General features: G+C 37.7%; 8 protein-coding genes across 11 annotated transcripts; 2 read left to right on the forward strand and 6 right to left on the reverse strand.

The window, feature by feature from the left end:
* Positions 1–2762: 2762 nt before the first annotated feature.
* LOC591362 (galactosylceramide sulfotransferase) lies at positions 2763–16645 on the reverse strand. Of its 2 annotated transcripts, none has more exons than XM_790929.5 (5): positions 16200–16645; positions 11999–12229; positions 5745–5866; positions 5123–5530; positions 2763–4756 (listed from the first exon to the last, which is right to left on the reverse strand). In XM_790929.5, the coding sequence occupies exons 2-5, from the start codon at positions 12199–12201 to the stop codon at positions 3858–3860; spliced, it is 1632 nt and encodes a 543-aa protein (XP_796022.4). In that variant the 5' UTR covers positions 12202–12229; positions 16200–16645; the 3' UTR covers positions 2763–3857. The 2 variants fall into 2 exon arrangements, with proteins under 2 accessions (XP_796022.4, XP_030838132.1); XM_030982272.1 differs by having other exon boundaries at positions 11999–12227; positions 16191–16645.
* Positions 16646–23217: 6572 nt separating this feature from the next.
* LOC586726 (ras-related protein Rab-6A) lies at positions 23218–50516 on the forward strand. 2 transcript variants are annotated; one of them, XM_030982274.1, is made up of 7 exons: positions 23218–23439; positions 29511–29569; positions 31050–31209; positions 38081–38192; positions 38801–38894; positions 39463–39532; positions 46857–50516. In XM_030982274.1, exons 1-7 carry the CDS (start codon positions 23370–23372, stop codon positions 46925–46927), a joined length of 636 nt encoding a protein of 211 aa, XP_030838134.1. In that variant the 5' UTR covers positions 23218–23369; the 3' UTR covers positions 46928–50516. The 2 variants fall into 2 exon arrangements, with proteins under 2 accessions (XP_030838134.1, XP_030838133.1); XM_030982273.1 differs by lacking the exon at positions 46857–50516 and adding an exon at positions 41796–44907.
* A 3701-nt stretch (positions 50517–54217) lies between these two features.
* LOC100888908 (motile sperm domain-containing protein 1) lies at positions 54218–63805 on the reverse strand. 2 transcript variants are annotated; one of them, XM_030982276.1, is made up of 6 exons: positions 63696–63805; positions 58413–58618; positions 57307–57382; positions 55995–56209; positions 55103–55261; positions 54218–54499 (listed from the first exon to the last, which is right to left on the reverse strand). In XM_030982276.1, exons 2-6 carry the CDS (start codon positions 58561–58563, stop codon positions 54468–54470), a joined length of 633 nt encoding a protein of 210 aa, XP_030838136.1. In that variant the 5' UTR covers positions 58564–58618; positions 63696–63805; the 3' UTR covers positions 54218–54467. The 2 variants fall into 2 exon arrangements, with proteins under 2 accessions (XP_030838136.1, XP_003730214.1); XM_003730166.3 differs by lacking the exon at positions 63696–63805 and adding an exon at positions 59634–59888.
* On the forward strand, positions 59954–73938 carry LOC591269 (acyl-coenzyme A thioesterase 9, mitochondrial). The gene is made up of 13 exons (XM_030982275.1): positions 59954–59991; positions 61032–61159; positions 63279–63324; positions 63716–63918; positions 65777–65863; positions 66956–67059; positions 67753–67826; positions 68668–68847; positions 70702–70792; positions 71580–71665; positions 72229–72316; positions 72465–72615; positions 73357–73938. The coding sequence occupies exons 1-13, from the start codon at positions 59972–59974 to the stop codon at positions 73449–73451; spliced, it is 1353 nt and encodes a 450-aa protein (XP_030838135.1). The 5' UTR covers positions 59954–59971; the 3' UTR covers positions 73452–73938.
* Positions 73939–80118: 6180 nt separating this feature from the next.
* On the reverse strand, positions 80119–83519 carry LOC115922744 (ankyrin repeat domain-containing protein 39-like). Its single transcript, XM_030982278.1, has 3 exons — positions 82885–83519; positions 81769–81975; positions 80119–80519 (listed from the first exon to the last, which is right to left on the reverse strand). The coding sequence occupies exons 1-3, from the start codon at positions 83089–83091 to the stop codon at positions 80373–80375; spliced, it is 561 nt and encodes a 186-aa protein (XP_030838138.1). The 5' UTR covers positions 83092–83519; the 3' UTR covers positions 80119–80372.
* A 10201-nt stretch (positions 83520–93720) lies between these two features.
* LOC752165 lies at positions 93721–95872 on the reverse strand. Its single transcript, XM_030982630.1, has 4 exons — positions 95651–95872; positions 94932–95066; positions 94528–94681; positions 93721–93768 (listed from the first exon to the last, which is right to left on the reverse strand). Exons 1-4 carry the CDS (start codon positions 95813–95815, stop codon positions 93737–93739), a joined length of 486 nt encoding a protein of 161 aa, XP_030838490.1. The 5' UTR covers positions 95816–95872; the 3' UTR covers positions 93721–93736.
* A 182-nt stretch (positions 95873–96054) lies between these two features.
* LOC115922503 lies at positions 96055–108197 on the reverse strand. Its single transcript, XM_030981456.1, has 17 exons — positions 107982–108197; positions 107447–107659; positions 106361–106518; positions 105602–105636; positions 104905–105237; positions 103509–103756; positions 102544–102672; positions 101675–101837; positions 101130–101175; positions 100334–100617; positions 99600–99615; positions 98676–98949; positions 98034–98166; positions 97383–97676; positions 96882–97130; positions 96317–96652; positions 96055–96071 (listed from the first exon to the last, which is right to left on the reverse strand). The coding sequence occupies exons 1-17, from the start codon at positions 108195–108197 to the stop codon at positions 96055–96057; spliced, it is 3144 nt and encodes a 1047-aa protein (XP_030837316.1).
* Positions 108198–110476: 2279 nt separating this feature from the next.
* LOC105447391 (ankyrin repeat domain-containing protein 29-like) lies at positions 110477–111266 on the reverse strand. The gene is made up of 2 exons (XM_011685369.1): positions 110855–111266; positions 110477–110493 (listed from the first exon to the last, which is right to left on the reverse strand). Exons 1-2 carry the CDS (start codon positions 111264–111266, stop codon positions 110477–110479), a joined length of 429 nt encoding a protein of 142 aa, XP_011683671.1.
* Positions 111267–117167: the final 5901 nt, after the last annotated feature.

The raw sequence follows: 117167 nt of genomic DNA on the forward strand, positions 1-117167 counted from the left end.
CAAGATCATGGTTGCATACCCATATTGTTAACAAGGCTGACTTTTAACCAATCAGAATCGTTATTTCAATCAACAAACCTTGCCTCCCATCTATTACAAAATACTTGATCACACCAACGGAAGAAGATTCATATCGGAGCAAATTTCTAAACTAACTGTTGACCTTAAGTTATTAATGTGATTGCCTACATGAAATCGATGGAAATCTGTTTGGTGGAAACTTTGAGGTGACAGTTACTTTATCCCAGGTTAAAGTTAGGAATTCAATTAGTCAAGGAGCAGTTTTAGTTTGAGATTGTTTCATTCAACCAGAATATGAGATGGATAGTAACTCTGGGAGTATTGGATTGGAGGTGAGAGAGAGCATGGAGAGAAAATAGGGTAGGAGAGAATATGATGATGGTTTTGGAGAAAGGCGATGAACAGGAAATAGAGAATATGGTGGGGGGGGGGGGGAGTTTTTATGAGAAGTGGAAGAGTCTGAGGAGAAAATGAAATATGAAAGATATGAGGGTGAGTGTAATGGAAGAGAAGACATATACAGGATGTCAAAAGAAAAAGTAGTGGAAGGGAGATGAAGATGACTTGGGAGAGTTGAAGGAGAACAGAGAAGAATGATAATATAAAAGAGAATGTTATGACCAGAGAATATGAACTTATGAAGATGGTTGAAAGAGTTGAAGAGAAAACTTGGAGGAGGAAAATATGAAAAGTATACGCGAAGTACAAACCGGAAAACGTGGTGGGAGGAAGAATATTCATAATCCCCTCCCCCCTCTCTCCTCCCCCCCCCCCCCCCCCCCCCCCCCACTCTCTCTCCCTCTTTGTCCCTAGCTATTCTCTCGCATTCTTCAGCGATGTACATCAATTGTATTAAAATACGAAAGTGAAACTATTCAAAAATAATATTAGATTATAAAAAAACGTGCATCATAATTTCCCCCATTTGAATGAAAATCTCGTCACCCTCGCATGGTGCGTGTATGACGGACGGAACGTGCCAACATGACAACTACTAGTACGCAACCAACATCCATACATCTGTGCAACCATACAGCTACAGCCTACAGAACACATGTAAATGAAAAGTTATAACAATCTTATTCTGGTTTGTACAAAAGCATGAGCTGTATTTCAAATTTCTAGCACCATTTAAAAATTCACAATGTAAAAAAAGTGTGAAGTACAACTCATTTAAAATAAGATGTTACTTTTACATACGGTATATAGAATTAGATGTAAGTTCTTCAAAAATATAAAGATTCCCCAACCTACGGTGGTAACCTAACATAATGCAACTTTTGGATTGGGACGGGCGTATAATAAAATATAAAACAATATTTTGATATATTAAATCTCTACTCTAATCCCGATTTAATTGTTCACTATAAAATCAAACATTGGGAATTCATATTTCACGCTTTTGCATATATTTCAATATTGATATTACACGTAGTTTCGTTCCAATTACTAAGCATCTGAAGTACTGTACCGTTAACTATTTCACAAATATTGGATAAAAATGATAAACTTGTGTTCATTACACCTGTCCTATCTGGTAATGTACATATTTATATAACAAGATTTATACCCACAAAATAATTCAATACAAAAGACCATGAATCATAGATAAATTTCTTCTGAAGAATATAAATATCTATACAAAATGTGCGTAGAATAATTACTGAAAATCGACAACATTATGTCCCACCTCTAGAACCAGGCTGCAAATCCTCCTCCCCCCCCCCCCCCCCCCCCCCTCCACATATGGTCGCATTTACAATACGGGCGGGGAAGGTTAACCATCAATTATGAAAATCAGTGAGACTTCAAGATGAACTGAATCAGAGGCAGGGACGTAAGGCAGGTCTAGCCGTTTAGGCAAAGTCATCATGCGCGCGGGGTGGGGGAGAATGGTCTTACTGGCAGATGAAAATCATGATGATGATCGAAAACTAACAAAATCATCGATTAGTCGGGATGGTGTGACAGGAAGTCCTAACATCTCCCTTTTTGTTACCTTTCCCCTTCACTTTCCTTTCCCCTCTCACTTTTGTTTCGCCATTCGAGAAGGGAAGGACATGCTGTTTCCACACGGAGCTATAAGCTAAATCATGGAAGCCCATGCAGTCAGAGGTCGAGACGAGATTGCAGCCAACCACGGGCGGCGATTTCTTTTCATGACCGGAGGGGGGGGGGGGGGGGAGATCAAAAGCGAGGGACCAGTGGCGTAATGAGCAAAATCTTTCTTTTTTTTTGGGGGGGGGCAGAATTTTTTAAAAATCCGCATCACCACCACTCGTATAATTATGTTACATGCATGCCCCGCGGAACGTTTTCCAGAGTTGGGGGGGGGGGGGGGGGGGGGCTACAGTATTAATAATCAGGTAATGAATAGCGAGCGAGCGTAAATTTGCGTGGGGTACAGGGGCAAAGCCCCGGCGGTGATCAAGAGGTGGAGCCCCCGGATGCTCAGGATTTTATGCATTTAATTACGATCAGATGAGCGTATTTTGATTCCTTATTTGTGACACTGGCTGGTCACTAATTATTGGTGTGGGGTCGCCTCCTAAATATCAGGGGTTTAAGGCTTTAAATTATGGTCAGATGATCATCCAAGGGCCCGCTTAAGGGCCTTTGGTGGGGTTCCAGGGGGCAGAGCCCCCGGAGTTTTAGGCGTTTAATTATGGTCAGATGAGCATATTTTGATACCTCATCTTTGACACTGGCAGGTCACTATTCTTTCTTTCTTTCTATATCTCTTCAAAATACTTTTCCAAAAAATTGAGGGGGCCTGCTCCCCGATCCCGCCGCTACAGATGGTGATTTATGATTGTCAATACATGCTATATTTGCATAATCAATGTAATAAGCCCTGGCGAATAAGTGTAGAAAAAAAGGGAGGGGGGTAACATAATTTGCCACTCCAATTAATGCCCGTTGATCGTAATATTATGAGGCGTCATTTCGCTTGCGTTATTACCTGCGCCATGCAACAAAATGTTTGAAAATTCAATGTACCATATATTTGTTTAATTTTAAGGTCACAAGTATGATTGACACTGTCTAACCTCAGACAACGACGTATAGCCTATCATACGACGGGCAAATAATATACGTTGTATCTATCATCATCTTCCCATTCAATTATAACCAAGTCTACCATAATCACTTATGATTAGTAACCAAGCACCATAAATTACATTTATAATACTTCCGTTAAAAGGTTTGACAATCCATTTCCTTTCTTGTTTACTGCTGACGACCTTGAGTGCAGAAGTCTCGATCCAGGGATGGCACAATGATTCTCATCTCAATCACAATCTCAAAATGAGCCGTAATATAACTGTGATACAGGGGGGGGGGGGGTCCGGGATACTTATCAGCACTAAGGACGACTCGGTAAATAGTAAAGACCGAATCTTCTAGGAGAGCTCAACAATTGCAAATATTGGAAGAACGTCTTTTTAAACATTAATATAAGTTTCTCTGCTAGGAATGTGAGAACTAGTTTGTAAATAAGTACTTTAAGGTATTTGTAGACTTGAAATTATGTAGATGATCATGATTTTAGGACTATTTAGAGGGAATCCAGGCTAGCTCAGCACCATGCCCGACTCGGACCCGGTGGAAATGCCGAGTTGGCACCCCCGGTGTTGGCCCAGTGCGACGATAATCCACCCAATACAGCGGTAAATGATCTCTTCGAAAATTGGTAGCGGTCTGTTGTGTATTATAGGTAGCACTTGAACTCATTAAACCCCGTTGCCCTACAATGCCCATCGAGTTCGTTCTATAGTATCGAGTTATATCTGATGCACCTCTGAGTTATATAATTATAATGATGCTTTATAGACTCAAGGTGGTTTTTCTTGAGGATGGATCCGGTCAAGCATTGCGTCCAAAACCTTGACAGCCTTCTTCTCCGACTCGTCCTCGATATGCCACCATTTCTTTAACTCTTCAGCACCTTTCGGTGCAAAATAATAGTCCCCTTGCTTGGCCCGAATCTCCTCCGTAAAGGGTTTCTCGGACTTGATGATATCCCTGCAAGTACGATCGTTCACCGCCGATGCCTTCAGGCGATACGCAACAATGTTGATACCTTCGGGATGCCATTGAGATTCCTGGTCCTCGATATCATCTGCATTGGTTGCTTCTTCTACACAGCGGTCCATCAACCGCGCGTTCAAATCTCGCAACGTCCTAACGTCCTGCTCAATACGGGTGCGCCCGTACGCCTCCACTCTCTTCCAAAAGGAGTCGTTAAAGTACTGATAAAGCTGCATATCACCGTAGTTCCACTTCTCGATCTTGTTAGCGGTATATGGCGAAGTTTTATGTATCTGCTCTCTCGCGTTTAACTTTAGATAAATTATATCACTGAAGTCCCAGCACATCAAATCTTTTAATAGAATCAGAGATTCGTCAAAGTACTCTGAAATCAAAACAAAATGGAACCTGAGCTGCACTTCGAGGATGGTGTCCGCAATCTTTGTTTTGCTGTCCATGTCTTCCGGCTCTAGACCGAGATCGTAGAGGAGAGGGTTTCGGGCATAGCGGCGATGTACATTTAAGTCCGACGCGTTGTAAAATGCGTTTGGGTTCCTCAAGAAGGTATTAATCTTAACTAAGTGCGTCTGGTTGCCGAAGTCCTTACCAAGTCCCAGATAGGAGTAGATGGACTCGTAGAGGGTCAGTGGTGATCTCAGGATCGTGACGTAGAGGCTATCTCGAGGCATCAGGGTTGCTATATCTAGGAGGGAAAAAAGAAGATAATAGTTGAAGGTCAATAAAATTATACAAAGTGGTGCACAGGCTTACTACAGGCCTGTGTAAAATAATCATATAAACAGGCTGGATCCAGGAGAGCTTGGCACTATAGGCACAACTCAGACTCGACATGAGTGGATACTTTCATACTTAACACAAGAACTTTTTTGGTTTACTAAATTGGAGAAGACAGTCATGTACAACTGATGTATCTGTTTGGTTTTCGCCAATTTGTCTATTTGTTCTAATATTTTAATTGTTTTGTCAAATATGTCTGAATAAAATATTTAATCGTTAAATAAAAAGTTTGACTGAATGTTTGAAAAGTTGAGTTTAGTTTGGTTCTTGCCTGGAGCGCTGAACCTGGCATGGTGCGCGAACATGTTGAAGTGTTTCCCCCTCTCAATAAAATCCCTCGGGACGTCCCTGGTAGCATTAAACCGCCGTATCAGATCAAAGAGATGTGTCCTAGGCGGCAACAACAGTCGGAGATCGTTCTTGATTGCATGACGGAACATCATGTTCTGCATCGTCGAGCTCCCGCACTTATGGGTCTTCCAGAAGACCACATTGTGGCGAGGAAGACACTTTCCACCGTTCCCGCTCACGTCTTTTCGTACCGGGTCGGCGCTGAGGACCTCTATGGCTTTGCCGTCACGGAGATTTCGTGAGAGCTCTGTCTTTATCTTTTGTTGTGAATTGCGGTATTTGTTTTGAGACCGATATTGCTTCTCTGGCCCTCCTTGTACCAATCCATCTGCAGAAAGATTCAGAAATAGAGACATTAGGGAGGGGATGGGAAATTTAATCAATTGATTTAGTATCTTCTTTTAATAGTTCCCTATACTTACACCTCTTCACTCACTTTCTTTACCTCTTCCTTTATAATTATGTCCACTGAAATCTAATATAATTTTAATTAACCATTTAATATTTTGAGTGATACGCTACTGCCTTTCCTGTCACTTTACCTTTTTTCTGCTGACTGATTCCGAACCTACGCTGGTGGAGCGACACACCACTGATGACGTCATCCTTACGTTTCGGTACAGCATTGGACCAATCAATGGGCCTTGAGGCATTACGTATGACGCTGTATTGTGGTAGACAAAAAGATAAGAAGAAGGCAAATTTTGATTTACGTAATATTTAAAACAATCAGGCTAGTCTGTATAACGAATTGTTTAACTCAGTGTATTCACTTCACTCATATGAAAACTTTAAAAAGCACAATACTGAGATTTCGATAAGGTATTTAGTGTTGAGAGAACTGTGTCAGCTGTCTGAACCAACTTTTTGCCACAAGATCATGGGACCAACAGCATACAATCCTGACATTAAAAAAATACATCTTTCATTATGTATTTCCCTGTTTTGTCGGTATCATCAACCTTTTGGAATATTCTACCTTTCTAAATGTCCTATTTAATTTCATTGTTATGTACTGTAATACTCTTTTCACACTGGTTTTGCTTAACCCCGTACTTTGCTTAGCCCCGTACTATCCTTAACCCCGGACTATTTTTTGTGGCTTTTCTCACTGCAATTCCTTAGCCCCGTACTAGCCATGGCCATGGAATTCATTAATTCGCTTCACTGCGTAGTCCCGGACTATTTTTCGTTTCTGTTCTCATTCATATGCTTGGCACCGCAATTGCGGAGTTAGCAGGAGTTAGCACCACAATTGCGAGGTTAGCCCTGCTATTTTGCAGGGTTAGTTAACCCCGTACTATAGGTGGGGTTAGCCCACTTTGGTAAAAACGAGTCTGAACAGAAAGTGGAATAGGCTTAACCCCGGACTATAGGTAGGGCTAAGACCCCCCTTTAACCCCACCTATAGTACGGGGTTAAGCAAATTTTTGCCAGTGTGAAAAGAAAGTGGAATGAGCTTAACCCCGTACTATAGGTGGGGCTAACCCCCCCCCCCCCTTTAACCCACCTATAGTACGGGGTTAAGCAACATTTTGCCAGTGTGAAAAGAAAGTGGAATAAGCTTAACCCCGTACTATAGGTGGGGTTAAGATACCCTTTAACCCCACCTATAGTACGGGGTTAAGCAAAATATTGCCAGTGTGAAAACAGTATAAGTCTCACGGGTCGTTGGTCTAGTGAAACGTTTTTTTTTTTAAAGTTCAAGACCGAAATCGTCGTTATTACTGGAATGACGGTCGGTAGTGTCGGTAGTGAGCAATATTTTTTTTGTTCCTCGAAAATTTGAAAAATCGCGACCCCCCCCCCCCCTTCCCCTTGAGCGCCAGGGGGGGGGGATCTCCAAAAAAAGGTAAAATTACCGTGTTTTTACACGTTTTTTCCCGGGGGGGCCTGGATCCACCACTGCACCTCGATTGGTCTTATTCTTTTCATTGCATGGCTTTGTGCGCTTGTACCACGCCCTTTCGCAAGAGAATATGCTCCCCCCCCCCCTCCCCCTCCCCTCTAAAAATACACTCATGGCGCTCTTGTAACCGTTACCTGCAATTTGATTTGGTTTGATCAAGGAGATTCCTTGGTTGATACAACCTTCATTCTGTTTACACACTTTATTTTATGCATACAAAAAGTGTTTAATTTTGAGCTTCTAATTCCTCTCTATGCACACAGTCCAAAGGTCTTTGGGTGTGCCAAACTCTTTGTCAATAATGAAGTCTTGTCATCAGGGCGTGAAAGTTTAGTCTGTGAAATGAAAGAAGTTTACGTAACACAGACGACAGACGAAGGCCCTGGAATCAGGCTCGGAATTCAGTTTGGTCAGCGGAGCCACTAGAATTCAATATTTAGACAGTGATTAGTGGGAGAAGACCAACGTTTTGAGGCCCATGGGTAGATTACAAGAAAATAGAACCCCGACATAGAACATAACCTCGTTATTGCAACACGGGTCAAAGCATGAAATAAATAATGCCACATCAATAATAAGGGACATCGCTATTAAAGTCAAGGGAGAGGGGGGGGGGGCCTTCCCTCAGAAACTGATTCGTAAAAAAGGTATTTTCTATTCCTAACCAGCTTTTTATTTATTTTTCATAGAAAACGTACGTTTTGAGGTCCATGGGCAGATTACAAGAACACAGAAGACACCCTCGTCAATTGCAACACGGGTCAAAGCATGAAATAAATAATGCCACATCAATAATAAGGGACATCGCTAAGTCACGGGACTGGAGAGGGGGGGGGGCTATCATTAAAAAACTGCCCTTTCCCTCATAGACTGATTCGTATAGATTTGTATTCTTTTCCTAACCAGCCTTTTATTATTTTTCATAGAAAACGTACAAATCGTATGATAAAAGTAAAAAACGGCCGTTATACTTAACACAATGTGAACACCCTCGATCCTACCTCTCCGCACACGAGATATTTGCAACTTAGGAGGGGTAGGGGGGGGGGGACAGAACAGTACTTTCCTCACATTCTCTAATTATTGTCTATTACAATCATGCTTAATATCCCCAGGGACGTCGATAGGTGTCGGACCAAATTAACGACAAGGTAGCTGAAATTTTCCAACAAGCAGGTGGGGGGGGGGGGGGGTATCTCACACACTCCCTAGGGCCCCTCCCCCATTAGCGACGGGGAAAAACCAAGTTGCCTGTCAGCCATGATCAGACTTAATAATGTCTTCCTGTCTGGCCAGCCTTAAGTGGGTCATCCTTGATTCCCCGACAACAACTCACGATCAAACCAAGGAGGATATACCTCTTTGATCAAACACATGGCGACATGTTAACACTGTGCTACATTTTGTCCTTAAAGTTGATACTCTAAGCAAATAAATGTCCCTTAATTTGTTACCTACGGCAAGTATATGTTATTTTTAAGTTTTTCAATTACTTAGTATATCACAAAAAAATTCTGTCTACTCGAAATCCTCAATTGAAATGTCTAAAATATCCGCCTCTCTTTGCATAGAAAATCAGTCACGACGCTGGTCTACTATTTATGACCTCACGTCCGGGAGAGAGTATATTCACGTACCCGGATGTTCCATAGCAAACATGTGCAAAGTGATACGATTTTCTGCATATTTTTGTTTCAAAGGCTGAAAAGTCTAATAAATTATAATTCTATGTACAATTCTTTACCTTCCCCTAGTACTTCATAGTATTAATATCAATTCCCCTTTTAAAAATTATGACATATACATGCCAACGATGTGCTATTAGTCGATATTTTCACCATGTAATTTTTGTTTTGGTGTTGAAATCGGCCCAGGCACGGAGTGAACAGTAGCTGTCTACCCATGCACAGTTCATTACCATACACTACAGCGATCTCCCGATGGTTTCTTCTTCCTTTTTCCCATGTCTTTCGCCTTCCTTGGCCCTGAACATCCTTCATCTACCAATTCTGACACCGGTAGTCAGGAGCAAGTCTTTGTTAGTTGTTTTTCTTAGCTGGCAACGTCGCTTTCATTCTCTTGCAATTGCCGATAAACATATAACTAGCGCACGTACGTACTACTACGTACGTACTAGCAGCGCCTAAAGCAGCGGCTTGGTCTTACCTCCCGATTCTGCTCGCTCCACGAACGTTCATGCAAGAGCCGCATCACTCGCCAAAATAGAGGAAGCGCGCTTGCATGATCTCGTTCAAGTTTGATATTTTACAACATAAAATGTTTAACTGGTACTGTATCCTTTTTTGAGGCAGTCACACACATCTATGATAAGTACTATCATAGTTCTAGAACTATTCGTTTTTACAAAACTGCTCATGTTCATCTGATGACAATATAATGCATCCGCCTATTCATAAGTGCACGATTTAACTTTAATTCCTAAGCAGTAAACTCGTCTTAAATCTCTACCAAATAGGTGAATATGAGGATATAAAAAGAAATCAGCGACTGGAAAATGTTGCTTCGTTATTCTTCATTCAAATGAAAACAGAAAATCCATCAAATATACTCCTTAACAACAACAAATCTAAGCTCTGACAGGATAGCATTTACATAGGGATATCACTGCCATTCACTCTCACTGAGCCCATGACTCCCGTTCGTGACGTCACGGATAGAGGCCCGACTCTACGTGCACTTCCGGGTTTCAGACTTAGATATTTTGGTAGAGTTTACTCGAAAAAATTCATTATTCTAAACTTGTTTTGTCGGGTGGACACCATTTGGTGTTATTATGGGGGTTAAAAGCTTTCTATTTATGTAATTATCTCAGTATTTGGGATTGTCTTAGAGTATCAACTTTAAAGTCCCGCCATTTTCACTGCGCATTTATCTCCCAAGGCCCACCACATTCAAGAGTCAAGACGCACACACGCACTGAATTGCGCGGATGACGAAGACTGCATGCACAAGTCGTATCTATAAATAATGTCACATCAATAATAAGGGCTGTTGACAATAGTGCACGAGGCGTTATTTTGATTGCGTTAGTACCTGCGCGAATCGAGGCTGACGATATTTTACCTTGTCGGCTGTCCGCAAGAATAGAAGACCAAAAGTGCTATAAACGGACTCCGTGCGGGCAACCAAAGAGTTAACCAATACACACCATAATTATAACCAATGTCGGCACTGCAGCCACTGCTCATTTTGCATTCACTTTTTGGGGACGAACCAATACAATTTCACATTATTGTGCTTTATAGACTGTATAGGTCACTGACGCCGTCCTGAAATACATCAGGGAAAATTTATGACGCCCCATTCTTTCGATCAATAATTTGGAGGATGTCAGACTGTTTTGATCGGTGACAGGTGATTACAGATCATGTGACATGATGATGAGAAAGAAAGTTAAAGGTAGAGAGAGGGATGGAGAAAGAACTAAAGAAGGCTCTGGTGTGTGAATTACATGCATTTGACAGAACACCTGAGAGGGAGAGAGAGAGAGAGAGAGAGAGAGAGAGATTAATTGTTTAGAAGAAAATGTTGCAGGCCTAAATCACACACATTGTGTGAAAGATAATGTCGCGATAATGTGAACAGACCGTCTAGCAGGTGCTTACAATGATCATATTTTTGTCTGTCAAGTATCTAAAGTATGGAATGCCTATTTGACCTATTATACTTCCGTATCAAATACTTCCCTACTCTCAGTCTCCACCGCTTAACCCATAATGCGTTGTACCATGAAAAATAGGTTATTGTACCACGAATCATTTAGTAACAGTGGCCCCGCCGCTGACTTTACATACCGGACTTATGCTGAAAGGGGGGGGGGGGGGTGCTGAAAAGGCTCGTATAACAAAAGAAAAAGGTCTACCCGTATTGATTTTACACACCGGACTTATGCTGAAAGGGGAGGGGGGTGCTGGAAACACGCATATGCGTACCCTTAATAACACTGAGTGGGGGGGGGGGGGGGGCGGGGGAGCAAGAAAGATACGCAATATTATGTTGCTGTGTCGGGTCAGCTGTGTCGGTATTCTTGCTCAATCATCGTGTACTATCAATGCAGAAGTTTGAAGTCGGTGAGATGTATTATGTCGGTCGGCCGGCAATTTTTTTTCCGTACGAACTGTGGCTTTTTAACGGACAAAGAAACATTTTTGAAAATTCAGACAATGATTAAGAGTCGGTACAACGAATCGTCTTCTTTCTCTTAACATTTGATAAAACGTCAAAGCTCCCGCGCTTCGCGTGGGAGGGGGAAACTGAGTAATAATTTAATGAAACGTCAAAGCTTCGGCTCTTCGCGCGGGAAACTGGATTCAGACGAGGATTAAGAGTAGAGAATGGTAAAACGAATCGTATTCTTTCTCTAATAATTTAATGAAACGTCAAAGCTTGCGCGGGAGGACTGAATTCACACAAGGATTAAGAGTAGAAAACAGTACAACGAATCGTCTTCTTTCTCCAATATTTTAATGAAACGTCAAGGCTTTCGCGCTTAGCGCGGGAGAGGGGGAACTGAATTCAGACAAGGATTAAGAATCGAAAACAGTACAACAAATCGTCTTCTTTCTCTGATAATTTAATGAAACGTCACAGCTGCTGCGCTTTGCGCGGGAGGGGGGGGGGGGGAGGAACTGAATTCAGACAAGGATTAAGAGTGAAAAAGGTCTAGCGACGCCCTGCCTTCACCTATTGTATTTGAAGAAAATACCCCCGAGCAAATATCTGCTCTGTTGGGGCATGCTTCCCTTTGATTACCATTTCTAGACAATAAAGTCAGACGTTCTGAAATCAAATATCGAAAAGAAAATCACTAATTATTTTGTAAGATGAATAATATTTGAGAAAGTGATTCAAATCAATCACACTAACCTCAAACTTATTTGTCGGTCTCTCCTCGAGGTAGGGTTATCCCTTGCCTGGTCATCGACCACGGCTAGACGTCGATGACCGCCAATCAATGTTGTCACGAAGGAAGCCTGATTGTAGTTCGTCCATGGGAGATAGACGAACACGAGTAAGCTACATGCTGCGATGATAGCGATGATGAGTCTCCTCCGGGGCCAGAACCTCATCGTTGCTTTATGTCTGACCACGAGTTCTGCAACGAGAAAATAGAGACAAACCAGGTACCTATAAATTATTCAAAGAGAAGGCTGGTTTCTGGTTAATGTAAAAATGATTTGTGAGCTTTATAAATATTTGTATACCAATTTGGACAAAATACCATCGAAAATAACATCATCTTTACGATGTTCCACATCAGTCACAATATGTTTTGTTCTTAAATTCTATATAATACCATTTCGCATTATGTAACATCGTCTGTTATACCTCCTGATCCCGGCCAACATCGGCAATGGCTGAAATAAAACGTGAAAAGCGCTATCTCGTTTTTTCAACGGCTGGTTCAAAATAAGAATATTTTGGGGGCACCACAAAATATAAGAAATCGTTATATTTATGGATATTTCAGCCGTCTCTGTGCCGATTTTGATCTAAAACAGACGATTTTGTCATTTAAATGATATGTTCTTTCAAATATAACACTCAGTTTTCATTATCTCACCAAAAAAACATTTTGTGTAGCGTCCTCTGCAACAAAACTCAACTTTTCCTTCAATATATTGAACCTAAAGCATTGAACTAAGAGCATATACCATACAAAATTATGACTAAACAAGGACAAAAGATACCGGGAAAAAGAGACACACGAAGAAATTAGACTCAATGAAAATCATTTATTTCCGTGTAACATTATCTTGATATAAATCGTAAAAACGTTGCACATGAAATTAAATCGACATGCATATACAAATAGCCAGGCCTACGACTGTGATGTGGAGGAGGAGGGGGGGGGGGGGGGGGGGGACGTCGATATTGTTATACATGTCCGGTTTTTCTTCTTTGATTTGATTTCTTTTTTTACCAACAGCAATACATACATTTCAATTTCAAGAAAGCCATGCGTATATGTACTAATAATTCTTCCTATCGCGACCACACCAATCCCTTGTTTTCAAAACTAAAAACTCTAAAAGCTGCTGATATACATTTTCTACCAATAGCACTTTTCATGTTTCGCTTACAAAATGGTCTACTACCTTCATACTTTCCCCCATTGTTCAATTTGAATAAAACCATCCACTCCTACCCTACAAGGCAAACTGAAAAATTCCATTTAAGAAATCCAAAAACCGCATTGGCTCTCAAATCTGGAACTCTCTGCCCATTGTAATAAGAAACCTTAGGACATTGTATTCTTTTAAGAAAGCAGTTAAAACTATGTTATCGTCTAAGTATTGATCCTATCGTGTGTAATTTTACTGTAGTCATGTTCGTGTGTACATTGACTGTATATTCAACAATGATGTGTAATCGTCCATGACCTATAGCATCGTTTACCCATTCATGAATGAACCTGCATTCAATCAGCAGATGTATGAGATTTATTGTATTATTACCAACTAAACGCTCCTTCTCTCTCCTTTCCTTTTCTTCTCTGCAAGTCACACTCTTTTTTATTTATATTTTGTTATTGTTGTATCTAAGTTGAGGGCTGCGGGCACGTCAAGCTACTCTTCTTATTTCTGTAGCCCTCCTGCATCTAATGTATGTTAATTATGCATTCAATATATTTGTTTAATTTCGTTTATTATCTGTATAAAATTATATACACTTAAAATATTGTATCAAACCATATAATGTTCATGAAAATGTATGATGAAAAAAAAGGGAAAAAAAGATTCAGAAACCAATAAATCAAATCAAATCAAATCAAATTTCCTTTGATATTATCTTTGTATGGGTTTCAACATGGAATATAATACATACGAAATGACATCGGTATAGCCAGGCTCTAAAAAGAGGAGGGGGGGGGGGGGGTTGCTGGAAAATAAAATCCGTGAAGAAAAAAACATCATCCTGAAAGACAGACTAGCCATGGGTCAAGCAGGTTCACATGGAACACATATCCTCACTGATGAATTCCAGAAGCTATACCTTTCGTCACACTCTCCTCGAAGTGGAAATTGACATTTCCTACCGTGCGAGGCCGAAGGACCAAACTATATACGTCTCATCGTGTACAGCATATTCACATTGGCAATTTGGCAGCACTGACAATCACAACATAATAATGTTACAACTATATTAAACGAGGAACTAAATAATATATTATATTAGCAGCGACTTCAATTTATTATTGTAATCGGGAAGTAGTTTCATTAATAACATAGTATAGTAATATTATCATTATTGTATAATTAGTATCTTTATAATAGTAATGGGGTTGGTATTATAGGCAAGAATGCAATAATATCCCAACTTTGCAAGCGCGTGAACGTTACGACTTACGATGTGACAATTTTGCGCATAAAAGAAGAAATTAGCATTATCATTTTAAATCATTGATATATTACGGACCTCTATTATTGTTACTTCCTTATTCTATTTTGTACAGTCTGTCGTGAATCACTTTTTCACATCTTGTTTCCCTTACATTGGTAATACAAAACTATTTCCTTTGCCTTCGAGGTTGTCTATAATAACATTATGTATTGTGAGTGCTGTACGTATTGTATACAAAATGTAAGGGTTATGGAGGCAGTAATGATACAAAAATAATGAAGGAATAAATAATAAAAGAATAAATGGAAATGGAAGGATAAATAGATAAACTCATGTAAGGCTTAGTGAAAACATTGTGTATTATTGCCTAATATCATGTATCGAAATGAATTAATGAAATCGAATTTCATTTAAAACATTGTCTAAACATTAATCATAGTTTTTGTTGACAGCAAACCAAGGCAAATCCCTCTATTTTGTTTCGTTTATTCTCCAAACATTGCGTCCTTTTCCCTCCTTCTCTCTCTCTCTCTCTCTCTCTCTCTCTCTCTCTCTTCATCTGGAATATTGACACAACCCAATCAACTGATATTCTCATAATTATATGAAATATATATGAATAATATTAAATGTATCATCATCAACTTGTTATTTATAATGGCAAGCTCCTATATATAGAACATCAGTTGATATGGTCTCAAAGTATTTTCTTCTTAGATGTATATCCTTCTTCTTCATTTCCTCTCCTAATTCTTTCTTTGTGTCCAAAGATTTCTACCCAGTATAGTACCCACTCCTATTTCTTGTCATTAATTGAGATGATTCTTTTTCTAACATTTTCCTTGGTCTATAATATATACATATATATATTTCTTCCTCATCTCTCCCCATTCCTTTTCTTCATTTTATCTGATTTTAACTTTTTCAATGGCTTCCTTTAAATTCCTTACCTCCTTGTTTCCCTGTCCTTCTAAATTTATTTGTATAATTAATCTTCTTCTTCACTCCTCCTTCTTCGTCACCATCATAATACGTGGGTTCGTTTGTTTTTTTTAATATTTTTTAATTCACCCGTTTTACTTCCTCAAGGCTTACCCCACCTCTTCCTCCTCCCCTACGTCTTCTTCTTCTCCTCATTCCTCTCCTCCTCGGCCTTCTTTTCCTTTCCCTTCATAATCATTGGCTTCTTCACATTTTCATCAAGTGTTGCTCTTTCATTCATCTGTTTCACAATGTTATTCCTCCTCCTCCTCCCCTATATTTCCCCTTCTCTTTCCTTCTCCTCGTTTCTTCTTCTTCATCTCGCTCTTGCCTTATACAGGCTACACTTTATACAGGCATAATGTACAAAATTGACACTACGATACATAGTAAAAAAAATATACATATATCTTGTACCTTGTATGTTTATCAATCTTAGCAAAGAGCAACATATTACAATGACATTATGTTCCTCAGACCAAGGAGCTAATTATACCAGCAACAACAACAAACCAGCAAAAGAAAATGTCTTGTATGTTTATCAATCTTAGCGAAGAGCAACATATTACAATGACACTATGTTCCTCCATGGAGTTACTAGCCCAAGGAGTTTATACCAGCAACTATGTCTTGATCGGACACAGTCACAGTCACGGTATATTAATAATATACAATATTGACACACAGTCACAACGATAATAAGTCCTGTTATAGTCTGGATAGACAATCTTACCTTAGGGCTTAGACGAACGAGAGAGGTGCCATCAAATACAAAATATCAAGATTTTCGCGAAACAACATCATGAACACTGATCTTCAAAAGCACTACACGGTAGTGTATCAGACTATTATTCTATGTAAATACCACATATTGGCCTGTAAGGCATACAGATTACAGTACTACTTCATTGTGTGTGTATATCTCCGTGTGCAGTGAAAGAAAGGAGCGTCACTGTATAAGCTCTCTTCATCTGGAAATCGGATTATCCTTTTGAGATCGAGAAAGTCATAAAGGCGCTGTTTAGAAAGCGAAACCATTCATGCACATCATCGTTGTTACTTAAAACAGGACACAATCCAGCAATGCAAAGAACGTATATCTCCAAATGAATTAACAAACGTACGCCACCATTATAAAACTTCCTGAAAATCTTGAGCCTTCGTCCCGGACTTTCGCGTTATTGAGAGCAGGCCTATAGCGTACGAGGTATCAATGCAGTGTTTTTACTCCTTGAGGGCTATACATACTTCATAGGGCACTTCTGTAACTTGATTTGGCCCCTGCCCTTGGCCGGGATTGTGGGTGCATGGTTCGTAGTAGGTCCATGGTGTGTGTGTCTGTGGGGAGGGGGGGGGGGGGGTCGGTATATTCAGCTGTCGGTTTGGATAGGGGCTGGGGAGGGGCTAGATTTGAATGGATGCATGTTCTTCCAAGAAATCTCTGATTATGCACCAAAATAATTAAATTCAACACAAGTATTCTTCTTTGGCGTTATCTAAGGGTTGCCAAATAACTCTTTAGCATTGTCTCATGTGAAACTATCTGTTTCTAAAATTGTAACAGGACATAATTGCAGGTGTAAATTCACCAGAAGTATATAGTCTCACAAAATATAAAACCCACTGATCTCTTTGTAAATAGATCAGACTGCTTCTCGGATGGAACGTGAGATGACGCTATTCTATTAAAAAGTCGCGAGCTGCTCTGATTATTGGTTGCGTCTTGCCATATTACCATTATACATTTTTACCCCAAAATACTTCTCATTACAAAAAAAATGCTGGTATCCAGTGTCATTTTATCAAAATAATAAGCGGATAAACTGGGGGAAAGGAGGACCGATACCGTCCAAATTCATAAACTCTAAATCTCTGTTGGCAATAAAAGGGACTGTTCTTCCAACATGCATTTTATCAATGTTTTTCAGCGTTTTTTAAGTATTTGTCATAAGTCAAGACTTAAAATACGAAATATTGCACATCGTATAAAACTAAAATTCTTTTCGTTTCTTTGATTAAAAGTGTTTGTCATCTTATTCATCGAGTCTAATGGACCGATCTAGAACATATATTGACGAATTGATTAAATATAGCTTACATGCATAAACCTATTACGAGTAGGCCTACATGTAACTTGACACAATTATAATCTTTACAAAATAGAGCTCAATTTTGAAATTAGATTGTTTTGAAATGTCAAAAACTGTAGAGGGGAGCCGATTAACTTGGGGAGGAAACCAAAACTTTGAGGGCATTTTGAGAAATCCGAGCTTGGAAATTGGGGCAGCTGTGATTATGTTTAAGGGGAACACCGCTTTACCTTCTCATGTGTCACTAGAAGTCAGTCTTTTATTGCTAGGCCACCAATACCATCATCACCATCACCATTATCACCACCATCATCACGATCACCATCACCATCGTCCTGGGGCGTCACTAGACCTTTTTCAGTGGGGGGGGGGGGGGGGGGGGGGGGGGAGGGGGGGGGTGGGGGGGGGGGTGTAGAGGCCACCGATTAACTAGCCACCAATTACTGATAAATGTATTAATGCCAATGTCCCAATGTCTACAAATTAAACCCTATAAACCCGTGGCCAGGAGCTAAATTATTTTTCAGTTTTCCCCCTCCCACGCGAAGCGCGGAAGCTTTGACATTTCATTGAAATGATTCGTTGAAGCTTTCTCTATTCTTAATCCTTGTCTGAATTCAGTCCCCCCCCCCCCTCCCTAGCTTTGAGGTTGCATTACATTATTGCTCTTAATCCATGTCTGAATTCGATTTTGCCCTTCCCACGCGAAGCGCGGAAGCTTTGACATTTCATTAAATTGATTCGTTGAAGCTTTCTCTACTCTTAATCCTGTCTGAATTCAGTTCCCCCTCCCAAGCTTTGAGATTTCATTACATTATTGCTCTTCATCCATGTCTGAATTCGATTTCCCCTCCCGTGCGGAAGCTTTGACGTTTCATCAAATCATCATAAAGAAGACGATTCGTTATACTGTTTCGACTCTTAATCCTGTCTGAATTCAGTTTTTCCCCTCCCGTTCACGTTTCATTAAATTATTATAGAGAAAGAAGACAATTCGTTGAAGCTTTCTCCACTCTTAATCCTTGTCTGAATTAAGTTTCCCCCCTCCCGCGCGAAGCACGGAAGCTTTGACGTTTCATTACATTATTACTCTTAATCCTTGTCTGAATTCGATTTCACCCCTCCCGCGCGAATCGCGGAAGCTTGACAATTTATTAACTCATAATAGAGAAAGAACTTCAAAGAAGACGACTCGTTGTACCGTTCTCGACTCTTAATCCTTGTCTAAATGAAGTTTCCCTCTCTCGCACGAAGCGCGGAAGCTTTGACGTTTCATTGAATTATTATAGAAAGAAGACGATTCGTTGTACCGACTCTTAATCACTGTCCGAATTTTCAAAAATGTTTCTTTGTCCGATAAAAAGTCATAATTCGTAGGGAGAAAGAAAATTTCCGGCCGACCGACATAATACAAGGCTCACCGACTTCAAACTTCTACATTGATAAAAATATTATAGTACACGAGGATCGAGCAAGAATACCGACACAGCGGACCCGATACAACAACATTATCTATGCGTATCTTTTTTTTGCTCCGACTCCACCCAACATCCCCCCTCTCTCTCTCTCCCTCTCTCTTACTCCCACCCCTCTTCTCTCAGGCTCTTAGCCTCTTACACCCCCTCTCTCTCTCTCTCTCTCTCTCTCCTCTATTTCATCCCCCGTTTCTTTCCTCTCTTTCCTCCATTTTCTTTTTTCTCTTTCTTTCTTCTCTTCTCTTTCCTTTCAGCTTTTCCTTCTCTATATCCCCCTCTCCCTTTTCTCATTTTCCCCGACAGCAGCGCAATATTACCGACAAATTCAGGGGCGTCGCCAAAGGGGGGGGGGGGGATGTGGGGGGTGCAACCCCCCCCCACCTGTCAGGATATTGTCGGTAAAATTGCGCTGCCGTCGGGAAAAAGAGAAAAGGGGGAGGGAAAAAAAAGAGAGGGAAAAAAAGAGAGGGGAAGGGAAAGAAAAGAAAAAAAGAAAAGGAAAAGAAAAGAAAGAAAGGAAAAGAAAAGGAAAAGAAAAGAAAGAAAGGAAAAGAAAGGAAAGAAAGGAAAAGAAAGGAAAGAAAAGAGAAGAAAGAAAGAGAAAAAAGAAAAAGAGGGGGGAAGAGGAAAGAAAGGAAAAGAAAGAAAAGAAAGAAAAGGAAAAAAAGAAGAAAAAAGAGTGAAAGGGAAACAAAAGAAACGGGGGATGAAAGAGAGGAGAAAGAGGGGAGGTAAGAGTCTGGGAGAGGAGGAGTGGGAGTAAAAAGAGAAAAGGGGGTTGTTGGGTGGAGTCGTCTCGTCGAGGGAGCAAGAAAGACACGGGTAAATATGTTGCTGTGTCGGGTCAGCTGTGTCGGTATTCTTGCTCGATCCTCATCAATGCATAAGTTTGAAGTCGGTGAGATGTATATTGTCGGTCGGCCGACAAGTTTTTTTTCCCTACGAACTGCGACTTCTTATCCGCTGTGACGACTTCCAGAGTAACCAACTACAATACTTGTATTTTCTCGAAGTTTCACTTTCCTATAATATCAGCTAAAGAAATCAGAGGTTTAAAATTTTCGGGGAAACTAAATTCAAACAAGGTTTAAGAGTCAACAACGGTACGACGAATCATTTTCCTTTCTTTATATTGTGATGAAACCCCAAAAATTCCCGGAAGGGGAAACTTCATTTAGACGAATCGAGAACGGTACAACAAATCGTGTTCTTTCTTTAATAATTTAAGGAAACGTCAAAGCTTCCGCGCTTCGCGCGAAAGTGGGAAACTGAATTTAGACAAATAGGGCTTACTAAAATTCGAAAACGTTACAACGAATCGTGTTCTTTCTCTAATAATTTGAGGAAACGTCAAAGCTTTCGCGCTTCGCGCGAGGAGGGGAAACTGAATTCAGATGAATAGGGCTTAATAATAATAAGATTCGAAAACGGTATGAGGAATCGTCTTCCTTTCTCTATATTGTGATGAAACGCCAAAAATTTCCCGCTTCGCGCAGAAGGGGAAAACTTCATTTAGACGAGTTGAGAACAGTACGACGAATCGTCTTCTTTCTCTAATAATTTAAGGAAACGTCAAAGCTTCCGCGCTTCGCGCGAGGGAGGAAACTGAATTCAGACAAAATTAATAGGGCTCATTTAGAGTCGAAAACGGTACAACGAATCGTGTTCTTTCTCTAATAATTTGAGGAAACATCAAAGCTTTCGCGCTTCGCGCGAGAGGGGTAAACTGAATTCAGATGAATAGGGCTTAATAAGATTAGAGAACGGAACGACGAATCGTCTTCTTTCTCTAATAATTTAAGGAAACGTCATAGCTTCCGCGCTTCGCGCGAGAGGGGGGAAACTGAATTCAGACACAATTAATAGGGCTTATTTAGAGTCGAAAACGGTACAACGAATCGTGTTCTTTCTCTAATAATTTAAGGAAACGTCAAAGCTTCCGCGCTTCGCGCGAGAGGGGGAAACTGAATTCAGACAAAATTAATAGGGTTGATTAAAAGTCGAAAACGGTACAACGAATCGTGTTCTTTCTCTAATGATATGAGGAAACGTAAAAGCTTTCGCGCTTCGCGCGAGAGGGGGAAACTGAATTCAGATGAATAGGGCTTATTAAGATTCGAAAACGATACGACGAATCGTCTTCTTTCTCTAATAATTTAATAAAACCAAAACTTCCGCGCTTCGCGCGGGGGGGGGGGGGGGGAAGCTTCATTCAGATTAGCATTAAGAGTCGAGAACAGTGCACCGAATCGTCTGCTTTTTCTCATAATGTAAGGAAAAGTCAAAGCTTCCGTGCTTCGCGCGAGAGGGGGAAACTGAATTCAGACAAAATTAATAGGGCTTATTTAAAGTCGAAAACGGTACAACGAATCGTGTTCTTTCTCTAATGATATGAGGAAACGTCAAAGTTTTCGCGCTTCGCGCGAGAGGGGGAAACTGAATTCAGATGAATAGGGCTTATTAAGAGTCGAAAACGGTACGACGAATCGTCTTCTTTCTCTAATAATTTAATGAAACGTCAAAACTTCCGCGCTTCGCGGGGGAGGGGGAAGCTTCATTCAGATTGGGATTAAGATTCGAGAACAGTACACCGAATCGTCTGCTTTTTCTCATAATTTAATGAAACGTCAAAGCTTCCGCGCTTTGCGCGGGGGAATACTGCATTCAGAAAAGGATAAACAGTCGAGAATGGTACAGCAAATCGTCTTCTTTTTTTTAATAATAATTTAATGAAACGTCAAAGCTTTCGCGCTTCGCGCGGGAGGGGGGGGGGGGAACTTCATTCAGCCTAGGATTACCAGTCGAAAACGGTACAATTAATCGTCTTCTTTTCCTAATAATTTAAGGAAACGTCTAAGCTTCCGCGCTTCGCGCGGAGGCTCATCACCCACACCCCCGGCCCCCCCACTCAGAGGTCGGAATGACCGCATGCGTGTTGCCAAAATGTCCGGTAAAGGGGTACTTTTCGTGCGACAAAGTCCGGCCCGAGATTTGTAAAAAAAAAGGGGTGTATTTGACTTTTCACCCGGAGATTTCTTTAAAAAGGGGGTGTTTTTCTTTTTTTCTCTCATCTCTTTGGAATCCTGAGAAATTATTCCGAATTTAGGGGGGTACATTGAGCATTTTTCCTGATTTAGGGGGGTCTCCAAGGCAGGAAAAGCCCGCAAAAAGCCCGCGAAAGGGGGGTTCGGAAATGTTGGCAATCCTCAGATAGGGGGTGCTTTCAAAAAGAGGGTACGAGCATATGCGTACCCTAAATAACACTGAGTGGGGGGGCCGGGCCCACACCCCCTTATGAGCGCGCTTTTAAGTGATTCTCTTGCTCACTACCGCCCCTCCCTAAAATAAGATCCTAGCTCCGCGCCTGCATTAAAATATATAGCTATGATGCTGACTAAATTTAAGAAATAATTCGTATATTAATATCGTCGAGGAAAATGCGCATATGCAAGTACTATAGATAGTCCATAGGAAAAACAATTTAACCTTCGGCCCCAGGTTTATAGGGTTGACTTTGTAGATATTGGAAATTTAATTTTGTCGGTAATTGGTGGCTACTTTTGTCGGTAATCGTTGGCCTCTACACACTGAAAAAGGTCTAGCGACGCCCCTGCCGACAATGGGGGTAGGTGTTGCACCCCACACCCCTTAGCGACGCCCTTGCCATCATCACCATTATACCGTCATGATGCTTCATCAATCACCATCATCACCGGTCAATGCGGTCATCACCACCATCATCATCACCATGCACCACCAACACCCTCACGCTTTTTTCTTTTTTCTTTTTTCTCTTTCTTTTTCTTTCTTTATTTCTTTTTCTCTTGCTTGCTTCCTTCTTTTGTCCAACTCCTTTTCTCTTTCCTTCTGTGATATGTGTTTCCTGTCAAAATGTATGTAAAATATATAATAAATCAATCAATCAATCAATCAAAACGTTTAGATTTTTATTCTCTTTCCCTCTCTCTACATTATTTTATAAGAATTTCCTTTGTTTGATTATTTTCTTTTTTTAAAGTAGTTTTGTTATTATTATTATTATTATCGTTATTTGTGTGATTGTGTGTAGAAAACCGGAGAAAACAGATAACGGTTGTAAATAGTGACGGGGAGAACTCGGGGATTGAAAAAATAGAATGATGATAAATCAGCTGGGATGACCATTCTTCTGCAAGAAATGACGCATCCAAATGAAGTGCGCATGCGCGCTACACATCAGAATCTCTAACGTGGCGATATACACGGTTGAAGTACAGCGAAGAGAAAGGGTCATCAAGTATTACATTTTTGCTTGATTTCATAAAATTCTGAGAGACTCTCTTGTTCGGACTCCCATATACAATTAGGATGTCTTCCTCTGGAGATTTCAGCAATCCTTTAAGGAAATTTAAGCTTGTTTTCCTCGGCGAGCAGAGTGGTAAGTTTACCGGTATCGGACAGGCGACGCCCGGCCCCCTTTCTGTGTGTAGTTTCCAATGATGTTGCAGTTCAGCTCAGTGCAGTGTGAATGAATGAATGAGATGTGATGAGATTGGGACTGTGTCTGGGTTGTTAGGGATTGCTGAGTTTAGTCTTTCAAAAGATTTATCATTGCAAATTGTATGTAAAATATATAATATTGTTTCCAATTAGAAGAATTGAATCCTGGCCTTGTTTTACTTTTATGAGATTTAGATCTATCATTTTACTTTAGATCTACCTTTACCTTTACCTTTTCAGAGATGCCAAGTTCAAAGATCAGCTATGCGTGACATTTTCATGACTCCTTCGCATGCGGGCGAGGGTATAGCGTACGTTTCAAAACCGAGCACGCGAGTCATGCGTGAGAGCATTTTCGGACCCTCGATGCGTGACTGTCACGCATAATACTTGGTAGCTCTGCATTAGACCGAAAGCTTCAGTCTCTATAATTGTCGGTTGTTCCACTGAGACTACGTCTGGCTCCACTAGACCTCCGGTTATAGAGACTGAATGATCGCCTATACCATCGTATGTTGAAGATATCACGGCTAGATTTTAGCCGCTAGGCCCCTCCCACAAACATGACAAACTTGCCACGGCCGTATTGTTATGCCCCAAAATCCCCCAAAATGTCATTTTACCTCGTCCATATCCAATTTTAAATTAGGCCTAGGCTATAATACATCAGTTCCACTTACTAACTTGATTGAAATAATCCGTTTAATGGTCCCTTTTAAGGAAATTATGGGTCAAAATCGACTGTGATAATGCCATTACGAACGTGTAGATGGCGCACAGTTTTTCCTTCATAATCATTTTGCCTTCGGCGTAGACTAGAAGGGATGAGATTGACGGCAGCGAGAGTTTAACACGGCTTGCAAGATTTTCAACATGGATGTCGATTTTGACCCATAATTTCCTTAAAAGGGACCATTAAACGGATTATTTCAATCAAGTTAGTAAGTGGAACCGATGTATTATAGCCTAGGCCTAATTTAAAATTGGATATGGACGAGGTAAAATGACATTTTGGGGGATTTTGGGGGCATAACAATACGGCCGTGGCAAGTTTGTCATGTTAGTGGGAGGGGCCTAGCGGCTAAAATCTAGCCGTGATATCTTCAACATACGATGGTATAGGCGATCGTTCAGTCTCTATAACCAGAGGTCTAGTGGAGCCAGACATAGTCTCAGTGGAACAACCGACGATTATAGAGACTGAAGCTTTCGGTCTAGCTCTGCATTAGATAAGCGCGTACTACATAGAACTTTAGCTTAGTTTACATTTATTTAGCATATGCGCATAACGTTCATCCGATCTCAGCGAATTGCGGTCTCATTTTACTAAATTGGCACCCACAAGGGCCCTTCCCATTGGCTATCGCGTGCTTCCATTCACTCAATGTTATTAGATATTGGTGCGAGGAGAAAGCTTGCGATTTTCCGTCTGATCCAATACCAAAATTATTATATTTCAGTGAACCCTATACATGTAGTTCCTATTTGTTTCGATTTTGTCAGCATCCTTAAAAGGTTAAGTATTTCACTTAAGTTTAAGTCTTACGTAACCAGCTTTCAAGTTTGAACAATTCTTATTTTCGTCATATTTAAGGTACAAACAGGACATTTATTCTGATATATTTGTTGATTTTCTATTCTGTGTGTGCAATTTCATGTGTGCGTCAGTTATGTGCGAAGTGCGTCACCTGTTTAAAGCATGACATATCAAAATCTCCTTGATGTGACGTGATATTACGTGTTGACATTGCCATTGAACTTAAAGGTAATACAAAGTTTTGGTATTGGGTCGTGAATTTGGTTCAAATGAACATATTGGAAGCATATGCGATCCTACAATATTCAGTCACAGTGAACGTTGTTGCAGTTGAAATCGAGTCTAAAGTTACAAAATTGTAAATAATACACTCTCTATGTTGTATAGCTCCCTCTCAAGGTCAAGATATTAATTAAGCTATAAAACAATGTTTCTTGACTAAAATCGACCGATAACCTATTCCTGTTTGGAAATTATATATTACAACTACATATTCTGAGATTTTCATGGTTGCAGCTAATGTACATGTACTGTACATGTACCATTGTATGGCCGTAGGCGCTATTTGAAATAACAAGCTTACAGCAGTATGCATTTCAGCTTCACGCATGTTAATGCACACACAAAGAACATTTTTTTTTTACACAAACAATTTGTGATAAAAACAAGACCTACTGTGATGCTGTGATGTATTTCTTTCTGCTGAGAGCGCGAATGCAATCAGAATATACAAGGAATTCTGCTGTCAAAATTTGGTGTCCAGAAACTTCTTATTTATGACAAAAATATAATTTTTTTACTTGGATGTAAAGGTGCTTTTTGGTCTAATTGCAGATCTGAGAATTAGAGATCGATACATGTACAGCCTAATCCAGATTTCTTATCAAGACTTTAGTATTTGACATTACAATGTATATTGATTTTTGCCTCTTAACTATAGTTGTTTATAAATGCTTACATGTATATCGTTTGATTGAAAACCTATCCTTATAATGAGAAATGCATGTATGGGAATCCCAATTTGAATGTCTTGACAAACATAATCAATTTTGGAATTATTAAAATCTAGTAGTTTGCAATGAGTGTGAAAAAGTATTAAGAAATTTATTTAAAATTGCTTCCGAAATTCAATCTGATATGAATTCTTGAAAGTGTCAACATTGTTTCTAGATTAATGTTTTTGTCTTAGCCTCTTGACGATTGTTTATTTTTAGAATTAAAACCTGAAATTGAATTCCAATTATTTTTAAAATCTTTAGTTTTAGGTCTATATGTTTGGCTTTGGTACAAAATACGGACATGTACAAAAATGTACATGTATACAGAGGATTATATTAAATGAAAATTGGATCGTACTACATGTAAATGGTAATGGTGGTAAATAGTAATGGTAAGGTTTTTATTGAAAAATCATTTGCAACCAGATGGCTGAATTGCAGAATTTTGTACATTCCGTACAAACATGAATAATTATACAAACATAAATAAACTAGCACAGTTATTTCAGGAATTAGGCAGTTTTAAGCGATGCTCGAAATTCCCATTTCGCTACATTTATGTAAGTGATGTTTTCGTCATCCCCCATTTTTATGTAGATATTTACTGCAAGGTGTACAGTAGTGCTGAGAACTTGCATGATAAGAGTTTAAATATTATAAAGATGTAGGGTTATCGTACAACACTACATGTATTTTAGAGTGTCTTGTACGGATTGGTTTTAATATTGTGGGAGAGTCAGAGAGAAAGAGAGAGAGAGATAGAGAGAGATAAATATGGAGGAAAAGAGAGAAACAATAGATGAACAAAGTGTCAGATAGATCTACAGTATAGCGGAGAGAGAAAGAGATAAAGAGGAAGAAAAATAGAGAGGAAAAGAGCAACAATGGATGAAAAAATGTCAGATAGACAGAGGAGAGAGAAAGAGAGACAGAGAGAGAGAAATGATGGATGAAAAAGTGTCACATAGACAGAGGAGAGAGAAAGAGAGAGATACAGACAGACAGACAGACAGAGGGGAGAGGAAAGTGAGGGAGAGCAAAGGGAGGGAGAGATGCAGAGAGAGAGAGAGAGAGAGAGAGAAAGAGAGTGAGATACACTGTAGTGAGAATCATCACTGAGGGTGTCTTAGCGTAATCACATTATTGCCATTGACATGTGTTGAAAGAAGAAACCAGAGTTCAATAATTCTCACTAAAATGCACGAATGACTCATCTCTGCTGGTTGGAGGGAGATCATCGGTATCCAAGGATTCCATCGCATCATCATACTCCATGCTGATTTAATGTAGGGGGTATGGAGAGGGTGGGCAAGATTGCTTTAGACTGTGAAAATACAACATCACACAAAAAGTGCTTCCTTGCAACTTTCAACCTCTAGATTCGTAGTATTGTAGCATGCTATGGAGAAAATACTTCTTAAAATCTGTGAAACGAAGTAATCTTGTTCATGTACATTGTACATTTTCAGTGATTTGTATACCATGCAGTAGCTGCATTTTGGCCTACATACATGTACATGTATATATTGTGTACATGTAGTACATTATAATTATGCAGGTGTTAAAGGTAAAATTGAATGTACATGTACATGTAAGTAGAGAGTGTGCGAGGTAGGCCTTGGTTGCTGTACAACATAAACTGCTTTCCCTTTATTCTGTACATTTACAGCATTGCAGCATAGTATCTACATGTACATGTATGATAAAAAATATTGTTCTGTGTTGAAAAAAAGTTGAGGCATTGATAATTTAAGCTTTTAGTCCTAAGGGTATACAGTGTACAGTACATTAAAATAAAAGCAAGAAAAAGGTGAATATTGATTTTGACAGTGCATGGTTGTGTACTTGGAGCAGGGCTTGATAATCATACTACATGTACGTGTGCCCAGAAAATGTGGATTCCCAAACTGTAATGTGTAATTAAGTCTTGACCAAACTACAAATAATAAAATTTAAAGATGAAGTTGAGTTCTGGTCATGCAATTGCATTGTGAAAGAAACGGTGTGGAACTGACCAGAAAAGGTTGATCATCTAGCATATAAGAATTTGTGTGTATTGCAAGGTTCTGGAATCATCAAAATGATACGAAATTTGGCCAAGTCTTGGTAAAGTTACAAACACTGTACACAGAAAGATGTATATGGGACTACATGAACACGTGGCGTAAAAAGCCGGCCCCCCCCCCCCCCCCGATTTTTACGATGTTACATGCATATTTAGAATATGAAGGCATTTGAAGAGCCATGCTTTTAGGGGACGTGTCTTATCTGATGTTCTTCCACAATTGCATAATAAGAATGAGTAACGCTCACAAATTATTTTTCACCTCTTCCCAGAACTCGACCTTCTCTTTAAGAAAAAAAAAATCATGAGGCTTATCCATACCAAAATGACAATATTCAAAATTTACTTAGCAAAAACACAAAAATTCACTGTGCATTTTCATAATACTGATGTAATAACACTTTCCACTGTATCTATCTACATGTACATGTATGAGTTTTAGTCAATATACACTTTACAAGAGTTTATTTTTTTATTTCCACTATACTTCCCACTTCTTTGCAGAAATGCCATGACATCTTTAAAAGTCACTTTTGCTGTCACCATTACATTTTGAGTACCATAGAGCATGGCCAGTGAATATTTTAACATTCATGTGATGACAAATAGTGAGACATTGGAAACATTCAGTACCTGTATAGTGTGCATGTAGTCAGTGGAATGATTCACTTTTACGAGAGTGACATTCAAAAGGGATGCATTCAATTCAAAGAGATGGAAAGAGATGGGTCATGCATTTCCTTTGAATACATAGAGTGTATCCACTACCATGACAAACATGTACTTACTGTATAGTAATTTAAATAATATAATATGAAACAATAAATTTGAAGAAAAAAGTGGCACGATGCAATGTACATGTACATTATTATGTACACATGTACAACATGATTATTTGAAAAATACATAATGGATAAGGGACAGACATGTACTGTACTTACCGGTAATCTATTGAGTCTGTATAAGCTTTTTAATAGAAGCTCTTGTTGATGGTGATGATGGTGATGATGTTTATGGTTGGTTGGTTGATTTATTGATGATATGGTTTTTCTCAGCATTTACATGTACATCTTAATCTATTGAGTCTGTATAAGAAATTAACATTCTTACTATAACAAACATTTGTAATGCAAAGGATATTTTTTGCCATAATTTAATAGAGGTTATTGTATAGTCACACTTTGTTAAAACATGAGGAAAAAATTTGAGCATCCAATCTGGCACTTCATATTCAAGTCATTCGTAAAGTCATGCATAACTTTATGAAACACCCCCCCCCCCCCAGATATGATTTCATCTTCTGACAAACCATCTTTGATGAAATTGCAATCATACATGTGTATTAATTTTACCCACTCAAGAACAATACATGTTTTAATAATTTTCTTGTCTTTTTGTTTTTCTTGCAGTTGGAAAGACTTCACTAATCACAAGATTTATGTACGACAGTTTTGACAACACATACCAGGTGAGAATGGGAAATTATATTCAGACATAAAATTGAATATTCTGGTCTTAAAACGTGTTCCAAGAATATATTGTTTAGTATATGGGTGGTATTCCAAAAGCTCTTTTATTTGTTAGTAGTCAAGATATGTTCCTTACAAGTTACAAATCAAGTTAATACAAATCATTGGGTTACGTTCAGTGCACAGCTGGCAGTGTACATGTACACGTGTAGCTAAGGGAAACACTGCAAGCCAGTATACTTGGTAGTGTCTATCCTGCAAACAATAAAGTCTGTTTTATGACAATTAACATGCTATTATAAACATGACATGTATAGTTTTCAGAATACTTCCCAATTAAAGAAAAAAAAGGGGTGGAGGGGGGGGGGGAACAGGAAATGGTTGTAATGTTTGAATCAACCTTTAAAAGCAGAGAAGATACAATGATACATGTACATGTATATCCTCCAGAGGTTTTAACAATATGTGAGTCCAAAGCGAGAGAGAAAGGAGGAAACAGAACTTTGACAAAGCTATAAAGAAGGAAGGAAAGTTTTAGCACTTTATACAGACCACCCAGCACCTCTTAGCCGACTCTTAATGTCAATGTGTATTTGAAGAGGATGGATATTTACTGGTGCATGTACAGAAGGAATATTGTGTGCACACTTTAATATGGACAGATATTTATTGACTGTGAGACCCATTCTTACTGACTAGACAAGTTCACTGAAAGTAGTCAATATGGATGCTTCCTCTCCAAATATTGTCATTAACAAATGATTATATTTTTCAATATACAATGAAGTTGGGTTGAATAAATTTAGTTGTTGCAATGGCATGCAAACCTCGGGCAAGTGTACGGTCATTCTAAAGCAATCACTTTACGGAGTTATACTGAAGATAATAAATGATAACGTTTCAATTGGTTTGTTATTATAAGCAAGTAAATCTCTACTAGTATTTCTTTGTACATTTACTAGGCTCATGGCATGTGGAAATTACTGTAAACGCATTACATTAATTTTCACAGATTTTGCGCTAAGGTTGGCAAGTGTGAATTTTAGAACTCCTGAGTCCTGATAATATAAGCATGACTTCTTATGCGTGTTTGAATGGGCTGAATTGCGTGCAACGCGGATTTAAGAACCAGCTAATATGTTTTAGGATTGCTCAGCGCGAAAAATTAATCACGCGAAAATAACAGCGTTTACAGTATTTCCATTGCTGCTGTAAAATATCTTGATATTATCATACTGTACACTGACCTTTAGCAAATGAATGTAGAATAATAACATTATTTTCACATGTATTATCTACAGCTTATTGTGTTTCAGAGTATCTGCTTACTTTGATTAGACTCAGAGATTATATGTTCCCTCCAAGTCTGTTTCAGCTAGTACACAATGGTTTGCTCTTTTCAATGTGTTCAACCATTGACTATACATTGTATACTAATTTTCTAAGTAAGCATATTCCTTTTTTTGTTTGCCCCTACAGGCTACCATAGGTATAGATTTTCTGTCCAAGACCATGTACCTAGAGGATCGTACTGTCAGACTACAGCTATGGGATACAGCAGGTCAGGAGAGGTTCCGCAGTCTCATTCCAAGCTACATTAGGGATTCCACTGTGGCAGTTGTAGTCTATGATATCACAAGTAAGTTCAAAGACCGTGGGGCTGTTTCACAAAGATCCCAAGTCGAACTTAACTCTAAGTTGGACTTAAAAATTATGGACAGCCGTTAGCATCTATGAAAATATTTTGTAAAAGTTATTCTATGTTAATTCAAATCAAGTGAAACAAACCATCAACCATCAGTCTTAAAATGGAGTAATCACCTAAAGAAAATAATTTTTGCACAGAAATCACCCCCCCCCCCCCCCAACAGAAAATCACCCCACCTCCACATACACAAACACACACAAAAAAGGTTATTTTTATGTAATTTTATAGGTGAATGGTATTTAAAGTACTGTACATAAAATGAAAAGAGGGGATAACATTTAAACCTATGTTTAGAATTTTGCTCACAATTTAGTCTCTTTTACCTTCATTTTTTTTTAGAGTATTCTAGAGAATATTCAATAATACATGTAGTACTTACTGACATGGAACCAGAAATAACTCATAGCACGATACTCTTCATGATAGGCTCTCTCCAAGTCAGAAATGTTAGTAATGCACTCAGTTTAGGGTTGAGATAAGATATTTGGCTAACATTGCTTTTCAGTTGCATTCTTTACTCAAGTATATTTATATCTAATATTTAATTTTCTGACCTTGTAGACAAAGTCTCTATGATTGGTTTGCTTTTATACATTTCTCATGGAAAGTATAAAGACACTGCCCTATTTAAAATACATATTTTAAAAAACAAATATAAAGATAATTTGGTTACAGAATCATTGCCCTCCTTTTGCCTGTAATTTGCTTTACTGCATACAGGTAGTGGCTTTAATAGATAAACTAACTTTATTATAAACAGATTAATCAGAGAAAAAATTACTTAAACAAGTTGGGGGGCTACTTTTCAAGCTTGCTTCCATGAAAATAACACTCTTTAATTTGTTTTGCATTGAACTCTATGCAAAATTTGGGGGCTCTTTAAAGACTTTCGGGGGAATTTAGGGCATTTCAGGGCTAATTCGCCCCAAGCCCCCGTGTATTTTTTTCTCTGAGATTAATTATTCATGTGACACAAGGAACATGTTTCTCCCATCTTGACATTCAACAATAATGTTATAGATTACAAGTGATACATGAATAGACTCTAGGTCATGCACTCATACAATATGTATACAATATTGGATAGTGGATCGAGTCAGAAGATATAGAGCGGGTGAAGATTTCCTTAAAAGACCAGACAGACTTTCAACCGCATAATTTTTTTGTTCAGCGTTTAGGCCACTCTGTTAGAGTATATGAGTAAATGATCTTTGGCTCCAAACAGACTAAATGTTAGTTTCATGATGACCCTCTCCAATTGTGCAAAGTAATCATTCTGTTGCATTGATAATGTCCATTGCCAGATAATTTATTTATTGAGTTCAACAACAGAGAGCTTTTAAACACGTTCTATTTTAATAGAGTACATTTCATACAATTTCATAAAATAACAGTCTTGCATAATATCTTCATCTCTGGCAAGGTGTTTACATTCTTTACAATCTTTCACTGTCTTTGCAAATGTTGGCTGCAAAGGTTGGCATTCAACTTGATGAATTCCTTTTAGGTAGACTCTACAACTGAATACTCGGGAGGCCTTCTTAAAGGAAAAAGACTTGCCATGTCTTAATTTTGTTTGTAAACCTCGGATACACCTTTACCTGTCCTTCATTCTCTGCCAGACAGACAGACAGACAGCCTTGTGTCTCCTCTCGACCACCTCGCATACATGTACATGCATCTTTGAAACTTATTAAACTCCTCCTGAACGGCCCTAATTTAGAGAGAGTGAGAGAGAGAGAGAGAGAGACAGGCGTAGAAATTAAAAGAGAGAAGAGAGCAAGAGAGAGACAGAGAGACAGAGAGAGAGAGAGAGAGAGAGAGAGAGAGCAAAAGAGAGACAGAGAGAGACAGACAGAGAGAGACAGACAGAAAGAGACGGACAGATGGAGAGACAGACAGACAGACAGACAGAAAGGAAGAAGAAGAGAGAGAGAAAGTTTGACAAACGGAGAAAGGGAGAAGAGAGACAGACAGACAGCCAGACAGATAGACAGACATACAGAGAGAGGGGGATGGGACTGCATTCTTACAGGTAGTGACTGCTCCAAAAATTAAGTTATACCGGTAATGTCATTTTCCTAGACATTCATGTTATCTTGTTCACACCTTTACCATGCATTATTTATTTTTTACCTGGGGCACGCCTTTACCTATCTGCATATCTCTGCTAGACAGACATTCGTTTCTATGGATTTGAGTCCCCTCTTAACCACCTTTACATACACACATGCATCTGTGAGAGCCTTATTAGAGCCCTTCAAGAACTGCCCAGCTTTTAAGAAAGTGGGGCGTTATTATAGGTACTGTCTGCAAGTCCATTATTGAAAAAAAAATACACAGGAGTCGTAAGAGATTTTAATAGCTTCAGAAAGCTTTAATAAAAGAATGCTATGAACTGTCAGTGAGGTGAAAATCATGGTTCGCACAGAGCTATTAAAGAAAAAAGCTTCATAAACAATACTTGGCAAGCCTGTATGGTCATTGTGTGTTCCAGTCATTACCATATGAAAACAAATATAGAAACCTTGTTTTCTTCATACTTGGTCAGATGAAAGTGTAGGAATATGAACCTCTTCACGTTTACAAAAAGTACTGTATAGATGTAGGACCATTAGTAGGCATTAATGAGACAAAATAGCATGGACATTCCTTCGCAGTACAATGATTCTTCATATGATGTTTATTTACACAAATTTTGTATAATAATAATGGTGGCTTCTTATATAGCGCACATGTCCGTCACATTGTGATGCTCTTGGCGCTGCTCTGATTATTACCATGGCTTTAGCAAGGCAGCCACTGCGGCGCTCTAGCATTTCAAGGAATTAATTCCTGCCAGGTACCCATTTACATAACCCGGGTTGAGTGTGGCAAATGTAGATCAATGTCTTGCGAAAGGACATTAAGATCGACAGTCTGTTGACGTAGCCACTCGACCACGACACCTCTACTAGTTTTTTCTCGTGTCAATGCCCCTGTGTAGAATCCCAGCAAAGTCATTGCATCCATTGTAGCCTGGAGGGTAAAAGCAATAACCATGCTTTGGGCAGGAGAAAAGCAGGTCTGTTTTCATCAGCTCTAGATTGCCAAATATCATGCTATTTTGTATCTCGATCACAAATTATCCAGTTAATTTGCGTCTTCATCAGCCCGAAGTTGCAATTAGCGGGATATTTGGTCGAGATAATCATCCTAAGATATTGGGCTGGTTTGCAAAATGTCCCGCAATTTCTCGAGCTTGAGTTTCAAGTTCCGAGGTCAAGTCTCTAGCTGATGAAGCTGCAATTTGTAACTTTAGGATTGTTTCCCAAATCAGCAATAGCAGGCTTTTTGGCAATCTCGAGCTGATGAGGACAGGCCTAGGGAGGAAGGAATCAGCTGCGTGTCTCTTCTCTCAGATTAGAAACAGACATCAAGAGCGAAGAACTTTTCATTAACGTCAGACAATTGCAGTGATCCTGATAGGTCGGCTGAATTTCTTTCCTCATGTATAGATCTCTCTATTTCTCTCTGTCTGCAACTCTGCATGTCTGTCAAGTTCTCTCTTACACTCTCTTTTTCTCTTACTATCTTCCCATCTCCCCTCTCTCTCCCTTAACCTCAACCTACATCTAATCTTTCAGTCTCTTGCCCCCCCCCCCCCCTCTCTCTCTCTCTCTCTCTCTCTCACCCCTCCCCTCCCCCTCCCTCTCTCACCCCTTCCCTCCCTTTCTCACCCCCTCCCCTCCCCTCTCACCCCGCCCCTCCCTCTCTCACCCCCTCCCCTCCCCTCTCACCCCGCCCCTCCCTCTCTCACCACTCCCCTCCCTCTCTCACCCCCTCCCCTCCCTCTCTCACCTCCTCCCCCTCTCACCTCCTCCCCCTCTCCCCTCATCCCCCTCCCTCTCTCACCCCTCCCCTCCCTCTCTCACCCCCTCCCCTCCCTCTCTCACCCCCTCCCCTCCCTCTCTCACCCCCTCCCCTCCCTCTCTCACCCCCTCCCCCTCCCTCTCTCACCCCCTCCCCCTCCCTCTCTCACCCCCTCCCCTCCCTCTCTCACCCCTCCCCTCCCTCTCTCACCCCCTCCCCTCCCTCTCTCACCCCCTCCCCCTCCCTCTCTCACCCCTCCCCCTCCCTCTCTCACCCCCTCCCCCTCCCTCTCTCACCCCTCCCCCTCCCTCTCTCACCCCCTCCCCTCCCTCTCTCACCCCCTCCCCTCCCTCTCTCACCCCCTCCCCCTCCCTCTCTCACATCTTCCCCCTCTCACCTCCTCCCCTCCCTCTCCATCCCTATTCCTCTTTCTTACTCTACCTCACTTCCTGGTATTGTGTCACTCTACAATCTGAGACTCTTTAGCATTAAATGATTAAAACAAAATTGAGAATGGAGAGCGTTTGCAATCTCTAGAGTCGTGTTCTATCTGGCCTCTTTCCGGCCTCGTTTGTTCATAATGCAGACATGGGTTGCATACTGTACACATATAAAAATGGTTTGGATAAGGTGATTCTGCTTTTTCCTCAGGAAAATAGAAGGATGAAAATGTAGGCCTACATGTAGCAAACATGGAGGCTTGTATGGGGTTTTGTTTCAAGATTTAGAGCAAGACAGAGTTTTAAGGACATTGTTTCCCAATATGCAGAGCTTTTCTGAAATTTCTATCACACAATAAATACATTTGTATGTATTGATGAACCCACTGTGTACATTTTACAATATACACGTACATTGTGTGTCTTTGAATGTTAATGAAAGTGCTCTTGCAAAGGAGAGCTTGTGTGCAGTACAAGCATAGGGATCTTGTCTGGAGAACTGATAACAGTCTGGGAATATTGAGGGGTGTTTGTTTATGGTAATGTAGGGCACTCATGAGAGTTTATGCAAGGACCCAGCTATTCAAAATGTATGGAGTCTGCCATTATTCAAAATTTACTCTTGCAATCATTTTGAATTTGCATTGGAGATTACAGTAGAGAGTTAGAATGAATTAATTGTTCCTTTCCTTCGGCTTTGAATTTTAATTCCCTCTCCCTACTAGAATGCAAAACTTTGACTAGAATAGACACTCCCCCTCTCTCTTTCTCTCTCTCTCTCTCTCTTTCTCTTTCTCTTTCTCTTTCTCTCTCTCTCTTTCTCTTTCTCTCTCTCTCTCTCTTTCTCTTTCTCTCTCAGGCCTCAACTCATCCTTGCTGCTGCTGCTTTTCCCCCCTTCAAGCTTACAGTCGTGCTAATTGAAGCAAAAAAATCTTTACAATAACAAAGTCCTCTAAATCTTTCTCCTGTACATTTCATCTTCTGACAGCCAGAAAGGCACACGTTATCCTTCGCTCTCAACAGATGATTTGTAAATTGATTTTAGCCTTCAGAAAAACTGGTTGAGGAAAAACGGAAAAGTCGCAATTAATTTAATTAAAGAGAAAGAGAACATAATAGTTATTTTCAAATTATGTACAGTGGATCATATTTTGCATAATTTTTAAGAAATAGAAAGCTGTATCTGAGTTTCTGGAGAGATGCCCATCTTTCTGATCAAAACAGGATGCTGAAAATTGTGCCTCATTTGTGAAATGGGGTATACATTGTACTGTAGGTGTATACAGTATAAGGTCTATATTTTGAAATGAAATATTGATATCACTAGTTGCTGTTTTTGTTGTTGTTGTTCTCCCCCCGCAAAATCCCAATGAATACTTGTTGGAAATGAACGTCTTGTAATTGCCAGAGGAACTGTAATAAACTCATGGATATCATAAAACAATCACAACTTTAAATATTTGTAACTTTCTTATTCGTCTGATATTAATTGGAACGTTTACCAATCAGTTTCTCTGATTTTGTTTACCAAATGAACTTGTTAGGAAAGCTAAATTAGATATGAGTGGTACATGTCCGAAACCACAAATGAAACATGAATGGTGTCGCATGTAGACTTCATGTCTGAAGCCCTCAGATTAAAGGCAGATACAGGTAGTGACAGCAGTGATCCAACATTAATTACTCCAGCAACAATCATTCTGGGGCTTTACTTTGAAAATATGTGTTTCCAATTGGGCTTAGGTTGGTTGAGAGTTAACTTAAGGTATTAAAGTTATAGTGTGGTCCAGGGTTGAAGTTAATTAAATATGAGTGATACATGTCCAATCATACATGTTTTATCAAATGCGATATTGATTCATGTTCCTTTATCGATACCAGGGCCCGGTCTTGTACATAGACCCACGATTGATCTAAATCAATCGTAAGTCCTCCAATCAATCGCAAGTTTGCAGTCTCCTACCTCTTACGTACATTGTTGTGATCAATATTAATCCCAAATAAGTTGCGATAGATATCAACTCTTTGTAAGACAGGGCCCAGGTGTATATCAATACTCAGGATGTCCCCAAAAGCATTTATGGTTTTATCCATGTATTCAATACATTCTATATGCATGCTTTTAATTAGGTAACACATGCTCTGGTTCTGTGGCACAATAAAAACTACCAGTACCTTGCATTTACATGAATTACAAGTAGTGGGTGAGCTAAAATACTATACTTGTAAACAAGGGCCCGTATGTGTATGTGTGTCACATCGTGTTTTGTATTTGCTGCTGCAGTTTTTTAGGCAGGTTATCAGGGTACATGTATTTGGGAATGAGGCTAGAGTCTGTTTTGAAAATAATAAATTATTTAGTCGATTCATTTCATGAAAGAACATTAAAACAATATTTTTGTGCTGATGCCAGTTCTTTCCACCAGATATGGCCACGCCGCTCTTATCATTTTATGATAAGTCAATAAAATAATTTATTAATTTCATAAAAACTAATCTTTTTGTGCAGATGCCAACTCTTTCCACCAGACATCAAAATGGATAGATGATGTTCGTACTGAGAGAGGGAGTGATGTCATCATCATGCTTGTAGGAAACAAAACTGATTTAGCTGACAAGAGGTGAGATATGCACTGTAAAATTATAATTTTTTGCAAATTTTAAAGATTAATGCTAGTCACGATGTTAATAGTTGTAATCAGTAGTAGATCAGTAGAGGCTTTATAAAGCCAGTTTGTGGTAACAATTCATTAAATGGTTGTCAAAACTCATGAATGAACTTGAGAAATTTGATCTCTTACTTTTAATTCTTTGCTACAGGTTGTACGTCGTTAGAATTGGCATAAAACATTTTGTAACTTTTTGTTTCAAGAAGCCATTCTTTGTGAAAAGAAATAGTTCAAAATTTGTCCATGTAATGATGTGCTGAGCCTGAGGATCAAGCCCCAGTGTTGAATATGTTTCATCGTTTAGACGATGCTACCTCTATGTCTAAATGTTTGTTTTGTAGTTAGTGTCAAGTCGTTTGAGGGTTGTTGTTTTTATCTTGCTCATCATCCACTTCAGGTGGCGCTATAAAGCGCTGCTGTGGTCTTCACGAGAGCACGCCATGCAACTCTTTCACCTGCCATTTGTGTTGCACCTTTCATTCCTTGTCCCTTTCATTCCTTGTCCAGACACTTTCTTGCTCACATGTTTATAATTCTTGTGGATGTATATTTCTTTGCAGGCAAGTTTCAATAGATGAAGGAGAACGTAAAGCCAAGGAACTAAATGTGATGTTCATTGAAACTAGTGCCAAGGCAGGCTACAACGTTAAACAAGTAAGCACATCTTTTATTCGTACGTCAGAGATCTTTGTAATACATCAGGGTTTGACATTATAAAAGGGATCCGGTAACTTTGTCTTAGATCCTTTAAAAAAATCCTTGATTTAGCTCATGCTGCAATGATAATTATAAACCTTTAGGTCAGTCAGGAACCCCATGACTTTTACAAACCGATCGCCTGTCTGATTATCAGATTGAAAATCGAAATCAAATTTTGCGTTTGCCTAACGGTTTTCATAACACTACAGTCTATTGGGGAAAACAAGTATGGTAAAACCGGTCACTCAAAGCTTTTTACTTTTTTCAGGCACTTCTTGGTCATTTTGAAGCAATTTTTTAGGGCTGCAATATAACACCATATCAAAGACACTGATAACACGTAGGGCCGTGTATCTCAGATTTAACATTGTTAAATGATCCCTTTAACAGGTGGCCGTGTGTCCAAGGTGATCAAAATCTAAGTCCGCGGCCCTGAAATTTACAAAATATAATATGTGGCTGAATTTTATAATCCCTGAAAGTTTCAATTCATACCCTCTCTGCAAATTGACTTTTCTTTCAGTTGTTCAGACGAGTAGCAGCAGCTTTACCAGGTATGGAGTCTGCAGACCAAACTAAACCAGCTGGTGACAGTATCCTTTTTCATCCAAAATTGATTAGCTACCAAATAATTACTACCTGTAAAGGGCTCGTTCAGATACGATGCGATAAATTTTCGCATAAAAATCTTTGCTTTTGGCGGGTAATTGAATGGCAACTGAGCGCACCAAAGGTTGTATGCATATTTACTTAGCTTTGTGTCGTACAGGTACAGAAATTTGTAGTATATTGTATTATTTTACATTATATATTTTTCAAAAACGTAGTTTTCCACCACATATCTGAACAAGGATGTTCATATTGATTATACATACATTTTCACGACATGAAACTGTTATGATTGTTAAACAAAAGTGATTTTCATAGCAAGAACTATTGAGAATTGCAAAAATTCAATGTTGTGTCAGTTGTGACTTAGTTGCTCACAGCATGGAACCTTCATAAATCTGAACCACTTGCGAAAGTCATGAACGTTTCATGCATGCGGAATTTTCTGGGTTTATAGTTGGTGAGGATGCCTTTTTTCTTTATCCCTCATCTACAATATTTTTCATATATTTACTCTGACCTATTCAAATCCACACGAGTATATACCCCTATAAAACAGAGTTTGCTTGGAAGGCTAGTGCTAACTGGCTACCGGTAATATTAGTCAGATACACTGATATATACATACGTCAGCATAATTTATGCCAAAATTTGTCTCGTTAATTTATATGCATATTAATCACAGTAATATTCATGATACATGGACGTTATATCAAACAAACATATGTGCACAACATTCTATTTACAAACTTTTTGTTGTAAGAATATCACAAGAAAGAAGGTTATGGAATGTATATTTCCAGCAAGTTTAGGAACCCTTTTTGATGCTGAAGTAAAGTCTGTCACATTGGGAATAAATCCTCTTATGCAACAGATGTACCAGTTGGTGCTCTCTGTGCTTTCGTCACAATTATTTATTTATTTTTGAGAAGGACGCAACATGGACTTTGAACAAGGTAGTGTAAAAGCCTGTGTGCATGTCAAATATTTAGTGCATGACTGTTTGCTAAGGATAAGCACATCCTGGGACCCGTTTCACAAAGCCTTTTTTCAATGACAAATGTCAAAAATCAGTTACGAATCTGCTGATAACCAATCAGAAGCAAGGATTTCAGTAGCTTATAACAAAAACTGTCACTTGTCACTGATGACAAGTTTTGTGAAATGCCCCCTGGTATGTGTAATTGTGCATATTGTTTATAGTTTAAAGATATGATGGTGCAATGCCTTTGCAAATTTGATTGAAAACAAGATTAAATGTAGATTTCTGCAGGAAAAGAAAATGTATTTAGTTTATTAAAATCAAAAGGTGTCTAGTAATAATAGGATATGGAAGAGAATGTTATCATGAACGAGTAGCACAGCCATGTGGGAAATGCTCTTGAAATTGCAAATATTTTTATCAAAATGGCACTCATTCCAACAATAAATTTGCACCAGCTACACCTGTTAGGGCTGTGTATCCGGGTGTCTTTGTGATGTCCGGTAAATCACTGAGATTGTAGTCCGGGGAGCCATGGGGGTCGAAGGATCCTAGCGTACATGTAGGGCTCTTCATAGCTGTGATCTGGGACCCGTTTCACAAAGCCTTTTTTCAATGACAAATTTTCATAAATCAGTGAGAAATCTGTTGTTAACCAATCAGAAGCAGGAATTTCAGTAGCTTATAACAAAAAATGTCATTTGTCACTGATGATAAGTTTTGTGAAACACCCCTGGTAATTCTTTCAGATATTTACACTAAATTCTATTGGAAATCTTGGATGGAACATCATAATACATCATGATACAACCAAAAGACTATGGGACTATGTTTAACAAATTTGTCCTGATTTTCTATTTGCTTCCAAAACTGTACTTGGGCTGTATTGTAATGATGCTATAGAATGCCAGATAATTGAAGTCATGCGCTTCATCTTTTTTGTCCATACTAAAGACATCCTATTATTTGTAGCTACATGTATATATAATATATAAATACATGTATACATATATAGATAAACCTTATTTAAAGTTATGCTCATTTGTACTTTTTATTTCCCCAAAGCGTCTCTGTATTATTATTTCCGCATATCATTTGGAGCAATCCTCGATGTATTATTTTTTGTGGCATGATTGTTATGTTTAGTTTCCTTGACTGCTTCCCCGTTCGTTCCCCCATCTTTCATTTCTCCATCCCTTCCTTCCTTCTTCCACTATCTCCTTCTCTTTCTCCTTCCTTTGTTATACCTTCTTTCCATCCTGCAGTGATTGAAGTCAGCCTTGAGAAGAACCAACAGCAGGAGACAACGGGCAACGAAGGCGGTTGCGCATGTTGAAATTGACCAATCACCTAGATTGTCGATATCCCGTAAATGTTGAACACTCCGCGCCATTCATGAACTCCTTGCGTTTTTTTAATGAACAAAGTTGTGCTTCTTATAAATCACAAAGGGGAGATTTCGGCATCGTTCACATGTGTCTCTGTAAGCTGGCTCATGCAACTGCTGCAAGGAAGTGAACAAACATGTGTTTATTGTAAGGAATTAATGCATCATATGTGAATGGGGCTTTACTTCAGAGAAATCATCAGACAATGAATGTTGTATGCATGTTCTTTAATCGATGATACATGCATAACATGCACAAGATGGAATAGGGCGCATAGTGTTCCATGTTTACTGTACTCCGTATCACGACAGTTTTATTTGTCATTATCGCTGGTGGGAACAAGAAGGGCATAAGTATCTTTCCCAGAGTTTTATGCCCTCCTTGCTCTCAGAAATCATTTCAAAGTCATGGCTTACAATGTATTGCATTATATAATAGGAATGTACTGTGAGAGATATTGGACAAGAAGGGTAGCTCAGATTAAAGCTATCATATCTTGGGCTATGTTTTTTTTAAATTTTTTTATTTTAAATATGCGATGATTTTCACTTGGGAGGATAGTAGCAAAGGAAATTTGAAATCAAAGCAATATAAATCATTTGCGCACTTGTGAATCTATGCTGCCTCCAAATGTTATGAAGTTGAAAATTGTTAGTGCTTCAAGTGGACTGAAAAAAATGTTTGGTTCATCATTATTATCACAGAAGGGCGTTAAACTCATATCATTTTGGGGGTTCCAAACTGATGAAATTATACTTTTCTACACAATTCAACACATGTAGATTTTAATTCTTCTTATATTTGACATAAATTTTCATGGGATTTTGAATATCATTTACTATTTTGGAGGCCTTGATTTTAGCTGCTTTGCCTTACAAGAATGGATGCAAGTTAAATGATAGAGACTGTAACATAAGCTATGTATGTGTATATAATTAATTCTTTATAGTTATTAAACTCTAATATACATTGTAGGTATCTGTATATAGTATTAAAATAAAAGTCTTAATAAAAATCATGATAAAATATTGAGAATTGATAATTGAATTGATCTCTGGTGCTTACAGTCTGTCCATACTATGGATAGCTACTAAATACGGTAGCAAAGACTTTCAAGAAATGAACGTAATATCCTTTTAACAGCCTTGTGCATCCTCTATTGAAATGTGGGAATATTACAAGAACATATTCCCTAATCCATACATGACTTCTACACGCAGTGCAATAGAGTACCCAAGTGCTAACGTCATATTTGCTCGTCGTCCAGGTTACAGGTTCCAAACAACAGAGCCTACGCATGAGGTACACCACGACATCATACAAGCAAAGGGCTAGAGCAGGGCAAATTCCATGTTTGGCACTGGTGTGATCACCACGCCAATGTTTAGCACAACATTTTATTGAACCAGCAACCTTGACAACTTGGCTAATATGACGTCACATTTCGGTACTCTATAGGGTTTTGGAATTGCCTTTGTGTTGATTTTCCTTGAAAGCCTTTGCGATCGTGTTTGTAACACAGACAGATAGGGATATGATTTCATGAGAACCCTGTACTTACTGGATGATATCCACAATTTGTTACCTTTTTCACATTAAAGATATAGACCAGTTTTGGAAACACCTGATTTAACATATCATGTATATCTGGGACCTGTATCTGTAAGTATTTGACTCAAAACCAAAATGCGGACATTCTAATTTCTTATTAATTCAGAAGAAAGTTTTGAATAATAGATAGTACAATACTGTGTCATGTAAAACAACTGATTAATTAAATTATTGAGACATTTCTTTTCTTGTCTTTTTAAATGTATTAACATTTTTGGTTAAAAATGTTAACTTTCTCATGGACCTCTTGTGCTCTTCAGAGTTGCTGTCAGTATAAAGTGTTTAAAAAAAAGGAGACAGATGTTATATTGAGTTATAGCCTTAGAGAAGAGAAAGAAGAAGAAACTATTCTAACGATTGTTCGTATTTGTGTACATCATATTGTGAATATATTTATGAAACTCTGTTTTATACAAAGGAATGTAGAGCTCAAATGATACTGTTTATGATTTTTTTTCTTATTGTTGTTCAGTTTGCACTATCTTATTTTGATATTACTTGTATTCAACTAGGCTGCCAATCTGAATGATTTAATTTTCACTGATCGAAAAGCATAGCTGTTGATAATTAAATGTTCTTTATAGTTAATACAATAGAAATATTACCTTCATTATGATATTATTAATTTGTTTGGCTTTATATTACAAATATGTTATACGGTGTATGTTTCTCAAAAATTGATAGTTTCATACATATACAATTATACATCTAGTTTACAAGTTAACAAGCTTCAACAATCAGCTTTCTTGTACAAAATGGCTATCCCTGTAAAACTGTCTTTGACATTAAAATTGAAGGTAGGGGAAGGAGGTGGGGAGGGGGGGGGGGTGTGGCAAACTAGGTGAACAGATATTATAATTCTGTATGTTTAGATCAGTTTTTAATATTGTATGTGTTCTGATGCTTTATTTATTCATATACGTGGGGCATTGTGAGGGGACATGTGCCATACAGATAATTGTAATTACATTTCACAATTCAGGTTAAATTCTCTGTTCAATGAATATGGATAATCCTTAGTCTTTAGTAGTTGACTATATAAAGCTGTCATTATCATTGAAACCCTAAACTCCCACATTGTTTTGAGTATGTTCCATACACATTTAAAACACGAATGGACTCTTTTGTAATTAATGAGTTTGTTCGTTCACACTCTGATTGTGATTGTGATTAGTCTCGGTTTAAACTGCTCTTTGTGTCAATGGACCTGAACTGTATTACTATTTTTTAGCCAGTTTATTTTTCTTCAGCCTTATCAGTTTGGCATCATTCCATAATTGTGTATTTCACCTAGCCTGTACAGTCCAAAGGAGTCCGTAAGCATCACCTGTGGCTGTATGATTGGTCAATAAAATTGATTTACAATTCTTGCTTTAAATGATGTCTTTTAAGCAATTTTTATTTAGTTTATTGTTGTGTCTTTGTTTTGCTTCATGAATGTGAATGTTAAATGTGGCATGTGAAATGGCATAAACCTTTTTGCATGATTGTGCTCATATACATCCATCTGCATGTTATATCTAGAGTCATCTGTATGCAAGTGTTCACGCAAGTTGGATTATATTATAACGCTGACAAGTACAACAATATCGGTTGTACGGGTCTTCTGAAAAATGATCTGAGGATGCTAGAGCATGAGACTCATACTCCAAGATGATGCAGTATTTTGTATCGTACCTAAATGTGAAGCCTACCATTTGATTTGATTTGATTTGATTTATTTATTTCTGTTTGATTTTCTTTTTCTTTTGCATTTTTACAAATATATAACAAACAAATATTGCAAATTTACACATGACCATGCTATACTTCAGGTCAAATCTGCTTTAGAGAATATATTCACAGATTATTTTTATATTTGATATTTGAATACTATAGACATCTTAATAAAAATCTACAAAATAATAATACAATATATTAACTAATTTAAGGAACTTTCAAAACATTTGGGTTTCCTACCAACCATAGATCAAATTTATGAAATATTAAATTTGATATAAGTTTGTTGCAGAATGACAGAATGTTTGATCATTCTATAACAAAGCTGTTCCAAGCTATATTTTTACTGTGCCATGATGCTTTTTTGTTGAGGTATCGAGTTTGAATGAGGCTTTATACATTAGACTCACTGCACAATTAAATATAAATGCTAACATGTCACTTTCACCATTGATAAATGCAAGGTCATTTTCAATTTAATTGCCAATATTGATGCTATCCTTTGTGTATGTTAATTGAAGTTGGATTAACTCATCTTGAAAACATCCATCTCATTGACCTTTTCATGCTATCATTATAAATATTATCAAAGTCTGTTGAGGGGGTGTGGTGTGTATTCATGATTGACGGGTTTCATGCTAGATGATGTTTTTTCATACCACTATTAACATTGTGTTCTAATTACCGGTAGCTGCTATGCTCATCATTATCATTGTCAGCTTGGATATTATCAATGCTTGATGCTGTCATCTGTATTAATAGAAATGTAATAATTAACATCTTCATTATCATCATCATCCTCGTAACCATTATCACATTCCTCATCTTCATCCTCATCATCACCATTATCATCACCATCATCATCACCACCATTAAGATCATCAGCACCACCATCATCATGATCATCCTCATTTACAGTGTCACCATCATCATAATCACCACCATCGTCAGCACCACCACCACCACCATCATTTTCATCGTCACCATCATTATAATCGCCATCATCAGCACCATCATCATTATCAGCACCACCATCACCATCATCACAATCATCATCCTCATTGTCACCATCATTATAATCACCACCATCATCAGCACCACCACCACCGCCATCCTCATTGTCACCATCATCATCATCATCCTCATTTACATTGTCACCATCATTATAATCACCATCATCAGCACCACCACCACCATTACCACCACCATCATCACCACCACCATCATCACCACCATCATCATAATCATCATCATCATGACCGTCGTCATCATCATCATCATCATTTTCACCATCATTTTCACCATCATTAAGATCATCTTCATCACCACCATCACCATCATCCTCATCCTCATTTACATTGTCACCATTATCATGACAATCACCATCATCATCATGCACCACCACTATCATTATCAGTCACTACCATCTACAACATCCCCTTTTATGCTCCATTAGCAGCATCAAACTAGCTCACTCTCTAAAGGCATATTCTTCAAACTCCACATTATAATACCATCTTAATTTCCACCTTGTGTGTGTGTGTGTATGGGGTGTGGGAATATCTTATTTTCCTACTCTTTTCCTTAACATCTTGCCTCCTAACCCAGTTCCAGTAACACTCCACCAGAAGGAACCAGAAAACGACTTCCAACAAGACGAAGCCGGCTGCTACTGCTGAAAGCTAATCAGCTCCCAGAAATAATATTTACCAAAAAACCCCACTATTCTTGCATGTCGATAACACCCCACGTTCACGCCACTATAAAAATGAATGGTAAAATTTTAAAGGTTGGTCTATACAAATGATGCTTGTGCTATATTTGGTAATAAGTGCTGCCCCTCCGTGGCAAATGGACCAAGTAGATATTTATTTCATTTTTCAACATTGCTTAACAAGTCAGATGATTAAATTCTTTTGAAAGGTTGAAACGTGCATTTTTTCCCATCTACCCATGCAGCCTTGTTTTTGTTCCTTGTCCATTCAATTATACCACATTCACAAAAATGTTTTGATTATTCTGTAGAGAAGGGCGCAAATTTCTGTCATTTTCATAATGTTATTTATTTTGCCTTCGGCTTCAATATTTTAATTTCCAGTTAGTGAAAGTTGTCATTTGAAATTCAAAGAAAAAAAAAAAGTTGATACAAAATATTGAATACTTTGGAACATCTTGGCATATCTATAGTTGTATTGAAAACTAAAAAATGGTTATAAGCTGTTGTGAAAAATAAATCTGTTATCACTAGCGTGGAAGTTCCCTCATATACAAGAGTTTAATAAAGCACAGTAATTCTTCTGGAATCTTGTAATACAAGCACATTATTACAATATGTTTCTTAATCACATTACAAAATATGCTTTCTTTGAAGACCATTCGATATTGCCAATGATAAGTGTTGTTGATCTAAGGTCATCTCTTACTATCTGACATGTTTGTTTTTTTAATACCAGGAACTTCCCTTTCATAAGAAATATCACATTAGGCTCTAGGCTACATTGTTAGTATTTTTGGTACTAAATAATCAGAAGTTGAATCTTCATATATGAAGAAATCAAATACACATGTACTTTGACTTTTGAATATAAAACGTATATCCAAATAAATGCCCAATTCCTGTAATTTTGCAAAAATGTGATTGCTTTCACTAATATTTTAATTCTTCAAAAGTTATGGTTAAAAGGAACTATTTTAGTGTTGGTTTAAATGAAAATCAGTAAGTCTTAACCAAAGCCAAAGACCATATAAGATGGTCCAGACCTATACCTTGATGAATAAACTGGGACCTAAACTTGCAGGTCGGGTTTACATTATGTTCCAATGCTCAAGTTAAGAATAGACCTTGAACGAGTCGAAGATTAGGATTGCATCCAAGATGTCCATGTCTCTGCTTTTTGCAATAAAAAATCACAGACATAAATGAAGGTGCATAAGCTATGGTGTGAAGCAGTTCCTTTGAAATAATTTGTATTGTTCTCATTTTCTCTCCATTTTTTTATGAATATATGTCAGATGTAAAAATGTATGCAAAAAGCTCTCTTTTGATCTCATATGCATTGTACATATTTCATTTTGGATATATGTTTTCAATAACAAAAACAGATGTTAGCTCTGTAATTATTTGTATTTAATATGTTACTGTACAGGAAAAATATGTGTTTATTTGTAATCTAGAGAGCATTAATTAGTTAGTATATGTGAACGCATCAAGCTGTGTAAAGTGGTAGCGATGGAGACGAATGAGGAGGTAAATTATTGATGGAACACGATCAGAAAAACGCTTTTTGACACACAACAATGTTAGAATGCTGTTCTACGACATGCTCCAACCGCAATTGCTTCGTGGTTATCGGCAGCCTAGCCGGGTAATGTTGGAGCGCCTTGAGGACCTTGCAAGGTCGATACGTGCGCTATATAAGATTCCAATATTATTATTATTATTATAATTTATAACCTTCACTGACCAATTTTCGTAACTTTAACCATGCACAAATCCTATGCCTAAACCTAACCTAAAAATCTAACTGCAACCTATACGATTGATGGATTAAAGCCCAAAGCAATTGCTCCGGGAAGAGTCAAATGTTGGGTCACAGCCGGATGCCCCTTGTCCCTGGTAACTTTTGACCCATCCTCTAGCTGTCCATGTATCATTTTGTCAAATCAGTGAAAATCAATTTGTGTCAAATTTATCTGTATAATATGCACTTTGAAAAAATACTCTTAGATGCATTAAAATTAATTGATTGATTTTTACTTCAAGTCAGTAGTTTGAAATTGTATTGGTATATAACAGTGTGTATTAATTGCATAGGAACGATTTTACATGAACTTTCAATCAAGAATATAATGCTAAGAGTAGATCCCCCAAGATATTGTTTGTGAACCTTAATAGTTGAGTATAAATCAAATTGACATAGGTCTGATATACACTGAAATATATCAATGAGTAAAAATTTGCAGCAATACAACTTGCTATCTTTACATAATTACTATCTTCACTATGAATTTTGTCATTGAAAAAGCACCATCTTTTTTCTTGCAAGCAGATAATTAATTTGTTGCAAAAATGATTTTAAAAAACAAGTCAGTACAGGGCTGTATAGATATTATCAGCTTGATGGTGGGCATTTGAAGAATAAATGTAATTTCTAAAATAGGATAATCCTTCTCATATAGTCGGAGAAAGTAATAGCATTTAGTGGTGTGTAGAAGTAGTGCTGTAGATCCTGTATATGTGTATTGTAGCGTCTATCGTATCCATAGCTCAAAGCTGATCACAACATTGTACCTTTTTTTTTTAGAAAAAAAGGAAAAGGGAAGGGAAAAAGATGAATGAATTTGGAGGTATTTGGATTCAGTGTTTGATTACTGTGTGTGCCTTCTCCTCATTGTCTGCTGGTAGACAGAAGGGCGTTAGGTTGGTGTGAAGATAGGTGAACTTACGCCCTTCTGGCTCTCAGTAGAGAGCTTATTGTCAGCGAAATCGGTGTGATTATTGTTTGTGAAATTCCTCTTCATGTCATATACCATTATAGCAAGCTTGGATGGTAAAGTTTTGCTGGAGGAAATTTGCCTGAAATGTAATTGCCAAATACATGCTGCTTTTAGTTTTCTGTTTGAGAGAACTGAAGATTAGAATAAAATGAATTGGAGAATTAGGTATAATAGCATCTTGAAATATGACTCTAATTATAAATGGATTACTGGGTCTATTAGTACATGTACTTTACAATTATTCACAGCAAATATAGTTTTACAACCGAAAAATTTGCACTTTTATCTCACTCCAACTTTCTTCAATCGATTCTAAAATGTTCTCTAACAATACCTTGCTGAAAAGTACTTTTTTTTCTTTAAATAAAATAAGAGTATACAAATAGTAAAAATCTTTATCAGTGTAAATTCCCTTTAATTTTCAGTCTTGGCAGAAGCTTTAACAACATTTATTGAAATAAGGAGACATGAAGTTGTAAACCTTATCCATGACTTCATCCAAGCTCAAACTTATTAGAACTGTCACTTTTAGGATTCATTTTGCTTTCATATTGAAACTTGTGGAACATTTTCTTCATCACAACAAATCATATAACTATATATAAATGTATCACTAAGTACGGGACATGCCGGATAATTATACGAAAGCGAAAGTGGAGAATGCAGTGAAAGTATACCTACCTTGTTGTGTGTTTGTCGCTAAAGCGTTTCATGACTGTAATATTTGGCGGAAATAAATTATGTGAAATAAACTATTGTGTGTCAAAAGAATTACTCGGAATGTCTATCTGTGTCTTCATTTTGTGAGGATTTGAAGTCTGTAAGAATTAAATTTGATTGAAAGTGGTCTAGATGGGAGTATAAAGAAACCATTTTTGGTTGTATTATTTGACAAGAGCAAGAAAGTTGTTAATTCTCATCAATATTCTGCTCGTCGTAATAACACAAGGCTAACACCCTTCTGCTTATCATAGATTTGACTTGGCCTAAAGGTTGTTTCAATTGTAAGAACAGTGAAACCTGTCCTAGCAATCACCTGTGTAGAAGAAAGACCACCTGTCTATAAAGATCATGGCCCGTTACATAAAACTTTCCATTGATGGTTACTTTGCTATCAATATTAACTACCATGGCAACATCAATCAATAACCAATCAAATCAAGGTTTCCATGGAAGTTACCATTAATGGCAAAGTTACCATCAATGCTTAGTTCTATGCAATGGTGCCCACATGTTTTGTTTCCTTTTAAAATTATGTCCTATTGAAACTTGTAATCAACCAAACACATCTACAAAGACTACCAGCATAATAACGACCAATTTTGATGTCTCCCTCAAGTGGTCTTTATAAACAGGTTTCACCTTATCAAACATGCGTTTCCCTGCACACTAAACTACAGTACAGTCTGTATACAAACACTGCTCTAGGGCAACAGAAATTTTAGACTTTTGGTCATGTGACTACCGACTCAGCTGGACTCCATTGATATATGATTTGCACTCCAATCTCACAGGTGGTCCAGTTTTCAAATGAGCTCATCTCAAGATCGTAAACTCAGGCAATCAACAGAAACTGTGTAAAGGAGAGATTAACTTAAAAATCGTTTTTTAATCAGCACTTTGTGTTCATACACATATATCAGCATGACATTGAGATGCACATACATGTACATGTATATGCACCTTCTCCATATTTTCATACATTTAACCAAACACACATGAAACTTAAACATCAATTAACATAAAAATGTGTACATAATTCATGAAGAACTTTAAACTGATTTTTTTTTTCATTCCATAAAAAACGTTACTTCAAATCTAAAGCTCTGCTCATATTGAGTTCTAAAATTTGAAGTAATGAACTTCTATGCAATAGATGAAAATTAATTCTTTCTTCATTATCAAATGACCTGTTTCAGTAGTTTTTCTACTGACAGTGAAGAAAGAACCAATTTTCAATTAAGATTAGCAATAAGATGAACGTTTTCGGTGATGTATGTACTACATGTACATGTGTTACATAACATTTTCATAAACGTGGTGCTTCGTGATGTATATATATATATATATATATATATATATGACTGTCTATAATGCAATTCAATTACCAATTACTTTAAGGCGAGCAATCATAAAGAATAATACTAAGTACAAATTAAAAAAGATAGTAATATATTACGGTTTTATCTATCAGTCTATCCATGTATAAACAAGTCAAAAGATAGGAAGAAATTTTGATGAATTCTATATCAAATTAAAAACAATCAAACAACAAACGAACAAACAAACTAGAGATAGATAGAGGGAGAGAGAGGGAGAGAGAAGCAGTGAAATGTACAGTGGTCATGGATTGCTTAAAATGGCAATGTGAGAGAGAGAGAAAGAGAGAGAGAGAGAGAGAGAGAGAGAGAGAGAGATGGGAGAAATCTAATGTGATCACAGATTTCTAAAATGGCAAATCAACTTGTCTTTTCAAATTTGCAAATAAAGAGAAAGTGTGTTTGAGAGAGAGAGAAAGAGAGAGAGAGAGAGAGTGAGAGAGAAAAGAAAGAAAGAAAGAAAGGGAACCTAATAAGAAGAAAAATACATAGAATATGATTACACATTACACAATATGACATCCCAGCTAACTTTCAGTGTTGAAATACACTGCCATATATTGGAATTGTTCTATTTACAATAGCATTGCAATTTTCCTTTCATTTTGCAATAAAAGTTTATTTGAAGTATATCACACAACAACAATATTTTAAAACGCTAAAAATAAATACTTGATACTACCTACTGCTTAAGGGCTTGTTCAGATATAGCATGGTAAACCGCCATAAAAACAACACCACATTTTCCATGTAAATGAATGTCAATTTTGCACAACCAAGGACATGCATACATTCACTGAGCTCTGTGTTATAACTTATAACATACAGAAATGTGCAGTGTATTATACTTTATAACATAACATCACAATAAAAAAAACGCATCGTTTTTGCCGCGTCATATCTGATTAAGCCTGATATGTGTTTATTAATATCATATAGGGGGTGTTTCACAAAGATCCTAAGTTGAACTTAACAATTATGGAAAGCCGTTGGCATCTATGAACATCTTTTGTAAAAGTTATTTTAAAAAGCATAAAATGTTGATTCAAATCATAAATATTTTTTATTACCAACAGGGATTTCATGTTCTTGATGTGGAATTTATAAAAAGTCTAAAATACTTAAATTTTTGCTTTTGAATATATTTTATTTTAAGGCTACAAATGGCTCTCCATAACATTGAAGTCCAACTTAGAATTAAGTTTGATTTAGGATCTTTGAGAAACACCCCCATGGTGCAATAGGAATCAGCATTTTTGTTCATGTACCTAGGACGCAGCCAGTGACTACTTAAACCTAGATCCAATTCAAGAAGAACTAGCAATATCATGTCATATAAAGAATCCATACATGTCTTCTCATTATCAACTTGAGTCTGCTGGGTAATGTGACCATTTTAGATGTAGAAAAAGCCAAATCAACTGTGGATCGTAGTGACATGCATCTGACAAGTCAAAAGACTGTCCCTGATTTCAAACAAACTTGGCATTTTCTTGCTCTCAAAAGCATGCCATATGATATCCTACAATTTAAACTCTACCATTCATATATGACCATTCATAATGTTGTTCAGAGAGATTTTCAATTTATACAAAAATTATAACTTATGATATTGCAATTTCTTTCAAAGTGGACAGCAGTAAGATAATATAGCGTGCAGACTCAAAGCACTTTTGTATATGAGCAGTAGTGGAATAACACACAATTTTTTGTTTTAATTTCGTGCCGCTCGGATTAGCGAGGCATCATTGATGGAACCGTTGTATGATGACTTGATACACGTATTTCTTGTATATAAAAGGCTCAAGCAAAAAAATGGTTACGGCCCATATGACAGACGGCCCATACGACCGATAGCCCAGAGACCGACAGCCCAGAAGAACGACATTATCGGTCTAAACTCTAAAGTAATGGGTCTTCTAGCCACCTTTCAGAGGGCTCCTGCAACTGATGGCCCACGAGATCAACATTTGCCTATCAATAGAGAGTGAAATTTGCAGCGAGTGTTTTCAACCTTTTCACACATTATGGTGTACCGGGATGAAATTAGTAAAATACAGAAGCACTGCATGTTCTGTACACCTTGCACAATTCAAATCAAAACTGATTATCAATCTAAGTGCAAATAAGATTAACATGTAGAAAATAAAGAGTAATAATAAGGCCTAAAACAAAAAGATGTTGAATTGCCCTTTGCGACCGACCCACAAATTTTGAAATCAACGGTCGGCTTTTTCAATTTTTTTTTTTTTTAACCGTTTTTTTTGGAAAAAATTGTATTTTAAAGCATTCAAAACTGAGAAATATCAGCCCAAAGAGGGAGTTTAAAAAAGAAAAAGATTTCTGACTGACCGACCCATGTTTTGGCACCTTAAAGGGCAATACAACATCTTTTTTTTTAGGCCTAACTTTCTTGAATAACATGAAAAATATTTATCTACACAAGATTACTTACATATATTTTCTTTGTCATGAACAGATAAAAAGTAATACCTACGTTGGCCAATGGTAGGATCCAACAAATATATCATACTCATAACGCAGGAAAGTTTCATTTCATTGCAAGGGGGTGTCCATCCATGTTCAAGCTTGGATGAGGGGTTCCTAAATGTGAGAGTTATCGTCATGTCCGTAGTAGTACCATGGTAAGGAGTCCTGGTAAAGACACGCAAGAGAGAAGAAAAAAAAATACTGATTGCGAATTTCTGAATTATTCTCCAAACAAGAACCATTGGTAGCATAAAAAGATACAGAGGAAATCTTAATTAATTTTTTATTTTTTAGAACTTGTCAGAGAATATTGGAATAGAAAAGCTCTCCCTAAATCAAATGACCATTATTTTAAAGCATTTTGCCACCCTACCCCTCACAAAGTCACAGATTAGCCCCTGGATAGTATTGCAACAAACAATGTTTCTAATTTTTTGACACTGAAAAAAGAAGAGAGAGAGAACAAGAAAGAGAGAGAGAGAGAGAGAGAGAAAGAGAGAAAGAAAAAAAGAGGGGGGGGGGGGGGGGGGGGGAGAGAGGGGAGGAGAGAAAGAGATAGAGCTGCTGTGACGGTGTATCTGTGTACATGCACAAACCACTACTATATGTAGAAAATTCACTACATGGATAAACTAAAAAAAAAAAAAAAAAAAAAAAAAAAAAAAAAAAAAAAAAAATTCCCCTGTTTTTCAGCATTTTAAATTACTGAATTAACTATTTCACATAAACTGTGCACAAAGAGAATTTTTTACAGTTTTCATACTTTACCTAAAACGTAAGCAGCTATTAGTTTCTGATTAACCGTCAAATGTAAGTAGTCTGGAAGACGAGATCCCTTCTCTCCTTGAGTTGGCAACATCAAAGCTACGATGCACATCAGGGCTAACAGGACCACTGTTGCTCCGGGCCCGGCACGCCCTCTATTGGCTGAAAAGAGAGAGTAAGAGATTATAACAACAACTGGGAATTACCCCCACTCATATTCTAGTAGCTCTTCTGTCCCCTCTGCTCAATCATACTTTTAAAGAAACTAGTAAAATGTGGAATTCCAAAGTTCTTGTTGTGTTTATACATGAACATATATTTAGTGACATGAATTCAAGCACACCGGTTAATTGTAGGAAGTTTCAATTTTATCCACATTCAAATTGAGCAAATCAGCTATAAAATAACCCCCTTCACTGAAAAATAAACACTTGGCATATATTTCTTGAAATATAGACATTCCACAGCATTTCACCTTGCACTTTGATCCTAATCAATCAATCATTGAAAGAAGGATTGTGCACTGTCTTTAACTCGGGCGGTGACAGGTGTAAGCTGTCCCATACATTACCCTACCCTAAAAATCATATCCAAAAATAAGAAAAGTAGGTAAAACCACTCTGACCCCTTACTATTTTGCAAACAATCTGAATTATCTTTAAAATAATGGGTATATGGGACTACATAAGAATATTTGGTCCAAACGTAGCTTTCTCATCATATTTTGATTATGAGAGCATTTGAAGAGCAATTTTTTTAGGAGACATTTCTGCTATGATCATTCTTTCAAACTGACATCAAAAGAACAATAAAGCTCATGCATTATTATTTGTCATCTTTCAAGAACTCGACCTCTAATCTTGAGATATGTTGCTTCTAAGATCTACAGTCATACCTTGAGCAAAGACGAGATTAGAGGAGGATGGAGATGAGCCTTGAGAACTGGTATCTTCGTTGTCCTGATCGCCCCGCCCTTGAGCAGTGGCTGCTAGCAGTGCCGGGACGTCCTTACGACCTATGACCTCACGCTGGCCGTGGTGGTAGAGGTTAAGGCGGAACTTGTCTCTTTGACCAAACCCTGTTTCACTAAGTTCTTTGATCCGAATCAGTCTGTCAAGGAACAATTTTGTATGTTTTTTTGGTTACTCAGGCAAGTCCTAGTTGTTATATACTTTAATGACTAGATGTATATCAGAATGTTGGTGCATCTATAAATGGGTGTATTAAGTTAATAGCCCTACTAGAGCATGAGTCTGACGACACATGAAGTAAAATGATACTTCTGGTGCCAGTTTATTGTCATATGTGTACTTCCCTAATATCTGGTAACGTACAGCAGACCCCTTGACCCATTGCCCAGTGCCCACTCAGAAAGATTTATACACTCATGAAATACTAAAATCTTTAAAAAAAATACCATGATTATGTACCATATAATATACAAATAGTGAATGGCCATGAGTGCAATGGTACAAGATTTTGCACGAGGTGAAAGATAAGAGACACTATATTCAACGAGGAGCAGCCGAGTGGAATGGCGCGTCTCATCTTTCACTGAATGCAAAATATTGTTCCATTGCACGAATAAAGACCATGCACTATTTGATTTATACAACACCTAAACAATTTCCTTGGCATAAATCTCACCAGGTTTTGTCTGTTTTCAATTGATGAAATTGTCGATAGTGAACGCGCACTAAAGTAGGCAGCAAACCATGCGCGTACCAACCTTTATGTTTAATGTGACGCGGAGTGCAATTTCGTTTGATCCTTTCGCACCATTGCACTCTGACGTTACTTAGCTCACAATATACTTTGTACATCGTTAGTGACGTCAGAGTGCAATGGTGTGAAAGGATCAAACGGAATTGCACGACTGGAGAATGATGCCGTTCAATGGTACTTTTAGCGTATATCATGTGATCAAGAATTGACCAATGAGGTTGCAAGAATCTTAGTAGGCGTTGTATAATACCATATACCATATAATTAATGAAGAAAAATAATGTCATCATGAAATTAATTTCTAATTTTCATTTCATAACCTGAATCATTCTGCTAATCACTTTACAGAATTACAATATGGAAAACAGGGTTCGCACTAGGCAATTCATAATTTAGTGAACTAAATTAAGCCACATATAATTGAATTGGGCCACTTTAAGGATACCTAAAGCTCTACATCCTATACGTAGGAAGGTACTTACATATCAACACAACAGCCAGGTCTTACAGTGCCTTCTGAGTCAACAACATTATACTTCCGAGGAGCTGTGCATAAAACTAAAATGAAGCAAATAAAAAAAGGGATTCATGTACGATGAAAAAATTTGTTGAAGTAAGACAAGAGAAATAAATGAACATGAACATTTTTGCTTGAATCAACATCCTATCATCATGATAGGTATAAGCTTTGATTCCCATTGTCTAGTTGCTCAAGCTTTTGTCATTTGAGATTTGAAATGAATATGATAAGAAAAGAAAATATAGGCAACTAAATAACAATTAGCATTCACATCAGGCAACTACAACTTTGTAATCTTGTAGTGTGTGAACAAATGGAAGTTCATCAAGAAAATTGTTTTGGCACTGACCCTGTATGATGTATGTGCACTGGAAAAATATCAATTCAATTAATTTATTTTTCCTCTTTCAATCGTTCATATTTACAATGATGGTACATTTTAACATATTCACATATTTATATACATATAGATCAATTTGCACAATACAATACATTACAAAAATAAACATGAAATTGAAAGAGAAGGAGGGCCGACTAAAAAGCAGAGCTTGTAGGGTGTAAGCCCCCCTGTAAAAGTAATTATTATGAATTATTTTTTTATGAGAAGAAAAAAAACACAATAACAATAACTGATTCAGTAATACAAAAAAAAAAAATCACTTTTAAACGCAAAACATTGATAAATACATACATGTTTATAAAAAGAAACAATCAAAGTTGCATAAAGTCACACTACAAATTATATCTGATTCCAAAATTCCAATTTGCCGATTTGGTTCTAAAAATCGTTCAGAATATGACTAAATCGTACTGATTGGCAGGTCTGCTTTATAGGGGGAGGGGGGGGGGGGGGCACAATTTAAAAAAAATCTGTGACATCAAAGAAAAAAGGTGAAAAATCAAGTTCATTTTGGGTCTACGACATAAAAGGGGGGGGGGGGCGCATATACATGTACATGTAAACACAATAAGAGGGCACAATATTTTGTACAAAGGTATGGATGATTCAATTGTTTTTAAAGACATTTGCAAAGGGTACTTGCGTCCCCAAAGCTGCCTGAAACTTACCCTTGAATCGAAACGGGAAATCATATGGGTTGTAGATGGTCAATACTTGCTTGTGGGATTTTCGGTCATCAACGTAAAAGGCTAGCTCGGTGGGGAAAACAAAAATCGGAATCTTTCCATCTCGAAGACGTGGTTGCTGTTCTAAAGGCATATGATTGGTTAATCCTGTCCAGTTCTCTCACATCAGGCACGATGAATCAAAATACCTGGATTTGGAAAAGATATACCGGTATTGGGTCTTTCATGCAGTCTTCATGTTCCTTCATGTGATGTCTAAATGAACTCTTTATATACCAAACAAATAATTCACAAAAATGAAAAAACACAAACAAATTAAAAGTAAAATGTAAAAGGATTTGTAAAGTGAATATAAACATATTAAAAAAAATAATAACGTTAAGAGGATTTAAACACGTACATGTACATGTACATGTAATTTATAAAATTATAAGCATTCAATTTACTTTAAAAAAAAGGTAAAAATACGATAATCAAGTTAAAATAGTGAAGTAAAATATTGAAGAGCATTTGATAATGTGATTTATAGGACCTAGACTACATGTAAATAATGAATTCTTGTTTGATATAACAATCATTGAAGTCAATTTCAGGAGTCCACAGCATAACGGAAGAAAATGAAATTGAACTGGAAGCCCAACTGCTGAGAACATAGCATTCTTCCAGAATCTTGGGTAAACGTAAAGAGTAAAGATTACTATTAATTAAAGATCACCTATGGATGTATTTTATTAAACATACTTTATAGGTGATCTTTAATTATTCATTTGCGAAGATGAAGAAATAAAGTTATTTAGATCTGACAATGATGATCATCATGGTCAAAGAAAAAACTAGTTAACTGCAATGTGCTGATCTCCTTTTGGATGTTATTATCAACAAGTTGACTGACTCACAAAAAAAATGATGACTCGATTGGAAAAATGAGTCATACAAAATTGTCAACACATCATTCATCAATGATAAAACATAACCAACAAATAACAAATTAAACAAAACAATTAGAACTACAAAAAATAACCCATCCCCATCCAAAAAAGCAAACAAAAGAACCAAAACAACAACAACAATGACCACAAAAAAGTATTAAGATAAACATACACTCAATCTCAGTCTATACAATAAAAAGCTAGAGTAGAGTCTAGAGAGCCTGACATGGCTGAGCTGAATTTGAACGAGAAGACAAAGCGACTTTTAACTTACGTTGAAATCAATGTGCGGGACTAGAAAAACCCAGTCAAATTCAGTGTCGAGACGATTCTGTCTAATCACAGCTCTCTCTGGTCAAAATTTAACTTTCTAACTCTAGCTCTAGACTCTAAATGTACTTGCATAAAATTGCTTGAACAATACGAAGCGAAGTAGACTAGTTTAAAGACATGAATGAAGGCAAAGACGGGCGCTGGCCGTGGGAACGTTTGAAGTATGACGGCTAGCTGAAACATCGAAAACAAAACAAAAACAAATCATTTCGTCATCATCGAAGTGCAGTCAGGCGTGACCTCGACAGTATAAGAATTAAGGAAGTGCTTTGTGACAAAATGTCTGTTAGTCGACTATGGTAAGTCAGTTAGATAATTACCAATGCCTTTGAATTGACTTTTTGAATAAATAGTAGTGTAATCAAGTCATTAAAAACAATTTAAAGGTCAGAATAATAATTTTCTGCCTTGGTTTTGGTGCAGTCCAGTCCCAAACGTTCAAAAAAATGTTTGCTTGTTAGTTGCTGTGTCGGTTGTGTGTGAAAGGGGGGGGGGGGGGGGGGGAGGGGGCGGGGGCGGGGTGAGGGACTGTATGCATTGTACACACAAATTATTAATTTTGTTGTTTATAGTAGACCTATGTGAACATATATATTATTATGTAGATCTAGATTTAGACTACAGTATTATTAGAGTCTAACGTTAGATCTAGTCTAGACTCTAGTCTAGAAATATAATTCTAGATCTAGATCTAGATCTTAGATTTTGGTATTTGCCTCCCTAATTATGGCTTGACCTTGGGTTCTGGGTGGGGGGGGGGGGGAGGCACATAGAACTTTAGCGTACAATTAGCGCATGCAAAAATCGTTCATCCGATCTCAGCAAATCACAGCCTCATTTTAAAGTGGCGCCGACAAGGGCCCTTTATTTTTGCTATAGTCTAGCTGTTTTCCATTTACTCCATGCTAAGATATTTATTCGATGAGCAAGCTTGCGAGTTTCCGTTTTTTTGCTTAAATTCAAAGCCACTCGAGCGGATCGGCCAATGAGAGCGCGTAAACTCACTTTACAGCGCTCAATGCGCAACGTTCTTTGTGGGGGGGGGGTGGGGTGGAGCTTTTAGTTTTTGCCTTGGTCATACAGGACTAGACCCTAGTATATATAGCATGTAACAAATCATAACTGGAGAATTAGAAATGGGAACTCTTATAGTCCAGATAAAACTAAAAGATTTCAGTCTAAGATTTCAGCCTAAAAACCCTAGGCTAGTAAGAGTACGTCATGCCTAACTAGTTTTGGGGATATAATTATAAATGAGGTCAGAACATTCATTGTGTATCAGTAATCACCATCTCTCGATCCATTATGAGCTGGCTATTTTGTTTGTTCCGTGTTACAGGCGAGGGTTCTCATCGCGGTTGCCTATCAACCAAACACTCCTAAGTTACAGAAGAACTTGGAGACAGCCTCAGAGATGTATCATCAGCTATAGCAAGACGGATGGAGAGATCCTCACAGTCAAACAGAGTGAGTATAATGGGTTATCCGACAAATGCTCTGATGCTAATTGATCCAGCAACAATTGCTCCAAGGTCAATTTACTACATGAAGTGACTTTATAGCTTAAGCCCTTGATCCACGTTACACTATAGCCTACTGTCTACATCAAATCCTAACTCTCATCCTAACCCTAAGTCCTAACCCTAGCCTTCAAGTTCAAGTTTTACTTTCACATCTGATTTTTTTAAAAAAGTACAATTTACCGTATATGCATACCATAAAACCAAACCTTAAGATAAAACATCTTCAATTTAAATCATAATGTGGTGGGAAAAAACAGAGGCCAATGGCCTATCAAGGTTATTCCCAAAGATATATCCTTATTGTAATCATAAACCTAACCCTCTATCTTTGATGATTTTAAAACCAGAGCTATTGTTGCTCTGCCAAAATGGATCACTATGAGAGCAGGGTAATTTTTATGGTACCAGATAATCAAAAGAACCTCCACCAAAATCATAAGTAATGTGCTTTTATGAGATAATGGTCCATAAGGTTTTAGGAGTGGCAGTAGTACCGCTTCTCCTTTGTATTTTTGGCTCTCATACTACCATGGTTTCTTTATTTCAAACATAGAGTTGATATGATTTCCTTGGGCACCGGAAATCATACTCATTTATACTTTTATAGGTCAGATCATGGAACACCAACAAAATCCTTCCCGTAGAGATTGCCTGATTGCCTTCATGGGTTTACTTCTAAGCATGTATGTGTACAAGTGTCACAACTATGTCCCTCAATATTCTATGATTTCAAAGAAAAGGTATGCCAACTATCAAGATCCAATCTATTTATAAATGACCCTGCTTGAGAAGAAATGCCAACTAAAATCAGTTGTTTGGTTTGTCATGGGGCGTTCATATTTTGTGGTCATATAAACCTTTCAGATTTGTTTGTTTAAATGAATGCTCACTCAAATGAGCTGATCAGTGTAATATCATTAGGATGTCATTTCCTGTAGTACTATTCTTCGCCATCCAAAACAGCAGCTTTATTTTGTAATATGCCTACATCTACTACTGATCACACTAGAATATACTCAAAATTCTAAGTTTTATGATACTCGATCAGTCCTAAGTAACAGGCTAGTTTCAGATTACAGTTAGGGCATGTTCAGCTAAAAGAAATGATTTATATGTGACCCGCCATGAAAACTATCTCCAAGTATTTCTGGTAATGCGTGTCCACAGATCAGTAAAAGTTGCATGTGCAAATTTGGGTCATCTGTACCATCTACTAAGTTACTAACTGGCTTATTAGGTCAGTACCATGATGATCATCATCAAGTTTTTCTTGTTAAAGATAAAGACCAGTTATGGTCATGTGATTGCATTGTGAAAGAAACGTGGAATTGATCAGAAAAGGTTGATCATCTAGCATATAAGTATTGGTGTGTACTGCAAGGTTCTGGAATCATCAAAATGATAAGAAATTTGGCCCAGTCTTGGTAAAGTTACAAGCACTGTACACAGAAAGATGTATATGGGACTCTGCAACACGTGGACAACACGTGCGCGATATCTACCAGGTCCAAATATTTTACCAAATATATCAATTAGTAGGCGGTTTCTCGGCAAAATTTGTATCATTACGTATTTAGTCAAAACATATTCTTTCACATGATTGGTAATAAGAGCTTCCATTTCATTTTTTGAGAGGGGGGCGTTTCCAAAACTGGTCTATACCTTTAATCTTCATTTAAGATAAATCTGTAGAAAAGACCTTGAGTGTCTGGCACTTCAATACTTTGAAATAAGTTTACATCTACTGATGATTACAATTCACAATTTTCAAATGATTTGAATGAACATTTATTTTCTTCCATTCAACTTGACAACATATTTAACATATGTTTAAACAATACAATTCATACATAGGAACATAAATATAATTAAAGAACTTGTATTACAAGGAAGAAGGCGCGAAACCTGATAAACAGAGCTTGTAATGGGTATGCCCGAATACACAAATACATAATATACATTATAAATGGAAGAAAGGAAGAAAGGAAGGAAGAAAGGGATAGCCAAAGAGGAGAGGAGGATAGAGAGCTTGAATGTTTCTGTTTATATGTTTGTATCAATAGTGAGGAAGAAAATGGTGGAGTTTACTGGAGCACAGAAGCAGTGGAGGTATGTATACATAGTTTATGCTTATCATTTTTGTATTGAAAATTTGGGAGATTGTGAGATAAAGAAATCAACTTTATTCAATTATATCATTTAAAATAAGGAGTATTTTTACTTGTTTTGTAATGAAATTGATTTAAAATAGAAAATAGTTGTCATATTTTTGAGTAGTTTCAAAATTATTTGTCCTGTTATATAAGCACTTAATTCTTTCTGATGCAAAACAGAAGGTCCTAATCCAAATATCTCTTGGGGGGGGGGGGGGGTGGGTGGGGGTTAGACTAGAAGACGGTAGTAGTACTCAAATCAAATCCAAGGAAACTTCACATTCATCTCCATTCATCCATATGACCTTTAACCTTCATTTATATTACCTTTGACCTTCATTATCCAGTCTGGATGGGAAGAATGCAGACCGGTCAGCACTGTCCAGCCTCTTGGCCCAAGACCAGACGGGATTGGAGCCCCGGAAGATTTCCGACAGCTACGATGAGATCTGCATCCCACTCTCTGACCCTGTCCAAAGAGACAAATACATGAATATGTATAACAGCATCCGTATTGGAAGGATACTGGAAGACATTGATATGTTTGGTGGTGAGTATTGCAGATGAGCTGTAGGCATAGATGGTTAAACACCAGGGGAGTGTTTCACAAAGACTAAGATCGACTTTAAGTTTTGACTTAAATATGGTAGGCCATTCATGTCACTGGTTGCTCTCACCATCGGTCTCTCAATTATGATCTTTAGATATATTTTCCTTTAATAATGCACTATCAAAAAAGCTGAATTCTGTAGATGTGTGACCATGATTTGTACGTCCCTTGAGAGACCATTGCCAGTAAATGGTGAGAGCAAACAGTGGCATGAACGGCCTGTCATAGTTAAGTCCGACTTAAAGTCGATCTTAGTCTTTGTGAAACACTCCCCAGACTGGACTCTGGAGATGTGAAGGTTGTGGGTTCAAGCCCCAGCACAGCCCCTACATCCATTGGCGAAATCCTTAGGTACACTTTATACTCTGGATCCAAGTGCATGTGTAATCAATGTTTATTCCGTAGTAAGGACATTTCTTAATGTTAAAGCAGCATCACAGCTGCTTTGCTTCATACTGAGGTCATAGGTCATTAGGTCATAACCCTGGAGTGCTAGGAGTGATACACCTGACAGACATGAGCAAAACACAGTATATTTTTTTCCCTCAAATTTAAAGGTAAACATTCTTCCTTATATTTGTCATTGAATGCTTTCACAATGAAGAGAAAAGAAAGACCAAAGGTCATTTGTCATTGTACTTGTATATGTCATATGAATATTCATTGAATATTTCATTTTGTGTTCTGTACCTAAGCTTTCTCTCTTCTCTCTCTCTCTCTCTCTCTCCCTCTCTCTCACCTTTTCTTCCGGCTGTCTTCTCTTTTCATTGCTATTATGTTCTCTTTCATACATATATCTTTCATTATTTATCTACCTATTACTCTCTCTCTATCTCTCTCTCTCTCTATCTCCCTCTCTCTCACCTTTTCTTCCGGCTGTCTTCTAATATGTTCTCTAACATGTATCTTTCATTATTTATCTACCTATAACTCTCTATATCTCTCTCATTTTCTTCTCACAGTGTGGTTACGTTAGACACAGCAAGCCAGCCAAAGATATAGATATTTCTACCTTTAACTCTCTATCTCTATCTCTCTCATTTTCTTCTCACAGTGTGGTTATGTTAGACACAGCAAGCCAGCCAAAGCAATAGATATTTCTACCTTTAACTCTCTATCTCTATCTCTCTCATTTTCTTCTCACAGTGTGGTTATGTTACAGACACAGCAAGCCAGCCAAAGCAATAGATATTTCTACCTTTAACTCTCTGTCTCTATCTCTCTCATTTTCTTCTCACAGTGTGGTTATGTTAGACACAGCAAGCCAGCCAAAGCAATAGATATTTCTACCTTTAACTCTCTATCTCTATCTCTCTCATTTTCTTCTCACAGTGTGGTTATGTTAGACACAGCAAGCCAGCCAAAGCAATAGATATTTCTACCTTTAACTCTCTATCTCTATCTCTCTCATTTTCTTCTCACAGTGTGGTTATGTTACAGACACAGCAAGCCAGCCAAAGCAATAGATATTTCTACCTTTAACTCTCTATCTCTATCTCTCTCATTTTCTTCTCACAGTGTGGTTATGTTACAGACACAGCAAGCCACCCAAAGCAATAGATATTTCTACCTTTAACTCTCTATCTCTATCTCTCTCATTTTCTTCTCACAGTGTGGTTATGTTAGACACAGCAAGCCAGCCAAAGCAATAGATATTTCTACCTTTAACTCTCTATCTCTATCTCTCTCATTTTCTTCTCACAGTGTGGTTATGTTACAGACACAGCAAGCCAGCCAAAGCAATAGATATTTCTAACTTTAACTCTCTATCTCTATCTCTCTCATTTTCTTCTCACAGTGTGGTTATGTTACAGACACAGCAAGCCAGCCAAAGCAATAGAAGTTTCTCCTCTTGTGATTGTGACTGGCCTTGTAGACAGAATAGGTAGGTTAACCCATTGCTTACTGGAACCTGATGGTCCCTGTGTTAAGTCTATAGGAATTAGATAATTCAGTAGTCAACGGGTTAAGCCCCAACCTGATATGAGGTGGCGAACAGCCTATGTAACAACAACAAGAAAAAATAAATGCAGCAAAATAAAAATGACAAAATAAAAATGCCTTTTAATCTTCACTTTTTGTGGTACTTTCTTGGAACTTATGGCATAAAAACTCATCTATGTGGCTGATTGAGGTTTGTAAGAATAACAGATGTTATCAATAAGTGATGCTGTATCTGTGGTTATTCTAGTTGGATTTAAAAAAGCGGGATGAAATTAATTTAAGAGTATCAATTCGAGTAAATAATTTATGTTTGGGGTTGAATCCAACTTCATAAGATCAACAATATAATCCCCCAAGAGTATATTTGTTTAGTACCAACATTAGATGTTAACCACTCGAAGGATTTTAGCAGCAAGAGCATTGCAGATATTATCAACGATGCCTCAAGTTATGTGCAGAATACAAAGGGGGATTTTTTCCCAAACTATAAGGGCCTTAGGAATTAAGATACAGAAATAACAGATCTCGAGGGGTCAGTGACACAAAAACGTAACTCCATTTTGGCCGTTTTGAGAAAAAGTGGTTTATGTGTCACTGAGCACTTGGGCTAAGCCACTAGCCATTGACTTCAATGGGGTGTTGGGTGGAGTTAAGTCTTTGTGTTTCCTGGAAAGCCCACATTTTTCTGAACATTTTGATATGAAATACTCATTTTGACAAAATATGGAGTTACGTCCTTGTGTCACTGAACCCTCAATCTTTACAAAGCTGTCTGAAAGTATGGTCAAAACCCAAAGTGCAGCCCTATCAACATTTTTATTAGGGCTATAAGGGCCTTGGGAGCAAGAAATAACTTTTAATGGCGACAGCTACTTTTGTGGTAATAATAATATAATAATAATAATAATAATACATTTATAGAGCGCAGAAACTATCCAACATTAAGTATGTATTCTACTGCGCTACTGGTAACTTCAAAACAGAAATATTTTTTTTCCTATTGCACATTTCATCTTTTATGTTTGCTTGTCAGACATGAGCACCATTGACATCATACCTGACAAGGATCTACGGCTGACTGGACATGTGACCTGGGTCGGCAAAACATCAATAGAGGTCACCATCAACCTTGAACAGGTCAGAGGTCAATTAAATGACATAGTTTGATTACTATTTACCCGTATTGATCATCTTTAGTAAGCATAGTCTTGTGGGCTTTATCAAAGGGACTTTTAATAGTAGTTTTACACAGGCACTGGGGTTTCTTTCAGTTTGTGAGGCATGTGGTGCATCATCTATATTAGTGGTTGAAAATGTTGAAATTAAAGGAAACTTTGATATTTCCCCACCAACCTAAATTGTATCCCTTTTTCAAATCTGTTGTAGCTGGATCATGTAATATTTGTGGGCTTTTCCTTTTATAAGTGGAGTGGCAACTTTTCAAGACTTGAGGTTAATGAACCAGTTTTGAGTAAGAGTAGTAGCAAGTTGTACTATAACAGTAAATAGAAGTATGGTACAAAAAAACACATGTTCGCATTTTGAAAATAATTGATTATTGACATAGAGGATACACATGGAATTTGACTTGTGTAAGTAAGTTCATGATTTGTAAAGTCATAGTACACTAATATGAACTAGGAGATTTAAGCCTTTGGATTGTTAACATCAATATCTTTGTAAATTTTGAATTTATATTGTAGGGCCTCCACGGAAAACATTACTGATGGAGCCACCTGACTAAAAAAAAACTAATAAATAAAAACTATTAAATAAATAAAATGTATATGTTCAAAAGTTGTCTTACATGTATAACGTCTTTCTCTTCAGATGATTGACAGCTCATATTCTAAGATCTTGGAGGCCAAGATTGTCAATGTTGCTAGGGATCCTCTCAACAAAAGGTGAAAGGTCAAATTTTTTCTCTTGCAAATTAGTTTCAAACTTCTGTTGAGATAATGATATGCCATTTATTTTTGTTGTTGCAAACTAAAACCCTGGATACTGTAGGCAATGTTTACAGTCATGTAAATGTTGAAAGCACTGCATTGATTATGAAATATTAATAATAATAACCTTTAAAGCAATTATGCTGCCTGTTTGATATGAATAATATTGCTGTCTTTTAACTGTATAGCATAACACACACTTCTTCCCTTAAAGTTCTGGGACCCGTTTCACAAAGCCTTTTATCAATGACAAATGACTAAAATCAGTTACAAATCTGCCGATAACCAATCAGAAGCAAGGATTTCAGTAGCTTATAACAAAATCTGTCAATTGTCACTGATGACACGTTTGTGAAACGCCCCCCAGAATAGCGAATCAAGAGAGATAGATTAAAGATTTTTGTCTTGCACCTCATCAGAGTAAACCACAAGAGTGAACAGAAAGCTGAAATTGGCCAATATAAATGCAAAATAAACAAAAAAATTGTCTGAAATAAAACAGGACCTGTCAAAGAATAAAAGCTTGAGTTTGATGGAGCCACCCTGTTCAAATTAAATAGCATCTGAGGAACTAACACTTCAACAAGCTCTGCTTCAAGTTATTTCCTCTTTTCTCATGCTTTTTCCATTATATTTCTCATTTCATTGCATATTTAATGTGATATAATTATTCTTGTATTATGTTTTGCATGAGAAATAAAATCTTTTGAATCATTTGTCTCTCTGGTACACCTTTCTTCAATTGATCATTCATCTCTTCTTTCTCTCGAATTCTTTCCTTTCCTTTCCTTTCCAGACCAGCCTTTATCAACCCATTGGTTGCTGAGTCAGAGGAAGAATCAGAGGAACTGATTGCAGGCAATGCAAGGAAGGTAGCCAGACAGGAAAGGTCTAAGGCCTCACTGTTGAAGACCGCCCCTGCGACTGAGGAGCGAGAAATCATACACAAAATGTTTGTGGAATCACTACCTGTAGGGTATGTATATACATGTATGAGTAGTGTGGCGACTTGAGTAATGAGTTTACTAGACTCGACTCAAGTCACAGCATGAAGGGACTCAATTTGAGGCTTGATCTCCTGTTAATATGACTCAATTTGAGGCTTGATCTCCTGTTGATGTGACTCAATTTGAGGCTTGATCTCCTGTTAATGTGACTCAATTTGAGGCTTGATCTCCTGTTAATGTGACTCAATTTGAGGCTTGATCTCCTTTTAATGTGACTCAACTTTGAGACTTGATCTCCTGTTAATGTGACTCAACTTTGAGACTTGATCTCCTGTTAATGTGACTCAATTTGAGGCTTGATCTCCTTTTAATGTGACTCAACTTTGAGACTTGATCTCCTGTTAATGTGACTCAACTTTGAGACTTGATCTCCTGTTAATGTGACTCAATTTGAGGCTTGATCTCCTGTTAATGTGACTCAATTTGAGGCTTGATCTCCTGTTAATGTGACTCAACTTTGAGACTTGATCTCCTGTTAATGTGACTCAATTTGAGGCTTGATCTCCTGTTAATGTGACTCAACTTTGAGACTTGATCTCCTGTTAATGTGACTCAACTTTGAGACTTGATCTCCTGTTAATGTGACTCAACTTTGAGACTTGATCTCCTGTTAATATGACTCAACTTTGAGACTTGATCTCCTGTTAATGTGACTCAACTTTGAGGCTTGATCTCCTGTTAATGTGACTCAACTTTGAGACTTGATCTCCTGTTAATGTGACTCAATTTGAGACTTGATCTCCTGTTAATGTGACTCAACTTTGGACTTGACCCCAGACAGGAGACAGTTAATTAGGCCTCTCTTTTGAAGACTTTCACCACGACCGATAAGCGAGAGATCATATGTCGGATGTTTGTTGAATCACTCCCTGTTGGGGATGTACCTGAACCAGTTTTGTTACGACTTGAGTAAGCTATATATAGAAGTATACTAGACTGGACTGGACTCAATCGCAGTTAGAAGAGACCCCCTGTTGACTTGACTTAGCTCTGGACCTGACCTGACCCCAGACAGACAGGAGAGGGCTGTAAGAGAACAAATGTAATACACCAGTTTACGGTTACAACAGTGCGCATGCGCAGACATGGGCGCCATTTTGATAGAAGGGTAAACAAATGACCTCTAGAGGTCAGTGGCTTACGCGTAAATTAAGATAGCGCCCATGCAAATTAGATGTGAGCGCACAGCGCAGGCAGTGACGCAACCATACATGCGCATCTGAAAACATTGATGACACTGCCTGCGCTGTGCGCTCACATCATATTTGCATGGACGCTTTCTTACTTTACGCGTAAAGTTTTGTTTTGTTTACCCGTATATTAAAATGGCGCCCATAACCGTAAACTGGTGTATTAAAGGAGGATACTCAATCTATCTTCATCAAAGATAAAGGGTCAGGGTCTGGGTTGAAATTCAGTTTTAGAGTTAGGTTAAAGGTGAGGGTGAATGGGAATAATGTTGGGTCCAGGGTTTGAGGTAGGAATGCAGTTAGTGTAGGATATTAACTGAGGGGGGGGGGGGGGAGGAGGGGGGCTATTGTCACTGGATCATGTATGTGTCCTACAACCTGAAGGAGGCCTGTTTTTACATAGGTTTAATTGTTTAATGATTAATATTATTTATATTTATTGGCATTTTTATAGCGCCGTCTATCTAGAAATTCTATTCCGAGGTGCATTAATTATTACCCTGGCTTTAGCCTAGCTGCCATTACAGCGCTCCAGCACTTCAAGGAATTAATTCCTGCCAGGTACCCATTTACCTCACCTGGGTCGAGTGTGGCAAATGAAGATTAATACCTTGGCTTTCATCTCCTTTTCAGGGCATCGTCATTCTCTCATCGTATCAAACCAGACAACGCTACATGGATGGATGAAACCAAACTTAAGAATGTCATTATCTGCTTCCCACAGGTAAAAATCAGTGGATCAAGTTACATGAGTGACAGAATCTGATTTGATTAGACTTAAAGATAAAGACCAGTTTTGGAAATGCCCCACTCTCAAAAAATGAAATAGAAGCTCTTATTACCAATCATGTGAAAGAATATGTTTTGACTAATACGTGATCATATAAATTTTGCCGAGAAACCGCCTACTAATTGATATATTTGGTAAATTATTATATCTATTTGGATCTGATAGAAATGGCGCATGTGTCGCGCACGTGTCGCGTAGTCCCATATACATCTTTCTGTGTACAGTGCTTGTAACTTTACCAAGACTGGGCCAAATTTCTGATCATCGGATGATTCCAGAACCTTGCAATACCAAGGCAACTAATGCAGAAGTGATTGCCTTATTTTTGTTAAGCGTCAGGACAGACACCCCCCATCATCATATTACTCTAATCTGGTAAGCTTTTGTTTCCCATGCTGCAAGCTTCTCCAGACCTTCATCATAGCTGCTGCTTACTTTTTTAATACAGTACGGAAGTGTGGTATCGTACATTCATGAAAGAGGTATACTGGTGTAAGTCAGGACCTTTTCAGTACAAGGCTGTACTTTAACCACTGAGCCATCGTGCCTCCTTTGAAGTGGTGTAATATATGCTTTGAATGTGGACAAAATTTGCTAAATCTTTGTGGAAATAAATTTAAATGACGATGAGCTAACTCCTTCAATTTTCCGTTAAGTGACCCTCTTGTAGAAATTGTTGTTAAACAAGGATAGTTTTTTAATGGGTTTTTTTTCTTCACAGGAGAGGAATCTATTTAACAAGATCTTTGGAGGTTTCCTGATGCGCCAAGCCCTGGAGCTAGCCTTTGCCAGTGCAACTCTACACTCGTGAGTTTTATCCTCAGAATGTTGGCAAACCCACATGGGGACAACTTTTGTGATGTCCCCATTAGGCCTAAAAAAAAAATGTTGTATTGCCCTTTGCAACCGACCCCAAAAATCTTGAAATTTACGGTCGGCTTTTTTTTTAAAAACATTTTTTTGAGAATTTTTTCCTAAAGAGGGAGAAGAAAAAGGAGAAGATTTTGTGACCGACCAATGTTTTGGCACCTAAAGGACGATACAACCTTCATCTTTTTTAGGCCTTATAATTATATGAAGAGATTTTGCATGAAGGTTTTTCCACATCAAAACCAAGATTCAATTTTTTAAAATGATATTTGCTCTGATTCTTCTTATTCTATTTGTCTGAAATTCCTGTCCTGGTTGTATGTGCGTGATGAAGGAATCACAAGTTTTTAGTGAATTTTTCTCTTCTAATTTTTTGTAGGTGATAATTTTCATCCTGTGATTGTACAAAACAAAGTGGAAATCTGCATGCTCTGTCATTTATTGCAAACTTTGGCACACTTGGTTTACTCTCTTTAAAAAAAATGTCTCCCCATACACAGCCATGGCAGGATTCGCATAGCAGCCATCGACAACATTCTCTTCCAGAAACCAGTCGAAGTGGGGTCATTCCTCTTCTTTCTGTCTGAGGTGAGTTACGATGCTAAAGCAGAAACTTATTCATTTAGGCATGGGGTGCACCCTCATGCCTCTCTGTAGCCATACCACTGTCCAGTATATTAGCATTATTGAAGAAAGTTACTGTCACACTTATTTGCTCTCTTTTGTCATTTCCAAGATTGCGTATACAGAGGGATGTTACATGGAAATCAGAGTTCACTCTGAGGTCGTTGACCCCCGAACAGGAGAGCATGATACGACCAACGTCTTTCATTTTACCATTGTAACAGAGAATCCGGTACCCCTAGTGTGGCCTAAGACATATGGTGGTAAGAACCGGACCTTCATGTTATCTTAGTTGTTGTCCTCCTCTTCATCTTCCTTCTCATTCTCCTACTCCTCCTTCTTGTTCTTTTTCTTTCTTCTACTTCTTCTTCTCATCCTTAACATTAAAGGCATCGTTTAACAGTGTTAAATCTGAGAGGCATGGCCCTATGTGTATTCACTGTCCGTGATATGGTGTGATATTGGTGTGATATTGAAGCCCTAAAAAATAGTGCCTCAAAACAAAAAGTGCCTCAATAAAGTAAAAATCTTTGAGTGACCGGTTTTACCATACTCATTTTCCCCTATAGACTGTAGTGCTATAAAAACTGTTAGGAAAAACAAATTCTGAAATTCCAATCATAGATATCTTGATAATCAGACAGGCGATTGGCTTGTAAAAGTCATGGGATTCATGTATGACCTAAAGGTTTATAATTATGATTGCAGCATGAGCTAAATCCAGGATTTTTTAAGAATCTGAGGCAAAGTTACCCAATTCCTTTAATCTAAAATCCAATCACAACCCCAGCCACAGACTTTAAAAAACTAATGCCAAGAGAACATATTGCCATCTTTGATGTGTATTTATCTATTTATAGAGGGAGGCTTTTTTAATCGCATACTATAGTCTTCTGGATATGTGAAAAGCATTTTTTAATCAGTATAAGTACTGCAACTATCATTCCTAGCACCATCGCCATGACAAACAGTAATCTCATCTATCATATCCATTTTCTTTTCAGAGTCCATGCTTTACCTTGACGGAAGGAGGCGGTTCCTGGAGTACAAGCGCATCAATCAAGTGACTGACACAAGCACCGTCTCCCTGACCTTCTAACTCCCAAAGACTTGTTAGAGGCATGTTTACATTGTCTTCTGACTGCCAAACACTCATTAGAGGCGTGTTTACACTGTCTTCCTAGGAGGCGTAATGTGTTCAGATTGTAGAGAAGGAAATCACGGATACCGGAACTGTCCTAATGACTTTCTAACTGCTAGTAACTTGCAAATGCATGTTTGAGCAGTCTCACAAATATATATAAAGGGATTGTGTGTTCACACTGTGCCATTATATCGTAATCTGGAAGGAAACATAGAAAGATACCGGTTCGGTCCTGCTCTTTCCTTATTAATACCTCAGTGCTTGTACAGCGCACATCATTGGTGTAGCGTCTCTATGCGCTTAGGCGCCACAGATTTATTCAACTGGCATTCGGAATGCATTTGGAATGCCCTTGTTAATCTTTCTGGAATGTATCCGGAATGCCCCCATTCTAGCCACATTCTCAAAAAATCAATGCGATCTGCGCCTATTGTCTAGAGAACAAATGGCGCTGATTGCATCGATTTTTTGAGAATTGGGCGATTAAAAAGCATTCCCGAGACGCTGACGATCAATCAGATATGCGTGATTTCTAATGCCTGCCAAAGTGACTATACCTCATAAGGTCCGACAGCACGGCGCACTTTTAGAAGGAGTAAGAATTATTTTTCTTTATCTTTTTAAACAGGGTATAACATTCGTTCTCTCAAATTCTGATTTTCTGAAGTTGATAACAGTGGAAAGACGTTGTCTCCTAATTGAAGGGAAAAAATATCTTGGCATTACATTTCCATTTTCCAATAAAAAAAAGTTACGATCGCTTTATTTCTTAACCGTTAAAATGAATTTTTGACGCTACGAGCTGGTTTTAATACAAGTATTTTCCTGCTCGAAAAAAGATTGCATTTATATAAAATAAATTGTTGTCTTTTCAAATTTCTGCCGACATAGTGTTGGAATATGAATAAGTATCATTTTTATATAGACAGCGCAGAGCACCTCTTGAAGGAAAAAGAGTTATTTTTATTTATCTTTTTAAACAAGGTAGAACATTCGTTCTCTCAACTTCTGATTTTCTGAAGTTGATAACAGCGGAAACACGTCTCCTAATTGAAGGAAAAAAATATCTTGGAATTACGTTTCCATTTTCCCATAAAAAAGTTGCGGCTGCTTTATTTCTTCCCCGATAAAATGAATTTTGATGCTACGAATAATAAGGAAGATAAATTTTAAAGGGAAAAAAAGGTGCTGGTAATGCTGGACTATTACTCACTCATATGATGCATATTTCATGCATGAATGATTAAAAACAATTTGAAGAGACGATACCAAAAAGTTATTTGGCGGGCGGTATCTGAATTTCAAAGGGAAAATTACAGTTCTAAAAAGTTCATTTTCTGGCCTTTCATATGGCAACTCAGGAACAATGAGCCAGGAATAACACAGCTCTGTGTGTTTAAAGTAAGGCTTGCATTTCCATAATTTTTCGCTGATTTACTTAGCGGTCTCTTTATGACACCAAGTTGTTTATCACATTAGTATCAGCAGCTGGCTCATGAAAAGAGTCATAACCGGGTATGTTTTAATATACTGTCTCTCAAAAATGTGATCAGGTATAGTGTGCGTCCTCAGCCCCAGGTCTCTGGAACAAACTCCCCTCGTTCTTAAGAAACAGTACTTCACTAGATTTCTTCAAAACCGAGACAACTGAAAACTTTCTTGTACAACTCCTCTTAAATTGTTGATAGTCTATAAAGAGAGCAGTGCCTTGTATCCTTTGGAAAAGCCCAGGGGGGTCACTCTCATACACAGATGCTACCCAGCCATGTCCATCAACTTCTGAAATGGACCGTAATGGTGTATCACACTTTTTCTAAAAAGACCCTTTTTTAATTAAACGTTGAAAACTGTGATCCTAAAAAGTTATCCTTTTTTGGTTTTTGTGCGATCAGTGCTTGAAAAACACTCCTTTCTAAGGAAAACGTCGACGCCGGCATACAGCTGAAAAAGACACCCTTTCGCCGCTTTTTCTGGACATGGGTGCGTCGCCAGTCATGTTGTGAGCGACCCCCCTGGGTGGAAAAGGCGCTATATATATCCAATTATTATTATTATCATACTCAGTGATGATATCATTTTATAGAAGGTAAGATATCTGTACTGTTTTACTGTCTTAACAACTTGGCGGATTAAGAAGAGGCATATCTTTCTAAAACACTGTAAAGCCCTAATGTATTCAGACTCTGTTAACGATATCGTTTCATGGAAGAAACAACCGGAAGTAGAATGTATGGTAGTCAGATAGCTGTAAGTGACTCTTCTAGTTGAAGTGGTATGTGACCTTCAAACTCTTAATTGTGGTGGTAGTATTCACAACTCCTGAGCTCATCTTGCCCCAGGAAGCCAGCACTACATTCTGCAGTCTATACTTGCATGAATTTGAAGGAATATTGAATATTTAAAACTATATCTGTATTAAAAAATAATTATAAAAAAAAAATTTAAAAAAAAATTGAAGGGGAAAAGGCTTTAGGTGCTCAAATAAACTCTCAAATGTGGCAGCATGCATATCAGGAAAAAAATCCTTCATTCCTATGGAGATTTTATCAAGTATTCATATTAAGATTCTATAAAAGGTTGGATAGAACATCAAATATCTGGCAGTACTGAAAACAATAGGGGAAAAGAAGAAAAGAAGTAGAAATAGATGAAAAGCAGCTGAAAATGTGAATTCCCCAAAAATATTGTGATGCATTTTTATCAGTATAGATAAGTATCTGTCATTGCTGGTATCTTTACAAAAGTAGACATTTTAGTATAAAGATAGTGTTGTGATTGCTTTGTAATGGTAGTTGGTGATGCTAAACTAGAAATTGTGAGCTTTAGCTTGTTTTATGGTATATTCATGGTATTTGATTGATGAAATGTACTTTTTAATTTGTTTTATTACTGATCATATATTTTGATCAATTTTTGGTGAAAGGTTAATTTGCCACTGCGGAATTACGATCTATGCCAAGTTCATCCTGCTAGATGTATATTATGAAAAATGAAATTATTTTGTAATTGAATTAATGAAAAAAGATCATAATTAAGGAAACATTGACAGATATAGCACATAGAGAGAGAGAGAGATAGAGAGAGTGAGTAATTAAGTGAGTAACGAAGAACAAAATTGTAGTGCATATACACTGTACATGTGATTTGAAGACAAAATGAAGGCTGCAGTAGGCTAATTTTGTTCTCATAATATTTATTGTCCAATCTCATGCTGCATCTAAACTTGGATTGAAACAATTAAGATAATGTAGATATAATATATCATTTTGTTTCCTGTTATGACAATCTTGGTTATTATTACTCTATTTTTACACTTTTAAAATGTATGATATATTTATGCAGTGTATTTCGTTTTTAAGTGGTGCCTTTTATGTAAAATGCAACATATGTATTTCATAGCTATTATACATGGTTTGTACATAATACTATTTCAGTATTTATTACTTAGAAATCAAGTATGCCATTTGCACCTCTACTTTATCTACCAGTATTTCTTTTCTTTTACCATGAAAATTGGCTTTGTGTATTCATAATTCATAGGCATGAATTGCAATTTCTCAATATTTATAATTGTATTTCTTGCAATACAAAACTTAAAAAGAATGTTTAAATAGCTTAACTGTGCCTGAGCATTGTTTTTTATTCTGAACTGTTATATTTCTTACACAGGGAAGTTTCCTTGCACAACTTGTAGCATGTTGTAAAGTAGAAGTCATAGCAATATGATCTAAAATTGATCATATCATTTTTCTACTGCAATTAAATGAATGGATTTTCCACCCCCTGGATATATTAATATTGTATGTAATACTTATTGCCAAGTCAGGCAAGCAAATGTGTGTCAGGAGCCAAACACAATTACGTTGCAAGAATGGTGAGTCAATTTGGCTGTAGTTTCTCATCAGTCACAGTGACTGTCATCAAGTCTAACTATTCAGCTTGATCAGCAGCCTAATTCTTCGGTCCATCCATGAGTTTTTCTTCTAAGCCTGGACTGCGTCTGTCTATGGAGACTGTACTGTGCCATTTATCCCATCTTATAATTATTATCATCATTGCTGTTTATGAGGAGGCGCGATAGCTCAGTCGGTAGAGCAGTGGTCTTGTAATCCGGTGACCCGGGTTCGAAACCAAGTTGATGGGCTAGTGCCCTTTGGTAAGGCATTAATCCTTATTACCAGGTCCCTCGGAGAGGACCTAAAGCTGTCAGCCGTCTGGTTGCTTACTAACAAGCATTCATGCTTTCTTAGCAGTCGGGTAAAATAACCACCAGCACCACTCTGTGACTAGGATTTAGTCTTCTCTCCTCGTGGCTATGATAAGCTCAGTTTGGTTCAGGTCTAGTTCCTTGCCCTTAACATCTTTATCCATGCTTGGAACTGCACTTCTTCAAGAGAAGAATCTATGTTGGGGGAGTCGTAATGAGTTCACTTCGTTTTAGAGTATAAAGCCATGCTAAAAACGAAGGAAAGAAAGTGGAATCCACTCTCTAAAGAGTACCTTTGAGTGGATTTCCACTCCTATGCAGCAGGAGAGTAATTGCGGTACTTTAACAGCAAATGCTCATTAGAATGAGCTACTTCAAAAATACTATCTACGCATGGGCAAATAAAGGTCATTCTGTACAACACTGTATAACCCATCGAGCCGACTGCTCAATATGCGTTCATGAAGTTATCATTATTCATCATTTATGTATCAGCGGTACATTCTATATGATACAGAGGTGGAAGTATTCTTTTTTAAGATGGTAAACAATATGTTTTGGCAGTGATTATTCTGAAATGCACAAAGTAGGATGTCTACAAGTGTAAAAGGATATGTGGGTATTTTGGGGTCCTATTGTACAAGCGCCATCTCCAAAGTGGCTTATACTGTAAAAAGGATCAGCACTCTTTCAACTTATTATCATCTAGATAAAATTAGGGAGAGAGAGGAAAAGAGAGAGTGAGAGGGATGGGATGGCAGAAAAAGATTTGCTTATATAGTGTTATCCACAGTGCGTGCATAAACAGGCTTTGTTGGAATATAGGATTTGATTTTAAATTGCCATGACGCTAATCAATTATTTTTTCCACTCGCTTTTTTTTATCCCTTTGGCATTTGCAAGTATTTAAAAAAAAAATTATTTAGTACATCATGATAGGCAATAATTTTTTTTTTTAAAGGTGAAAACTTTGGTCTAGAAGCATACAAGCAGCCTGCACACACACACACACACCCACCCAGACTTCCATGTATATTTAACATATATTTATAATTGCAGCATTTCCCCTTGATTATAAAAACACATACAAAGAAAAGACAAATAAATATATTACTATTTCAACACACTACCGTAAACATTAAAAGAAAGAAATCTCCAATACCGGTAGGCCTTTTCAAGCAAATTAAGACTTAAAGATTTATACCCAATCATGTTTTTGTCTTATTTTGACTTTATTTTGACTTGTGTTTTGCTGAAGGTTGATAATGCAATAGAAGGAAAGGGGGAGAATAATTAACTAAATAACAACTGAAATTTCGTATAATTTACTATGTATTTAACTGTACACATGGATTTATAAAATGCAGTTATCTGAATTAGATGATCTGTGAGCTAGGAAAAAGAACTGAAGAAAAATACCAAAAGGATTGAAGAATGTTAACATCCTAACACATACTAAAAAATAATAATTCTGAAACAATGTATCTTTGTTTTATATGCCAATGTTGTGAGCAAAAGATCATTTATTAAGCAAAAAATATTATCATCAAACAAACTAGATATCAAATGAATATTAAAGTACATTGATATAAAATAACTAAAATCCCTGAGTTTCATGGGGCTCAGCCCCCTTGACCCCACGCCATTTAGTAACCTGCCAGTTTCATGAATAAGGTATCAAAATTTACGCTATGCGCTACCTGATCGTAAATACTTTAGCCTCCCCCACCCTCTTTGAAAAACATTCAGCGGGGCCTGCATGGAAGAGAATGGGATGATCCTGATGTTTTGTCTGCCTCCCAAACGTTTTTTGCTCATTACGTCACCGCTGGTCACCATTACGTACCAATATTTGGCTCGCATAATTTCAAATTTGGGCTCCCCTAAGAAATCCTGGATCCGCATCTGACTTGGACATTATTTGTATAGTATTACAACTATTAAGTTTGGGACCAAACAACAATATGTAAAATTTACCAAAAAAGAACCCTCACAAACTAGATGGACCTTCGACTGCACGCAGTCAAAAATGATGCCTCCGCCATGGAGCAATTTTACAAACCAAAACAGAAGCAATTTTTAAAATTGAAGGTTTGATTGCAATCCATTAAAAGGTTCTCAGAATATCGTGATTACAAGCTGTTTCATATACATGTTTGACCCTTTGATCTTTGACCTCATGACCCTTAAAATCTAATCAAATCATTGGCTCTGCAAGATACATGACCCAAGTTTGGCGGGAATCCATCAATGGATTCTTGAGATAACACGATCACGAGCTATTTTCGCATACATAATGAGCCCTGTGACCTTTGACCTTAGATCTTGTGACCCCAAAATCTGATCAGTTCATTGGCTCTGGAAGATACATGCATGACCCAAGTTTGGCGGGAATCCATCAATAGGTTCTTGAGATAACGCGATCACGAGAACGGGACATACATACGTACGTACGTACAACCCCCAAAATAACAGCTTTTACAATATTTTGTTATTATTTCAACTGAGTTATTGCACCTCAATTTCATTTGGGCTTAATCTATATTCCCCAAATGCAAAACATATTCCATATATAAAAGTACTTACTTTTCCAATAGAATCATACATACATAAAATAAGCTATAGCTTACATATAACCTGTAATACAATTAATTAATGAGGACCGACTGTCATGATAAGAGTTGCCTCAGTCTTGGATCAAAGTTGTCCTTCACACAGTCTAGTGGTGTCTGTCCTCTGTTGTCTTCCGCAGTCTTCAGACTAGGCTGGGCTTGGACCAGGACCTTGCAGATGTCTACATGGCCTCGTTCTGCAGCCTGGATTGGAAGACGGGGGAAAGAAGAAACCATGACAACCCTCCTTTAAAACTGCAAAATATCTAATGGGATTAGTAATCTCAATCTTGAACTGAAGCCTCACCCTGACCCGGGGGGTGTTTCATAAAGCTGTTCGTAGAGTTACGCATGACTTTACGAACGACTTGTATATGAAAAGTCAAATGGGAAGCTTAATCATTATTAACTGCATCAACTAAAGTTGAACTGTGCAGATGTAGATTAACATTCTTATTATAACAAATATTTTTAATGCAAAGTATATTTTTTGCCATAATTTAATTGAGGTTATTGGAAATATCAGGAAAAACTGGCACTTCATATACAAGTCGTTTGTAAAGTCATGCGTAACTTTACAAACAGTTTTATGGAACACCCCCCAGAACCATGGCCTTCATCCTAACCCTCGTTATATTGTATTGATAGGACTGGGTATTCTGCATTTGAGCAACATGTAAACTTATAAACCTGTGCCCGAAATAAATATAATTGACAACCAGTTCATACATATCAGTTCCATTGTGTGAAGGACATTCAATTCTTCATACAAACTATGAATTTGTTGGTCCAAAAAGCAAAAGCTTATCTATTTTATAGGTTGACATATTTAGTGATTCAAATTTAAAGATAAAGTTGAGTTCTGGTTATGCGATTGCATTGTGAAAAAAAAGGAATGGATCACAAAAAATTGACCATGTAGTATGTAAGTAATGGTGTGTATTGCAAGGTTCTGGAGCCATCAAAATCATAATGAATTTGGCTCAGTCTTGGTTAAGTAACAAGCCCTGTACACAAACAGATGTATATGGGACTACACAAATGGTGTCGGGGGCTACTAACCTTGATTTACTTATCTTTCTATGCTCATTACTCAGCCAGTATACATTTTCTACCAAAATTGTTTGGCAAATGACATTTATTTGTAATCTTGAACATTCAGTGTAATTTTCGTTTGATTCTGTGAGAATTCATTTTTCCTTTTTTACCAGAACTCAAGTTTATCTTTAAGTGAAATATGGCTTTATGACACCCAAGGGAGGTGGTTTGGGAGGACCGAAATAATTTGTGATCGATGCAAATAGATATGCCTTGACATATTCATTACCCTTGTTGGTACTCTTGTCAGGGAGGATTCACCTTCGGCATTTTTTTTGTGAAGTTTTGGTATTAGCACTATAAAGGGTGATATGCACTGATGAGATTCCAGTCCGAGCGTGTGACATCATCTTACCTTATGTAGAGCTGTCTTAGCATCGCTGTCTACCAGACCAGCATCAGCTTTGGCAAGGAGGAGTTGAGATACAATTTCAAGATGGCCGCCATATGCTGCTCTGTGTAGAGGACTTGCACGCCCTGATCGGGTTAGAACATTGGGATTGGCTCCATGCTGGAGTAATGTGGAAACAATGTCCCTGTGTCCGTTGCGGCAAGCGTAATGCTGTTATGAAGATATACATTGAGGTTATTGGAAAAATGAATGATGTGTGTCACCAAGATACACAACTTATCACGAGAAGAAGCTCCAACTAAACTTGCAAACGATCTAGAGTAGATTTTTCGTAATGGTTAATATTACAAATTCCACTTTTGGTAATGAACAATAGCCTTCCCCCTCTAATCAAAACCCAATACGGCAGGTCCTTAAATACTTCTCCTCATTATGCTCTCAAGCCCACCTCCTCCCAAAAATAGCAAATTGGAAATGTGAGGTTTTTTTCTATCTACTGAAACATTTTAATTCTTTTAAATATCAGATTAATGTTTAGTCTTGATGTATCCATAGAGGTCTACTATAGAATACCCAAAATGTATTGGCCCGAATTCACAAAGGAGGTTTGGATATAACCTATGGTTTAAACCCTCATTTATATAACCAATGGTTTAAAAACCCATGGTGCAAACTAAGCGTACCTTGCCTTGCGCGCGTCTAATATTGGACATCTCACTTGTGTTGCCCTTATTTTGCGCTTATTTTAAACCAAATGTAAACGAGGGTTTAAACCATGGGTTAAATCTAAATCTCCTTTGTGAATTCGGGCCTGTGTCCGGACAGGTTGTGTATCCGGACAGCTGATTTAAATTTTAAAACAGCAATTTTAAAAAGTTTTGCAAGCAATATTTTCAGGAAAAAATTTCTGATATTTAATGCTATTTGATGGATATTTTCCCTTAAATAATAATAATAAACAATAATAATAAACAATATTTATAAGGCACTTAATACTGGTGTCTCTTAAATCCTAAGGAACGAGAGAAAGCTTGCCTTTGTTCAAAGTCCAAACACCCAACTTCCCACTATACTAACATTACAATACAAGAACGTTCAATGAGTAGAGATCAAATTTACCAGAGCAGTGTACCCTGATTTATCCACAGTATTAACGTCGCATCCTGAAGAGAGTAACTTCTGAACACCTGCTAGGTCACCACTGAGGGCAGCATTCCAGATGCCTCTCTCCCAGTCCAGCTCGTCCAGGGTTTGTGTTAGGGAGGGTGTAGGGGAGGGTTTAGCACAGCACGCAGAGTCACCTTGATGGTGGTGTGTGTCACCCATGATCCATGAATCTGTTGACCCACGTTCCTGTCAAGAAAAAAAACAAGAAAACAAATCATTGTCCTATATCTTTCACTTGTAATCATTTGTATTGGAATGATGAAATCTAAAATTGCCTAGACCATAAACGCACAAAAGGCTTTGGCTTAACTTACCCCACCAAATAGGATTTATGTATGGTGGTGTGACTATATAGTTTGCGCGTGACCCAACTTCGCTATATCAAAAAAATCTGATATCACCAATGGAAAGAGGAACATAAATTTACCCAGAGACCAAATTTTCTTTGGGATTGGGTGCGAAATTATGAAAATATTGACAATAGATCGGCAAATTTTGCAGTTGTTTGTGTCCGTTCTGAAAAATTATTAACTTTGCAATAAAGGTCTGGAAATCTTCATTTTGAGAGCATATATCCTCGAAATTGTAAGTAAAAATTGGTACCAACTGATTGTATGATATCTTGCTTTGTAAATTATGAAATTAGGCCAAATAACAAAAATAACGTGTTTCTCGTCTGGACTTTAAAATAAAGGAGGAAGCAGGGCATTACTATTTACTATTTTGCATTTTTTTTGGCAATTTTTTTCCAACATGGCTGCCATGCTAATTATAGCTGGCCAAGCCTATTTATTCACAGATATTGTGCTGTGTGAGTATAATGATGCAATGTATGACAAAACAAATAATTTGTGTCACTTTAGAAGCTATTTAAACAAAATGTATAGACCTATCACAGTTTTTTTTTTTTTTTTTTTTGGGGGGGGGGGGGGTTTCTTCTGAATAATAAATAGTTTTAAAAAAGGAGGCAGTGGGTGGGAACGAGATACACTTCATTTTTATGAGTTTTTTTAGATCGCGATATCTCCGGAATCCTTTGACGATAAATTTTCTGGTTAATTGAATTTGTAGTAAAAAATGTTACTGTCCATTTGGTAATAATTGAAATAAATACATTTGTGTAGAAATCATAGATCAAATGCCACATTCGCTAATATTTTCAAAATCTCTGCGAACTTTGGTCACCCCGTCATACAAATATGTAGTATTATATAGTAACTATACCTCTCTAGCTTTAGAAATCTAATTGCAGCCGTATTATAAACTGTTACTGCGCATGAAGGAAGACGACGTCATCCATTGATATAATTACAGTTTCAACACGCGTAGCTAACTTTTAACAGAAAAATCCAGAAAAAAAACCCTTAAACGCATCATAGATCTACAGTCAATCAGGCGAGTGGAACCGATGCAATGTAGGCCTATAGACTCTAGACTATAGTTTAGGCAAAATTTTCAAAAATAAATGCATCGGATATGAATCCGCTAAAATTGAGTGGTCTATTTTGGGCAAAGTTTTGCGGCCATAAATGGCCCCAAGGTTTGCACAGGAGACCCTACAGTCGGCTTCTGTCTCTAAAGAGAGTAGACCGAATTTTCCGTCTCTTTCGTTCGTTAGCCTCTTATTGGGGTAGGGTCGGCTCTCTCTTTAGAGACGGAAACCGTCTATACACATTCCCTTGATAATGCCACGGCCATTTCAGGTCGTAGCGTTTTGCCCCCAAAATCCCCCATAATGTCATTTTACCTCATGCATTGATTATTTAAAATTAGGAGAAGGTTATACTACATCGGTTCCACTTACCAACTTGACTGAAATAATCTGTTTAATGGTCCCTTTTAAGGAAATTATGGGTAAAAATCGACATCCATGTTGAAATCTTGCAAGCCGTGTGAAACTGTCGCTGCGCACGGAGTCATCTAAATCAATCTCATCCCTTTTAGTCTACGCCGAAGGCAAAACGATTATGAAGGAAAAAACTTTGATAACGCCATTACGAACGTGTAGATGGCGCACAGTTTTTCCTTCATAATCGTTTTGCCTTCGGCGTAGACTAGAAAGGATGAGATTGATTTAGATGACTCCGTGCGCAGCGAGAGTTTAACACGGCTTGCAAGATTTCAACATGGATGTCGATTTTGACCCATAATTTCCTTAAAATTTCCCTTCCTTAAAAGGGACCATTAAACGGATTATTTCAGTCAAGTTGGTAAGTGGAACCGATGTAGTATAACCTTCTCCTAATTTTAAATAATCAATGCACGAGGTAAAATGACATTTTGGGGGATTTTGGGGGCAAAACGCTACGACCTGAAATGGCCGTGGCGTTATCAAGGGAATGTGTATAGACGGTTTCCGTCTCTAAAGACAGAGCCGACCCTACCCCAATAAGAGGCTAAAGAACGAAAGAGACGGAAAATTCGGTCTATAAAGAGAGGAGCCGACCCTCCCCACAATTAACACAAATGAAAGACAGAAATTTCGTATAACTTTTATAAGTCTTCGTTTTTAAAGGAAAAATACTCCAAAAAAGATAAGAAAAATGACACGAAACAGGTGAGAAACATAACGACTTTTACATCATGACCATTATGTGAGTAGTTGATGACAACTTAGTTGAATTTTGGTATGTTTTAGTGGGGTACCTCCACGCCAGAGTTACGGGTACGCGTACGGGTCAAAGTATGGTGGATATGAATTATAAATTAGCGCCCGCGGCCCAAGGCCAAGGTCTCTAGTATTATCAATTTTTCACTTTTCACGCAGGAACACATTCAAAATGATGTATCATACCTTATAACTGTTGGCTCTCTGTGGGCTTAACTCTTCAAGAATATCACGAAAAAGTTTCTGTTTAACTTTACATGATGAATTTTGCCGTAAATTTAGATCGTCCAATGGTAATGATGGAAAGTCACCATTTTCTTCGAATCTCTTTGGCTCGATGAATGTGTGTGCTGCCAGCTACGATTCTTTGGGAATTATAAATGTTGACGATGTTCGATGTGACGGTGTTTAAAAAAAATATATATTCATAAAGTTACAATAAAATCAACTATAAGTAGAAAGTTTTAAAGGCTTAGTTCTATCTGCATGCCACCTATTTTCCCCCTAAGAATTCGCCCTTTGTTGCTACGTCAGGAAGCTATTTTTAACCATTTTGGTAATTTTAGAAATATATAATGCTTAATATCAATCCGTTTTGTTATCATTCTTAATCGGATGTGGTACCTGTATTAAAGTCCTTGGTGCTATGTCGGGAACACATCCCATATTGACTCTTCAGATGACAGCCAGAGAAGAAAAAAAGATAATTCCCCCAATTATTGCGTGTTCAAGTGTTTATGTGACCTCCTAAATGTGTACAGGACGTGTTTGAAATATAATTACTAAGACTGAAATCAAATAATAATAATAATAATAATAATAATTCATGTATTTATTATCATTTTAAGATTTAATATGGAATAATCAATGAATATTAAATAATTTAGCTTCATATTTTGTAAAATGGAATCTGATATTATCTCTTCAACCACCATACTGCCATATATACAGTGGCTTACTCACATATTATCTCATTCTTTATGTATGCTTATCATAATGTTCATGTTTATCACTGTCTTGTAATATTTCATGTATATATTTGTATTGTAATACTCTGTAACCAGTGGAAAACAAATTTCCTGTAAAGGACAATAAATTCTTATACTTATACTTATACTTACTTACTTATAATTGATTACAAGGTTATACGAGAACTCGGGCTGTAATAAAGGGAAAGTCAGTAGTCTTTTGCTTTTACCTTTCAACTGAACACTGAAAAGTTCTTTTATTAATAGTGTAGCATGGTGGAATACACTGGGATTAAAGATGTGTGTGAACATGCGGAGTTGTGCTTGAACTTGAAAGTAGCCGAGTTAAAAGGATCATGAGTCCTAGGGGATATTTGATTGATAAATAAATGGCTTTGGGATAGACTATGTAGCTATATGTAGGTGAAGGGACAAGGGAAAAAGAGTAGAGCAATAGGTCGAGCAATAGGTCGGGTGGGGTTAAGAACGATAAAAATATTTTGGACAACAGATTTGTTTTTGATAGAATTTAGTTAGGTGTTTGTGAAAATGGTGAATGATAACAGTGTCGTTGTATCCGTAGTTAATTGACACTCTAGAGCCTGAGCTGTCACTGGTATCTCGAGAATATCCCAACGAGTGAATCCAGCATACCCACGCTAAAAAGTATAAGGACTTCCCCTTCATTTGACCAATCAGGAATAAAAACAGGTAAAAAGTTTGTGAGAGTTTTGGAATAGAGAGTTTGGACCAATGGAAGAAGTTTTAGCCCTGTCCATTAAGAAATCGACAGTGGTGGGAGATCAGGTGACCAAAAAGTATTATGGGATGGAAAAGCAAAGGAAATTAATAAGGAATTTGTTGGACTCGAGGTGCGAGCTAGATGGCTGAACGGTGTGTTAATTAAGTATAAAAAGACCCAAACCTCCCTTCCCGAAAATACTTGCATCCCTGGACCCCAAGCAGTTGCCACCCCTCTCCTTCCACCCTAAGTTTAATCCAGCCACCACAGACATCTGGAGATCCCCGACTTGCAACCAATTTAAAGCTTCGTCCACGGAATATTTTGAAAGTTGTTGAACTTCACATCTTCTGGTCACTGTGTGCTGACAATAATAGAAAGGGACTGAAACGACAAAGAGTAATACTGCATCTCGCCCTTCTCCAGTAAAAAGAACACTTCCAACCCAGAATAATAGAAAGAGACAAAGGAGAACGCTGATTTTGTGCTCGTATTTGAGAAAGTCAACGATTTCGACGTCACAAGGACCAGGACGAGCACACACCTTTAAGACCCTCCGACGCCCCCAGGACATCGAGAGGAAATTTCAAGTCTGCTACGCCCCGACACGAGTGCGACGAGTTGAGAGACCGGATTCAAGAAAGAGCTAAGTCAACCCGTTCTCCCCAATTAAAAAGGCCTATAAACTCTTAAAGACAATTAATTATCGATCGATCAAAGACTCTAAAAGCCCAAGTAATTTAAATAATCCTTTTCCTTTCCCCTTCCCCCTCCCACTAATAACTATATTTTAAGTGAGTGATTGTTGATGTGAATGCGTGGGTAAACGAGCTCAAGTAGTTAAGTAATTAGGTAAGGGATAAACACTGAAGAAACACGACACAAGAAATTGTAACCTTTTATAAAATAAACGACCAAATGAAATTGTAATTTAAACTGTTTAATTGTGTATTAATGTGTGTGGTGGTCTCGTGGGTTAACTAACACCCCCCACCTCGGCCGCGGTGAGATGATGCTCTCCGACTGGAGTTAACGGACCTAAACAAAAACAATCTCCCGAAAACATAGAACCGCCGCTGCCGAGGGGTCGGGGGCGTTAGAATAGAATTTAAAAAACTAGCAAAAGAGACAAAAGTACATGAATACAAAACAAGGATAAATATAGTACGATCAAAGAAAGCCAACACAGCATTCAACGATTGAAGGATCATTTTATTGAATATTATCCTTTCTCGCAGTCCATGGACTGAATAGCAATGGTTACAACAGTTTACAATGTATATACATGGTAAAAGCAATTATTATACAATAACTATTAAAACAGTCTAAGCAATCACTGACAATGAAATTCAATAAAAGTAATCAAATGACAATAATAATGGCAACTATCGTTAAGTTTGATTAATAAGCGATGAAAATCTTAACTGAAACATTCTAAAAATATACTTGAAATTAACATTATAACCATTATTATTACGAAATTGGCATGCTGAAGACTTGATTTTGTGTCATTGGTAGAAATATTGGAAATATTGGAATTGAAAAAAATATTGCACTGGCTAAAATCCTAGGTGATCGGTGTGAAATTCATTCATATTTCAGTCATAATCGTTATTAAAAATGTGAGGGTGACTACTCTGCATCTATATATAAGGTCCTTAACAAAAATAAACACAACGTCATGAGCATATAAATGAAACAACAGTCATAAACATAGCTGACTCTATCAATAAATCGTTAACGTATACCGGCATGTCATGTTATTTGTGTTCGAAATCAATCTATGAGGGTGGTTTAATACAAGTCAAAATACCTATGCATGCCTATTTATTTACACTAAAACTGGATAAGAATACAAATGCATACTGGTCGTCTTGATACGAGAATAAATGTGACATGTCAAATATTTCTTACATTTAAGATACTACAACCATGGACCTAGTTGGTCCATGCTACAACTAAAGCTAACATAATATAACTATCTGATAGAGAGACTCAAACAAATTGTGAGATAAACAAATTCTACGTACAATCAAAGAAATGACTAAATCACCTCCCGATATGGAACTGCAACAGTCGGGGTCCAGTTTTTGAAGCTTACAAAGTAGGCGTAAAACTATTAGATTTCAATCATCAAGAAAGAGCATGTACCATCATAATGATTCAGATGGATAAACAAATCATACACAAATGCGATACAAAAATATACAAGATATATCAATAAACTCAAATGACTCTACAATACACTTTCACAAGAGACGCGCAACTTTTATGAATATAAATGGAAGATCAACCTTATGAACACAATGACATAAACATATATATCATCTCATAACTATACAGCGGCATCCAAACTATATGTCACCAAATATATTCGACAAATGATTAAAAGTGCCTACTTTGATCAAAAGAAAGTATATACATGAAGTCAATACATATAATGGTACATAATCAAGACACATAAATCAGTGTTATCCTGGTTTCATTAGTTGAACAGAGTTAAGATATAAAGATGGGGCGGGGGCCTGGTAGATAGAGTGTCAAACAAATTACCATCGGATTCTCACACTTACACAAGAATTTTCGTTCAAATTAATAATATGAACAAAATCATCTCTTGATACAACCATGGACCCTTCCACATGGAATGGTCCATGCTCTGCATGTCTGATAGTTAAAGGACAAGGTCAGGATTGAAAGTTTATAGTACAAGAGCAAAATGGGTTTAAATGAATCTTTACTCTGAATTCAGTATTCTAGTTTATAGATTCAGGTGGTTTGCCCAGATATTTTATATTGTATCTTTTGTAACATGAACAATGTAATTCATCTATCATTGCGCCTTTGAATGTTATCTGAAACAGATATATGGCGCCATACAAATGCTGTTCATCATCATCATCATCATCATTGCTATTTTTATCTGTATTCGCAGATCGAATAAAATCACCACGGCTTTATATCTCTTCAACTATTATTTATTACCTTATGTACATTATCATTGTAGCCATAGAACTGAAGCACAATTCATACAACGAAGACAATATATTCTGTAATTATTATCCTATGTATATTGATTATTGTAGTAATAGAACGGCAAAAGTTTTCAAACAATCTTGTAATAAAGAAAACAACCTGAGCAGTCTTCACTAGTCATATAGCCGTATAGTAAAGATAATGTGGTCTGAAGTTATTGTCTTACCTATACATAATTATTCTAGTAATACAAACTGAACAGTTTTCAAACCACCTTATGATGAAGAACCATTGTTTTATCATTTTAGCAAAGAACTGAAACAGTATTCATACCCCATATATATTCTGTGATTAATGTACATGATTTTTGTAGCAATATAACTAAAATAGTATTCATACGACTAAGAAAATATCTTCTGTAATCACTATCATATGTATTTGATTAGTGTAGCATCAGAACAGCAAAATGTTATCAAACAACCTGGCAATAAAGAAAATATACTCTGAAATCATTCAAATACCTTATATACATGATTATTGTAGCCATTCAGCTATATAACCGTTTTCATACAACTTTAAATAATAACGCATATATTCATTCAGTTAGATTCTATATAGTGTACATGATAATTGTAGGAAAAACAAATAAACAGTCTTCATAAAACCCTGCAATGCAAAAATATGTTCTGTAATTATTGTCTTAAAGGCGCATTGTGAATTTAGTATATATACATTAATTGTAAATTGTAGAAATACAATTGAAACGCTAGTTATACAACCTCTTAATAACATGGATATTAACAGTCTCGAACCACCTTATGATTTACCACATATTTAATGTATTCATTACTTTATCTGTATTATAATTATAGCAATAGAACTGAAACAGTGTTCTTCTTCGTCTTCTTCCTCCGCTATTTCGGAGATCAGCGATCCCATAGGCCGCAAGACATACTAAATAGGAGCACAAAGTAAACATCAAGGAAATGGACTTCATGTAATAAAGAAAACGTCTTCTGTAAATATTATCTTATGTACATGATTATTCTAGCAATAGAACTGAAACAGTATTCTTACAACTAGGGAAATGTATTCTGTTATTATTATCTTATATACATGATTATTCTAGCAACAGAACTGAAACAGTATTCATACAACGTTATAATAAAGACAAATCTCTTCTGATATTATCATCGTATGTATATGATACTGTAGCAGCAGAACCAAAATAGTATTCATATAATATACAATACAAACAAATATAAACAAATACAAACACTCTCTCGCACACATGGTGCACCCGCAAGCCTACTGTATAAACAAATATATGTATACTGTGATTACTAATATTATATATGATTATTGTAGCAACTTAACTTCAACTGTATTTATACAACCTTACAATAAAGAAAATATCTTCTGATATTATTATCGTATGTCTATGATACTGTAGCAACAGAACTAAAATAGTATTCATACAACCTTACAATACAAACAAATATATATATACAGCAATTACTAATACTATGATGATTAGATGCTGCTTGTAAGTATCGGCTTGCATGGTGATGTATATATATTGTAGCAACTTAACTACAACAGTATTCATATAACCTTACAATAAAGAAAATATGCTATTATCGTATGTATATGTTATTGTAGCAGCAGAAATGAAACAGTATTCATACAACCTTACACTACAAACAAATATATATACAGCTAGCTATTACTAATGATATATATGATTATTGTAGCAACTTAACTACAACAGTATTTATACAACCTTACAATAAAGAAAATATCTTCTGATATCATTATCATATGTATATGATATTGTAGCAGCAGTACTAAAATAGTATTCATATAATATACAATACAAACAATAGTAAACTGCGATTACTGATCATGTATATGATTATTGTAGCAACTTAACTACAACAGTATTCATACAACGTTACAATAAAGAAAATAACTTCTGATATTATTATCATAATATACATGAGATCGCAGCAGCAGAACTAAAACAGTATTCATACAACTTTAAAAATAAATAAAATATTTTCAGCAATTATTATTTTACGCATATGTTTTGGAATGTGCTGCTCTTTGGACCACAGTACTCTTAAAACAGCAGATGTCAAAATGTTGGAGACTTTTGAAATTCCACTATGGAGGAAGATTGCAAAGATAAGTTTGATGGGTAGAGTGACAAAATATGATGAAGATTTACAAAGATTGGGGGAGAAGAGGAAGCTAGTAACAAGCTGGTAGGAGAGACAGAAGAAACTAATTGGGCATATTCTACGGCATGATAGACTCCTAAGAGAAATCGTTCTAGGAAGTATGGAAGCTAAACAAGGAAGGGAAAGGAAAAGAATTATAATATTGGAAGAAATTTTGTTTCTGAAGTTGTTAATATTATGCTACGCACATAATTATTGTGGCGATAGGACCGAAACGCTTTTCACACAAACTTGTCACAAAGAACATATCATTGCAGCCAATATGACTACTGAACCATGTTTGATACATTTCGAAGAAACATGAGTGCTGTTCGTGTCATTGCAGTGACAAGGAAACTATCTATAAGTTATGGGGACTGTTTGTGTTTGATAATGCAGGGTGTATCAACAAAGCTTTTAATTATCATTATTTCATCGAAATTATATAAAATGTACTAAATTTTGCAGAAAGTGTAAACACTGCGCATAATTATATCTGGCTTCAATATTTAGTAGATTTTGTTAATAGCTTTTCTAGTCACCTATCAAACATGAGGGGATTTCGAGAGCATTTTTTTCAACTTCGAGATTCTGATCGTGGACATGCCGTTTGTACGTTCAAACTAACTTTCGTGGAAGAGGACATTGGCTGTAGATCTTAATCCAGCTTTCTCCAAAGCAAGACGAAGTTTGTTAGTCTGCTCACTCGGTCGTACACGCCGTCTCCAGTCACGAAGCATCTCCCGGAATCCTGAACTTGAGACGCTGCTAGCCGAGGAGTCTGCTCTGTCAAGGTATTTCTCTACCGTTGAATGGGAGAAGCCAAGCTGGTAGCCAAGGTCACGTGCATCCTTTATTGCACAGACTGAATCAGACAAGATTTTTAGCATGTTGTCTGAAGCAAACTTTATTCGCCTGCGTCTGTAGGAGTAAGAGTTATATGGCAAACGAAGGAAGAAAATAGACACATCAATAAAATACTGTACAATATAGAAAATAAGATGGCGATCTCCTTTCCTACTTTGACTAAGTTATCCCATCGTCAATGCACACCCAACTCTTTATAACCTGTTTATGTACACCCCTTCACGAGTAAATTATAATAGCAATGTTCACGACTAGTAATCGCGAAAAGAATAAAGAGTTCGTACAGGTTTCATACTTCAATGACAGGCATACTGTATAATATTTTGTTAGATTTATTACTTGATCTAAGTAGCATGGTATAATAAGAAGAATCAATGATAACGTTGCATCTTTACTGCATTACGACCAACAAATGATTAACTTACGTGTGGGAGACTCCATAATCTGGCTCGACTGTTTGGATGAAACAAGGAAACAAATAATTGGGATGTGTTAACTTCAACTGTACTTTTCTTAAATTATTATAGGTGAATTATCAAACGTTTAACTTAATACCGTGAACGCGTCTTTAACATACAAATTCTAAACTATTGGGGTATAACATTCGCCATTATTACTTTTCTTCCGTGATTGTGCTAGATGTAGTTGGAAAATGTATTTGTTTGGGATTTGAGTTTTTAAGGTTTGGTAAAAGCTTAGGGACAGAGAAAAGATGTAACAATGGATTGAATATTGAATTTCTGAGTATCCGGCTTGTACACGTTTAGCCGGAGTATATTTCGTTAAAACCATTCTGGACGATTAACAAGAAAAAACGAATCACGTGTACACATTGCGACAAAAATTCCAAACACAGGGAACAGGGAGACATGTGTCTACACGGCCCTTCAAGACACACACTTTTAGTAGAAATAGACTTCATTAAATAATATGTTTACTTAGTGGCTGGCTATTATCTCCCATGTAGGCTTACTAAGCCTTACATCTACATTTGACTTCGATAATTGGTAAAATATTGTGCGTAACATGCACAAAATGATGACCCCCCCCCCCCCCCCCCCGATTTACCACCACAAGTGACTTCGATAAAATGTAGGCTACCATTCGAGGGTTCGATATGGTGTAGTAGGTTTTTTTAATTTTTTTTAATAAATATGGCTAAATGAAGCCTTTTAAAGTTTGAATCTATATCATAACCAAGAGGTTACCTACCTTCTATTGAGATGGGTATTTGTTGTTCTACGAGAGTTGATGTGCCCTGCTCAATACGTAGACAGATACTCTTCGCCCCTCCCTCAGCACATGAGGAGGGCAGCTCGAAGTTTGAGGTGTTGCATTCTCCATTCAGGAGACAACGTACAGGGACCTGATAAACAAGATTGCGGATAATGGAATGTCACAGCTTACTGGTTAGTGGATGTTCGTAGAATTTAACTTTTATTATAAATTCTGTGAAGGAAATCCCTATGGAGGAGGGGGGGGGGGGGTAATTGATTAATCAAATATTGTTACTTAAGTATGATCGAGAACATAATAACATTTGAAATTTGTGAAGAAATCTTGTGAAAATGGAACGAAATAACAGTTCATGCGTTATGTTCTAGTGCGATACTTACAGTTTCCTGGACCTTTTCTGAGTCAGAAAGACACAAAAGCTTCAGATCGTCTTCCTTTGATTCAAGAGGGAACTTGATCACGATTGCCACCTGGTAGAATGGTTCCAACGAGCTTCCCTGTCTTCTGCACATATCCTGACAACAAAACATGATTGAAAACTTGACTGCATGAATTGTGTACCTGGATTACAAACCTAAGCAATTCAACAAACGAATAGCAAAATCATACAAGTTGCTTAATTTCATGTAGATTCCCTCAGGCTCGGATCCACAAGGGGAGGGGGAAGGGGCCCGACCCCCTGGCAAAAAAAAAAGAGTTAAAAAAAAAAGACGGGGCCCCCACCTCTGGCAAAAAAAAAGTAAGAACAAAAGATGGGAACCAAAAATTTACGTTTTTCTTTTCTTTTTTGCTCAAGAGGGGGTGGGGGGGGGGGGGGGGGAGGTGTTGAGTTAAAAAAAAAGATATATATATATTTTTTTAGAACCAGTGGAAAATTTACTGGATTCCCTCGTCTTGTAGTTTTGTCTTCACGCCACCTTAGGACGTTTTTTTTTTTAATACTCATTTTGGATTTGGAGCTCCTTGTGGGGGTTTATCGTGGGCCCTTTCGGGGTTCGTTTATAACCTGGGTAATAATGTCTAAGCACTATTAGCATGATATTGTGACGGGTATGAGTACTATATAACTGATATAAGAAGTCACTAATAATATACATACGGCAGGATATCTGTTGCAAGGATGAGCTATGCATATACGCAGTGCAGATTTCTGTGAAGGAAGCATGAAAAGCGGCTGAAAAACTTCGCAGGTGAATTGAACTCCATGAAAGTTGCTTGATGACAAAGCCCAGAGTTGAAGATGACGCGTAGGGAAACCAACCATGTCCTCTGAGATATCGAAATCTGTTGATGTATTTGGAAGTAAGCTCCTGTAACCAAATGTACCTTGGAAAATACAAGAAATGTGAAAAGGAAGACAGATATACTATGTAATTTTGTACAAAAGTCAAACATAATATATTCATGAAAAACACGCGCGCGCTTGTCCCAAAACGTCTAGGAGATAATTATATTTTTACTAAAACTGTTTACATAACTAGATCTCCTTTGGGCGATCCAACTTCACAGGTTTTCGCAACCTTCATGGAAAGCCCCGCATATTACCTTTGTAAACATAATTAAAATTTACTGTTATTTTGTATATTTTGATTTTTATATTGCGAAATAAAATTGAATTGAAATGAATTTTACCTAGGATTATGATTTAAAAACAAGGGTGAATCATTTGGAAGTGTTGGGATGCTAAAAATGATTCCACTTTTTTGGCACATATTTAGAAAACAAATGAGACTTTTTACAAAGAACAATAGAGAAGAAGAGCTACCTGGTCCTAACTCGGTGTAAAGGCTAATACGTAAGTCATCTTGATGTTGTACCGGATGGATGCAGTGTGGAAGAGCTACAGTCGCAGGTTTGAGAAGTTCTTGAGTGAAAGAGCATTCAATGACTGGAGTAATGAGAACCTCTCCGTCCTTAAGGGGAATCTTAGATGAACAACGACTAGGTACACTAAGAGTGACCACAGATCTCATCCCTTTAGGTATTGCCCCTGCAGGGATGGATACTCTGATGTCCAGTTCATCTAGCTTCAGCTCTCCACCGTCGTGATCAATGATGCCATGAGAGAAGGGGTCCAAGAAACCTGGGTGGTGTTCCATTGCTACCAACGGATGATACAAAGACACAATTAAGAGATAAAAGACTTGTCGGGATTATACACGGGTTATCGTTACCAGAATGACATACAATTAATATAAGTCATTAAAAAGGTTTTAAAAACATTTGCAGTAAGCATTCCTTCATAAGAAGGTGGTCGAACTATGACAGGACATTCCAAATAGTTTATTTACAGCGTTTTCTTTATAATGAGACTTTCATCAGAATTATACCTATTGCTATTTCGTCTGCTGCATCGTTGATATGAAAAGCTTGAGCAATTTCGAGAAGCCTCTGTCTTGTTCCTCCAAGTCGTACCCATTTTTGAAGCATTTGTAGAACGATGTGTCGTATTAAGGTTGGCGGAAAGGACAAAGATGTGGACATGACCTGCAGGATTTCAGAAGTAGCTAGATCAAGGCGGTGGGATAGGTCGAGAAGGTCCGGAGTTGTGCGAATCTTTTTTGAGATTTCATCACGACCTTGGGAAAAAGGAAATAAAATTGTAATTTGGTATTTAATTGCCATGATTGTCAATGTTGATCTAAATTGGACTAAAAATTCTCATAATTTTTAACATTTATAGCAATTACAACTTTCCATCATCCTGCTCACCTCTTAGTACAATTTACGCACTGTCAAAAACACATACCATCCCACGTGATTTCTACCATACTTGACTAAGAAAAGACACTACCAAGGTAGGGCTTCAATTTTCCATAATTGTGTCAAACCTGCATTGCAATCCTGGATGTTATAATCTTGAAGGAGCTTTGTCATCAGCTCTTTCTTCTCTTGGCTTCCTAAACGTTTGGACCACGTCTTGAGGAGTTGCACTGCAAGTCTGTTCATTGCTGCAGAATCGGAAGGTGTAGCGAAACCAACGATGACGTCATCTTCCAGACGGAGGGCTTTCCCCAGTTTCCATGCCGAAGACAGACTCTTCACCGGAAGAGCAACGCTACACCGCTCGCCCGTACTAGGTGAACCTCCACATAGGTCGATGTCTTTACTGGTTTCATCCCCATCTATGATTTATGAAAGAGAATATATATATATATATATATATATATATATATATATATAAAGTAAAACCTCTCTATAAAGGCCACCTGTCTATAGTGCCTATACATAATGTCTCCCCTCTGGAAGATAAATGTGCGTTGTAGAACCTGTCCAGTAAGTTCACCTGTCTACAGTGGACATTTTGCTCTGTTTTACATGAGTGGCCTTTAATAGACAAGTTTGACTCTTTTTCTAAATACATTGTAGATAGAAATAATTTATTTATCGTATTCACTAGCATCTTGACTCTTGAGTCTTGACGCAACCTTCTGACAACCATTGTACTATGAAAGGTCATCCCTAGAACTAGTATAACAAACCTGAATCTATATTTCTGATGATCTCCATATCTTCAGGCTCTACAGACTCGCTCTGCTCTGTTCCTTGTTCAGGTGGTGAGGTAGAATCCACTTTCAGTCCCTGAGAGGTCTGTTCTTCGTCTTCTTCTTCATTCTCTTCCTCTTCTTCGTCTGCAAGATGATGATGATAATAATAATAATAATAATAATAATAATAGCCTAATAGTCCACTCCAAATTTTATTAAACCGAAACAGAAATTCTTTTTGCCCAATTGATCGTGAGCCCGGCAGCCACTAAGCAGCGCCAGATATGAAGTATTAGACCATTATAACCATAAAATAGGACTGCCCTTAGCATAACAATGTATCTTGTATCCAATCGTTGTTGTTTTTACTTATATGGCTGACATGATTGTTCAAAGATACCAAGAGAATAATGTCCACGTTGGTTATTTCTTGTATATTTGATGTAACAGAAAACATCAAAAGGCTCAGTTTATAATTATAACTGTGGAATACAAGAAAGTGACTTGACTTAATATTGTCATAAGCATTCGTAAGGCCAATAAATTAGATAAAGTTATAACTATTCCAAATTGATAAGCTTGAATGATTTCTTCTTATTTTGTACTTGAGAGCAGTAGAAGACTATAATAAATTGCATGATGTATGATACCCTTGGTTTTCTCTGCTTTCGATGCATCCTGTACAGACTCCCAAACCAGCTTCAATGTCTGCTTTGCTTTAGGCCCTGAAGTCTGAGATGCTTTCCAACTTGAGAGCATTTGGATGTTAGCGTCATTCCTGTTGTATAATGTCCGATGTTCGATGTGTTGTAACTCTGACTTGTTGAATCCCAGCTTCTCACCAATCTCATAGAACTTATTTGGTCTGATCTGACGGGCGAATGCAAGCAGTGTGCTGTCAGGAATTTCTCTGTCCAATTGGATAAAGTTTAAGTCAAGAAAACCCACAAGTTTATTTTTTCGCTTTTTGAATAATACATGAACTTCAAATCACCAAAAGATTACAATCAGTGTTCTAATAAAATGTGTATGTGTGTGGGTGTGTGTGTGTGTAATTTTTTCTCGTTTTCTCTCTCTCTCTCTCTAGTTGCCTGCTCTTTTACATCCCCCATTCATATATATCATCTTGTTTGATTCCTCATGTTCTTTTCCTCTCGATCAATGTAATTTCCCAATCGCATTCATTCAGGCGTTTGTGTAAACATTTATGTTCTCGTTGATTGGGTTTCAACGCATTTCAAATTATTCAACTGTCTCATCTTATCCCCCCCCCCCCCACACATAACTGTAATGTGCATTTTGTATTCTTGTTTCCAGCTTTTTTTAAATTTGTTTCCTTATCGTTTTTGTATCTTCTTTATTATTTTGATTATATTTTTATTTGTCACAACTTTTTGCCTAACAATCTTTTTATCCTTTTGCACGGAATTTGTTTACTTTATTGTAAGTTGTGGTTTTGCATTAAAACCCATGCCTTAAATTTGGCGGAAATGAATAGCACTTATTGAAGTTGAATATCAATTTTATCAACACCTTAGTTGATATAAATTAGAATCTTACCCAGCAAGTCCAATGTCTGATGAACGTAGATGAAGCGAAAGTAGACCATAAAGATATAAACAAAAACAAAAGAATAATAATGTAAGAATAAACAATTTATTTTAAAACATGAAATCAAACTAGTTGTTAGCCTCGGTTTAATAGGCCGAGCCAATGTACTTCTCTTACATTCTCTTCTATAGCGTGCGAATACTAAATAAGTATTATTTTGAGTCTCCCACCGTCCTATCTATTCAATTGTTTCTTTTGTAGAATAAAGGACAGGTATAATGTATTGTAATATTTTGAAAGAACTCAAATACTTGATTTTCACTATATCAGCCCTTGTCCAGAGCACTATATGGGCTGAACTAAGTTATCATGGGCATTACTCTAACTTCTATCCTCAACCATAGATCAAAGCAGCGCACAACATAAAATACAAGTTGAATGAGGTGCCAATATGCCATACACATAATTTATTATCCAAAGTTATCCTGATTATTGAACTCTCTGACTCTAAGTTGCTTGAAAAACAACTGGAAGTACTAGTGTGCACTCGTCCCTAAGTTAGCAGAAAGGTTAAAGCCTACTGTTTTACAATAATTTGGGTTCAATGTGTGTTCAATTTCTAAAATTAGTGAATTAATCATTCTTCTTTATTCTTTCCAGGGTATTACAGGCTAGTAATTTTCTTCATGTTAAAATAGATTTCGACTACAAAAAAAAACCAACACTTTGTTCAAAAGTCAAACCTGAGATGGCAATTTCTTCTGCTGGTGAATCTAAAGAAGACAGGAGTGAGAGCAACGTGTCCTTTGCTGCTTGGCCGGACGACTGTCTCTTTCTCCATGTCACCAGCATATCATAGATGGCCTGCTCTCTGTCATGGAACCTCCTGTATTCTATGACATCCAACTGTTTTATGGTGAAATCAAGAGCTACTCCCAGATCATAGAACTGGTCTACTGTCATTGCTTGTGCTATTGTAAGCACATCAATGTCCTGCAGGTCACTTTTCAAGACTTCTTCCACCGCCCTGCAAAACAAAGTGAAGGTGTTCAGGTAAATTGCTTCGTTGAAACTAATGAAAACGATGGTTATAAAGGTATGAACAACATCCCAACGCTATAATGACTTTTGACATGACATAAAATGAATGTTACTTATATTTGTCCCTATATACAATACATCCTAGACCCAGGAAAGATTAAGCGACAAATGCTCCAAAGACAATTGCTCCGTGGTCAATTTTCATACTACACAAATGCCTAACTTCAACTCCGGACCAAATTTTACATCCATAAACGCAACCTAACAGTCGATTGCCTCATCGGCCCAAACATTATCTTTGACGAAATAGAGCGTTAAAAACGGAGAAATTAATCAATTTCTGATCATCTTTGCGACGGATATATTATGAGATGAGAAAAGTATTTTAATTTAAAAAAAATTCTTCAAGTCCTGAAATGAAAAAAAAACAAAAACAGAAATATTGGTTTGATCTATTCAACAATTCTTAAAAAGTATAACGTTTTTTATGGAACTTACCTTAGAAATGATGGTGGCTCAGAAGGAGATTGGTACTCCGGTCCATCTACAATTAAAAACGGACAAATTAAAGAGAAAAAACAAAAATTACTTTTGTTTTTTATTATTATCAATTTTTATTCTCCTCACCTGATGGTCTCTAGTTTTCAAACAGTTTTCTGAACTTTTGTCACATTATCAAACTTCCAGAATAAGTGTATGTACAAAGAGTCGTGTGAAAATGAACGTTACAAAACATGTACATATACCATCATTTGCATTTCATGAATAACTGTCAAACATTAATATCAAATGAAAGTATATCCCATTCCGAACTCCAATTTGGCTAAATTGTTCGGATAATCTTGGGTATTCATTGCTTTCTGAAATACATAACATTCAAATGCAATTATCTCTAGGTTTTAATTAATTTAATCTCGTTAGATTTTCCAAATTCTTTACGTTCTTTATTTGATCATACTCAGGAGTAATTGTTCACGAACTAACTGATAATTTGTTATAAAGTGCACAGAAATATAACAAAGATATACTAGGCCTACATATACCTGTGTGTCTGGTGATAAAAGCAATTGATCGAGACACCCCTAGCTTTCCAGCCTGTTCAATCGTAATGGTTATCCCTGTGAATTCTACATCATCCTCACTAGGAGTCACGGACAGCAATATTTCGTGTCTTATATTGCTATGAACGTCCTTTAAAGAGAGAACCTGTGTTATTGAAACAGAAGAAAAAAATTACTATCATAAATTTAAAAAAATGTTGTTAAGAGGAAAAATAAAACCAAATTCGAGATGTGTAAGTATTTTCATTGCGTGTAGTGTTAACAACACGATCACAATTCTTTAAGATAAATCAAAAGCGATTTCAATACCGTATTATAAATTATATCATATAGAAATCGTGTTCGAATACTTCACTGTCATATTCGCACATTTCAGGTAAAAGTGTCACATGTAAAAATGTCAAGGGTAAACATTTCCTAAGTAAAAAAAAAGTTAGATGTCAGAGGTAAAAAATATCAGAGGTATATACAATGTATATGTTACTTAAAAATGTGAGAAGGGAAAGAAATGTCAGAGGTAAGAATGCGAAACGAGATAATATTAGAGGTAAGAATGATAAAGGTAAACATGTCAGAGGTAAATAGTTCCTGAGGTAGAGGTAGATGCATAGGTTCCGAATGCCAGATGTAACAATGACATCTTATGTCTTTACCTGACATGTTTACCTCTGACATTTTTACATCTGACATTTCGTCACCTCTGATATTTCTAATTAAACCTGAGTAACTTTTATGGGCAAAAAAATAGCTTGAGCATGAAATACAACCTGTGATATAGAAACTGAGAATTTTTTATTTGCTATAGATTATCACAGTAAACATTGACGCGTCATATAAATCCTTGTTATTACCTTGCTTTCAACTTGTTCGCCCTCACGATGACACGTTACTGTGACGTCACCAGACTTAGATTCAACACTGAAGGGAACGGATCGATGGCTCTTGTGATACGACTGTTGCGTCTTCTCCTCTTGTATTTCCTATTTCAAAGAAAGAGATTAAGTACCGTCGATACACATTAACGAGAAAACGCAATTTCCATTCGGTGAAGAAAATATTTTGAACCTCGACAGAAAACTAATAACTAGTTTATCATACTTAGAAAGTAGTGGTTCTAAATGTTTCTTGGTAGTGAGCAATCACGGTTCTTAAAACATCCATAGTAGTCTCCTAGAAACATTTGAAGTTTCAATACATTTTCTTTTAACAATCCAGTGTTTGGAAGAAAAAAAAAATTCACCCATGGACTACTTTCGTAATGCAATCAAATTTAAAGCACAAATCTTTGTTAAATGCCTCGTTACAAATTAATGATTTCATTCACCTGTAATGAATAATGTAGTCCATGATTCGTTTCCTTGTTTCTCATTTACTCTAACTAGGAAAGAGTGAATATGACTACGAGGAAAGTTGATTATGAATTCCCTAAAAAATTACCGAAAATTGTAACTTGGAAGTTATAGAAACTTCCTGTAACCATGAAGATGAATGCATTTCTATATGTAGGGTTCTGTGTAGATATTTATATATTGTATGATTCACTGGGGACGATTTCAAGAACATAAATCACAGGGATTCCAACGAAGAGTCATAATGGGGTGCTTAATACGGGACAAGATATGATGGCAATGCGGTTTTCAATTATATCATTTAAAACGAGTAAACATTAGCTATGATTCCTTTATAAGACGGGCTTCCCCTAAAACAGAAATCAGACTGCCTGAAGAAGCATGTAGGAACAGGTGAAACGTCATGGAGTAGTAAGTAATACATTCTGACAACGTTGATTGCTAATAATCAAGTTCTTTTGACTGACCGTTTCTATCCCAGGAAGGTCCGCATGCATCTGCAGATGAACTTCAAACTCTTGCCCTCTTTCTATCCTATCTGGGATGTATGGAGTACACATGAGTTGGTGTCTCACCACCTGTTGTTCGAGAGGAATAATAACCCACCACTCAGCACAGTGACCAATGTAAAGCTCAAGATGTTTCTTGTATACTCTGCAGTACGGTGGTTCGGCTGATGAGCTGGATGATCTCTTTCTTGATGTTCCTGGTAGATCTATTGTCAATTTTTACAAAACAAAATTCATTTGTTGTACAGAAATGTTATCTTATCATTGAGCCAATTTTTTCTTTAAAGGTACTATGTCCCATTTGCGGGTCAAAAACTGAAAAGGTTAAATTCCTACGGCATTTGAAAGGCAATACATATTTAGAACTTCCCTCAAAACGACACTAGTTTAAAAATGGCTTTTTATGGGAAAATAACGACCATTAGTTGTCGAATCGACATAAAAAATTGCAATCATCTAAGTAATAGTCTGATTATCAGACCCTTGTACCGAATGGTCGTACGTTGTGTACTGTAAAAAGATTCAATCAGTTTAAGTTTGGCCATTACAACTAGTGGGTTATTGATGTAGACAAATGCTTATGTACCTGTTGCAGCTCATTTTATGTATTTTGTTACCAAAGAGAAAAGATGTCAGTCAGTCACTCAATATATAGAGTCTGACAGAGAAGTCTAGAAAGTAAACGGGTTTCCTTGCATAATTTGAATACTAGAATACTGCTAACGTTTAAATTTCACAGATAGGACATACATGACATATTTATAATTCCTGCAAAGTTCTACAGAATTGATGTTGACTGCAAAAGAGACATATCTTTAAACCATTATACACCTCAATATACTGACACCAAATATTTATATCCATATTGGTGTCAAACATGACTGTTTTAAATTGTTTTAAGTTTATGAAGCCATCCCAAAGAGCACTACCCCCTTCACTTCTTCCCCTTTTAAAAGATTCCATAAGTAGATAGGCGTTGTGAATCGTTCTTCACGACGTTATGGATGACCACGATATCTATAGAGGCTAGAGGGTGAAATACCAACTCAGGGATTACTTTGAAGGCGTTCTAACACTACAATCAGAATACAAGATTTAAGGGTTAGTTGTCAATATAAATACACCTCACGGTGGTCTGTTTATATAGCGAAGGAGAAGAATGAAAGTGGATAAGATATTGCTTGCAATTTGTGTTTCATGGAAAACGTAGAAAAAATATGGTATCGTGTGCTAAGAATGTAGTTTAAAGTGCTTTTTCCGGCAAGCTAGTTCTGGATCTGGGGACATCACTTTCGGCTTATCCTATGCAGCATTAAGAATGGGCCATTTTCTGAATCTGACCCAATGAACTTACCCTTTGCTGAATCCCATACACGGCAAACGATGTCAGGCTTCACTTGATCTGGGTTGACGATGAAAGCTGAGTGTGGTATCTTGATCTTAACAGGCTGGTGGAAGATCATGTTTGGAGGGTCACATCTGATCCCGTAGCAGGCCACCGATTCATCACCCTGGCTGTTGATGCTTGGGAGATCTTGTATACTGGTTAATGTAATTTCACAGGAGCCACTCTCTTGTACAGCCCCTTGTGGGATCGACATTGATATACCAAGCTCTTCCAGTTCTATCTGCTTTCCGCCATTATCGACATGAGCGGACACTGTAACCAAGGGTATGGCTTCGTCGGCTGTAAAAAGATGAAATCAAGAGATTAGCAAAAAATGGTGGAAACGAACAATTTCTCTTTCTCTGTATTCAGAAAATAGTCAATGGCTGGGTCTGAAACCCGGGTACATCAGATATAGGCCTAAAGCCAGTAATTTAACGAAATTAAAAGTCTGAGGGGGAGAAGATATATTTCTCGCATATTCAATTAATGTAGTGTACAGTAGGCCAAGAAGGTGTACCAACTAGTACTTAAACGGTAAGTTCTCGTTTGAATAGATGAACGAGTGCATTTTAACAGCGAAATGAAGACTGGATGAGTAAAATTATAGCTGTTAAAACAATGCACGTTAAAGTAAATGTTATCTCTCTATACCATACATTACCTCGATATCTTGTGATCATCTCCATCGACGGTAACCTACGATTTTGAGGGTAAAAAGAGAGACCAGAGTGATCATTAGTATTGATGGATTTTTATTTATAATCACATCATGGAGAAAAATATAAGAGCTTCTGTTAATCATTCTCTAATTGATGGATTTTTATTTATAATCACATCATGGAGAAAAATATAAGAGCTTCTGTTTAATCATCTTCAGTCATGATATGAATGTAGAGCATACAAAAGATGACATCGTTGTTTCAGTAGATCCAGAAAAAGGGGCCTTTCCATTATAATACATCGTGGCATGAACTTGAACGAATTTCAAAAGTCCAAATAGGCAAGAATATGCACAACCTGCACCACGGATACAATCTAGATGCTGGGCGGAACACTCAACTGAAAATAGGGACGAACTATCTAAGAACACATTACTAGAGCGCATTGTGAACAAAATAAACTTACGACCCAAACATCCACAGATCTTTGAAACATGGAGGTGTCCCACTTTGAGCATTGTAGACTAATCACCGCCAAAGTGATGGAGGTGCCTCTATAATAAATTTTATTTTAACTCTGGAAGAGGAAAAAAATTCTATTTTGGGGGAGCCTGTCATAAAATGTACCATCGGTGTATAAATTGATATTGACTTTCGTGAACATTTTCTCAGCATTCGTGTCGATGGGTTTTATGGTGTGGTATAATAAACTTTATCTGCACATATAATTATTACCGACCTGGCAGATTAATACAAGATACCTTGAAAATATCAACTGTCGGATAACTTCATTGGTAGTATAGTGGACTGGTAGTTTGTCTTCATTATCCCTTATGTCCAACTGCGCGCCGTGCTCCAGAAGATATGAGACCAAAGCCTTCTCTGGGGAAAGCTCGTGATGATAGAAGTCCTCTGAGATCTGAGTCAAAATAACAGGTGTATCAAAAGAGGTTAAAAACAAAAACAGAAAGAAATGTGCAGTGATAGTTTATATGTTTATATACGTTTATAAACAGGTAATTTCAAAGTGTTGATGGTAAAGACATAATTATTTGCCATCGATGTTTTCGTTGACCAATCAAGTACGGGAACAACCGCAGCCAATCCATTAAATCACAAGTTTATATTCCATCGAAACAATTCTAAAAACACCATCACCCTAACAATCTGTAGATCTTCCGTTCATCTTGATTAATAGATTTGCCGGCCAGATTCTTGTGCTCTCGTTCGTTAACGAAAACAAGAATGGAAAAGGGTGAATGCTTTCGTCATCAAACTTTTAAAAGATCTGTGCCCACTGAAGCTTTCAGGACACCGTGATCCACCATACAGAAAGGGAGGTGCGTCAATTGTTAACTATGTTCTATCCAATATATGTAAGAGCATCGGAAAAAAGAAAATAATTAGAGGATAGTGAGGACATGACGTCCAAACTCGTGAGTGAGTTGCCAATTTATCTAGTGATTTTCAAAACTTTTCATGTAATTAAACATTCATAACTTTATTATTAGTTACCCGATTTTGGTCAAACTTTTTTTGATTGGTTTGTCTGATTCTTCTGCTTCTTTTTAAAGTAAGTTATTTTTGGAGTGGACTTACCCTTTAAGCAGTATCACAGACAATGTAATGAGAGAAACAAATATTGAAGTCATCCCTGATAATGTAATTACAATTTAGGTTTATATACCAATGTCTAAAAATTGTATATTTTTAGCCTTGAGGTTTCCCTTTGTTGGTGCCCCTTTTCCTCTCCAGGAAGTGCCTCTTTCGGTTGCCCCCCCCGCCCCCTATTTGAAAGGCGCCCCGCCAACCCCGGTAAGTGCTAGGTGGGTATTTAATCGCTTTACCTGTTTGGGTCTCCCTTCTGTCTGCTCTATTTTGCCCTTGTGATCAGAAAGTATGATGGCTTCATGGAGACAGGTCTTTCCATTGTGCGACTGGATGTTCAAGGAAGCTCCATGGGAAACCAGTGACTCGACAACCGATGTGTGGCCATTTTGAATGGCGAGGTGAATGGCAGTCAATCCTTCATCATCACGGTGATCGAGAAACCCACTGATCTGTATAACAAAAACAAAATTAAGTAATGATAAAATAATGAATACATTATAAATTCCAGGCGTATTTCTTTTGATAGAGCACTGGTAGCATTCCATAAATATGTGGACTTTCAACTAGCTTTCAAACTCAAAGGCAAACAAATTATCGAGATTTAAAAAAAAATGTTATTGGCTACACCTTGTGGAATCTGAATGTCATTATATCTAAGCCCAGGAACATACGAATTCGAAATAAACTTTATTTAGCTATGTTTGCCTTTATTATTACCTCTTTTTTAAATCGTGATTTGACGCTTTTTCATTATTTATATCGGCTCCTCACCTTGCAGAGGAAGGATTTCTTACACACCTTTGCATGTTTTGCTAACATGTCGGAAGAGCTGGCATTTCCTTTCTTTGAAGATAGATGGAGTGGGGTCTGTCCATTGGCATCCGTTACGTCAACTAGGGCTCCTTCCTCAAGCAGGACCTTAACAATATCGAGGTCACCCTTCATACCAGCTATGTGCAAAGGAGTGAATTCATTTCTGTCTCCCATGTTCACACTTATTCCTTGCGTTAGTAAATACCCTGTGACACCAACATGACCCTCCTGGACAGCACTGTGTAGCGCAGTACTACCGTAATTATTTCCCGTATTCACCTCAGCTCCTTGACTGACGAGATATTTGGTAATATCAAGATAGCCATTCTGAGCAGCAACTTGTAATGTAGTCCTATCGTCCTTATTTCTCTTATTCACCTCAGCTCCTTGGCTGATAAGATATTTGGTGACATCAAGATGACCATTCTGAGCAGCAATTTGTAATGCAGTCAAATTGTCAATATCTCCCTTATTCACCTCAGCTCGTTGGCTGATGAGATATTTGGTAACATCAACATTACCATTTTGAGCAGCAAGTTGAAAAACAGTCCTACCGTCATTATCTCCGTTATTCACCTCAGCTCCTTCACTGATTAGATATTTGGTAACATCAAAATGACCATTGAAAGCAGCACTGCGTAATGCAGTCCAACCGTCTTTGTCTTGCACATTCACCTCAGCTCCTTGACTGACGAGATATTTGATGACATCAAGATGACCATTGAAAGCAGCACTGCGTAATGCAGTCCAACCGTCTTTGTCTTGCACATTCACCTCAGCTCCTTCGCTGATGAGATATTTGGTGACATCAAGATGACCATTTTGAGCAGCAAGTTGAAATGCTGTCCAACTGTCTTTATTTCCTAGATTCACCTCAGCTCCCTCACTGATCAGATATTTGGTGGAATCAAGATGACCATGTTCAGCAGCAACTTGTAATGCAGTCCAACCGTCTTTGTCTTGCACATTCACCTCAGCTCCTTGACTGATGAGACATTTGGTGACATCAAGATGACCATTGAAAGCAGCACTACGTAATGCAGTCATACCCTCATTATCTCCCGTATTGAACTCAGCTCCTTCGCTGATGAGACATTTGATGACATCAAGATGACCATTGTTAGCAGCACTGTGTAATGCAGTCCAACCGTTATCCTTTCCCTTATTTATCTCAGCTCCTTCGCTGATTAGATATTTGGTGGAATCAAGATGACCATGTTCAGCAGCAACTTGTAATGCAGTCCAACCGTCTTTGTCTTGCACATTCACCTCAGCTCCTTGACTGATGAGATATTTGGTGACATCAAGATGACCATTGAAAGCAGCACTACGTAATGCAGTCCTACCCTTTTTATTTCCACTATTCACCTCAGCTCCTTGACTGATGAGATATTTGGTGACATCAAGATGACCATTGAAAGCAGCACTACGTAATGCAGTCCTACCCTTTTTATTTCCCTTATTCACCTCAGCTCCTTGACTGATGAGATATTTGGTGACATCAAGATGACCATTTTTAGCAGCACTACGTAATGCAGTCCTACCCTCATTATCTCCCGTATTGAACTCAGCTCCTTCGCTGATGAGACATTTGATGACATCAAGATGACCATTTTTAGCAGCACTGTGTAATGCAGTCCAACCGTTATCCTTTCCCTTATTTATCTCAGCTCCTTCGCTGATTAGATATTTGGTGACTTCAAGATGACCATTGAAAGCAGCACTACGTAATGCAGTCCTACCCTCTTTATCTCCCTGATTCACTTCAGCTCCTTGACTGATGAGATATTTGATGACATCAAGATGACCCTCCTGAGCAGCATGTTGTAATGCAGTCCCACCGTCCTTATTTCCCTTATTCACCTCAGCTCCTTGACTGATGAGATATTTGGTGACATCAAGATGACCATTAAAAGCAGCACTACGTAATGCAGTCCTACCCTCATTATCTCCCGTATTGAACTCAGCTCCTTCGCTGATGAGACATTTGATGACATCAAGATGACCATTTTTAGCAGCACTGTGTAATGCAGTCCAACCGTTATCCTTTCCCTTATTTATCTCAGCTCCTTCGCTGATTAGATATTTGGTGACTTCAAGATGACCATTGAAAGCAGCACTACGTAATGCAGTCCTACCCTCTTTATCTCCCGTATTGAACTCAGCTCCTTCGCTGATGAGACATTTGATGACATCAAGATGACCATTTTTAGCAGCACTGTGTAATGCAGTCCATCCGTTATCCTTTCCCTTATTTATCTCAGCTCCTTGACTGATGAGATATTTGGTGACTTCAAGATGACCATTGTTAGCAGCAACTTGTAATGCAGTCCAACCGTCTTTGTCTTGCACATTCACCTCAGCTCCTTGACTGATGAGATATTTGGTGACTTCAAGATGACCGTTTTGAGCAGCAAGTTGAAATGCTGTCCAACCGTCTTTATTTCCTAGATTCACCTCAGCTCCCTCACTGATCAGATATTTGGTAACATCAAGATGACCATTGAAAGCAGCACTACGTAATGCAGTCCTACCCTCTTTATCTCCCTGATTCACCTCAGCTCCTTGACTGATGAGATATTTGATGACATCAAGATGACCCTCCTGAGCAGCATGTTGTAATGCAGTCCCACCGTCCTTATTTCCCTTATTCACCTCAGCTCCTTGACTGATGAGATATTTGGTGACATCAAGATGACCATTGAAAGCAGCACTGTGTAATGCAGTCCAACCGTTATCCTTTCCCTTATTTATCTCAGCTCCTTGACTGATGAGATATTTGATGACATCAAGATGACCCTCCTGAGCAGCATGTTGTAATGCAGTCCCACCGTCCTTATTTCCCTTATTCACCTCAGCTCCTCGACTGATGAGAGACTTGGTGACATCAAGATGACCATTCCTTACAGCGCTGTACAATGCACATAAGCCGTCCTTGTCTTCGTTGTCCATATTCACCTCAGCTCCATGACTTAGTAGACATTTCGTTGCTTTAACAAGTCCGAGTGATGCAGCAAGATGTAAGGGCGTTTGTCCATCAGGAGTCGCCTTCTCCACATCAGCTCCATGATTTATGAGATACTCGATGACACCCTCCTGGCCATTCTGAACCGCTATGTGTAAGGGTGTGTTTCCATTTTGGTTTGTTTGATTTATGTTTGAACCAAATTTTAACAAACTTTCGACGGCTTCAAGATCACCCCGCAATACTGCATCGTGGATCTCTTGATTCACATCATCCATTTGTGTTAATGTTTCGCGGCATCACTGGATCAGTAAGTTCTCTGGTCGCAGAGAATTATGTCCTATATTCCTCACTGGCGATCATCATTGTGTTCAACTGGCATTACTCGACATCACTGTGTATCCAGAGAATACCTAGATTAACATTAGATTCGTTTGTCACAGAAGCTCGATCTGTTTGAACTATGGGCAGGAAAGCGGAATATATAAAACTGCACACGACTAAGCAAATAAAAAGTTAATCATAAAGCCTGGCGATAAAGATACTTTATTATGAGTGACACATTTGCATGGAAGTGATTACAGAATTGAACTTTAGATTCGTAACTCTGAAAAATATCAATATTAACCAAGACACTACCTACATGTATTTAAACCCGGGGAATCTATTTTGATACGTGCATTAATTTAGTTTCATATGTCACTTATCGCTTTAGGCCTAATTAGATAACACATTTCTGTCATTGTTTTAATTGTTTAAACATTATTTTTTTATTAGTTACCTAACTTTCACATATTTAGTGTAAGCAGGTTAGTGGTATAGTGAATTAGATGAAACACTGAGATGGTGAATGCTCTTGAAGCTGCGTTGTGAACTAAAAGATCCAATTCAGACCGACTCACTTTTCGTGTTTCAATAAGGTCTCTTTATAACTATGAGACCTCTCAAACAGTCCCGACATACAATGAAATATGTTTCTTTAGGCCTTTAAATCCTCATGAGTATGATTACTGCCCCCTTACTGCAAGACTCCCCTCTCCCTCTTTACCTCCTGGCCTAGTATATTCTCACGGTTTCTTTACAACTCAAGAAGAAATGGACACATTATGCCTGGATTATATTTGGCCTGCGATTAGTCTACGGAGCCCGTATCCTGCCCGTTTCCCCATTTTCCGTGCGGCCTTCATGCGGAGGCGGCCGTGAGATATTCGTACGAATTCACGGGCTCCGCGTTCTCAACGATTTTGTTTCACGTGAAGTTATACAAATTTAAAAAATCGTAAGCCCGTAGCCCGTAGACATGTCGTAGGTGGCATTACACATCCCCGCACGGGCATCGAGCCGGAAGTCTCGCTCTGATCGTGCAGCAACTTGTGACACACGTTTTTCGGTGAACATGGGGGCAAAAAAAGCTAAAAAAAACGGCACGACGGCTGCACGACGGCAACCTTTGTACGGAAGCTGCACGGGATCCGTACGATTTCCGCGCGGAGGCTGCGGAGACTTCACGGCAACTGCACTGAAATATCCAAGCAGTCTCTGTACGGATTGCCCCGGCCTGCCCCTAGGTCCAATACAAGAAATGGCACAATTAATGTAGACATAAACATCGTAGCCCGCAGCCTCCTACGATGCCCCCCAACTCGCACGAAAAATCGGAGACCAATTTATCGTACGGCGCCCGGGGAAAATGTAATCCAGGCATTAAGGTCAATTTGAAGTTCATGCACTTTTCAAGCTCTCCTCCGATATTAATTCAATAATATATTAATGCTTATCTTGTAATCCCAATCCCTAAAAATATTATTTTTCTGTTAGTTTTTTTTTTCCTTTTCGAACCCCCAGCTGAAAAGGGTTCCTATCAGAATTCAAATAAATGCAAAACAGAACATAGTAGGTTAATAACTATTCCTTCTGAATAATGCAATGAAAGGGTAGGCCTATAATCAACTCGCGTTCACACTGACCTTGTCATCCGAATTGTCTGAGGGTGAAAAGATAACGCACGGAAATCAGATGTAACCAGGGGCGGTTCTAGAACATTTTTTGTTTGGTGGTTAGAGAGCTTTGGTGGGTTTTCGGTGGATTTGGAAGTTCCTGTTAAACAGCGCTCAAAATACACGGGGGCGGTGGGCGATTCGCCCCCGTGAGCTATATAATCGCCCCCGTCAGGTTGCTCACGGGGGCGATTGCAAAATTAAAAATCGCCCCGGTGGCATTATAAAATAAAGATTATCTTTTCTGTTATAACTTTAACACAATATTGAGTTTCAATTTTCAAACCTTAAACCAATGAAATGGAACTAAGATTAGCGTGCAAGATTTCTCGTTTTATAGGCCTATTATTACCGATTCAGCTCGCAGTCAGTGCCGCCGTCAGCAGTGGTTATAGGCCTACTGCGCCGTTAGTAGCGGTACGTGTGCACGCTGCCGCGCCATGTCTGCTGGAGCTGGAGGCGATCGCGCAAGGGCAGAAACATGGTCAGTTTTTCGTTGTCAGCAAATAATGAACCTCGACCAGCAAATCAATATTAGGGACTTTTAGATTTGCACGTTGAGAACGTGGACTGCAACGTGTGACCAGGGATATCCCTGGTGTGACCTCCTTTTAAGGCACTGCCAGTGCTTAAAAGGACGTCACATGTGACTGCCAGTGCCTTAAAAGGAAGTAACACGTCCACGCAAATCTAAAAGTCCCTATTGAGAAGAAGAGGAAGATGAAGAGAACAAGATGTCGTGGAATGATATGATAACAATGGCAGATCTAGGGGGGGGGGGGGGGTTAGGGGGTTTAACCCCCTCCTCCCACCCCCACCCCCCCCCGGCCCCATTGGGCTGCGGGGGGAGGGGGATGCTGGAGAGGAGGACTACTAATCTATTTTATTATAGGGGGCGGGGGAAGTGAAGCAGATAACCCTAAGTTTTTGGTTGCTGCTTTATATGTAGTTGATAATGCATGATTAAAATAAAGAGAGAGAGAGAGAGCCACCATCATTTTGCAATGGTTCGGGGTTTGTGTAATGTACATTTGAAACCATTTCTTAGCGTGTCAACCCTAAAAAAATAACAAAACTATTTTTGAGGAAAAGCATTGTACTGAATTAAATATAGAATAATAGCTTTATATTGGATCATACTAATACCAGTGGCGGATCCAGGGGGGGGGGGGCCCGGGGGGCCCGGGCCCCCCCCCCCCCTTGAGAAAAAAATCATGTTAAATCACGTGATTTTTACCTTTTTTGGGGGTTGGGCCCCCCCCCCCTGGCGCTCAAGGGGGGGGGGGGGGTGCAAATCGAAAAAAAAATTGAGGATCAAAAAAAAAAAATGTGCTCACTACCCAAATAATCATTGTGATTCAAATCGATGCGAGGATTTTTTTTTTTGAATAAGCAATGCTTTTCACCAGAATCTTCTTTGTAAAAACGACTTTTACAAATCTCAGCCATGCAAATCTGCCACTGTGTTGTAAGATCTCTTTCAGATTAGGAGAAGTGTATTCTTTAATGAGTATTATACATTAAATGGAACGTCTCAACTCAGTAAGCATGGCTGAGATTTGTAAAAGTTGTTTTTACAAAGAAGATTCGGGTGAATAGCAGTGCTTATTCAAACAAATATTCGCATAAATTTGAATCACAATCATTATTTGTCGCTTAATCCCTTTTAATGACCTTGTTTTCTTTCTCGTTTGCAAGAGGACAAGAAGATGTGTCACGTAAAAGACATCATAAAGACCAGTGTTGTATGCGTATATATTGTATACACAAGCCAGTAACAGCTATGTAGCTTGTAAATTTGTAAGAGGGAAAATGCTGATTGAAATGATAATGATGAAATAGCAAATGATTGAGGAGTATCATAGGTACCAATTCAATGGATATTTGTATAAAAAAGAGCCCCCGTCAGTACTAAAAGAGCCCCCGTGAGAAGGCTCACGGGGGCTCTTTTTTTGAGGGGAACAGCCCCCGTGGACAAAAAATTAATTTGAGCCCTGCTGTTAAATGACTTAAAGGCATTGCGGGCGCTCGTGCCCCCCAAGACCCCCTTCTGCATAATACGTTGAGGTAATCGTGTCATATTTGAACGCATGTTATGTGCAATGTGCTCATTGAACTTTCGTCAATTACCTTGATAACAGGCTGATAAGGGCTTGCGAGAGCGGCCAAAATGCAATTGAAACTCGCTATGTTGCTCTTCTCCAACGCAAACAAAAACGACATTGTGCTGGATTACTATGTTTTTTTCCGACAAAAGTACAGAGAAAGTGCATATTAATTGTTTATATTATACTTTTTTCATGGTTACCCAAGTTACTCCCTGGCACTCCGATGCTGGAAAGAAACGCACTTTTGTGAAAACTTCACTTTCATGCAAAAATGCTATATACACTGAAGTCAGATTGATCGGATGATCGTTTCCATGTGGGGTGGTGGTTGTCCTTGGGGCAATTTTCCGGGGGTAATTTCCCGGGCTTTGATTGTCCGGGGGGTAATTGTCCTTATATGACATTTTCCATCGTCATAATTCTAAAGCTCGATTGCCATTACCGTCCTATGACTTGTAGGTGCCAAGAGCGTCGGGGTAACTCTGTCGGAATACCGGCGAAATACTCGATGTATACTTTAAGGAGACGGAGTACGGTATTCATTTCTGCTTCATTGCTTATTTCTGGTTTGGGTGGAAAGAAATTTTCGACAGTTATATGTGTTAGTCAGTTAGTCCTAACGTGCGCGATTTTTTCCCCACTTTTATTTGCAAACCATTGCTATTTCAAGGAGATTTCAACATAACTATCTTTATTGTTTAAATGATTAAATGTTTTATGATTTATTTGAAGAAAATGTTTTTAAATTTTAAGATTATCAGCTTGATAACATTTTGTGATTGGTTGAGGTATAAGAACAGAACTTGAGTGTTCTCTATTTGTTTGACTAGGTCAACAAGGGGGTAATTTAATCTTTCAATGAACAGCTCATTTACAAGAACTCTGTCAATAATCTTTTCTTTTGGGGTCGATTCTTCCCACATCTTCTTTATAGCCTCTACCAAATTCCTTCTCCATATATGCACCGAAGTCCATGTTTGCACTCTCTTGTCGCTCCACCGGTTAAATAAGTCAACAATGCTGCTCTGTTGTTTTGGCTTTGGCTCTCTACTTTTCTTTCAGAGTGATCCTAGCACTGTTTTCATTTCAATTTATTTATAGCTGACAGGAGAGTAAAATGGCATTCAGGATTTCAAGAGCTGAAGCTGATGGAGGAAGGGGGGGGGGGGGGGTGAAGAGAAGGGAAGGGTTTGGAGAATTGGAGGGAGGGAAGGAGGGAGCAAGGGAGGGGATTAAACAGTGTATAACCACTGGTTTCATCTGATATGTTTTATAATCATATACATTTTGAAATATTATCAGGAATATAAAAATATTTCATAATAATGTATAATCAGTCTAAATATTTATTTCAAGTCATATCCTAAGTTAGGCGCATGGATGGTTGGTGCACTTTCCCCCGTGCCCCTGGATCTGCCACATCAACGATTTGATGTGAATGACGTGTATGACGCCCCCGCCCCTCCCCTCCTTTCCCCTCCCCCTCCCCTCCTTTCCCCTCCCCTCAACCAAATCCACCACGCGGCACGCCAGATTAGGCAAATAACATTGTTTGTTTTTTCCTGTTACAGTACGCGGCAGTAACCATCTTCTCTCAGCAAATTCGAAACCACGCCGTCACCCTGGTAACCGTAGTCAAAACACGAAACACGGAACATATCAATTGCCGAGTTTATGATATGAGGAAAATGACGTTCATATAATAACATCTTTCTGCGTGTTTCAATAGGGGCTCGTTGACCTTTGTACCCAGAAGGACAGAGCGCGCAGGGCGTGTCACTTGTACGTGAGGAATCAATGGAGCTAGAAAAGGTTAATGTTGAGGTTTTAGTCTGTAGGTTCAGACCGTTGTAGTGAATTGTAAACAACAATTCTGACACAACCGTCTGTAGCTACCGGCGATATCGAATCGTGAGGTGGGGGTGGGCCGTTTAGCAAGTGCCCTCACTGGCAAAGCCCGATCTGATAAAATATGAACACGCCAATCTGATCGAGCGAAGGGCATGTACTTTGAGGATGCGATACCATTCAGTAGTGTCAGTTTAAAAAAAAAACGGAAAGTCAGTTCAATTCA

The sequence above is a fragment of the Strongylocentrotus purpuratus genome, unplaced genomic scaffold (assembly GCF_000002235.5).
Source record: "Strongylocentrotus purpuratus isolate Spur 01 unplaced genomic scaffold, Spur_5.0 spur5_scaffold_12, whole genome shotgun sequence".
Taxonomy (NCBI): Eukaryota; Metazoa; Echinodermata; class Echinoidea; order Camarodonta; family Strongylocentrotidae; genus Strongylocentrotus; species Strongylocentrotus purpuratus.

Bases quoted from the DNA above. Each gene is read 5' to 3' on its own strand.
- LOC115922503 (XM_030981456.1), bottom strand. From the start codon at position 108,197: ATGGGAGACAGAAATGAATTCACTCCTTTGCACATAGCTGGTATGAAG. The intron at 106,519-107,446 runs GTAAAGCGATTA...ATTTTGACTCAG, and splicing joins CAGAAGGGAGACCCAAACAG to ATCTCAGAGGACTTCTATCA. The intron at 105,637-106,360 runs GTATCTTGTATT...TCAAAATCGTAG, and splicing joins CGACAGTTGATATTTTCAAG to GTTACCGTCGATGGAGATGA.
- LOC591362 (XM_790929.5), bottom strand. From the start codon at position 12,201: ATGAGGTTCTGGCCCCGGAGGAGACTCATCATCGCTATCATCGCAGCA. The intron at 5,531-5,744 runs GTAAAGTGACAG...ATCTTTCTGCAG, and splicing joins AATCAGTCAGCAGAAAAAAG to ATGGATTGGTACAAGGAGGG. The intron at 4,757-5,122 runs GCAAGAACCAAA...TTTCCCTCCTAG, and splicing joins TGCCAGGTTCAGCGCTCCAG to ATATAGCAACCCTGATGCCT.
- LOC586726 (XM_030982274.1), top strand. From the start codon at position 23,370: ATGTCTTCCTCTGGAGATTTCAGCAATCCTTTAAGGAAATTTAAGCTT. The intron at 29,570-31,049 runs GTGAGAATGGGA...TTGCCCCTACAG, and splicing joins GTTTTGACAACACATACCAG to GCTACCATAGGTATAGATTT. The intron at 31,210-38,080 runs GTAAGTTCAAAG...CTTTTTGTGCAG, and splicing joins TGTAGTCTATGATATCACAA to ATGCCAACTCTTTCCACCAG.
- LOC115922744 (XM_030982278.1), bottom strand. From the start codon at position 83,091: ATGGGTGACACACACCACCATCAAGGTGACTCTGCGTGCTGTGCTAAA. The intron at 81,976-82,884 runs GTAAATTTGATC...TCTTCATAACAG, and splicing joins AATCAGGGTACACTGCTCTG to CATTACGCTTGCCGCAACGG. The intron at 80,520-81,768 runs GTAAGATGATGT...CTTCCAATCCAG, and splicing joins CTAAGACAGCTCTACATAAG to GCTGCAGAACGAGGCCATGT.
- LOC591269 (XM_030982275.1), top strand. From the start codon at position 59,972: ATGTCTGTTAGTCGACTATG. The intron at 63,919-65,776 runs GTGAGTATTGCA...TTCTTCTCACAG, and splicing joins AGACATTGATATGTTTGGTG to TGTGGTTATGTTACAGACAC. The intron at 72,616-73,356 runs GTAAGAACCGGA...TTTTCTTTTCAG, and splicing joins GTGGCCTAAGACATATGGTG to AGTCCATGCTTTACCTTGAC.
- LOC105447391 (XM_011685369.1), bottom strand. From the start codon at position 111,266: ATGGATGATGTGAATCAAGAGATCCACGATGCAGTATTGCGGGGTGAT.
- LOC752165 (XM_030982630.1), bottom strand. From the start codon at position 95,815: ATGGTTGGTTTCCCTACGCGTCATCTTCAACTCTGGGCTTTGTCATCA. The intron at 95,067-95,650 runs GTATGTATATTA...TTTTGTTGTCAG, and splicing joins CTTGCAACAGATATCCTGCC to GATATGTGCAGAAGACAGGG. The intron at 94,682-94,931 runs GTAAGTATCGCA...CTTGTTTATCAG, and splicing joins CAGAAAAGGTCCAGGAAACT to GTCCCTGTACGTTGTCTCCT.
- LOC100888908 (XM_030982276.1), bottom strand. From the start codon at position 58,563: ATGCCTTTAGAACAGCAACCACGTCTTCGAGATGGAAAGATTCCGATT. The intron at 57,383-58,412 runs GTAAGTTTCAGG...GCTTCATTTTAG, and splicing joins TTTCCCGTTTCGATTCAAGG to TTTTATGCACAGCTCCTCGG. The intron at 56,210-57,306 runs GTAAGTACCTTC...GTTCCTTGACAG, and splicing joins CCTGGCTGTTGTGTTGATAT to ACTGATTCGGATCAAAGAAC.